Here is a 132,314-nt window from a genome sequence, read left to right on the forward strand (position 1 = left end):
AACTTTCTAAATTGTATAAATTAAATAGAAAAATATATATTTGTATTTCTACTAACATTAAAAAATAAAATAAAAGTTCAAATTAATATTATGATCGATTTCAAGTGATTTGTGTATAAATTATGAACGTATTTAACGTTATACAAGTATATGTACGTATATATTCGTGATATTTGTATTTCGTTATTATTTTATTGAATTTTATTGTTGTATTATTACGTTTGATTAATTATTCTTGAAGAAGAAGAGAAAAAAAGAAGAAGAAGAAGAAGAAACGTGAAATGATATCTCTCGCGAGAAGAAGCACTTTGAAAACAGTGAGTATTATTAGCGATAGGCGGAAAAGTGAGAGAAAAGAAGAGAAGAGAGAAGAGAGAAGAGAGAAAAAGAAAAAGCTCTTTCGTATAAATACATAAAATCAAGCAATCATCGTAAATGGCTATGATGGTGTAGTAGTATTAGTAATGGTGGTGGTGGTAATGGTGGTAGGGGTTGTTGAATCGAGAAATACAACCGTGTTGCCTTTTTCGTTTCTGTCGTCTGTCGCCCGTTGTTTGTCCTACGACACGACGGAGAAAAGCTCGCTGTTCTGTAGCAGGTTTTTGCTTAGAGAAAAAGTCAAATAACACGCGTGAATACGAACCAAGCTAAAGGTTTATATACGTAATATGCCATGACAAAATGTTTGACGAGGTTATATATGTGTCTTGCTTATAACAATTTTCCTTTTTTTTTTCTCGATTACGTATACGTCATATTTTTTTTTTTTATTACTTATTATTTATTATTTTTCATTCTATTCATGATTTTATTTGGTTATTATTTTTATCATTATTATTGTTATTATTATTCTTTTTTTTTAAATTTTTTTTTTTTATCATAAAAATGAGAAAAATGTTTTTTTAATTCTTATAGATAATATATTTCTTTATGTTAATTCTTTTAATTATTTATTATTATTATTATTATTTTTTTTATTATTCTTCGTTTTCTTTAATTTTTTTTTTTTTTTTATTATTTTTGACAATGATAAAAACAAGGTATTTTTGTTTTTTAATTTTTTTAAATATTTTTGAAGAAAAATAATAAATTATGAAAATTATTAGAAACAAATTTTGTTAATGGTCGTAGGTAAATATAAATTTAATTTGTTAATAAAAAAAAAAAAAAAATTGACGAATATATTTGAAATTGTGTTAGGAAAAATATTACATTTCAAAACTCGTAATTTGCAACCATTTACACGATTGATAAAATAATATATAATTGAAAATAACAAAACCAACAAATGAACAACTAGTAGAAGAAAATGATTAGACGAATTAGCTCAAAAAAAGAAAAAAAAAGAAAAAACGATTTTTGGTCGAGTGTTGTTAGTAAAAAAAAAAAAATAATACAAATTTAAACATCATATCGCAAACTATAAACGCGTTCTTCAAAAAGTTAAAACCACAAAACTACTATCGGAAATACGAAGTTAGAAAGAAAGAGATGAAAACACGAAAGGAAGAAAGGAAAAGAAAAAAGAATTAAAAAGAAAAAGAAAGAATCGGGGGGGTGAGGTGAGGTGAGGGGGAGAGACCATTTTAACGGCAGGAAACGAACGGTGTTTAGAGAACTATATTTTAGGAAACGCGCCACTTAATGATCACGAAAATTGATCATCGGTTGTTGTTTTTTGTATTTTTTTTTTTTTTATTCTTTTTATTTGATCATAATGCCACCCGCCTAGTTTTTTTTTTCTTTCCTATATTGGACGTGTTTTTTCTTGGTAAAAAGATGGTAACATGGTTTTAAAACATTTCCAAAAATCATACGTCTCTGAAAAGAAGAAAATAAACGAAAAATATTTATTTGCTTTCGTGGGAATTCATTTAAAAAAAAAGAAAAATATCAAAATGAAAGAAAAATGATTCTTTTTATTTTCTAGTAGAAAATAAATGAAGAAATAATAAATTGTAAAATTAGAAATTAAATATTAAATAATTATCACAGTTAATTAACACTTTAATGGCCGCTCATACACAACATGTGTGTGATAGCCGGAACCTACACCCACACACATATTGGCCATTATTTTATTTATAACTTTATATATGTATATATATATATTTAAAATTGTATATATAAAATTAAATTTGTTTTGTGTTTTATGTTAATTTTTTTCATAAATGACAATCAAGTTTTTTTTTCTTAAATTAATTCTTGAAAAATATTACTGGGCCCTTGACAATGTTTGACTGTGTACATTAAAGTATTAATATTAATATAAAAAGTTACAAGAGTTACAAGAGTTACAATAATTAAAGTCATATTCGAAATTATTCTTTTAGATTGATATGAACGAGGTAACGAAATGAAAAAAAAAAAAAAAATTAAAAAAAAGATACCATATAAAATCACATCTTTCAACACCTGACTCACCAACCCACCCACCCAACATTCAACGACAACAAAAATATCGAAATAAAAAACCGTAAAATATATTTATTGCATAGTACTTCAACCAATACACTTTTTTGTTTGTTTGTTTGTTTTTTTTTTTTTTATATCTACCAATATTTCCAACGAGTATGTAATCACGATAAATTTTCGTCGTACGGAAATAAATATTTTTTTTCTTTCTCACACACACACATATATATACTCACATACAACCTCCTGTGCATATATGTACGTTCGATATGTACTTTTGTGATTTTTTATAAACTAATTTTGAAAATATAAAACAAAATAAAAAAAATATAAATATATTATCATAGTTGTCAATGAAAACAAATATTTCAAAAATTCTTTGGATGTTCATCGGTGTGTCTATATTGAAAATAAGAAAGAGAAAGACAATAGCAATAACAAATAAAAAAAAAAAATAAAAAAAAAAACAAATTAGAAATAGAAAGAGAAAGAAGAAGAGTTAACGTTGTTGTTGTTGATGAAATTACAGGGCGCCATCCAATTTTTTTCAAATTTTGGGTGGCAAAAGTTTCAACGATCAACGATCTAAAGTGACCGAGAAATATATGAAGAAACCGGATATGACCGGAAATCACCGGAAATTGTAGAGTTGTTCTCATTTTATTTTATTTTTTTTTACGTACACTTATCAATCCTAACGAAGACAACAATAATCATAATAATAATCATAATAATAATAATATGACGTTTGTTGAGAAACATTTATGGTTTAACGTTAAATATCTTACACATTGATAAATTGTTCGTAATATTACAAACAAAATTACGATTGTATTTTATTTAATTTCAAAAGTAATTATAAAACATTATTTATTTTTATTTTTTTTTATTTTTTTTTTTTTATTAGTAAGAAGAATAAAAGTTAACGATATTATTTGTTTTATTATTAATAAAATAGAATAAATTTGGATGAATTAAATTAATAAGATTAAATATTGTAAATTAATTAATATAATGTTAAATTTTATATAATAATATAAAATTAATAATATAATTATTGATTTATTAATTTAATTGTAATAAATTTGTATAATAATATAAAATTGAAATAAAATTATAAATGAAATATTTATAATTTAATTGCAATTATTAGCATTACGTACAATTACTAGACTTAATGTAATAAAAATAAATAATTATATAAATATTATAATATCATATATATATATATATATATATATATATATATATATATATATATATATATATATATAAATAATATTTAATAAATAATAAAAATATAAAAAAGCAAGGTGTATTATTATTGGTGGATACAAAAAAATAAATTAATTAAAACTGCGAAACAAAAATAAGAAAAAAGTGTGTGAACTTATATGTAAAAAAAATTAAATAAAAATTAATATTAATAAAAATTTGTAAACTTTTTAAAACAATTATGTTTGACTGACATGAACCAAATTGACAACAGAATAAAATATTATTATTATTATTATTATTAATTTAATAATATTATACATTGTTAATTATTTTATTTTCGTATTATTTCTGGATAAAAGAAATCATCTGTTTTTATTTTTTTTAAAATTTTTTTTTATTTTTTAAAGGTTGGAGGGATATTTGTCCCCGAAATAATTGGGCGGGTCGACAAGGATGAAAACGAAGACAACAACAACGACGACGACGACAAGGACGTTGAAGACGACGAAGACCATGACGACGACGATGACGACGATGACGACGAACGACGACGAAGACGACCCACACGGTCGTATTTCTCCTCTGCAATTACCGGCAGTAAACGCGGCCACATCCGGTTTTAAAAAAACACTCCTAGACGAAAGAATAAAGCGAGAATTTTCAACCATCTCTTTCTACACTAGTCAAGAAAAAGATGATTAGGTTGATCGGAGAGAGAACTAAGAAAAAAAAGAATAAAAATAAGAAGATCAAATACAATTAAGTAAACCTTGTTTCTTTTACCGGACGTTATTAAATAAAATAATAAAAAAGTAAAGAAATAAGAATAAAAATTAACATGAAATTGCAACGGGACTTCTGACCCACCCCTACCCCACCCCCCTACTCATATATTTAATATTGTATTAATTAAATTGTAATAAAAGATTGATAAATCAATTTCATTTATCTTTTTAATTAAACAGTTAACCATACCTATGATATGTGATTTAATTATATATATATATATATATGTGTGCAAGAACCTAATTTATGGTAAATATGTAAATTAATTTTCTGATATTTTATGATTTAATGAAATTGTTATTTGAATGATTTTTAATATAATTATTATTGTTTTTGTGATAATTAAATAATTATTAAGATAACATTGAATACCTTTGGAAATAATTTAAACTTAAAATAATATTCTAACATTTGTTAAAATCCAAATAATAATTTAACTATTATGCAATAATTATTTATATATAATTAAAATTTATATATATATATATATATATATATATATATATATATATATATATATATATATATATATATATATATATATTTTTATTATAAAATAATAAAATTAATTATAAGAAAATATATAAAAATAATAAAAAAAATTATATAGAAAGAATAATATAAATTATAAAAAAAATATATAAAAATAATATAAAAAAATTCTATAAAATAATATAAGAGAATTATATATATCTAATTAAAATTTTCTATAATAATAAATATAATTTTTAATTTAATTAATTTTTATTTCGAATACTGTTAAAAATGTATCAAATTCATTTATGCAAATCGTATTACAATATGAAATATAAAATATTGATTATAAAGTTTCATCTCTCTTTTCTAATGTCAAATATATTCAAATTTAATTAACTAAAATAATAAAAATAATAATTATTATAAATGTAACATACTTTCCATATCAATCAAGAAATAATACATAATTAAATAATATAACAAATATTATTTGACATTTGTACGAATAACTTACCTCTTTTGTGTTTGACGTATTATTTTATTCCCAGGTAAGGATATTATTCTCGAAATTCTTCACGAATGTTAAGAGATCAGTTTCGAAAAGAAAAAAAAAAAAACAAACAAAACAAAAAAGAAAAAAAGAACCTAAGAGATTTCTTTTTCCACGATACGCGTTAGTTCCCCTAATCCAATCCACTTTGTAACAGGAGAGTGAGTCTCAGAACGGAAAAAGATAAAGAAACGAAATATAAAAGAAAAAGAACAAAAATGGGACACCGTTCGTTCCTTTCAGGTAACACAAGTTCATTCGATGTCACTTCTTCTACTTCTACTTCTTTTACCTTTTATTTTTTTTTTATTTTACCCTTATCCCTTCTCTCAATCTATACCTTTCCTTTCCCTTTCTATTATACTATCTGAATTTTAACTTAACATCAACAAAATGTCAACTGATTTGCGACAAATAAATTATTTCAACATTCACATTGATTACTTTTCTCTGTTTCTATCTTTCCTTCTTTCTTTCTTTCTATCTTTCTTTCTTTCTTTTTTTCTTTTTCTTTTTTTGACTAATTTGTCAGGAAGATTAAAATAACTCAGTGTGATTGAAGTCAATTTAAAAATATACTTTAAAATAGATTCATCAAGGTTTATAATTATCACTTGAATCCTAATTATACCTGTCCAATTTATAATACCTCACTGATTGTCTCTATATTTATATACCAATATGAGTTTTATTTCATTATCCACAGATTATCTCACCTATGCTATACTTTATTATAATATACTTTTATTTTATATTTTATTTAAACATTTTTTTTTCGAAAGAAAAGTAAAATAAATAAATTAAATAAATATTAATAAAATAACTAGTTCAATATCGAAATTGTTTTGTATCAATCAAAATCATTTATATTTATAATATATATATTTTGTGTATTTGAATTTTGATTTTAAATAAATAAAAAAAAATAAGAAATTAATTTTTTAAAAATATTATTATATAATATAATATTAATGTATAATTATTATAATATTATATTATATTATTATATTATAATATTATATTATATAATTATTATAATATTATATATAATATAATTATATAATTATGTAATATATTAATATTATATTATTTTTTAATATTAATATTGTATTATATTAATTTATAATATACATATATAATATCTATATTAATTATATAATATTAATATTAACATATAATATTATACAATATTAATATTATTGATAAAAAAATAAAAAAATAAACAAAAGTTTTGTAATTATTTGAGAAATTTTTAAATTGATAAAAAATATACAAAATAAAATAATATAAAAATTTGAAAAAAAAAAAAAAACAATATTTTTATATTTATACACATATATATATAAAACGTACCTGTGTGAGAACGAACTCTTAAAAATTTATTATCTTTTTGTTTTATTTTCTCTTCTTGTATTTATCAGGCCGGTTAAGATGACATATTAATTTTTGTATATACTCGTATAATTCATATAATGGGTTTTCTTTTTCAGAGAAATTTTTCTTTTTTGTTTCTTTTTTCTTTTTTTTTTTTTTTCATCATATATACAACATTACACGTAAGGTACATAACATCACATTGTTCGTTATAATCAATAGTTTACGATTAATCTTATCTTAGGTTCTTCACATCTCCTTCTTCTTCTTATTTTTATTATTATTTTATCTCATCATCATTATCATTATTATTATTATTATTATTGTAATCATCGTCGATGATCATCTGCGTTTATATTTAATTAATTACGTTTATCACGTGATTATTTATACTATAATTTCTTTTTCTATCTTTCATTTTTTCTTTCTTTTTTTCTTTCTTTCTTTCTTTCTTTCTTTCTTTCTTTCTTTCATTACGAAGATGCAAATTGGAATAAGGAAACACAAAGGATACGAATACCTCGCGAACTTTACGTGTGTGTGTATTTATATATATATATATTTATATATACTTATAGTATGTATATTGTAAGACCGATTAAATTATGAGCATGTGTGTGCGCACGTACACGTACACGTACACGTACACATCGTCTAATGCAAAAACCGACATATTTACATTTTGGTGAACAATCATCAAATTCGATTATTTCGAATAATCGAAATTATTCGTACGTTTCACGCAATCACATATACACACACAGAGGACTCACAAACACACACACACACACATATTATTTACGCACACATTCATTCTGTCATAATAAAAAAAAAAAAAAAAGAATTCTTTTCTATCGTACAAGAGTTAATTCGTAATTACATCTACATTACTAATATATACACCAGATATGTCGACCATTTTCGATCATTTCGTGTTATTTTCTCTTTCTCTTTCTTATACAAATAAGAGAAAGAGAGACAGTGTGTGTGTGTATGAGAGAGAGTGAGAGAGAGAGAGAGAGAGAGAGAGAGAAAGTACAATAAAATCGATGCACGAATAATCGCATTTATTTTAATCGAATTCAACTTCGTGTATCATCGGTCAAGATCGACAATTTCAATTTCTTTTTTTGTTTTGAAAAAACCTATAAACAACTCTCTTTTTTTCTTTTTCTTTCTTTCTTTCTTTATTTCCTTTCGTTTATTTATCTTTTTTTTTTTATGGAGGGTAAAGGTAAGGCGTATCATCTCATATGGGAGAAAATTGGAAAAAGTGTCCAGCTGTATGCTATAAATAACAGTTCAAAAACCTTCCAGAATGGCGCTGGTGTAGACAAAGGGTATGGTATGAATTTAGCAATTGTAAATGAATTGAAGTATGCCGAGTTAAAAAATGTAATATTATTGCCGACTAAAGTAGTTAATTATTGAAAATTTCAACTACTTGCGTAGTACAAAATAATGTAGTAAATATAACCTTTAAAGAATTATTATGAAAAAACGTGTGAACTAGAGTGATTGTATTTGGTGAACTGTGAATAGTACGTTTATTGATTTTTTATCATTTAATTTTATGAACAAGTATGTGAATAACAAAAAACTGTTATGGGTAAAATTTGTGTTGTGAAATTTGTGTTCCTTATTTATTTCTCAATCCTACTCTAATAATATTTGGCGCTTTCTTTAAAATTTACCCTGATGCTAATGTGGCGCCACCCTAATTTAATGCATTTCGACGGACACTTTTCATATACACAGATGATACTCCTTACCTCTACCCACCATACTTTTTTTACTATGTGTATATCGAATAAGCCGATAAAATGAATCATTTGTTAGGTTAGGTTCGTTACGGTCGGATCAATTATGTTATATGTTTCTGTAAATAGAAATTTTTCTTTCAAGACAAAAATGCGTTTAAGAATAATTACGTGACATTTTCTTCATCTCTTATCTTTTTTAATAATATAATTGCGAACCGTCACTATATATAATATACAGATATAAATTAACTTAAAGCCGTTAGGAATGTTTCTCATCGTATTATTCGTCCATTATTATTATTCTTCGATCAAATAAATTTATAACACGAGTATAAATAGAATATAATTATTCGAAATACAAATTAAAATTATTGTAATACGATGAATAAAAATATACCTATCACGATTTCGAAGAATTATTTTATTCAAAATGGCCGAACAAAAGGAAAAGAAAAGAAATAACTCGATCGATAAAGAAGAGTTCTGCGAACATTAGAAAGAAAGAAACCAGCAAAAAAAAAACACTTTGAATCCTCCTAATTCATGGTGAAATGTTTTATCTCAATAAAAATGTTATCTTTCCTTTTTTTTTTTTATATGAATGAATGAATGAAAAAAAGAAAAGTTCGAAGAAGCGAATAATTGTGTCGAGAAATAGACGATAAACGTAGTTGTCAATGTTGTTGTTGATTGGTTGGTTGTTTAAGACCACCGGACGAGTGTTCCCCGATTAACCAGAATCGGCACGGTTCAGCAAATCGGTTCGGCAAGAGGCTGAGGGGGACCATAAGGCGAGGCCCACTGGCCCACTGGATGCGTCAACGCTGTTGGTGGTTGTTGCCTGTCCAAACCGGGTACCGTATTACCAGCTGGATGACTTGACACTGTTGTTGGGTAAGCTACTTTATTGAGAGCCTCTGCTTGCAGTGACAGCATCAATCGATTAGCCGCCTGTCTCTCAGCTTCCCTTTCTTCCGCTGTTTGTCTCCTGAAAATGAATTTATTACTAAATGTCATTTTAACGAAATTTCTTTTATTGTTTATTGGGGGTTTGTTTTTCAATAAATGTTTTGACAACAACCTTGTTTTATAATCATACAAATAGTTCAGTTTAACGTTGTTTGTTTTATGACAAAACAAATGTTGATTTTTTGATTAGTTGATTGCTGATTTGATATTGTTTGTATTTTGTTAGAAAGATAACCTTAAAAAAATCCTACAATAAGGCAGGATTAAATTAAAAATATCAAATTAAATCAAATAAAGATTTGATGAGTTAGGTGTTGGCTATTTTTCTAGTGAAATAGTGTTAAATAAAAAGAATGAAAAGAATTCACTACTAAAGTCATTTCATTCCTTTTCTATTAGACAAATATTAAAAATAAAAAGAATATATAATAATTGTATGATTAATTGAACAATGTGTGTATTATATTATCATAATCGTTTGATATCTTCTTAAATATTTGATTTGTGTGTTTTTATATTGAATGAAGTTTAATAGAAATGATACAAACACGACGAAAAGAGGGGAAAGAGAAACGATCGTTGGTTGGTTGATTCGACTAACAGGGAAACAAACGTAATAAAGTTAATTTGATTCGTCGCTACTGTCACTACACGCTCGTCTAGTTTAGTCTCGAGGGTTATAACAAGAGGGAGGGTGGTGGTGTCTGTTTTCTAGCATTGGATCTATTAAGAAGCCACAAAATGGCCGGTTTGTTGGTAACTTCGACAGATCTTATATACAACTACACATACTATCACTACGTATTTCCAAAAAGAACTAGAACAAAAAACAATGATATCATTTTGTTCCATTCAATAATGTAATAAATAATTAATTTTGTTGTTGGACAATATTTTAAATAAATAATAATTGTTTGTAGTAAAAATTGGATATATGGTAAATGTATTGTATAATAAATAGATCAATATTAAATTATTAGATACACTAATTTGGTATATTAAATATAGCAAATTTGGTATATTAAAATATTACAAATTTAATATATTAAAATATTACAAATTTGGTATATTAAAATATTAATCTATATACACATATAAACAATAGTAATGCAATCTTGAACCTATTATAAATAAATAAAAATCATCTATTTAGAAATAATTAATTATTATTTATATTAGCAACCCCTCCCCCTCCCCCAAAAAAATAAAAAAAAAATAAAATGAAAACGTTGATAGATATAGATCAAATAAATTATGATAAAATGTGATGTTCGTTAATTTATTATGAGAGATTATTGATTTAATCCTGACCAGTTTTTTTTTTTTTTTACCTGAAATGTTTTACAGTAACCTGCTGCCAAGGGACAAAATACCAATCCATTTTAGCCAAGCAAGTAAGCACAAGTATCCTTTATCTGTAAGATCCGTCCTCCTCTTGTACTTTCAAGAAAGCAACTGATAAAGGATCGCCAACAATTAAACTCGAAAGTTATCCCGTCCGGTAGGCGCCAGGTAAGATAACGTAGCCAATCAGGGATCGAGTTGTACACGAGCCAAGAGAAAACACAGTCGTTCCATTAGAGTTAATCTCAGGTCTTTGGTAATTAAACGGTTTCGTTGTACCTTTGTTCTTATCCGAAAAGATGCCGATCCTTTATTCTTATCTTTTTTTTTTTTCAACTATCTCTCTTCCCATTCCCTTTTTTTTTCTTTTTTTACTTGATAATTCGCATAATCTAATTTAACGTTTCAAACTTTTCCTGAGTTATATATACAGGTATATGTCTTTTTTTTGAACCTCGTTTATCTTCGTTTTAGGAATTTTGGTAGATTATCATGAGGAAAATTAAATAAAAGTATTAATAGAGAGAGATATTAAATATTATATATAATATTAATAATATTGAATTAATAATATTTAATAATTATATATATTATAATTTATATAATATTTATATTATATAAAATTATATATATATAACATACATAATTATATTTTATTATTATATTTTTAATATTATTTTTTAATTTTATTATATTTAATTATATATATATATTTTAATATTATATACATTATACTCGATTATTTATCGTATTTAATTTTAATGTAATTTAAAAGCTACATATAGCTAACATATATACAAATATAAATTAAATAATAAAATAAATAATAAAAAAATAAATATATCTAAAATAAGATTGCCATATTATTAACAATTTTTAATCAATATTAAAAAAATAATTTCTTAAATAAAAAATAAAAAAAAACCCATATAGAAAAACAACATCTACCTTTTCACCTTTCCATCTTGAATTTCGATAAATATAATATCATATTGGAAACAAAATAAAAAAGGGTTATTTTTTTCTTGGAATAATTTTCTGAACTCCTGTTCTTTTTTTATTTTTTTATTTTTAAACGACTCAAGTCCCTAAGATTTTTTTTTTTTGAAGAGATTCTTGTTACGAGATGCGTGCGTTAATCACTAAAGACCGGTGGCTCCTTGTCCTACCTGTCTTCTCGCATATTATAACGTGATTCTACCTAACCCGTGATCACAAATTATCTATCTCTCTCTTTCCCATTTTTGATCCCATAATTTTTTCTTTTTTTCCTTTTTTTCTTTCCATCTTTACGTTTCGGTTTCCTTTCGTTTTTATTTCAGATTTTGTTTTGTTTTTTTTTTTATTTTTTCAGTTTCGTCTAACCTGACACACACTATCCCGTCGCATTCAACTTCCTGTGATCTTTTCCGATTAGATGAGAAGAAGTAACGAGATTCACTCCCCAAAGTAACTTTTTCTCTCACGCGATGTCTGATAATAATTGACTCTTATTTCTATCACGAATTTCTCATTTCGACAAGGTCAATTATCCTCTCTCTCTCTCTCTCTTTCTATCTTTTTCATTCATTCATTCATTCATTTTTATTTATTTTTTTGTTTCATGTGTTTCGAAACATATTCGAATAACATTTAGATATATATAAATTGAAAGGATCATTTTATTGAAATTATTTAAAAAAAATCGAATAATAATTTAATCGTACAATCAAGTACAAAATTTCTGTCATTATATTAATCGATATAAAATGATTAATATAATCCAAATAAATTCAAGAAATGGCACAAACTTTAGATATATATAACACATTGGCTGAAAAGTCTTGGGCCTAACAAAGAAAACACAATTTTTTTCGTTCAAAATTGGTTTTATTCATCAATATAATCTCTATCAAGAGCAACACAATCATTCCAGTGCCGTTCTAACATTTCAATACAACTTTTGTAGAACGATTTATCTTTTGCCTCAAAATAGGTCTCAGTTTCAGCGATAACCTCTTCATCACTGGTGATTTTTTTTTCCAGCGAGCATTCTTTTGAGATCTGCAAATAGGAAAAAGTCACTGAGGGCCAGATTCGGAGAATACGGTGGATGGGGAAGCAATTCAAAGCCCAATTCATCCAACTTTGTCATCGTTTTCTTGATCAATTGTGAGCACGAGCGGCATTCACTTTGCACACAACTTTCGCATGTCTAAGTATTCATGTACTATATGTCCTACACGTTACTTTGATATCTTTAGAATCTCAGCTAACTCAATCAACTTTACTTTACGTCATTTAAAATTATTTTGTGGTTTTTCTTGATGTTTTCGTCGGTAACAGTCTCTTTCGGTCGTCCGCTGAGTTCATCATCTTCGACGCTCATTTCGCCTAGTTTGAACTTAGCAAAGCACTTCTCAACGGTTGATTTTGCTGGTGAAGAGTCCGAATAATGTTTATCAAGTCAAGCCTTGGCTTCAACAGTATTTTTTTTTTTTTCAATATAAAGCAATGTTTTATTAACACACGAAAATCTTTTCTCTGCATCTTTTTGAAAATAACAAAAGTTGCTTCACTCAAAATGTTACATCTCACGAACCAACTATTCGACACTTGGGAAATTTATACACATATTTTTTGAAGTTTAATATTAACAAAAAATCATATGGATTTAATCCTAGTAAAGTCATATATGTGTGTGGCCCATGACTTTTCAGCCCATGTGTTATATTGCTGATATAAAACATCAAATATCTCGCAAACTATTGACATTTCGATGACCTTCATTAAATACTTTTTAACGCAGAATTAAAAAAAGGAATCGAATAGTGTAAATAAAAATATGAGGTTTTATTTGAAAAAAAAAGTGCAACTGCATTTAGCATGTGCATCGATGCATTTTCAAAAAAAGTAAGATCATAGAAAGTTGACATTTGTTGTGCCATATAACTATTTTCTTTTATGATTTTTTTTCTATTGTTACTTAAAAAAAAGTTATTACCCGTCTCCGTTCCAAGAATCACCCTGTATATATATATATATTTAATTATATTCAAAATGATTTTCACATCACGAACGTTAATCAATTTTTTAATTGATAAAAATCTATATTAATCATTTGCGTTGATTCGATTAATGTTTCGAATACGAATCATTATCTTATAAATAAATAAATAAAATCGAATTTATAGAGAGAACGAAATAAAGAGAAAAAGAGAGAGAGAGAGAGAGAGAGAGAGAGAGAGAGGTTGAGAAGATGACATTTCGATATTAAATTTATTTATCTATCTCATTTAAAATATTAACCAAATATCGACGCGTATAATTGACAAAAAAAAAAAAAAAGAAAATAAAAAAAGATCGGAACAAATTTATTAACATATAAATTACTATTATTATTATTATTATTATTATTTATTTAATTAAATTATTTATATTAAAATGTTGTATAAACGTACACGATAGTATTTCTATTAGAAAGGAGGATGGTTTTATTATCAAATTGAAGATGAGTTTGGTCTATGATTAACGCGAATTAGATCGTAGAGATCGGCAAATCCATTGCGGTTACGCCGTTGCACACCAGTGACAGGTACGCCTACGCCCGTGCAAGTAATTAACGCGGTTAGCAATTAATAATTGAGGGCGCCGTGCCGATTACATTTTGCAGCCCCCCTTGAACGCGTGTAGAACTGCCTTAGTGTATTCAAACTCATACACATATAGATACACAGACACAAGAAGACACAGACATTGTGCTAACGAACTCGCCCCATTTGCTCTCATGATAATACAACCGTATTTTCCTGCAACCTGGGGACGCATTATTCTCATTGTTAGGTATATACGAAAACATAGTTGCGAAAATGCAATTTTCTCATTTTCAAATTATTTCTCTCTCATCGAATTAAAATTGTAAAAGTATTTCTTTTTGTTTTTGTTTTTTTTTTTTTTTTTTTTTTTTTACTATTAGTTATTTCTAATTTACGTCATATACGATTTATCGTTGTTGTTGTTAATGTTGTTCTTAAGTTATTATAATATTAGATAGGTATTAGTATAATTATTATATGTTATATTATTATTATTATTATTATTAATATGTAATATTAAATTTAGGTATTTATAATTATATTTATTATATGAAAATAAATTTATTTTAAATATTAAAATATAATTATATATTTTACTAGGGGTGCCCCGCCACGCGTTGCTGTGGCTCACAATCAGTCCGATACACACGTCTTTAAGTTAACGAATTACCTTATACCGCCATCTGTTAGAATCTTATCAAACTAACAGAGATACTCATGACTCTTTGTTAATAAACATATAATTCGATTAATAAAATAATATTGCGATTATAAATTGAGATATAAACTATCCTATCTTTCAACTTGGATGAAACTGCACACAGGGTGCAAAATTTGATTAAAATCGGTTCAGTAGATTAGGAGTCCATTGCGGACAAACAACGTGACACGTATTATATATATATATAAGGATATCAAAATAAATTTATTTTAATAATAGATATAATTATATATTATATTTTTTAATATTAAATATTATACTATATCTAATATATATATATACACACACACAAACACACACACACACAATATTATATAGTATAATATTTATAATTAATAATAATTATATTATATATACAATATAACTTTATATTTTAAATTTAATAGAATAGAAAATACATTAAAATCAATAAATATAAAACCAATAATCTGACAATATCTCAAAACTTTAGATTTGCAATTTACCAACTATCTTCGATAATAAAAATGAAAGAATTTTTCTAACCATAGAAATATTAAATAAAAACCTACGAACACATCCGATATTAACCGCAAAATTTTAATCGAAAAAGCACGAAGATATCTTCACTTTTGTTTCTTCTTCTTAAAAGAAAAGAAAAGAAAAAAAAAGGAAAAATTCTGAATCGTATTAACGTTCCGTCGTCAATCATGCGTACGATCAGTATGATCAACTTCCTTCACCGTCGGAAATGATATTATTATCTTTTATCTAACGTATTCTTTATTATTACAATATCAATATCAATATTTTTCATTAATAAAAATCATAATAATAATAATAATAATAATAATTGTTTTATCAAAAGAAACCGAGCGCGATGTATTTAATTAAAAATTTCATTAATACATATGTAAAACAACACACTAATATAATAATCAAATGTTCTTTGAGTATCGCACAGCAGGTAGAATGATAAAAATAAAAATAAAAAAAAAGACCCTTTTACATCAAGAGATCAACCAAAACTGGAATGGAAATCATTTTGATTTAATCTTGTTGCTTATTTCTAAGAACCAATCGTACAAACATGTTTCATCTCACATATATGTATATATAGATGAACTAACACGCAAATAAAGTTTAAGAACTTGTCGTTCTAGTTATAATAACGAGTTGATGACTATTAAAAAAGAAAAAAATACAAAAAAATAATTAAATACATCTTTCGGATAAAGTAGTTTGACTTGTTTAGAATTTGTATTAAAGCTTTCTTAAAACATTGATCGTTTGACGCTGTTCAATCAAAGAAGAATAATCGATTGATAACTAATTCAATTTGTTAGTTATTTTATCTTTAAATTATGTTTTCACATTCTTGTTTTATTATTTATTTTTCTTTCTACATTTATACATTGGAAATAAATGTTCTTTACTTTCTATAATATTTTTAATGAATATTCATAACAAAAAAAAAAAGAAAAGAAATGAACAATTAGATTGATATTAATAATTAGATAATATATTAGTAAGATATATTTTTTGTAGAAAAATTAATTAATAGATCTTTGAGGTTTTATTATTATTATTATTTTTTTTTAAATGTTAGTATAATTTATATTACAAAATAATTATGGTTACCAATATGTAATTAAATGTTTAATTTAAATATAATAAATAGTATATTTATTATTTAAAAAAAAATAATAATAATAAATTAATATTAAATTATTATAAAAATTATATTAATAGATTTTTGAGGTGTTATATTTTTTTTTTTAAGATGATGTTAGTATAATTTATATTACGAGATAATTGTGTTAATCAATAACTAATTTAATGCTAACTAATTTAACACTTATTGTTAAATATAATAGATAGTATATTTAATTTCCAAAAAATAATAATAATAATAAATTAGTATTAAATTATTATAAAAATTATATTAATAGATCTTTAAGCTTTTATTTTTTATTTTTTTTTTTAAGATGATGTTACTATAATTTATATTACAAAATAATTGTGTTAACCAATAACTAATTAAATGCTTAACTTATTGTTAAATACAATAGATAGAATATATTGGTTTTTAAAATAATAATAAATTAATATATTAAATTATGATAAATATTTGAAACCATTATTTTTAAATAATATCAAAATACGAATAATAATAATTCGCAAAACTATATTCCATTTAATTATCCAAAAAAACTATTTCAAATATTATTACTATGAATTGTCTTACGATTCATAAAATAAAATAACAAATCTTCCAAATATACCGTTATAAATATTATACCAGATTACGATCTATTGAACTGCTTTTATCTCTCGAAAAGATTGTTCCGTTAAATCTTGAAAGTAATCTAGTTCTTGATTTATAATATTTAAACAAACAAAACAAAACAAAACAAGAAATATCCAGATACTTATACCTAAAAAAAAACAAAAAGTAAAGTATCAAAAAGAAAGAAAGAAAGATACTTCTGGTTAAAGATAATCGTTATCTCGAAAAAGTATATCCTATATACATATACATATACCTATATATATATATATATATACTAAATGATTGGTTAAAATATCCATAGATATATCAAGTATCGAAGTTACAAATCATTTTTCATGTTCGATCATACAAATCAGTTGAGATGCGTGTGTTACTTTGGTGATTTTCTATCTTAGTAAAATGATTATTCGTACTAACATACATACACACACACACACACATACACACATACTACTATTACAGCATGGATAGGATAAATTTTAAAACCGGTTGAAAGAGAAACAAAAAGAAAACCAAATTGTATCTGTGTGTCTCCTTAAACGATGGTAGCACAGAGAGAGAGAGAGAAAGAGAGAAAGAGAGAGAGAGTAACAACCAATATCTAATAGTATTCGATAGATAGATAGATACTAGTGATACTATGTATATATAACCACGACAGGAACTTGGGTGAATCGTGTTCCCCCCTGTTCCCCCTCTTGCAGTTAGAGTAGGCGTGCTGGTATACACACAGAACTCGATGAATCTTTAAAACTAAAGTTCGAATCGAACGAACGTTGTACCTAGTGAGTTGAAATAGATATAGATAGTTATCGAGAAGGATAGAAATAGATATTAAATGTAAGAATGAGAGGAAGTGAGAGGGGGTACAGAGGTAGGAGGGGGGGGGGGTGGTGGAATACTAGAAGATATCGAAGTCCGATTTTCAAGCGTCGGGGATGAATTCGGAGTCGTTTGACAGTTTAAAAGCCAAGAAGTTAGTGTTGCTGAGAGGGAAGAAGCTTTGTCAGAAAGAGAGATTGAAGGGATGGGCTGGGTGGGGGGAGGGGAGGGTAAATGAGAATGGGAGGAGGAGGATTTGAAGAGGAAGAGTAGGGTGGGTTTGGTGCACCCCTCTTAGGGTTTTGATGGAGAGACGGGGACGACTAGGTGGTTGGCAGTCAAAGCAGGGGGTTGGTAACGTTTCTACACTACTCTTGCTGATGTTGCTAACGTTGATATTGGAAAGTGGTGCTAGTGGTAGTGGTAGTACTGATGCTTCTAGTGTTTTGGTGGTAGTAGTAGTAGTAATACTGGTGATGGTGGTGGTGGTGGTACTGATACTGTTGCTGGTGGTGGTGGTGGTGGTGGTAGATGAGAGAACGCGACGGGAGGGTGCGGACTACATTATGTACGGGACAAGGCTAAGCTGTTAGGTAGCTGAATTATTGAGACCGAGTTATCTCGTCTCTGCCTACAGTCATCTTGTTACTTTAAACGCAGCTGCTGCTCACTCGACTCGGACTACTACCACTGTGAGGAGACTTTGAACTCGATTCGTAACACGGATTCACCAATCCTGATATGGAAGGAGGTAGAATAGGGTGGGAAACAAAATTTGCTGGAAGAACCATTCTTTTCAATGCACACCCTCTTTCTTTCTTACTTGATTTCTTTTTTTGTTCTTTGTATTTCATACTACAACAAATTCTACACATTACTGTATTGTTTTTAAATTTCATTTTGTAATAATTTGCAACGATATTATTTAAAATGTTTCTTTTATATCGTTTATTCGTTTAATTTATTAATAAAGGGTGTTATTTGTGGTATGTGTTAAAAATTAATTTAAATATTTTTATTTCATCATAGAATAACACGAATTATTTAACAAAAATATAATCATTAAAAAATTGAATTCATAAAATACTTATAGGGAATTTTAGTACAAAGAAAAATAAATAAAAAAAGAAAGAAAGAAAGAAAGAACGTAGTATACACGTATATCTACTCGAAAGTCCATTTTCAAAAAACGAAAAGGAAAAAGAAAAAAGGAATTATACTAATTCTTTCTACTAACGTTGCTTAGTTTCTTCTTATCATTTGGAATCCTCATCATCCACCCCAAGTCTGACCAATATCCACGCGTTTACTGCTTTATCGTACCTACAGTTACACACATATGTATATATACGTATATATATAAGTTTTTTGTAGAAGGGATCCAAAAGAGGTAGAAAGATCGGCAGGGCTTTTAGAAATTCTTTGCCAGTGGCAGGTGAGTTGGAAAAAGGAGTGTAAAGAATAAAAGGTGATGCTGGTGTTTAGTGGTAGTGGTGGTGGTGGTTATGGTTCTGATGGTGATGGTGATGGTTCTGATGGTGATGGTGATGGTGGAGAATGTCGCCGTGCTCGTCTCGCCGTCGAGACGCCCCTGAGTTGTATTATCGAAGGACTACGCCATGAATGGGGCCCCCTTTTATCTAAATGACGTGTTTTCGTCCTTCCTTATCTTGAAGAGACTCCATACAGTTCAACTTCCAATATACTCTTGTGAAACGTATATATATATATATACATACATGTATGTATGTATGTATGGATGTATGTATGTATATATGTATGTATGTATGTATGTATGTATAAAAAACAAAACAAGAAAAACAAGAAAAATGTAGATCTACCTTTTCTTTCTCACTTAAATAAACTGTTCGTTAGGTTGCTATTAAAATTCCGATCAAGATGGCATCAAACACACACACACACACACACACACAAGTTTTTCTTTTCTCAATTTCTACCATTTCTTTCCTATCGATATTTTAGTTCTTTAATTTTTATATAATTCTAAACTATTTAATGCAATCAAATGAATACTCACTAATAATTTATGGGAATTCAAATTAAACATAAATAATAATATATGTAAAAAATATCAAAAGTAAGGTTAGTTATGTCATATAACATTCAATTGTGATACAGTGCCATCTATTGAAAATTTAGGAGTACCTAGAGACTTAGTTAACCTTTAAATAATAAATCTTTAAATTTGCGATAAAAAATACAAAATAAACGCGATAAACATTATCCTATATCTTAAGTTGAACAAAATTACACAAAATAAAAGAAATTTCATTAAAATCGGTTAAGTAATTTCAAAGTTATCAGTGGACAAACATTGTGACATTGAATTTTTCTATTAGGATCTCTGACAGGGGCGTGGCGTAGCAATTCGACCTATCTATTCTAATTTTGAATTTAGCCACCAGATAGCGTATTCAAGTGCTAGAGATCCCAATATAAAGATATGAAGGACAGGTTGTTGACAAGTTTGGAGCTTTATAATAAAAAAAATAGTATCACTGTATGATGTAATATTATATTGTATATATTATAAAAATGAAATTTTTATAAACGTACCTCCATTTCGTCCTCCTATTTTGAAACCACGTTTTAACTTGAGCATCCGTCATCTTCAAGGACTTGGCTAATGCTGCCCTTTCAGCTGACGCAAGATACTTCTGTTTATGAAAACGTTTCTCCAATTCAGCGATCTGTATCCTTGTGAAGCTCGTTCTTGGTTTCTTTCTCTTTGGCGGGGTCCTGTTTTGATAGGGATGACCGATTCTTCTTGGAAATGCTCCAGCTACTGCTTTCGATGCAACAGAAATAATAAAAAAATTAAAATAAAAGTGAACATTGATAAGAAACTTTTCGAAAAAATAAAAAAAATGTTTATACTTAACTTTGCATTTAATTACTTTCTCACACATATACTCGTATATGTTTAGTAATTTAATTTTAAAATACAAAAAATAACATTCAATTAAATGTGGTCTATTCATTTATGTTGTTGTTTTTTTTTATATGAATATTTATATAGATATGGTATTTTTATTAATTTATAATAAATTGAACCGAATTAATATTGTATTATTGATATTACAAAATTAATTCTATATTATTTTTTATATAATATATAAATTAATTATATAAAATAATAGTTATATAAATATATATAATTTATATTATATATTCTATATTTTTTATATAAATTATATATAAATAATAATAATAATCTAAGTAATATAATAAATAATATTAATATACAATAATAAATAAAATTAAAATAAAATAATATAATAATATAATAAAATAAAATATAAATATAATAATATAAAATAATATTTTATATAAATTAATTTAAAGAAAAAAAAATAAATATAAACTAAATTAAAATTTTAGAAAAAAAAAAAACTCATACCAACTTTTTGATAAATGCATTTTTTAAACAATTTCTGTATAATTTGATCAAATAAAAAAATAAAATAAAATAATTATGTTCCTTAATTTGTCATATAAACTTATTCAAATCCCATATAAAAATCCATATTAAATTCTTTTATACAACCATAAAACTAATCAAAAATATTAAATATAAAATATAAAATATAATGAAAAACGTGAACAACCACAAATTTGTTCGTAAATAATATTACATTGATTTCATTTAAACAAAATCCCATAACTAATCTTTCTTCTATTTATATTTGAATTATAATCTTAAATAAAAGAATAAAGATCAATAATAATAATCGATTATATTATCAAGATAGTTGAAAACAACTCGTGAAATCTGACAAGTATGTATTTGCTAACAGGTGTATACCTTGATTTGTTGTAAATACATTAATAAAAGTAACCGTTAATCCGATATCGTTTGCACCAGTTCCATTTACACTATGCTCTAACAACAACAACAACAAATACTACAACAACAACAAAAAGAAAATTCAAAAAAACAAACAAAAAATGTACACAAGCAAGTAGTAGCAGCAGGAATATCGAAAATATAAACCCTCCTCTCTCCCTTTTTTATCAGTTCACTTTAGATGGGAAAGTAACTGTGTAAATTATAAGTAAGAAAACTCGTTTGCTTACTCGTTATCGAAATGCCACCTATCCAAGGTAATTATCGCACGCACTATTATATCGAAAATAGCCAATATATTATATACATCAACTATGTATGATATCACAGTTCCGCTTAGCACGAGATCCTGTTTATCTTCCTCTTTAAATAGTCCATCGAGTTTGTTCAAACAAAAAATATATATATATATATATATATATATTTAATCTGGTTACACGAAGAACACCAATTGCGAATAAATCGTTTCAGATCGAACGTATACTTTTTTTATTGTTTTATTTTGTTCAAAGAGTTTCGATAAGTCGATATCTCTAAACCATTAACAATTATTATATACATTTTAGTTTTAATTATCTAACGAGAGGAATAAAATATCTCATTGTGTGAATATAATTATTTGATTATTATATTTAATATCATCTGTCATATAAAATTTATAATTATTATTATAATTGATGAGAGATGATTGATTATTAAATTGTATATATAAAAAAAATTAAAAATAAATAAATAAAGAATATCAAATAAATATTATTATTCGTATTATTTATATTATTATTATTATATATAAATTTGTTACTATTGTTTTATAATATAAATATATTAGTGTTGTTATAGTATGAAGTTTAAATATATAATATTAAACTATTATATATATATATTTAATTTTAATATAAAAAATAACTTTAATATATAAATAAAATAAAATTGAATAATGTATATATAATTTTTATTTTACTAATTTACTATTCAATTTTGCATTTTCACTATTTCATTTTTATTTTACTAGTTTACTATCTAATCATTTTTTTTTACTATTTAATTTTTATATTTAATTTTAATATATAAATAACTTTAATATATAAATAAAATAAAATTAAATTACATATATATTATTATTATTATTTATTTTTATATTCTTTCTTTATATACCCCTGAGGGTTTTACTCGTTATTTGCACCAATCGCTGCGTAACAAGCTAACGCATTTATTTATTTTTATATTTATATTAATATTATATTAATTATATAATATTATTTATATTTTTTATTATAATTCTAATATTATAATAATATTATATATAACATATTAATATCATTAATAATAATATGTTAGTATTTAAATTGATATCTCTGAATATTTGTTATTAATTATTAATCACATATACAAAATGTTGTTTCACACACACACACACACATCAATTTTGTAAATTATTTTTAAAAATAAGATTTGATTAATATTTTTTAAAATTGATCAATATATCAGAGTTTTGTAATTAATATATACAATAATTTTGTTAATATATTAAATTACATTAGAATGGTAAGGGTTAAGATTACACATTGATACAATGTATACTTTTTAGTATCAATTATATTCATTTAATTATTAAATATATGTTAGTTGTGTATTATAACTGTATCAGAATGAAATGTGAATAAATTCGAACATTCTCGTACCATTAGCACTTATATCGAAGATAAGCTTTTTAATGATTACGATAATGAGGTGCGTATATGTACAAATATACATCAGTTAAAAAAAAATAAAAAAGAAATAGATATAATCGTTTTCTATGAAAAAAAAAAAAAAATAAAATAAAAAAAGAAAAAAGATATTGTTACAAAAGTTTAGAAGAAGTTTTATAATATTACTTGTGGAGTCACGCGATAATACTTAAAATCAAATTGACAAAATAAAAGTTTTTCTCTTTCATGGATATAATCATACACGTTACACAAGTTGAGTGTTATTAAGAACATTTTTAACACGATAATTTCTCTCTTTATTTGTATTTAAGTATTAATTCGAGTGTATCGGTACTGTTATATCGAACACCTATATCTAATCGAATTTAAATAGCAATTAGAGATGTATAGAGTTGAATATATATATTCTACTTTTCTAGTTAATCGAATTGTACAGTATGTATTTTTCTTTTTTGTTTTTGTTTTTTTTTTATCTTCAACGTACGATTTTATATTTTTGAAGTAAAATTCTTAAGAAAAGATCATCTTAATGTTATTCTTTTATTTTTTTTTTTATTAATTTTCAGTTTCATTAAAGTTTCAATAAATTGATCTAATTGTATGAAATAATTTTCTAAAGATATTATATATATATATAATTATATTAGCATATATCATTTATTATATTATATTACTATATTATCTTAATATATATAAATTACGTGTCACGTTGTTTGTCCGCAATGGACTCCTAAACTACTGAACCGATTTTAATCAAATTTTTCACACTGTGTGCAGTTTCATCCAACTTGAGAGATAGGATAGTTTATATCTCAATTTATAATCGCAATATTATTTTATTAATCGAATTATATGTTTATTAACAAAGAGTCATGAGTATCTCTGTAAGTTCGATAAGATTCTAACAGATGGCGGTATAAGTTAATTCGTTGACTTAAAGACGTGTGTATCGGACTGATTGTGAGCCACAGCAACGCGTGGTAAGGCACCCCCCTAGTATGATATATTATATATAATAATATATATATGTGTGTGTAAAAATATATGATTAATTATTAAGTTAAGAAAAAAGGTATATAAGAAATGAAACATATTATTAATGTTATAGAAAAAAAAATGATTTTACTTAACGAGAAAGGCATAGATGGATAGATAGATAGATAGATATAGTTATAGATAAATATAAAGATAAAATAAAATATTCCGCAAAGGCTAGAAAACCACAAGAGTTAAGCCATCCGTTGAGTTCGAGTAGCACCTGACAATCATCGTCAGTTGAGTGTCTTTAGTCACGTATTTACGAGGACAAAGATGTTCACGAAGAGAACGACTTTGCGGTGGCCTTCCATGGTCTATTATTTTCTTTCATTTCTGTTATGGTATCTCCGTTGAGTGTGCGAACAACTCCTATCTCGGAACTTTATTTTTCAATCTTTTTTTTTTTTTCTTTTTTTGTTCTTTCACGAATAAAACCAGAGAATCTTGGAAAGAACAATTCTTTATTCTTTTTATTTAAAATTTTTTTTTTTCAATTGTGACAAATTTTCTTCTATTACAAATATACGCATTTTGTTTTTTGTTTTGTTTTGTTTCGTTTCATTTTAACATTTCAAAAGTAAGTCATTATTTTTATCATGGTATCCTATAAAGTGTCTAGACCAGTCTCTTTGAAACTCTTTGGAAAAGACATCGTAGATTTACTCGTGTCTATCTCAAAATATATGTACCTACTTAACAAGGTTGTGTAGTAATACTGGTATATATATAAGTATCATATAACGAAGGATATTTGAACGGTCTCAAGAGGATGAGACATATTCGTAATCTTCGTATAATAATTTCTCTCTTAGAAGTGTTCAACTATGTAAAGTTGTAAAAGGGACTATGCACGCGATCGAGAAGATCGTGATGATCAAAAAAAAAAAAAAATATAATATCGAAGTAATGAGAGACTTCGTGTCGAAGGAAAATATATTTCTTTACTTTTTATCGAAATACTCGTATTTAAACGTATGAGTTGAAAAGAGATAGAAAATATATATATATATCTGAAAATATAAATCAACTCAAATGATTCTTTGTATTTCTACAATTGCTACAAGATTTCAAAGAAATTACTTCAAGTATTATACATACTTAAGTTTTAGATATTTTCTTATCTCAATCATTTTTTGTTTATTTGTATACATCAATTTTACAAGATTTTTAAATATTATTTTTATTCATTAGCATATGGTTGAAAAATATATTGTAGATTGGTATGTATTCGTGAATATTTCGTTGTGTCCAAATTTCAAGACACACATAATATCTTATTACATAATAAATATAATATTTAAATATGAAATTGCAATTGATTTAATAAATAAATATTAATGTGATAATAAAAACCTAGTTGTGTGCTAATGCAACTTTGTGTTCAAATTGCAAGACATAATATTTTATTATATAATAAATATATCTAAATATGAAATTGCAATTGATTTAATAAAACAATTAGCTTATAAAAAATTTCTTTTTTTATATTTTAGATTAATTAATTAATTATTTAATAAATAAATTAATGTGATAATAAAAACCTAGCTGTTTACGAATGCAGCCTTGTGTCCAAATTTCAAGAGACATAATATTTTATTATATAATAAATATATCTAAATATGAAATTGCAATTAATTTAATAAAACAAATTAGTGTATCAAAAATTCCTATTTTTATATTTTAGATTAATTAATTAATTATTTAAGAAATAAATTAATGTAATAATAAAAACTGTATACGAATGCAACTTTGTGTTCAAATTGCAAAACATAATATCTTATTATATAATAAATATAATATTTAAATATAAAATTGCAATTGATTTAATAAAACAAATTAGTGTATCAAAAATTTCTTTTTTTATATTTTAAATTAATTAATTAATTATTTTCTAAATAAATTAATGTGATAATAAAAACCTAGCTTTTTACGAATGCAACGTTGTGTTCCAAATTTCTAGCCTATCAGGGCAAAGTATTATACTTTTAAAGATTTGCAATTAGGTACAAATAAAATTGACATTTATACATATATAGATATATACATCAATATATCAATATAATACGTTTACCTGTATATTCTACTAAAACTCGAGACAATTTTTCCTCTTCAAACACCATTAACTGTCTCGTTTATGACCGATTATTTTCGTATGATCGACATCGATACAGGAGGATCTCTATTCAAGCAGCTGTATAATGGGGAAATGCAATTTCGAGATTAACAAGACCGATAACGAGCGAACAAGATAAAGAAAGAAAGAGAAAGAAAGGGCTGTTACGATGTTGAAAATTTCTTACCAGAGAAAATTCAATTTGACGCATAACAACTCCCCCACCTCCACCTCCTCCTCCTTCTCCTCCTCCTCAACCTCCACCTCATACTTTTGTACTTCCACTTCTACCTCTTTTATCCCTCCCACCCTGTTTTTCTCATTCCACCTCCACTTCCATCATTTCAACTTGTAACTCGACCGTAACCACCACCAACAGGAATCATCGTTAAAGGGTAAACGGCCATCGTAGATGAATATTACCCTTCCCTCTTTACCCTCCTTCTGCCCTCGACGAATTATTCGAGCCCTCTTTCAATCACCCCCTTGACACCGTTCACCCTTTCTTTCTTTCTTTCTTTCTTTTTTTCTTCTTTTTTAACTCTTTCAGTGCAGAATACTTTTATTTACAATGTTTTGTAGAAATAGAATAATTTATTATTAATAGGATTCTAATAATAAATTATATTTAATAATTATTCTTTTTGTTTTTCAATATATTATTGATATATTTAATATCATTAAATTAAAATTTGTTATTGAATATGTTTATTATATTTAATATAATTAAATTAAATTTGTCATTGAATATATTTATTATATTTAATATTATTAAATTAAATTTGTTATTGGTTATATTTATTATATTTAATATTATTGAATTAAATTTATTATTTAATATATTTATTATATATTTAATTAATTAATTAAATTTAGATTAAATTTTATTATTGAACATATTATTGTATATATATATATTTAATTAATTAATATAAATATTAAGATTTTTTTACTTTACATAAATATTAACAGACACATAAATATGTGCTTTGAATGATAAGGTTAGTAATTTTTATCAAACGCATATATGCGTCCATAGCACTCAAAAGGTTAACACCATTCTCTTGTAATATTTTATACCGATTTTCTCTTGAATTATTCCATAAATAAATTCACAAACACCTTCAAGTAGAATTCGTTATGACAAATCGAATATCTAGTCAACTTTTATTATTATTCTTCTTATTATTATTATTATTTTTATGAGGGATCATTCTATTGGTATCTATAAATAACACTATCTTGTTAACGTTTCAAACACACCCCCCTTCCATTTTCCCCTTTTTTTATTGGGGAAATGTGATTTTCCATCTGTGAATGAGGAAACGAATTGATTTTCTACCAATTGGTTAATTTCATCTATTCTTTAAATGAATCTAATTGTAAAATGGAAATAATTTTCTATGTTTTTTTTTTTTATTCTTTTGATTTTTCTCGATAGAAATAAAAATCATGAGATGTATTTATGTATTTATTTTATATTTTAAATATTTATGTGTTAAATAAAAAAAAATGCAATTAATCGTTGATGATTTGATTGTAAAATAAAACAAAATGATTTCTCATTTATTTGTTGTGGTGTTGAAATAAAATTCATTATCAATTATTTAATAGATAATAATGAATTGAATTATTATTTAAAAAAAAATAAAAATAAAAAAAAAATACAACTAGGAGAAAGTGTATATGTGCCCATAATTATAAAAGTAATCTAAGTCAAAATTAAAACAAAAAAAATTAGTTTATTAGTTATTATCCACTACATTATTTTAAACTAAATAAATTCAATGTAATTTGAAAACGATATTGTCAAAAATGAATCGTTTGAAATAATGTTTGTTTTTTTTCAATATTACATAGAATTTATATAGTGTTCAAATATAAATCTCGAAATATCTCGAAACAAGAGATACATGACTTAGACCACTTTCATTAATTATGGGCATATATAATCGATTGAATTATTTTTGGAAAATGAAAAATTTCATAAAATGTTTAAATTAATTATTGAATTAATTATCAGGTGAATAAAAATTTATTAATTATATGTCTATGAAAAAAAAACAAAAAAGAGAAAGAAAAAGCAAACAAATTACAAGTATGAAAAACGAGTACATGCGATTGAGTAAGTATATTCATACTATATACTTAAATATATATATATATATGAAAGAATAAAAAAGTACAGGTAAGATAAATCAAGACTGCAATTAGTTCTACGTTATTGATCACAGACCTTTGATAATAACAAGATCGATGGTCATTAATTAACAACCGATCTAACTCGAATCATTTTCTAATCTAACATTCAAACTAACATATGATAGCATTTATAAACTATAGTCGCGCGGCATGATACGAAAATACAAAGTACACTTAAACATTTTCTAATCAAATCTACATTTTAAATAGACATACCTAAATAAACAAATAAATAATATATTCAAGATAAAATATAATGATATATATTGAAATTGTTAAATTATTAACGTAACTCTGTGTATTACTTAACGTTTCAAAAAAAAGAAAAAAAACATTATATTTTCATTGGAAAATATTTCAGTCTATAATTTAAATAAATTTATTTAACATTAGATTTATGAACTGAGCCAATTTCACTCATTTCTAATTTTTTTTATATATACATGTATATATAAAATTGAACATATCTACATTTGTAGTGACAGCCACACTGTGCTCAGACTTGTACACAGCACCGTGGTCAAGTCAGGGCTGGTGAAGGATTGTGTCGACTTATTGACACGGTTAGGCAGTGTCAACAGAGTAAGGTTGCTCTGGGTGCCGGGTCATAGTGGCGTTCAGGGCAACGAAAGGGCGCACGAGCTTGCCAGACTTGGAGATTCATAACACGATCCGGCAAACTAGTGCCACATTAGCGTGTCAGGGGGGCTTATGCGGAGGAGGTCTAAGAAGTGGGCCACGGACCGCTTCAGGGATCTCTGAGTGCAAGGCCCTGGCATGAGGCACACGAAGGCTCTGTTTTCAGGGCTTTGGAGAAGCTAGGTACCGAGTTGATCAACCTGGACCAAGCCCAATTGAGGCTGGTTGTAGGATTGGTCACCGGGCACTGGCACCTTGGAAAGCACCTTACACGACTGGGCCTTGCACAAGACTCGGTCTGCGGTAGGTGCGGCGAAGGGGAGGATACCCCTCTCCATCTCATAACTCAATGCGTTGGGCTCACGGACGTCAGAAATGATATCCTTGGGACCACCGCCAACAACTTTGACCTAGTGGGCTCAGGGGCGGCCAAACTGCTGCGCTTTGCAAGGGAGTCGGGGCTGCCCGCGGGACCGCTATGGTCATTCAATAGTTACACAAATTTATTTAACAAGTTATTAAATTATGAACGTAATTGTGTATTATCTAATTTTCAAAAAAAAGTAATCTTGATTGAAAAATATTTCACGCAATAATTTAAATAAATTTATTTAACAAATTCAAAACTTTATCAAGAAGAAGAAGAAGAAGAAGAAGAAGAAGAAGTTGTTGTGGAAGAATAAAAGGTCTTTGGTGGTGTCAACGATCTTTTTATGGTATGGTAATAGATTTTCACGATGAATGATAATAAGGGAAAGAAGAGAATGAGTTAGATTAGGTTCTCTGTGTTAGTCTAGTCGTTAGCGTGTCTAACGATAGTCTAGTCGAACCTGAAACTTGTCCCCATGCCTAAGTGACTTTGGCTTTGGAGAAAGTCGTTATCCTATATGTATATATATATATTAGATTGTGTTGTGGTTAAAATATCAAATGAGGAGGGTTAAAATATCGAAAAAAGGGTCTAAACTAGTATTAGGTATCAATGTCGTTTTATGTGATTATTTAAAAAAAATGAAAGAAACATTTGTTAGATTAAAATATACACCAAATTATTATCTACAATAATAATAATTCAAATTGATATTGTAAACTCTTCATACACTTTTTGTAATATTATAAATTATATATTTAACAAAAATTATCGAAGAAAAGAAATTATTTATATTAGTTATAAAATTTAAAAAACATACGAAATATATTGAATCTATAATACAAAATAAAATTAATTTATTAAAATTATTTTTAATTTATATATATATATATATATATATATATATATATATATATATAATAAGTTTAATTAAATTTAATATAACAAAATTTTTGTACAGTAAAAAAAATGGATGTTTTTTAAATACTTTTAATAATAAGTTAAATTTAAATTGACATAGCAAAATTTCTACCCACACACACAAATATTATTATTAATAAATTAAATTAAAATTGATATAGCAAACCTTGTACACCTCCATTTCTACCCACACAAAAATATTATTAATAATGAATTAAATGAAAATTGACATAGCAAAACTTCTACACACACACAAGTATTATTAATAATAAATTAAATGAAAATAGACGTAACAAAATTTGTACACCTCCATTTGTACACCTCCATTTTTACACACACACATACACAAAATTATTAATAATAAATTAAATTAAAATTAACGTAGGAAAATTTGTACATCTTTTTACAGGTGCCGCCATTAGCACTATTACCAATACCAATATTACTTAAGTTCAAACTTCGTTCCTTATTCCTTGGTTACTTAAACTACCCCCTTTTAAAAGATACATGCATTCACAAAACTCCGTTGAGTGAAAGTCGGAACGACGACAGTGAAATGAAAGGACAGACAGGGTTTTCCTTGGGAAGGTGGTAAGCAAGAAGAAGAAGAAGAAGAAAAAGAAGAAGAGAACAAGAGGAACAAGAGGAACAGGAAGAATAGAAGAAGGAAAGGGGAATGGTAGACGGTATAAGAATTGAGTAAGAGCAAAATGGAGGGTTGGTACCCATCGGAGAAATTCCAAGGCGTCTTTAAAACGTAATCAGGACAGATCGGCAAATCGAATTTTGAATAAAACAAGAACCGGTGCTGGTGGTGGTGCGTCTACGTTCTCTACGTTCTTTCGTTCATTCGTTCGTTTCTTCGTTCCTTCGTTCATTCGTTCGTTCATTCGTTCGTTTATTCGTTCATTCGTTTCTTTGTTCATTCGTTCGTTTCTTCGTTCATTCGTTCATTCGTTCCTTTGTTCATTCGTTTGTTCGTTCATCGTCCATGCGAAAATGGGAATCAAATGAAAATGGTCGAACGGACGAATAAAATGACAGATAAAAAAGAAAACACAAAATAAATGAAATATTTCTCGTGGAATACTTTAAAGATAAAAAAGTCTCTAGGTTATGTAGGGTTGGCTCGTAAAAAGAAAACATCCACAAAATGGCAAACGGTCGTCCACAAAATGGCTGACATTAATAAAACTAACCTCGCGTGTTGTATTTTTGTTCTTAAGGTTATATTACGAATCCGACGGCTGGATGTTGTCTGTCTCGAAAAAATAAAACAATAAAAAAAAAAAGAAAAAAATAAAGAAAGAAATTATTCTTTTAAAAGTTGATACGAACGAACGATTGAAATTATTCAAAGGAATGTAAAATAATTCGAAACGAGATTGCATTATTTTTCACAATACGAATAAAGTTTCCTTCTTTTTTATTTAATCACTCATAATTGTTTGTTTATTTGTTCTTAACTTTAGAAACAATTGATTTGATATAAAATCAACTAATCGTTCAATCTCATCCTATTATTTGATTATTCATAATATATTTAAACTATATTTCATATTTTCTTCTAGAAAATAAATCATTGAAATACTTGAATTGCAATAATTTATGATTAAAAATAATGATAATTAAAATGTCATCGTCATCATCATCATCATCATCATCGTCGTCGTTTTTCTTATCAAAAAGATATCATAATGATTATAAGAAACAAGTCGTTCAACATAAATTTAAGATCGACATACTTGGGCACGTTTGTATCATGAGTTACAACTAAATTACTTTACCACGATGTAAGCTAATTATCGTAATATATATTATATCTATATGTAGTATATCTACATGGTCGACGAATAAAACGTGCAAGTTTTTCATGATGATGATGATGATGATGATAATGATGATGATGATGATGAATTTACTAACATAAGTTAAAACTTAAATACACGAAAACCACGTTCCGATGTTGCAACGATCAGAACTACTTTACTCGGTTAGTTTATTTCTAACGAGATTAGATCTATATACTTTTACGTTTTATATATAAATATTATTTTACAAAAAAAAAAAAAAAAAGAAGCAGAATTAATCGTTCTGTTCTAATACCTTGTAACTTTTATATTTATATATGTGTATAATAATTATGAAAATGATCTAATTAACAAATTGTTATTTCAATATTATATAGAGTTCAGACATTTTGTATTAAAATGTAAAACATATATTTGTATTTATATTTATATTAATTATTTATATAATTTCGATTACTTTTATAATTATTGATACATATTTATAATTCTTCTTAATTTTTATCATTAAAATTTGTTCTATTTATATTATTATATATATATATATTATTTATATTTATTTTTTATATTTTATTTTAATTTTATAAAATATTATTTATATTATATTTTTTTATATTTATTATATTTTAATTTATATTTTATTATATATTATATATTATATATTAAAATTAATTTTATATATTATTTTATAATATTAATTTTATAAATTAAATTTTTATAATATTTATATATTATTATATATATTAATTATAATAATATAATTTTATATATATAATTTTACTTTATTGTAATATATTTCATTAACGTAGTAAAAATATTAATTACAAAAAATCGTAAGTCAATTTGAATCGATTAAATTGAAAATGAAAAATTTCTTGCCACTTTATTGGTTGAGTTGGAATATTATCTGGAAGAAAGTAATTGTGAAATAAATAATAATAATAAAAATAAATAAAAAAAAAGTAATAGACACTCTAACCTAAAAAAAAGAGGGGAACATAAGAAGAGACTGTGCGAAAAAGAAAAGAACGTTGAGAAAAAGATGGCGGCTTTAGCTTGCTATAGCTGTTTATGTGGTATCTTGGACAAGGGGTTGCCAACAGCTCGAGGGTAATTTTATAGAACGAAAAATATGTTTTCTACGAATCCGTTTAGGCCTCTATTTCAACTGTGTTTCTCGAAACGTTGAAAATTACATTGGTCGCGTTTGCATTTGTAAATATAGGTACATCCACACACACACACACACACACACATATATATATATGTAAACATAAAATAGAAATAGAAAACACACGCGTATCTTTCAAAGTTATTCACAGAAGCTACAAATATATTGTGTAATGGCATATTTTAGGGGATTATTGAAAACACAAATTACAAAACAAAAAAAACAAAAACAACAAAGTCGGAGAAACTAAATTGGTTAGGTTTCTAACTTCGTTTCTAAGAATATTATTTTTTTTTGTCCTCTTTTAAAGTATCATCATCATTATCATCATAATCATCATCATCATCATCATCATCGAACGAACAAAAAAAAACGAAACAAATTTTAGGGATACTTACGTTAGTATACACCTTCTATCTTTTCCTTTTCTTTTTTCTAAACGTTAAAAAAAAAATATATTCAAAACTAATACTTAAAAAGACAAACTCTCACTGTTTCTTTCTCTCTCTCTCTCTCTTTATTCATATATATATATATATATGTATCTATTTCTCTCATAATAATAGTGAATTTTGTTTAAAATTCGCTATCGTTTTATCGTTTAAAATCTTCTACAACAGAAATTCGTTTTGGTATTTCTCTAACATAAGGTAAGGTAAGAGAAAAACAATTTACTTTGAAGGCCGCAATGTCTATTAGCTTAGTTTGAAACGTGCTCTCGGTAAAATAATGACTTTCTCTAGAAGTATTAGTAATAGTTAGTAGTAGTAGTAGTTCTTGGTGTGTCACACAGAAAACGGTGGTACCAGAACAAGTTGCATCATCGTCTTTGGATGACTTGAAACTGACTCATTCTTTCTTTCTTGGTTAGTACCATGAGGATACCCCTCCCCCTTCTTCCGCCCCTTCTTACCCCTCAAAGACCCAAAGATTATGTCTTCAAGCTCACTGGGTCATCGATGTTTAAACCACGGTGATTCTTTTATCTCTGTTGATCTTTCTTTTTCTTTTCTGTTTCCTACTTTTTTTTTTTTTTTTTTTTTTAATACCTGCAAAGTACTAATTACACGAACGGTAAATAAGTACACGAGATTATTTCTTTTTCTTTTTTTTTTTTTTTCTATTTGTAAATTGAAACGTAAAACGATAATATAATATTACTTATTATAGATAGATAGAATTATAGTTTTCGTCAAGTTGTTTGTCAAAGTTTTTTCTATCTTTTTTTTTTTTTTTTTTTTTTTTTTTGATATTTAATTGATATTCATTATTATTTAGAAAGATTATATTTCTAATTATGACAAATGGAAAAAGATAATTTGTGTTTATCTATTGAAAAATGTTATGTAATGTTAAATGTTATTTGTATATCAATATTATTTTAAATTTTTGTTATTATATATATAATATAATATAATAAAATTAAATAATAGATAGATAAATAAATATATAATTTAATACAATAAAATAATACTATATAATATATACCTAATATAATAAAATAAAATTAAATAATAAATAGATAAATAAATATATAATTTAATACAATAAAATAATACTGTACAATGTATACTCAATATAATAAAATAAAATTAAATAATAAATAAATAAATAAATATATAATTTAATACAATAAAAAAATAATATAGATAATATATTAAAATAAAATAATAAATATATATATAATATAATATAATAAAATAAAATGATACTGTATGGTACTGTAAACTTGTTCTCAATTAAAACGTTTCGAATTACATTTTATTTAATTAATTCTAATTTTCATTAAAATATTTTCCAATTGAACATATATATTTTTCTAATAATCTATTTAAAGTATACCAATTTAAAAAAAAAGTATCTACCATTTTCATACAAAAAACAATAAAAAATAAAACGATCTATCAACTTAATTAAGTAAAAACATTTCTAACTTGTACTTGAACTAATAGTTTTAATAATCAATTAATATTGACAAATTCTTTCTAAATAAAAATAATAAATTAATATTACAAATTACTGTAACATAAAATAATTAGAATAATAAACTATGTGAAGCAAACATTTATAAAATTGTTTCCAAACACCACCAATTTAATATGCAATTTTTCTTTTCACATTTAATATCCAGTAATTTTATTACAATATTTTTCCAATAACCAAAACCATTTCATACCATTCGATATTTTTATTATCCTAAACGTAAAAAAGAAGATGTTACTAATAAAAAGAGAAAGAAAGATCAGAACAAGATACACGCCATATTTTGCCAGCTATATATTGTTTTCATACTAAAATAGGTATTCTAACGTTTTTACAATTATTATTAAAGCATTTCGAGGAATAGTGTGGTTGTACAAGAAGTGCACTTAAAATCTTACATATATATATATGTAACACACTTACATATACATGTATATACACGATACTTCTTATATACATATATGTATATATATCTAATACAATTGTAATATATATAACGGTATATATATATAGATACAAACGTATGTGTATATATATATGTATATATATACAAATGATACGAGTGAAACTACTTGTAAACTATGCCTAGTATAACTATGCCGTTGTTACTGTAATAGGAGCTGTATAGTAATACTTTGACTACTACTACTACTACTACTACAACTACTTAAACAGGGAAATGAAAACTAAACGTTTCTAGGAATACGACATGCCTATGAAGTTTCCAATCGCGAAAATTACTTAAAAGGGTGGTTGTAAAAGTGAGTCTATTGGTTTCCAATTTTTTTTTTGTTTTTGTTTTTTTTTATTTCTACACACACACACATACATATCTATCTATATGTATATGTATTTGTACGTACATATAATTTTTGTGGCTATTTTTCTACTAGTTTTTTTTTTATTTTTTTTTTCATTTCTTTCTTTCTTTCTTTTATTATTATTATTATTAATATTATTATTATTGTTATTAAGACTGGAACGATAGTATCGAACATTTACTATTACCGATCTAAACGATAGGTATTGGGAAAGTCACAGAAAGTTCTTTAAAATGGTAGACTCGTCATGAGTTTGTAACGCGGAAGGAATTTCACCATTAATTTTTGATTGTCTACTTTTGTTTTGCTTTTTTTTGGGGGGTTTTTTTTTCTTCTAGTCATTCCCTTTTTAGTTAATTAGTTAGTTAGATACTTTTGTTTTATCTCTTATCACATTTCCTTGTTCTCTCTCTATGTCAACGATAAATGTGAACATAACTTATTGGTAGAAAAAGATAAATGAACTTAAGGATAAGTTTTTAAACAAAAAATTCTCTTCTAGATTACGTAAATGAAGAAAAATTCCAATTATGAACGAAAAAAAAAAAAAAACAAAAACAAAAAGAATGAAAGCAAGAAATAAAGAAATTTGAGATAAAACAATGGACAATTGAATTTTTTATTATTTAATTATCTAATTAAACTAATTATTATTTTATTTTATATTAGATTTTATAAATTATTTGATTTAATTATTATTAATATTATATTATAATAAAAAAATATATTTTATTATGATAGTTAATATATTATATTTTATGTAATTATTGAAATATTATATTATTGTATAATTATTATTTGATTAATAATTATTTAATTAATTATTGTTTGAAGTAATGTTAAGCGTGTAAATTTACTTATAGAAAAAAAAATAATAATAAAAATTATAATTATAACCAAATATAACGTTAATTAATAAACCAAAGTGTTCAACAAAAAAAAATTAATTAATTAATCTAAAAATAATCCAATTATAAGAACAATATTAAATATTATTAAATAAATATTATATAATTAAATTGATATTAAAAAATAATCGAACAAAAACAACAACGATTGATCGATCAATTTTTTAATCAAAATTATTCCACGTAAATGGGATCCTTCCTTTCCAATTTTTTCTTTTTTTTTTTTTTAGGTAAACAATCTTTAAAATTACTTTTTTCCATTTTGAATTAAAAGTAATAGATGAAAAAAAAAGACAAGAAAGATGTTGGTGAGTGAAAAAAAAGGGAAGAAAAGGAGGCTTAAGGGGAGCTTGAAAAAGGGAAGGGTAAGAAAAAAAAAATGGAGAAAAAAAGGTAAGTGAGTAAAGATGATACGAAAATTGTAAACTGCCGATCATTTCTCAAACTCCATAACTTGATATAAACCACCCGTTACCCACACCCCATCGAGAAAGTCAAAGTGGATAGAAGGGGTGGGTGGCTACCACCACCACCACCAACGCCACCGTTACCGCTAACGCCAACATAGCCGCCATTGCTATCGCTATAGCCATCTTTGGCACAACTTACATTATCGATATTACGAGGCGTCGATAAAAAATCGCATAAAATTAAGCAAACTCCCACGTGTCTTTTATATAATGCGTCTTAGGTTAGAAAAAAAAAATGAACAAAAAAAAAAAAAAAGAGAAGAAAAAAATTCGTATGGTTCGATGGTTGTCTCTCTACGAGTAAAAATAAAAAAAAAATAAAATAAAATAAAAATTGGGTATCACAAACACACACATTTGTCTTTAGAAATTATTTTAAACAAAAAGAAAATAATAATAGTAATAATAATAATAATAAAATGATAAAAAATATATAATGCATAAAATATATATTCTACTACTATCTACTATTATACATAATACTAATATCGTATTTTATATATAATAAAAAATATATACTTTTCTATATAATAAATTACAATACTAATATTATATATATTTTATATATAATAAATAATAATACTAATATCGTATTTTATATATAATAAATAACGATACTAATATTAGATTTTATATTTAATAAATAACAATACTATAATATTATATTTTTATATATAATAAATACCACAATACTAATATTATATTTTATATATAATAAAAAATATATATTTTTCTATATAATAAATTACAATACTAATGTTATATATATTTTATATATAATAAATAATAATACTAATATCGTATTTTATATATAATAAATAACGATACTAATATTATATTTTATATATAATAAATAACAATAATAATATTAAATTTTATATTTAATAAATAACAATACTAATATTATATTTTTATATATAATAAATAACGATACTAATATTATATTTTATATATAATAAATAACAATACTAATATTATATTTTTATATATAATAAATAACAATACTAATATTATATATATTTTATATATAATAAATAACAATAATAATATTCTATTTTTATATATAATAAATAACAATACTAATATTATATTTTATATATAATAAATAACAATACTAATATTATATCTTTATATAAAAAAAAAATACCTATTTTTATTTATATTAAATCTATATTGATAAAAATATAAAATCTATATATTTCAAAATTTTTTTATTTAAAAATCTATATCAACATAAAAATAAAAATAAAAATTACAAAGATTGCTACCATCCTAAATCTAAAAAAAAATACTTTGAAATTATATTCGAATTAACAAATTCAACAAACAAACAAAAATATATAAGCAAAACAAAACAATTTATATTTTATTAAAAAAATAAAATTCTTCTATAACATTCTTCAAAAAACATTAAAAAAAAAAAAAAAAATCTCAAAAGAAAATATTACTCGTGCAAAGAAAAAGAAAAATATATAATACATAGAATCACAATATTTCAAAAGGTAAAGGAAAATTAAAGCGTGTCATTTAATCTACCTCTTTTAACCGTGTATATAACATTTTATACAATGCATTATTACAGGTAAGAAAGGTCTAATGCATACACTAGACATTTTTACTTATAGCAATTAATAGTTTTACATAAAACCTAAAAGAAAGAAAAAGAAAGAAAATGAAAGAGAAAAAGCAAGAGAGAGAGAGAGAAAGAGACACACACACACATCAAGCAAGAAGATAATCTTGCAAGGGATAAAGTGGATATCATCTCAGACTAAGGATCTAAAAGGTTACATACATGTATACATGTACATATATACATGTGTATATATATATGTAGATGTATATGAGAAAAAGAGTGGAGAGAGAGAGAGAAAGTAAAGTAAAGTACGCGTGTACACCCACGCACGTTGCTCGTCTTCTTATCCCACTTTAAATATGACTGAATTCGTTGGATTATTCAAGCTTACCACCCTCTCCTCTTAACCCCCGTTTCACCCTTACCCCCTCTTTTCTATGGGAGAAGGGGTCGAATGTGGTACGCCATCGTATATATTCCAAAAGTATATATCGTATAACCGCACAAGCATCCTCTCGTGTTACCAGTTTTACTTGTGCGCACGTTTATCTTTACACCAGAACACACCTACGTAGTATTTTATTTTCTTTTTTTTTTTTTTCGTTCACATACACACATACATGTTTTTACATTTTCACATGTTTTTCTTTTTGAAGCAAGGGGAAAGAAAAGAAACTTTATAAGCCTTCTTTCCTTTCTGTTTTTCTGCTTTTTTTTTTTTATATCACATTTACATTTTCTTTACAATAAAGGCTATATATATATATATACGTGTAACTAAAGAGTAATAAATAAATAAATAAATGAATTGTTAAATGTATGGTGGATAAAGAATAGAAAGAGTAACTTAAACGTTAGTGGTCAAATTAAGTTTGTAAGTAAAAAGGGTCTATGTTGGATTTAAAATAAAAATAAAAAGACAAATAATCAAATCGTATTACGAGAAAGAAAGATATATGCTTAGTTTAAAGATAAATGTATAAAAAATATATTTGTAAGATAATTTGTAATGTATTAAAAATAATGTAAATTTTAATATGTAATAAAAATAATAATATATATGGTTGGATATATTTTATGTCTGTAGGTACTAATAAAAATACTTTTATTTTGTAGAATAAATAATCTGGAATAAATAATAAATATGTAAATTATTTTATCGTTATTTCAATTAGATGGTAAGTATTTTTAATAGATAAAGATGATATAGGAAAACATTATAATATAAAATAATATAATAAATTTAAATATAATAAAATAATATAAAATAATATAATAAAATTTAATATAAAATTTTATTATTATAATAATAACAAAAAATTATTATAATAACTAACAAATTCAATTCTGTCATTTATTATAAATATTATCTATTCGATATAATTATAATAACCTTATTTAAAAAAAACAAACAAATATTTAATAATAAAAATAAAATATCAAACCAACAAATAACAATTAATAATAAAATTACAATAATTATCCTAATAATAATTGACAATATTTAAATCTTATTTCTTAAATATCAAAAACAGGTTCAAAATAAAAAAACAAACTTAGAAAAATATAAAAACAATTTTATCTTACCCATATCAAAGGGATAAATTTATTATTATGGTTTCTATATCGAAGTATATAATAATAATATAAACTGTCCATTTAAAGACATAAAGTATCCATATACATATACATATATGTATATATATATATCCTTTTTATCCTATATCTTCTTCCGATACTTTTTCATCCCCATGTCCCAAAGGGGTGTATCGCGATTTACGTAGGTAGGTTAAAAAAGAAATAAAAAGAAAAAAAAAGGGTCGAATCGAATCTGCATCAGATAAAACCCGGACAAGTCAAACACCCATCTACCAACCTCTACCACTACCACTACCCATCAACCACCACCACCACCATTTACCTTGAATCAATCGTAACCGTTATGACGGTTTTTCTTGGATAGTTCATTCAAAAGGGTCTAGACAAATTCAGTTTGACGTGTAATAGGGAAAAGGTAAAAGAGGAATAAATGTTCTAAATCCTATTTCTCTTATTTCTGTGTTTGTGTGTGTGTGTGTCTGTTTTTTTTTCTCTTTCTCTTTCTACCTTTCTCTTTCTCTTTCGATTTGAAAACATGAGATCAGAGTTTTATACTTTCTTTTTCCCTTCTTATTTTTTTCACATCATTCGATAGAAAAGAAAAAGAATAAACAAGTAAAAACCCCATACGATCCTACGAAAACGATCCTTTGCAAACCCACCCACCCAACCAACCAACCAACCAACCAACCAACCAACCAGCCACCACCACCACTACCAGACCCATCGTTTTCGATCATTCGAAGTATGCCAGAAGAAAAAACGATATGCCCGATCAACATTACCGTAGTTTTTTTTTTTCTTAACCCTCCAGAGAATTTCCATGAGAGATAGAAAAATAAAGAGAGAGAGAAAGAGAGAGAGAGAGAGAGAGAGAAAAAAGAAAGGGAAAAAGGGTGAGAGAGAGAAAAAAGAGTTTTACACGCAACCCCAATCCGATTTATCGCAGGAATATATATTAGCCAATGTGTGTGTGTGTGTGTGTTTTTTTCTATCCAAACAGGTCGACGATCAATCGAGCTACCTGCCAAAGTCTCTGATATTTCTTGTTTCCCGATTTTTTTTTCCCCTACTCCAATCCCTTCAATTTTTTTGTTTTATCGTCAATTATCTCTCACCTTTTCCCAGTACGTGTACTAAAACACGGGTTTTATATATAAATATTTATATATATATATATATAAATAATTTACATATATATATAGGATATAATATAAAAAAAATTAATAACTTAAAAAAAATGAAAAATAAAAAACTACATAAAGATATAGTAGAAATAAACATTAGGATAATATAATAGTTAATTACATTTCCTAAATAAATTATAAAATATAAAATATTATATATCTATACATAATTTTAATTTTAATTTAATTATAATAATAATAATATAATTTTAATAAAAATTATAATACTTAATTTTAATTATTTATATATATATATATATATATATTATTATTTTTCTATATATTAATATTATTAAAATTAAATATTATAATTTTATATATAAATTTTAATTTTTTAATTTAATTATAATATTAATATAATTTTTATAAAAATTATATTAATATTATAATTATATATATATTATTATTATTTCTATGTATTAATATTATTAATATTTATTATTTTTAATTTTATTTATATATATATATATATATAATTACGATCAATTACTGTATAAAAAAATATAATAAAATTCTTTAGCAAAAAAAAAAAATAAATAAATAAATAAAGTAATTACGTACTTTTTCATATCGATACATTATTTTATATTATTTGCACCCCTATTCCAAAAAATTACCCCAAAACTCTCACGAAATCGGTAATAACATTCGAGTTAGTTGAAAATTGTTCTTGGGGATGAGAGAAAAAAACAATTCGAAAAAAAATAAGCTGACCTTGAAGATCAATCAACCCTCGAAGAATTAAGATGAAGAAAAAGGAAGTATCAAGTTACAAGTTTCAAGGTATACCTATATATATATATATATATATATATAGAAGAATATAGGTAGGACGTACTAATTGTCTCGAGGAAAATTAAACTGAAGTCACGTTAATTATGTAACTCTCCGCTTTCTAGTCTACGCCCTGGAGGATGCTCGGTGATGCCGGTGGTTCGCGAACCTACGAGATGTGGGGGCGGGTGATGATGGACGAGCAAAGCCGACCTTTACTGGGGCTGCCAACCTCGAGCAGTGAAATCCCTAACTCACCGTTAACTCGATCAGTCAACGCACCGGGGCACCAACACCATCACCAACACCAACACACTTATAACATCTAACAGTAACACCAACGCAAACATGGTGGGATGTTTGCCTGCTTTCCTTGCTAATCTGCCTCCAGATTAATTACCACGTAATACTGGTTTGAATAATTATCGTTTCTAGGACAACCTAGCAGGCAGCTGCACCTACAAACAATACCGTCTACTACTACTACTACTACTACTACTACTAATAGTAATAGTAGTATACCTCTTACGGTATTATAATACTCCTACCTTGAGATCTACCGCATCTACCAAGATCATTTACGTGATGTTCTAGATTGACTCTATGAGAGAGGATTCACTAACGTTCAAACTTACTTGGAATAATACTTAATCGTTAAGTACTTTTTCTAACTATTATTATACTAGATTGACTACTACACAATTTCACAATTCTTGTTTCTTTTATGATACTTTATAAACGATTCCCCCATTTTTTCTTTTTCCTTCATTACTTTATATCTCTTTTTGTCTATTATATTATTATACGCTTTTTTTTTTTATAATGTCAGTTACAAAAGAATTCCATAGTTGCAATTGTGTTAACCTTTAGGATACATTTGACGTATCAATACGTCATACGTTTGTTTGTGTAAAGGTGCATGCAATGACGTTTTGATTAGTCATTGAAACTGAGACGATGATTTAAGTAATTGATTTTCTGGTTTATTTCAAATTAATATGTAATTTTTATATTATGTTGTAATTAATTATTATAATATTTATTATTATATTATTATTTTATTATTTATTACATTATTTATTATTATTTATTATTAAATTATATATTATTATTTATTATTATATTATATTAAATTATATATTATATTTAATATTACAAAATAATTTTCATTATTTATATATATATATATAAATTATAATAAATTAAATAATATATTTTATATTATTTTATATTATATATTATATTATTAAATATTAATTATATAATATTTAATATTATATAATTAATATTACTAAGTAATTTTCAAATAAATGTGTACCCAAAAGTTATATAATATATATTTATATAATATTTAATATTACAAAATAATTTTCATTATTTATATATATATATAAATTATAATAAATTAAATAATATATTTTATATTATTTTATATTATTATTTATTAAATATTAATTATATAATATTTAATATTATATATTTAATATTACAAAATAATATTCAAATAAATGTGTACCCAAATTGGTATAATCTTATTCAAAAATAACTTTCAAAATATTCTAGGGAAATTGTGAGAAAGCTTATACAAACCATCTTACATCCTCTTTATATCTTTAAGGGTAATTAGAATTACCAGAACTATACTAATCCTAGGGACACACGAGATTAGTCAAAGATTTCTCGATTAATATAACATCGTTGTTATATGATACCAATTAATAATATTTCAAGTCATTAGTTACGATTTAATAGTTCGAATCCTTGTCCTCGGGACCACCCATTTACACCCATACAACACACACACACACACACATATATTATAACCGTTCATTAATCGTAAACGAAACCATCCATCGGATAATTACGATTTATCGATGATAAACCCTTCCTTTAAGGAAGGATTTTGTTTTACCTTTTTTTTCTTTTTATGATCACGTATCTTATTTGTTATTAATAACCTGGTAACATTTATTAGTTTTCTTATCTTTAATTATCAAACCGAAACGTGCAAAACTCGATTAATCGAATTTATTACGAATGATACAAATATTTACGCTGAAAAAAAGAAAAAAAAGATAAAATAAAATATAAAAATTGATTGAAATTAATCCAATTGTTTACTTAATTTTTTTTTGTACAATCATCAATGAATTATTCAAATATATATATATATATCAAACAATTATTGTAAAATTTATTTTCAATAACAATTATTATTCTATTTTTTACGTAACTGCTTGAACCAAATTTATTTTGTAAATTAAAAATTGTAAAATTGCAAGCCTTAAAATAGTTTTTTTTTCTTTTTTTCTTTTTATACCCCAAAACTGCAACTGCAGTCTTCAACTCCAACCCCAATTCTAACCCCCTCCGTTACTTGAGTTTGAAATCGTAAAGAAACGGGACAGTTTTATCAACCAGTCATTTGTAAAAGTAAAATAACAAATATTTTTATTATTATTATTATTATTATTATTACACCAATAACTGTAGTTACCAATACTTATTTGATTTTATTATCTTTTAAATAAAAAAAGAGAAAATAATATTATCTCGAATGTCATTTCGTTTTCCTTTACTATTTAAAACCAACAAGTATTTATTTATTATTATAGATAGATTAGTCAATCGTTAAAAGAATAATCAATAAAAATAACAATAATAATAATAATAGTAATAATAATAATTATTATTATTATTGGTAGATGGAAAGTATTATAATCGTTTAAACAATTTACGTAACTGTCATAATAGTTTTGTACCTGACAACACGTCACGTTTTATAAAACGAAAGTTGATCTCATTGCAATAGATCTAATACACCATAACATCCTATAAATAATAATAATAATAATAATAATAATAATAATAATAATAATAATTATTATTATTATTATTATTATTATTATAACAAAATATATAAATATATAATATACACAATTCTGAAACGATATTTCGTAAAACTTTTGACACCTCTGATATTAACCATTAATTATTATTATTATTTTGTCGAGTTTGTTCGTGTTCGTTTGTAAAAAAAAAAAAAAAAAAAAAAAAAAAAAAACAAATAGAATAAAAAAAACATACATACACATACACACATATACACCCAGAGAACAAGAAAGAAATGTGCAGTAGCAAGTTTCGTGACTGTTCTTTCTAACAGTCTTTTTTACTATCGTAAGATTAGAAAGAGAGGGGGTGGTTAAAGAGGAGAAAAAAAAACAACAGGGGAAAAGAGAGAAGATCGTTATCCATAAGAAAATGTTAATTGAACCTTGTCTTCCCGTAATGAAATGTTCATAATCGATGTTGCTCAAGGATCTCCTATGTGTACTTATGTTCGTTTTAAACGAGCTCGGAGAACTCAAGTTATCGAGCATCGTAAACTAACTATGATGGTATATAAATTTCTATAGTAAACATATATACATATATATGTGTATGTGTTTGTATATATGTAAGTTTTTCTTTGGATATAGAAAGTATTACATGGTGATTTTAATGCACGGTTGATCAGTTGATTGAACATTCTATGGGTGCACTATAAAAATTTGATAATACGTTTGAAAAAGTATTTATTTATTATTTTTTTTTTTTTAGATATTAAATAGTTTTTATTATAAAACCAATCTTCAATGGGATTGGTAGAATAATTATTGTTTCTGTTTTGTAGGAATATAATTATGTATCAATGTGTTTGTAAGAAACATAGAGATATATATATATATAGTTTATATAAAAGTTTAAGTATAGTATAATAAAAATATATACATTTAATTAAATATATTAAAATTATAATATATATTTATTTAAATATATTATAATAATATATATTTAATTAATATATATTTAGTTATAATAAAAATATAAATTAGAATTAAAAATAATATAAGTATAACTATAGTATAGTAAAAATATAAATTAAAAATAAAAACATATATTAAAATTATAATATATATTTAATTAAATATATTATTATAATATATATTTAATTAATATATATTTTTAGTTATAATAAAAATATAAATTAAAATTACAAATATAAAGGGTATAAGTGTGTATAGCATAGTAAAAATATAAATTTAAATTAAAAATATAAAATATAAATATAAATATATTTAAAAAAATATATGTATATACATGTTTAAATTACTTTAACTATTATATACAAAAATTATGCAACATATTAAAAAAAAAAAAAAGTATTTCACATCACATCACATCACAGATACAAAAAATTGATTACGTGCAATCAAAGATTTGTACTTGCATTAAGACTATAATTTTGTTTTCCCATAAAAAAAAGAGAAAACAATTTTCAAAAAATTATAACATATACTACTAGAGAAAATACACATTATGATTACATTTACGAAATGTTAATACATAATAATATAATCCTTCAATGCGAATAATAATGATACAATTGACGAAATCATTCCTGGAATGATTATTTGTAAGGAACCCCACCTTTCAAACGTATTTACTCGCTCATACAAAACGTATCATCAAAAATCACTGTGATTTCTCTCCAAAAAAAAGGGTAAAGAACCCAAAAAATAAAAAAAAATTGGCAATCCTGATACTTCAATACGGTAGCTACAAATCTGACAAACAAAAGAGGGCTACCGACGACTATTAACAATTCTACAAAGACGGAAGCTCTTACCTTTTTCGTCATAATCGTCACGCAAAAACTATGATCTATCTTGTGAAATGAAATAATAGGAGAATAGAATAGAACAAAATTTAGAATAAAAAAAAAAAAACAAAAAAAAAACAGAAGTACAGAAGAACAAAACAAAGAACAAAATAGAACGTCTGTGTGTGTGTTTTTCATCGAGAAACAAACCTACGAACTTTTAGTTTCCTCTACCCCTCTCCCAATACTCCCCGCCCCTTACCCTGCCCCTAACCAAATTCAACGGATTCTGGTTTTCAGGTTTTGGTCACGCGATGACTTTTTTTCTCTGTTCCCGGTACCCGGTTATCTCTGGCCTAAGGCGTTTCACTACGTTCACCGATATACTTTAAACTTCTACTTCTTCTTCTTCTTCTTCTTCTTCTTCTTCTTCTTCTTCTTCATCTTCTTCATCTTCTTCTTCTACTTCTTCTTGTTTTTTTTTTTAGTTTGTTCACCACCATCACCCACCGTTATATGATTCTGAATATACAACAGCATCAACAACAACAATAACAACACTTGTTGACCCCTTACCTTTTTCATGATGATGATGATGATGATGATGATGATGATTAGCATGTTTTAACTTCTTTACTTTCGTTTATTAATCGGTATTTTCAAAATAATCAATCTGCAAACTGTTCACCCCTCATTTTTGTTTCCTCGTTTCTTCGTCATGTTTGAATCTCGGCCATATTGGTTTTTTTTTAATATTTCATTCATTTTTAATATTTGTTTATATGATATTGCAATATTTAATTCAATTGGAATAAATAATAAATAAAAACCATACTCTCTTTATTTCACCTACCCTTGCGTTTCAGTCAAGTTCCTGTCTTTGTATTTTTTATTTTTAAAACGGTGAATTTCTAACTCGGTTGGGGGTTGAACAAAGAGCGTGACGATTATCGTTCTTTCACGATCGTATCGTGTTAAAAGTGCACAACACAACTACCCCATATGAGGAAGAGGAGGAGAAGGGGGGGGGTTTGTACGAGATGGCCGCTTGAGTTTAATCGATTAAAATCGTTTTCAAACGACTAATCGTACAGTTGAAAACGCTTTAATACGAAGGGTTGATGATGGTGGTGGTTCTATCAATGAGCAAACATTATCATCAAATGAACCGAATAAACTAAACCGTTTAACCGTTCGTATGATAATCACGATGATGATAATGATGATAATGATGATGATATATCTTCTGTGGTGACCTGGGATTTATTATAGTACGATGATATCCCATAAAAATCTCTCATTTCTATAAATTAATAAATAGATTAATTCTAATCGCGATTCACGTAGGCCACACCCACCCCTTTATTGATTTCAATGAAATAAAAAATAAAAATACTGTAAAACTTATTTATATTATTATATTATTATTATTATAATATTATTATATTATGTTATTATTATCATTATTATAATAGTATTATAATATATATTATATTATTTATTTTATATATTTTTATTATTATATTATATATTATATTTATTATATTAATATTAAATATTATATTAACTTTTACAATAAAATTTTAATTACTAAATTTAAATTACATTAATTTAATAACTTACATTAATATTATATTATATTAATATATTTTTTTATTATATTTTTATATTATATTTTTATTATTTTATATATTATATATTATATTAAATTTCTAATACTTATATATAATATTTATAATATTTATAATATTATATTAATTATTATATAGATTATTATAATTCGCGATGCAAATCACAAATCGTGGATTAGGGGGTTACAACACATTTTTTTAAATTTAATTTAATTTTTTTTTTTACTTATTATATTTCTTTGACTTTGAGTAAACCTGTTTGTTGATGTTTTATCAGTAGTTACATTGTAATTTATGAAGGAATTTGTAAAAAGCTAATCGGAATGTTATTTTTTCGTTTTTTTTTCTTTTTTTTCTTTTCAAAAGTCAAACTTTCAATTTCAAATTAAAGAACATATTTTCTTTTATATATATATATATATCTTTTGATAAAATTATTATCGTTAAATGTTGTCACGTAACGTTATATATATATATATATATATATATAGATATACATTCGAAATAAATATCAAAAAAGATCCTTTTTTTTTTTCTTGTAAAAATATAAAAGTAGATAATAAAGTGTCTATCTCGTAAAATGTGTGTTTCGAAAGAAGAAGAAGAAGAAGAAGAAGAAGAAAAAAAGAAATTCGAATTCGATTTCATATTCACATAAATGATTTTGTTGTTTCGAACGATTACAAATTACGACTGGTTAATGATAAGATAGTGATGATGATAATGATAATGATTTCAACGATCATAATCACCAATACCACTACCACCATTACCTTTCCAATTTCTTTCCAATTCCTCTATCTGACACGTTGCAAATCGTAATTTGAAAGGAAACATAATTTTCTTGTTTTGCTTCTCTTCTTTTTCTTTTTTTTTTCGAGAAGAACAAATTGTTGCGTCTTTTATGAGCACTATACGAGAAATTATGATGGTGGTGGTGGTGGTGATGATACGGGGGCCTAAAAATTCGAACAAGTTCGAATAACAGCAGTCACACCTGACGTGCTTGAAAAAAAAAAAAAAAAAGAAAAGAAAAGAAAAAAAACCATTTCTCTTTCTAAAGGTTCCAATTTGAAAAACGATCGTACGATTCTATCTCTCGGTTTTACAACAAAATACATACACACACACACACACACACAGATAAGCAATGGCGCATATATTTCAAGAGATAAATCTTTTTAATAATTATATCAACGTTTTTGTAATTGTATATTCGAATATCACGCGATACAACATAATCATCGTTCATTTAAATTCATATTACCCCCATATATATATATATATATAACTGATTGACACATTTCTTCAAAATGTGAGTGATTAAATTTATAAGGTAGGAGGATTTAAAAAAAAAAAAAAAAAGAGAAGTTGTATCCACAAAAACAACACGTTGCATAATTAATTAAAAAAAAAAAAAATACCATTTTAATCTACATTATTTGTTTGTCACACCTATTTGGTATTTTGCTTGACATATATTACATCGATTAACATTCTTTTTTTTTTTTACCTTCAATCCCCATAAACATACTAAACACGTATATTTGGTCGTGTGATATTGAATAAAATAATTCGTTGTTTTAAATTTTCAATCAACGAGAAATTCCCCTTTAATAATATTGACCCAATAACATTTTCAAATATCTACGATTATTGTTTTTTGTTTTGTTTTAAAATTCCAAATTATCCAATTCAACATGTATCTTCTATCCTTGATGATCGAATATATATATATGTATAATTAGCAATAACTGTTTTCAAAAATATTTGTTGGGGGATTGTAAAAATACGTTTTGTATCGCGATAATACACAGCTGGATGAAATATAAATGCTTTTTCGAAGAAAAAAAATAAAAGTAACGCAATGTGCGTTTCCTCTTATCTGTTTTATGGCAAAGGTTAAGTATTTAATAGTGATCGTTGGTACGAAGATGGATGCTTTTTTCTCTTTTCTTTCTTTCTTTCTTTCTTTTATTTCTTTCTCTCTTCCTCTCTCTCTCTCCCTCGCACGAAAACGAATGCATTGACGCGAGTTTAAGAGTCTTCGTAGAATCGCCGTCCGAGGCTGCATTTAAAGGTGGAATCCTTTCATTGGCGTAGCATATTCCACTAACTTTTCACGATACACGTAAATAATAACTGCAAATTATTTATCACAATTATCCATCATCTATTTGAATTATAAATAAATCAAATTCAATCATATATTTATACGTTACATTTCATTTATATTTCGTTATATTTTCAACATGCTCGATAAACATAAAATAAGAACAATCGAGTACTGCAAATGTGCCCATAATTATGAAAGTGATCTAAGTCAAAATTAAAAAACAAAAAATGAGTTTATTAGTTATTACCCATCACATTATTTTAAACTAAATAAATTCAATATAATTGTTCATGATATTGTCAAAAATGAATCGTTTGAAATAATGTTTGTTATTTCAATATTACATAGAATTCATATAATGTTCAAATAGAAATCTTGAAATAACTCGAAACAAGAGATACATGACTTAGACCACTTTCATAATTATGGGCACAAATATTTAATTAAAAAAAAAAAAAAAAAAAAAAAAATTACCTCGATACCGTAAACCTGTGAAACGATAAATAATCGAGAATTCAAATTTTAATGATCGATAAGTTAAACGCATATATATCTTGTATAATGACATTTAATTAACATTTCTATAGAGACTGTAAGCAAGTATCAAATGAAATTAATTGACGTGAAAAAAGTCAACTGCATCATCGTATTGGTGTAGATTAAGTCTAGGTAAACCTAAGTAAACTTAGGTAAAAACTTAAACCAGTTTTATTATAACTATCTCATATTACTTTGTTTCTCGTTTCACTTTTAGTTGTATACTAACATGTTATCAAAAATTTCTTGTCTCTTTCTCTCTCTCTTTATATATATATATATATACATATACATATCTAACCCTAAAAAGGTGTGTCACAAAAATAACATGTTGCATAATTGAAAAAAAAATACCATTTTAGTTAATCTATATTATTTGTTTGTCACACGTATTGATATCTTGCTTGAGATATTTAAATTACATCGATTAACATTTCTTTATTCTTTTATTTTTTACCTTTAATCTACATAAACATACTAAACACGTAATTTAGTTGTGTGATATTTAATAAAATAATTTGTTGTTTTAAATTTTTAGTCAACAACAAGATTTCTTTTGGTAGTAAGTAGTAGTAGTAGTAGTAGTAGTAGTGGTAGGATTGACCCAATAACATTTTCAAATATGTATGATTATTGTTTTAGTTTGAAATTCAAAATTGTCCAATTTTACATATCAATTCTGAACGAATATAAAATTAGCAATAATTATGTATATATATACATATAGGATTAGATACATAAATAATAACTCATATAGTAAATAAATTTTACTAAATATAACTAATATAATATACTACTATATATAATAAAATACTAATATAATAAAACTAATATATAATAAAAATATATATATATATATATATATATGTAAGCGTATGTCATGTTGTGACTTTTTATTGAAGTGTATTACAATAGTTAGTGTCTTTCTCTAACATCAGGAATAAAGCATGCTTTGAACAGAATAATCAAGGAAGAGAGTAATAGGTAATGTTATTCGTACGCACAAATACATTTTACTCACGCCAGAGCCAAGAGAGTAATGGCGGGGTTTCATTACCTGCACGAAAAAGTCAGCATCGAGAGAATTCAGCTTCGCAGGAGTGGTAAAGGTAGACACTAATTATGTATTTTGCACGTACCTGTATTTCAACGTTCACCTTCCTACTCTTTCTCTTTCTCTTTATGTGTTTCTCTCATTCTTTCTCTCATTCTCTCATTCTCTCTCTATCTTTCTCATTCTATATTTCTTTCTTTCTTTATTTCTCGTTCGCGAACACGCGGAATGATCCAAGCCGCGTAATAATCCCTTACGCGCCGATGCCTTTCGTTACTCTCCTTTTTTGCGATTCAAGCAAATTAACGTTTTTCTCTTTCTCTTTCTTTCTTTCTTTCTTTCGTTCTTTCTTTCTTTCTCTCAAACTCTCTTTATGTTTCTCGTTCTCTCGTCATCGTCCCTCAGGCGCAACGAAATAAGTTAAGAATTATTATTTACGTACTTAGAAGTAGGACGAGCTCAATATCTTCCACTCATCTCTGACTTCTTAACATTTTTATTTTTTTATTTTTATTTTTCTTTAACCCTTACGGCTATCTTTCTGTCTCTCTCTCTCTCTCTCTCTCTCTATCTCTCTCTATCTCTTTCTCTTTCTCTGTGTGTCTTTCTGTTCCGTTTTGCAAAAAAAGATTTCTCGTGTTTCAACTAATATTTAAAATATAATATTGAGATAAATCGATGTGTGTGCATGTGTGTGCATGTGTGTGTGTGTGTTAAGATAAAACATTTTGAATGAACACTTGTAAATACATCATCGAAATTATAACGCGAAACGATATACATATATCTATATGTAATATAAAAGTAACTTGTATTATATATATATATTTATATGTATATATTCCCCCCCCCCCATCTTTTTTTCCAAGTTTACTTTTCTTTTTTTTTTCTTTTTTTTTTTTTCGACTCTTAATCCAATTTATCTTGAGTACGCGAAAGAGAGATGGAAACCTTCTTCTGAGAGAAAACTGGTTTGGATTCTGGCGACTTTTAAAATGGGACACACCATACTCGGATAAATCTCCGACGGATCTTTTTCAACTTACTATGAAAAATATATATAAATCTTGTCACGAATTTACACTTTTGCATGCACATACACACACAATTAAATAAATAAGTATATAATTTGTATAATAATTTAATCTCTATGTTAAAAAAACATACATACCTATATATATATATATATATATATATATGCATACACGTATAAAATACTATATGAATATGATAAGTCAAAGTATTATTTTAAATACATATATATATGTTATATACTTTCAATCTATATAAATAAAAATTTAACATATATAATAAATAATCTATCATATATATATGTTACATAAACTCACACATATATATTTTAATATTATTTTAAATATATTATATATTTTTAATCTATATGAATAAAACTTTAAAGTACATAATAAACAATCTATCAATGCATACACACATACATGTAACATAAACTCATATATATATATATATATATACACAATAATACACATTATACATATTATGATAAATCTATGCATACTTGTATATATACCTATATAAATACAAAATGTATACATATACTATATATATATATATATATATATATGAGATATAGAATGTAGAGAAATGTACATAACATAAGAGATGACTCGGAGCTGTCTTCGCGCTATTAAAATATAACAGGCACGGGGGATAATACCGAATATGTGCGAGTTTTCAACGGATTTCAACTCGTCGCCCGTCGCGAATCGTAACGACGGCTCCGAATGAATAATTTCAAACCGAGGTCATAATTGATATCGCCTATATATGGATAACCTAGCTATACTTGACTCTCATCTCATCTCATCTCATTTCATCTCATTTCATTCGTACCATAGCAACGTATTACAAACGTTTGATCCTTCTCTTTCGAGACACCTAGTGGTCCAACACTTATTACACACATATATACATATATATCTACCTACATGAGAAAGACATATATATATATATATATATAGATAGATAGATCAAGAGAAAGAGAAAGAGATAATAAGCTAAAGATATACGAGGTCCAATTAGAGAAATTGATATCACCGATCAACGACACGAGAATCCCAGAACTTTACTACCCCACCCCTTTCTACCCACCTCCACCTCCTCCACCTCCTCCTCCTCCTCCTTTTACCCCTTCCTCTTTCTCTTATATTTCGTCACTTGATCGTGGACCAGAAGAAGGTGATGTAGAATCGAATACCTAATGTTAGGTCGTTGCTCCAATCCCAGAATGTGATCTATCTATCTTTCTATTTCTCGAAATGAATAATGTCACGACAATTTGAGTAATTGCACTAGAATTATCCCTCTAACCCTTCTCACCCTACACCCACTCTCTCACCACCATTGTATCTCCTACTCCATTCTTTCTTTTTTATTCTATTTTTTGTCCCACCGTTATTCTTCCTTCTTCTTCTTTTATCATTTAGATTAATCAATCAGTTATAATATATATATCAAATATTATTATGTCGTAGACATCTAGCATGATTTTAGAATTTTCAATGAACGGTTATAATAATTAGGGTATTAATAATATTTCATTGAATGGATTTCGATTAAAAAAGTAGATGGACGTGTATTAAATAGACCCATTTTGCGAATTAAAATGTTTTACTGTCGATTTAATAATATTTGTTCATTTAAAAAGCTTTTACTAACGTTTTATACGATATTATTGTACGATATGTTTTACAGGCTTAATATGTATATATGTATATGTGTGTGTATTATAAAACATATAATGAGAAATCGTATAACGAAAATAGTAAAAAGAGATAAAATTAGTTTGAGTTGGCTATTTTTATATTTATTTCATTTTATTTTCTTTTTTTTTTTTTTTATATATTGATTTTATATGTTCGTTCAGATGTTGTATATGTTAATGCAACGCGATGAGAGTTGATTTTTTTACGATATTATCATCGAAATTGGTTGATTATACTTCTTACTTAAATATTCAAACGACCTTTTTTTTTTCTTCTTCTTCTATACATTTCCTATAATCGAATTAATTAAAAAGAAATCGAGAGATTTTTCAAGGTAACGAACGTACAAGTGGATAAAGTAGAAATAGAAGTAGAAATAAAAGAAGAAAAAAATGATGATGATGATGATGATGAAGAAGAAGAAGAAAGACATTATTATTACGAACAGAGCAGCAGGTGTTACAAATTGTCACGTATCGTTGCTAATATGCTCGAGCTTTGACATTAATATATACTGCGCGTTTTTTTCCCCCCCTTGAGAAAGAAAAAAAAAGATATAGAGAAGGCTGCCATTTCACACACACACACACATATATACACATACATAAATGCCCGTCACGTCCATTAAGAATTTCATTATTCTCTATTTCTCCCTCTTTTCTTTCTAAACGATAAGCGAACGCCCGTTGTGCTGTTAGTTACGTTTCTCGTGCAACATCGTAGTGTGTGACTCTCGAGTTAACGAGAGCATAATGGCACGATTACCGGAATTGAAAAGCATAATTTAACAGAACTGTATTAACGTGTTACGTGTTATATGATAATATCCTTTCCTTTGTTTGGATTTTTTTTCTTTTCTTTTTTTTTAAGCCGCACCCTTTCAGAAAAATGTTCAAGTAATAATCTGGGTTCGGTACATCATAATAATCAAATGATACGTCATTATCCTTTCATACAACACTTATTATCTTGTTTTACAACAAGTTAAAGTCAAACAATAATTTACGATCCTTCTTTAACATGAAAAGTTTCTAATAAAAAAATGTTAAAATCAGAACAATGAATTCTCACCTGCTAATCTGTCTTTAAGATGTGGATGTGCTTGAAGTGGGTGAGCAGCTAAATTGGCGAGTAAACTAGCCCTATGCAAACCGGCCGCTGCTGCCTGTTGCTGACTATGTTGAAGAGCTTGCAAGCTCCATGGTGGTATCAAAGCTTGGGCAGGTATAGCACCGGTTGGTGCGCCATTTGCACCGGGTGGTCGGTGTGCAGGCACCCTTATGACGCCGCCGCCGGTATAGATAAGACTCGAACCGGTTGGAAATATTCTGAAGGGAGCGAGTAGATCGGCCGCGCTCGTACAGTGAATCGAAGACGTGGAATTTGTCGTTTGCGTTTCCGCGGTACTCCCAGTATCATCGTCGTCCTTTTCAGACATTTTTTCTTCGAGTTCATGACCCCAAGAACGTCTACCATCGTCCAACGTATTGGACGAGCTACCACGATGGCTAATACTATTATTATTGTTATTAGTATTATTATTGTTATTGTTATTATTGTTATTATTATTATTATTATTATTATTATTTCCTTCTTCCCAGGGGGACCATTTTCTTTCCTTATCACTGTCTACTTCCTCTTCCGACGAACTTTTAGTCTTCTGTCTTTGACTGTCCCCCAAGAGACGACTTATACTGAAGGGATGACTACGTGGTGATTCGTTTTGAACAGTCCTCGAACTTGTCTGACTCGGTGGCGGTGAATTCGAACATTCTGATGTCTCTTGTACAATATTCCTTCCTCTATCCTCATGATTTGTATAATTTCTTGGACTACAACTTCTCGAATCGGAATCGTCAACGTTTATCTCCTCCGTCGCGTCCAAATCGCTTTCACCGTGTTCCGACATAATCTGTGGATATTCTTACTTACTCCTATTTTTTTTTTCAATATTTTTCACTACTACTCTTACAACCCCTTCCTTTATTCGTAGATTGACGTATTTATTTATATTTATTGTTGTTCTTTTAATACGTTGACATCAATACGTTCTCAGTACGGAAAAACACGTTATCGTAATTGCAATTGAATTTCCATTGAAAACAACATGATAATAACAAGAAAATCTTGTATTTTCTTTTATTTTTCTTTTGACTACTTGAGAGTATCGTCGATTCTTCTTTTACGAGATGGAGAATATTATTATTAAATATATTATACTACATCTCATCGAAACTTAATTATTTTAATTAACAGAATAAAAACACGTGGGGAAACTTAGATTCCGAAACGATACTAAGGGCGTTCCGTATAACCCCGTACAGTACGGCGGCCATTTTGTATTTACGTTGCAACGTCAGATACAATTTGATCATCCCTGTCTTCTATATAAAAATTTTTTCTCTCTCTTTCTTTCCTTTTTTATTATATACGAGGATATTTCCTTACTCGTAAATCGTCGTCACCACACATACGATATTGTCCATGACATGTGTCCGCTTTTTAAAAGAGTTTGTCTTTCTTTTTCAAACACTATAGATCGTTTTCTTTTATCTCCATATGTAATAATCACTTTTTGAAAAATAATATACGAACCAAATATATTATATATACATATAAATGAAGAAAAGAAAAGAAAAGAAATTAATAAAACTCAACGAAAAGAAACGAATAGTCCCACGAAACAATCTCTGGTGGGGGGTTTCACTAATTTTACTCACTAACAAACGTGTTCCTTCCTTCTCGTAGTATCCAAGAGAAAAATCATTTGTTATATTATATTATAACAAAATTGAGATAAACTCCAGTCTCTTTAGAGTAGTTTTCAACTTCTTCTATGTGGTCCAATAATAGACGAACCCAAACTTGGAGAAGTTTTTTTTATTCGACACCCACGTGAACGAGTATTGAAAAATAACTCGAGAACGTAACGAAAATATATTCAAGAAAAATATCTTTCTTAATAATTATTTTCTATATATGTATATATATATATTCTTTTATCTATCTCTATAAACACCCCTTTAAGTCGCGAATGAAATAAAATACAAAACAAAAAAACTGAGGGTTAAACCTAAGTAAGGTAAGGTTTCGACCCTGGTTAGTTAGAGAGCAAACGTCGAAGAGACGTGCGTGAATCCGGATCCGGTCGCCGCGCGAGAGAGACGGGTACGCTGTGTGAGGGTACCAAAGAAATCAGGTAGTTCCACCCCCACCATGCGAACTTACCTTTACCACCACTCCAAAGTTACATACGGGAACCTCCCGTGAAAGGCTCTTACGTTAAGATCACGCCCACTATCGTGGGACTACGACCAATCGACGAGAGTTTAGTCACGCCCATTCTACACTCTCATTGGTCAAAGTTAAATTGATACCTATTTAACATTTGAGTAGAATGTTGCAGGCGATCGCGCGCATTTCTTTTCTACCTGTATTATTTATTACCTGATCGTTCGTGCCTATTTTTTTCTCTCTTTCTCTCTCTCTCTTTCTATTTTATCAGAGCACAGGGGGGTTGTTGCGCCCCCGTCTTCTCTTCTTCTTCTTCTTCTACTCTCGTGCTCTCTTTAACTTCTACCGCATCGTTTCTTTCTTCTTTCTTTCTTTTTTTTTCTTATTAACTATTTTCTTGTTCTCTCTCTCTCTCTCTCTCTCTTTCTCTCGTTATTTTTCTATTTCTCTTTATGTCATTCTTTTTCTTTCTTTCTTTGTTTCAGGGACGTGCCCCGTATCCAGTCGAAGGAGCAGAGGGACTTAATTACGTAGAATACTCTTTTCTCCCCCACCACCACCACCACCACCACCACTACCACCACTACCACCACTACTACCCTTACCACTCTATATATCTCTCTCTTCTTCTTCTTTATTGGTTCTTTCTCTTTCTCTCTCGTACTTTCATACTACGCGCCGTCGCATTTATCGCGCTATTGCGGTGCCGCCGCTCCGACTTATTGCGGCTGTCGAGGACGACGCCAAAGGTCGCTGGCTACACGTCTATCTTTCTCTTTCTTTCTTTCTTTATTTTTTTTTCTTTCTTCTTCTTTTTTTTTCTTTTTTACCACCACTTTCAACTAACCCCGAAGCTCCTTTCGATCGCGTCGCCCCGACGATGCGCGTTTTCATCCCCCTCCTAATCTTCATCTTCCCTCACCACTTCTTCTTCTTCTTCTTCTTCCTTCTTTTTCATTATTTTTCGCAAATAGCCACAAGTAGAGACGATTCGTTAGATTTATCTTAACATTAGGTATATAGTACTCTTTTTATATGTTTTATTCTTAAAGACGCTAACTCACGTACTCACGCACGTACGTACTTACGCATGCACGCACATATGCACGAGAAATGAAAATGTAGTAATACATCGTGTTATTCAATCTATAATAGTTTATGATAGTATATAAGATACTTATTTACTTATATAGATAATTATTTATTTTTCTTTCCTCATTTCCCCTCTCTTTCTGTTTTTTGATCAACACTTTTTCAAACGATTTCAAAGCATTTTGTTTTAGTCATAAAAACCACTCGTAAAATTGATCATAGAAGAAAAGTATACTTTAATATACGTTAAAATAGAAACACAGGTAAAATGGGAACGCAATTATTGTCATAAAGATTTATGATAGTTTGTTATACGATATTTTATTACTTTAAAAATAAACTCTTCTATATTTATTAACTTATACATATTATATTCGTAGTTATAAAAATGATTAATATTAACCGACATATCCTTTCATGTTTTATTTTTTTAATTTTCTTTGCTAATCAACGACGTTTTTCGTTTGAGAAGATCTCCCTGCCCTTCCCCTCCCCCTCATCCCCAGGATTTTATTGTCGGTAATTGTATGTTTAAAAAAAAAAAAAAACCAAGAAATTGTTCAACATTTTAACCAAAAACCTAACTAAATAACGAAATTTCGCTTAACGTGAAAATTTATTATACTTCGTGTAAAAATTAATGCGAAAGTAGATAAGAAGAGAATGAAATCAAACTGCCCTCCATGCCCCGCAAAGAAGAGAAAATCAAAATCGTTAGAAGAAAAAGGAATATTAAGTCAAAGATAATTAAATTTCCCTACTCGTAAAAAAAAAAAAAAGAAAAAAAAAGAAAAAAGATAAAAAGTAGAATGGGGATTACGTGACGTAACGAATTACGATCGACATTAACGATCGTGTACGTACGTTCCGAATCTTTCTTGCTCTCCCTCCCTCCCCCTCCCCCTTCCCCTCGTTCACCCCTATACTTTGGTATATTATACTTTCTCGAACGTTAATTACACGAGAGAACATTTTCAACTCAATAGTCTTTCTCGTTTAAAGTGTATTTTATTGTATGAGAAATCAAGAAATATCGTTTAGGTGATATTTCAACGATTCAACATTTAACATGAAGAGAAATAATATATATATATATACACAAATTGTATAAATTATTATATTATATTATATATACATGTATATGTGTTTATCGATTTACGAATATCGTGAAATATATTTTCATCAAGAAAAAAAAAAAATAAATAAATAAAAGAAAATGTACTTAAAAAGCTTCAATTTTCTCTTGATAGAGATGTAATAATACAAGTTGCACATATTTATATATATATGTATATATCTTCGTATCATACTTAAAAGTACTTATCGACAAATTTGATCTTGGTAATATAAATATCCTTTATACCAAAGGATAGATCCTATCTCATCTCGTAGTATGTTCATACCATAATTGAACTATTAGCAAAAAAAGGAAAGTCAATGATAGGTGTATCTTATCGAGAATCATCGGCATATCGATATTTAAATGGAAAATCCATTGATTGCGTAAATGCACGCAACGGGGTTTGTTAACTTTGTGGTACTACTTATTAGATACATACCGTATATATATATATATATAGAGAGAGAGAGAGAGAGATATATATATATGTTGGTACAAATACAACCAAGTAACATTGCGAAACTATAATTGTGCGATTCCCATCGAAGCACGTCCACACAACGCATAATCCTCGATATATTACTCATATATGCCATAGTGAGAGCGTAATGAGCCGTCTCATATAGTAGTATTGCCTTTCCTCATCTCGAAAGATTATCTTCAATATGCGGCTTCTCAAAGGATCCTATCGATTCCGATGAACGCGTGTAATTTCCTACGTTTCATACCAACCACTATCATACCTATATATATGCACTGTAACTACCGTAGTATGCAACTTACCTATGCATTATTATATTGTTCATTTCTTCCCCCTTTTAATTGGAAATTTTAATTTTATCGTATTACAAGACGACATTTATCTATCTATCTAATATTTATTTTCAAATATAACAGATTTGTTTAAATAAATAATAATTAACGTAAAAATTTATTTATGTATATATATATATATATATGATGAGATTATTATCAATGATTAAACATATTTCAGTAATAATATTTTTATTGAATGTACGTATCTATAATGTTTCTTCAAAAATTGGTAAATACTTTATGATAAAATTTGATATAATATAAATAATAATATTATTAAAAATAAAAAGATAATAAAAATTTGGTAAATTTAAAAAAAAAATTATCTTCTATTATAACACGATAATAAAATTTTACTAAATAAAATTAAAAAGAAGAACAATTATATAAATTTTGATTTAAAAAAAAAAAAAAAAAAAAACATAAAAATTTGTATAAAAATAAAAAAACCACGAGAGAAATAATATTATGGTAAGCAAAGTTCGTCGACTGGATAGAAGTATGGATGGATGGATGGATGGATGGATAAGCGAGAACGGTTCGATCGGCACTTCATTTGAACATAATCCAGGGTTCTCCGTGAGCATTTGCGCAATAAGCATTGCGGTACGTACCCACGGATAATGGCGACGAAATGATTTGCCGCACACGTAGCTTCGAAGAGAACGGTGGTTAAGTTAACCATTTTTTCTTTTTTTCTTTTCTTTTTCTTTATTTTCTCTTTTATATCCTTTCCTTACGTTCTCGCTCCCCGACACTATTCTAATGGCCACGAACACGTATTATTACGCACCGTTCGTTCCACGGGGCAATATCTAAGCATGGAAAATGCACTTTTAAAACCCCACCCTTCGAAAGTGGCAAAAGGGCTCTCTCAGAGTTCAAATAAAAAGAAGAAGGAATAAACGTTTACCATCGACTGAACTTGAAAGAACAGACAGACATGGAAGGTAAGAAAAGAAAAATATGGGAAGAAGAGGAAAGAGAGGAGTTAGGGAGGGGTGGTAAGAAGAGGTGTAAGAGGGGAGTACCCGTTACACCCAAGGGAATGGATATTGCGGTGTAAACGTTAAAAATGTCGTCACAGGGAATGAGTCTTTCTCTCTTACGAGGAGGATGAAGTACAAGTTGAAGGAACAGGAGGAGAAGGAGGAGGTGGAAGATGAAGTAGGAGAAGGGGGAGGAGCTAGTAGAAGAGAAGGACGAAAAGGTGGAAGCCAACTCTACTCGTTGTAGGACGATAATAAACTTTCGAAGTAATACCTGTGCGTTCGTGGAATAGCGAATTGGTTTCTTGTTGGCATAATACTTAATCGATATGAAGTTGTTTTACAAGCTTTTTCAAAATATAAATCCCTCTTACTAAATAGAATGATCTATTAGAAAAATATATACTTAATTTATTTCTTCTTATTATTATTATTATTATTACATTTTCAATTATATATTTTTTTAATAATTTTTCACTACCTCTTGTTAGCTTATGAATGTTTGTTTAATAAATAACATAGATAAACAATCAGATATTTGAATCTTGATTTGTAGGACAAACAATCAATGCGCGAGGTAAGATAGATAGATGTTAAGATTGAAAACAACCCTTATTTGATAGAAGCTTACCCTTAAGGAAAAGTTACGATCCCGTGTTTGGTAAATGCGAGAACGTAAGTACTTCGACGAGGTCCCCGTGCCGATCGAGGATCAATTTGGTTGTCAGGCGTCCACGTGTCACTTAGCCGTTTTCACCGACATACGAATAATTCACGAGCATACCCTTTGAAGAGAAACAGAAAGAGAGAGAGAGAGAGACAGAGGGTGAGAGAACGTTTGCTCGCACGAGTTAAACCGACAACCTAAAGGGAGAGAAGAGATGAGTGGATCGTTTGAAAAAAAAAAAAGAGAGACTCGTCGTTTTCCAAGCAAAGACTAGAAGAAGAAAATAAAAAAGGTTTTTTTCTTTTTTTCTTGAAGTAAGGAAAAAAATGTGGTGGAAAGGTAGTGGAGAACGTTGACCGTTTCAAAAAAGTGGATATGGGGAAAGGAAAGATAACTGGTGACGTGAGAAAACCGAGAGTATGTATATCTATGTATGTGTATATGCATATGTATATGTATAAGTATCTTTCCACTATACCGAGATAAAGAAAAAGAGAGGGTGGGGGGGATGGATTTATTCTTTATTCAAAACTCTCTGACTTTTGCCTTTATAAGAATAGTATGAGTGCGGACTCCGTTGAGTACCGGATGCGGTTAAGAATCCCATGGACTTTGCGATGCTTGACACGACCCTTAGCGTGTGCTCCTGAGATTTTTTATTCTTTTTTTTAATTTTATTTAACATCGGACGAAAAAATAGTTAAATCCTTATTTATTTATTTATGATCAAAAGTACATTTCAATCTTTGCTTATATTCATATATTACACTTATATATATATATATATATATATATATATATATATATATATATATATATATATATATATATATAATATTATTTCAATAAAAATATATTTTTTAATCTAATATATTATTTATACGACGATAAGACTCATATTGTCCTTAGGATAAATATGTCCACTGATTTCATGTAATTCGAACAGTTGAACAAATTAATCCTTTCTTTCCACACTTCCCCTCTAATTCCCACGAATCAAATTGATTCTACTTTTTCGCAGATTATCGGTTGGTACTTAAGTAAGGATAAAAACGTTGATCTTAATGAGAAATCGTGTTTTGCCAACTAAATCTCACGATCTACTTTGTCGTTTCAGGGAAGAATAAAAAAAAATACAAAAAAAAAGGAAAGAGAAAGAAAGAAAGAACGAAAGATCAATCAAAGGACAATCCGTAGCGTTTTCACGAAATTGCTCCCTGGTGTCTGGGTATACACGAAGTAGAAAGAGAGATAGATATATATGTACTATATATATGTATATACATACATATATGTAATACCAACTACCCCACTTATACAAGCGACCATTTCAATCGACTCAATTCAACGATCTGAGTTTCGCATTACATAGAGAGAATATTTATTTCGTTATGGGGCACAACCAACAGCACACACCATCGACTATATTGAATAATTAATAAACGAAAAATAGTATAGGTTGATGGGGTAGTAAGGGGGAGGAGAAAATAAGTAACTACATCGTTTTGTCGTTTGGTTGCATCGAAGATCACGTGTGACAAACACTATCATATTTCGTAATCAATGAATAAATTAATACAAAAAAATGTATAATATATCTTCGTTGTAATATATATATATATAGCAAATGTAAATTTGTAATTAAGACAAAAAAATCAAATAAAACTTCAGTAACAAAGTATAAATCTAAAGTCTAATTGCTGTATCTTCCTACGCACAAAAATTATAATACAAAATTACATTGTAACTGTATAACAAATGCAACGTATACGTTTAACTAACGTAATAGTCGAATGTGATTAAAGTACGAGTAGAAAACCCATCCTACCCTTACTTCATCCTCCCCCTTTCCCCTCTTTATGAAATAAAAGGCAAATCGTTGTGTACGATCGTCAGGGGTGTAATCATCTCTCTCTCTCCTCTTTCTCCCCTTTCAATGGTGAATGAATACAACTAAAACTTGATACGAAACAGAGACATCAATTTCGTTAAGATGCATCCTTATTATGTGAAAGAGAGGAAAGCAACATGGTGAACACACCTACGCATGATTTTATACACGTCCTATAAACGCGTGCAGAGAATACTTTTGGGTGCACGTTGTACACTGGTCCCATGTCCCATGAGACATTGAAAAGGGCCGTGTGACCAAGGGTTGTTTCACGTATGCACTTCTCTTTGTAGTCCTTTGTGACTTTTATTTCCATCTGTCTCTATCTATCTTTCTCTCTCATTCTAATTCTCTGTTTTCTAATCGACAGTCGAAAGGTTCATCGATATAAGAAGCACTTGTCGGTAATAGGGGAAAAAATAAGGGAGGGAGGAAGAGAGGCGTGTTTCCTATGAACGAGATTGGCCTTGTTGTGAAATTGTATATCTTAGGAGGGTGGAAAATTCGAATTGGTATTCAACGAGCCCCCTGTTACGATCACCGTAAGCGGCAAATGTTACACGCTCGTTAGAAAAGGGTGTCCCGGTGCGAAAATACAATTGCTCACGGTTCTCGGTTACAGGTTGCTTATTCTAACGTTATGGGATAGTTATATGTGTTGTTTTTTTTTTCTTCTTCTTTCTTTTCAAAAGAGAAAGAGAAAGAGATTAAATGAAATTTATATGATTGAAGATAAGATCAATATTATTCTATTTAATTTAGAAATAGTAGTATACGATTTATTTTGTGACGATAAAATAATTAAATGTTAACATGTTTTTTTTTACTGCATAATATTTATTATAATTAAATTAATAATTAATTAATTAAATAATTAAATTAAATAATTTATTATAAAAATATTATCATTTGATTATTAATAAAAAATTTTTTGAAATGTAAAAATGTAAAAGTATACAAGATTAGTCTCTTTTGTATTATAAATTATTTACAAAATTGAATTATTATTATTATTATTATTACTATTTCGCTAGTAAAATCGATGGTATGTTGATAATTAGTAAAACGTTAATGTACAAAACAATATATTCGTATTTTTATTAAAGTTTTAACCTAAATAAAAAATTCAAAAGGATGATAACACGTTTGCGAGAAAAATGTTAGAAAATCAACATATCTTGAAAGTTACTTTGGCAAAGGGACTGTACCAAAAGATACCTATATGTATATATATATATGTATATACCAATACTTATATATTAGTATAGTAGACAGTATATATCTATAGACAGTGGATGGATATAGAATAGCAAGAAGTTGTTCCTGTAATCCCGCGTGGGTTTCCGATTCCGATTTCTATCGCGTCCTAGGAAAGTTTAAACCGTCAGGACGAACAAGGATCGACTGGAAAGTGTCCGCCAATAAGATTCTCTGTGAGTTTTGCGATTCTAACGTCGAATATGTCTCATTGAAACATTCATAGGTAAAAGAAGTTTTACGTCGTGGACATGTGGGTAGTCTCGTACGGATAGAAGAGATATCGTTATTACGAAACATCGAAATCACTATGTCGTGGTAGGGAACTATCGTCAGCCATTTTTAAGACACCATATATATAATTTAAGTATTATAAAAACACCAAATGTATTGTTTTAACATCCAAATTTCATTTATTTTGCTTATTATTTTTGTCATTAACTAAACAATATTATTATTTTCATTATTACAAAAATGACCCATATTCAATATTATTCTATAAAAGATACTATACCATAGATTTTATGTATTTCATATATATATATAAAATGAAAAATGTATAAGTTTATAAGAAATAAAAGGACAAATTTATCCGGAAGAAGAATGAGGATGGAGAAAAGAGATAGGGGTGGAAAGAGGATGGTCGATTCTAGGTGGCAGAAGAGTTCACTGAGGTCACCCGCGTGTATGTGTCCCTCCCCTACCCTCCACCACCCCCTGAAAGATTCAGGTCGAGATAGAAAAGTTTTACAGCAAGGTGAAACGATACTGGAGTCTGCTCGTACGTCTTTTTCGAGACCCCATAGTCTACCCCCTAACCTCTACCCCCCCCCCATCGTTGCGTTCACCGTTCTATCCGGAAAACAAAAAAGAACACACACACATAAGTAAGTTTCTTTTTTCTTACAGGCCTTGAACAGCAACAACAACAACAACAACAAAATAAGATAACTATATACATATGTTATGTTCCAGACCTATTCTGCGTCAGTGTAGTACAGGTATAGTTTCAGGTAGGAGGAGGGGAGGAAGGAGAGAAGGAACGAGGGGTTAAGGGGGTGGTTTTGGTAGGTGGCGTAAAAGGGGTGGCCGCAACACCGCATACAAATACAAATATACCGACAGCCCCCGAGTCGGTCGGGGTAAAACATTTATTTAGTGCCAAGGGATTTTCTCCAAATGGAGGGAACACCGAATAGAAATGGGGGTGGGAGAACCTCGAAAGGGGCTGCTATAACTTGGTTAGCTGGCGGACTTTCGATTTGTATTCCACCTACCATGGAGTTTATCACCGAAACGCGCCCTTTCTACTATCTCTTTCTTTCTCTCACTCTTACACACACATATATATGTATATACATATACAAGCGTATACATTGTTCTTTCTCTTTCTCTTGTATTCAACTCTCATTGATATCATTTACTATCTCTTCTTTCTATTCCCATTCGTTTTATCATCAAGAATTTCACGAGATTTTTCATTTAAATTTAATGCAATATCTTGTTCACTTGATATTAATGAAAGGTTTTGTGTGAGTGATTGTCTTTGAATATATTATATTGATAATAAATAAATATAATAAAAAAAAAAAAACAATGTTGTATATATAGATATTTTAGAATAAACTTGATTGTATCTGAGTAACAAAATGAAATACACATATTATCTTTTTTATGTTAATTATTAATTAACGAGTCAATTTTGTCTCGTTTATTTTATCATTAACGCGTTCCGTGTCAAGCCCTTTTTTTAATTGACTTGTCATTCAGGCCATTTAATTTTGCTTTAACAAAATCAACCATCACATATAATTATTAATTATTATAAATATAACAAATGAAACAAAGTTATGTGCTTTGTTCTATACTACATTTTGTATATTTCAATAGGAATATTTTTGTTATAGAATTAAATTTCTTATAAACATATATTTTCAGTGCATTAAATAAATATGTCTAATGATAAGTGTACCACCGGTGGTACACGTGGCCTGAAGAACAAGTTTAGCGTGTACCACCGGTGGTACACGTGGCACGGAACGTGTTAAAATAATATTAAAGTTTAACTCTTTATGGTATACTATTTATATATATATATAAATAAAAAATCTAATTTTATAATAATAAAATATAAATAAAATAGTATATTTTAATTGTAAAAAAAAAAAAAAAAATCTAAAAGCTATCGCATACTGTAGAAATATAATATAACGAAGTAGCTGTAGTACTGTCATAAAAAAGATATTACAAAAGTATTTTGTAACGAACGTAATAATTACTTACCACGAGGCACGAAATAAGAATCGTAACAACAACACTACGACCGGTGTTGTATACTTTACCCTCGATCTTTCTCGATCGTATCGTGCATTAATCTTAACAGCTGTACGTGCTACTGTACATCTAATTGTCTGTAATTATCGTTGAGTTAATTAAAAGAAAGAAAGAAAGAAAGAAGGAAGAAGAAAAAAAAAGAAGAAGAAGATAAGACCTCACCTCTCTTAATTGAATCGAAATAATAACAGCTTCGTTTCTGCCATTAATGCCAAACCCCTTTTTCTTCTTTATTTATTTTTTTTTTTTTACTCACATTTAGTTGAAAAAATTTATAAATTAATTTTATTTATAATAATTAAATATATATAATATATTTTATAATAATAAAATGATCATGATGATGATCTATTTTTTATTATATTATATTTTATTATTTCCAAGTATGATGAAACTTTTTTTTATCTGCAAGTATCAAAATAGATGAAAGATATTTTGTAAAAAGAAGAAAGTAAATGAATTCTATCGCATATTTTTTTCTTTTCTTTGTTTTTTTTTCCTTTACAAATTTACGAATATTCAAACCTCACCCCTCACTTACTTTTAAACGTAAGAACAGTGGCTAATTCATTTTCTCATGATTTTTTGATTGATTAAGAGCAACCCCGAAGCTGAGAAGAGAGCGTGAAATACCCCCTAAGAAGATAAAAGAATGCCTAATTCCCGGCGGCAAGCCGTCTCCGTGTTGAAGTAAAACGGCTTCTTCTTTTTCTTCTTCTTATTCTTTTTTTTTCTTATTCTTCCCTTTTAGTTCGTTCGTTCGTTCTCGTTTTCCTTTCTTCTTTAAACCATCTATACGATGGCACGTTTATAACATAAACGTACAAAATGATGTTAATTCTACCAACTCAGATCAAATTTCATTTTAATCGACGACCCATCCAATGTTTTTTTCTCCAACATGATTCTCTTTCTCTCTATATATATTTAATTAATGATAATTAAATATGTAAACGAAATAAGGCTCTATTGGGATCTCTGGCAGGGGCGTAACGTAGCAATTCGACCTATCTACTCTAATTTTGAATTTAACCACCAGATAGCGTATTCAAGTGATAGAGATCCCACGTGGCTTAGCAATTCGACCTATCTACTCTAATTTTGAATTTAGCCACCAGATAGCGTATTCAAGTGATAGAGATCCCACGTCGCATAGCAATTCGACCTATCTACTCTAACTTTGAATTTAGCAACCAGATAGCGTATTCAAATGCTAGAAATCTCAATATTCGTTTATTTTTTTTTTTTTTTAATTAATTAAAATCATTAAACAATAGCTACACTTAATTTCTTATTAAATTATTATAATATTTCAATTAAAATTAATACGCGGAAGAAAAAAAAATAACACAAACGATCGTGTAAGGAATATAAATAAGTAAATAAATATTCATTTTCCATTCTTCCCTCTCTCCTTATCCCTTTTTTCTTCCCATTCCCTTTTCTACCTAGTAGAAATGAAAACAAAGTGCCGAGGAAACATAGCATAACGTCGACCCAATGAGACAACGAGAGGTGTTAGTATACCTAAGCATAAATACCAAGAGCTTGTTGGTTGTTCTTGAGATAGAACGAAATTAATCCGTTATGCTGGATTTACGAGGATCGTATAAAGCAACCCTTGCATGATTCCTTCACCTAAATCACCGACAAAAAGTCTCATCCGAAAGTACAAGAAGAAGAAGAAGGAGAAGGAGAAGAACAAGAACAAGAAGAGAGGAGTTTCTCAAATTTACGTTGTAATTAATTAAAACCTTAATTAGAGATAATACGGTAGGTACGTTATCTTATGATCGAAACGATCATTGGTGAAAGAGAATTAAAAAAAAAAAAAGATAAAAAATAAAAATAAATAAAAATTTCAAATACGATCGATAGCAAATTTTTTTTGGTGTAACGATAAAAATATAAAAAAAATAATAATAATAATAAAAATAAAAAAGAAAAAAAATATATATTATATCAATTAAATAAAAATACCAAGTAAGAGGGAAATAATTTAAGCAAAAAAAAAAAAAAGAAAAAAAGAAACATAAAATAATAAAAATTAAATAAACAAAAACTCCGAATATACTTTCTACCTTTCTTTGCCGATTATTATATTTAACGATCGATACAAAATTTAATGACTGTAATGGATAATAAAAATTAATATTAAAAAATAAAAATAAAAGACTATATCAAGAAAACGATAATAACACACGAGATGTGTATCGTGAAACGTGAAGGCCTCCTTCGTGCCCGAAAAACCAAACAACCAAAGACTTAATAGAAATACAATAGATCCCCCATTCGAATAGAGAGGGTGTACTACCCTTACGGGAGGTAGACGAGCAACCAACCAACCAACCAACCAACCAACCAACCCAACAGCACCAGCAGCAGCAGGCAGGCAGGAAGGGCAGTCGTTTCGCGTGGAAAATAAATCAAACTCCAATACGCTAAGTGGTTACGGGTGACGTAAGCCAGACTACCATTCCGGAAAACTATAGTCCGAGGAAAAGCTATACCCCCCAAACCCTATTGCGAATTAAATTCTATTTAATTTCGAGTTCCCCCACCCACCCCATATCCCCATGAAATTCGTCGAAACTAACGTGTAACTGTTAGTTAGACTTTTGTTTGTTTTTCTTTCTTTCTTTATTTCTTTATTTCTTTCTTTCATTTTCCTTAATTTTTCTTTTTCTTTTACTCCCGTACCTCCCTTCATCTTCTCTTAATTTTTTACCACTTTGAATATTTGAATATCTTTTTCGTTTTTTTTTTGTTTTATTTATTCTCTAGGTTCTCCATTCGTAAATTGTTATTTTCAAATGTATATAATAATATGTTTTTATTTTATTATATATATATACCTCGGACGTGAAATAAAATGGGTAAACAAACAAAGTAATGTTAAATATTATTTTATCTTTCGTTTGATAATTTTGTTGATAATCGAACAAAAAGAAAATGATTACGTTAACGTTCTCGCCTAAGTTTAATTTTAAAAGAATCACAGAAGAAGTAAAAAAAAAAAAAAAAATAGATCAACGAACATCGTGCCTAGGGATTTCTCGCATTTCGAGATAGAAAGAGAAAGAGAAAGAGAAAAAAAAAAGAAAAGGGGCGACCACTTTCGAGCGGACGTAAAAATGGCCATGGCCGATTAAATAATCGATGAAGATGCGCGAAGGGGCGCCGTGATTTCTTTCCATAAAAAAAAAAAAAAAAAAAAATTCTCCTATTCGAACCAACGAGTAGATAAAATAACACAAAATATATAAGAATAACCTATTTATATTTTTTCCATACTCTTCGTTACTTAAATCACATATAACAGTAATTCAAATGAAACTAACTTTTGTACCAGAATATATCAAATTATTAAAGATAAAAGATAATAAGAGAGATAAAAAAATAAACAGAAAAAACGAATATTCGTGACAAAAAAAAAATTAGTATAAGTGATTTTATTTATGACGAAAAAGATTTAAAACACGTGATGGGACAGGAGAGAAGAAAAATTAGCAGGGTGAAGAGGGGGGTGTTAGGAAAGTGGGCTTTTTTTTTGAAACAAGAATAAAAGAGAGAGGAGGTATACCGAATACAAAAGATAAAAAGTGGGGTATAAGGGTAGGTGTGGGGAGGGATGTTGGTCGTGCTTTTGAAAGCACTGCCAACGGGATTTTCAGGTGGCGGCCATGTTTTCATTATACCACCGGAATGTCCGGTACTCGATCATAGTGTCTTCCGTTTCTCTCTCTCTCTCTCTTCACCTGTTTTTCTATCTTTTTTCCTCAAACCTCCTCTCCCTTTCTTTTCCCATCCCCTTTCCATAGGTCTCTTTCCTCTATCCAACTTTCTCGCACCAAGACCATATTTACCCCTCTACCCCCTAACAATTTCCAACACTCAATTCCTCTCCCCCTTTCCCCAATTACTCTCCATACATTCGCAAATCCTTTTCGTGGCGTAGAATCGTTCTACGTGGAAAATACTCTTTCCATCTTTTACAAAAGCAGTGATATTTCAACGCTTTACCTCATATAAACACACTTACACACGTATTATATATATATATATATATATATATATATATATATATATATATATATATATGTATATCTCGAAACCCAGTCAACAAGAGAGAGAAAGAGAAAGAACTCTAATTTCATTATCACAGGATCTCTTGGGTCAGGGACACACTACCATTGTAATGAGGGAATTCTATACTAGTATGGGAGTACCCTTTAACCATTTTTCTTCTTTACTATCATAACTTTCTGATCTGATCTATTTAATAATTGCATATATATATATTATATGTTTATATTTTTGAGTATTTATTTATATAATTATAAAATAATACTACACACATTTTAATAGAAAATATTTGTCTAAATAAAAAAAATGAAACATTCCCCGTAAATTTAGATAAGCATCACGAATACTTCAATTATTAATAGGAAGGATTGTCTTTAGTAAAAAAAAAAAAAAAAAAAAATTGCATTTTACTAAAACTTTACTTTACTTTACTTTACTTTACTTTACTTTACTTTACTTTACTTTACTTTACTTTACTCAACTCGACTCAACATCAAAGTCAAAACTCTTTTAGCGATGCTTTAATCGACGTTAAAATCTATAAATAAATACTTCAACCCCTTATTCAACCACCACCACCACCACCACCACAGAGAAAATCGAGTGAGAAATATATAATTGGTAATGCAAGAATCGTTAATGCAAAATCAAGATTCAGACAAGATCTCTTGATGAGATGGCATGAGAATAATCAGAGTAAGCTTAGAATAACTAACTATTTTAAATGAACTCCGATGGCAACGGTGCAGTCAACTATAATGGTGAACAAATCGAATGTAGCAACATGTAGAGTAACTCTATGGCATCGGTGGTTTCTTATTCCACGAATTAAATGCAATGAATTATGTTCTAAGAAAGGATGGTCTAACGTATATTTTTGTTACCGCGAAATGTTAGTATATATAACGATATCATCTTAAAATAATCGACATTTTAAAATAATATCTTTGGTATTCGTCGATTATATAATTCATATATGAATTAGAAAATGATATTTCCGTACGATGAATTTATAAAAAAAAGAAATAACCCAAGAAACAGAAAAGAAAATAATAATAACGTTAATACTTTGTACAAATTGATACGAATTATTTTTGAAACAATTATGTAATTGTAAAGTGGAATAACTCGAGGACACCTCGGTGGTGGAGGTGGAGGTGGGAAGTGGAGAGTGGTTGGTTCCATTCGCAAAACTTTATCTATCTCTTTGTTTCTTTTTTTAGATAGATGGATTGAAGATAGAAAAGACACTTATTGAATAGTAAAAACTGCCAATTGTTTCAAAAGCCTCGAATTTACCACGATTCCCATAATGAGGGATTAAATATTTAAAGGTACGTTATTCTCTTTCTCCGCGAGCACTCACTCACACACGATGTTCCTTTGTTTTACGGCGGTACGTGAGCAGAAAACAAAATGGCAGCAGACGAAACAGCACCTAACGTGATTAGGCCTCCTCCTCCTCCTACCCCTACACCTACTCCACACAACAACACCACTTTCTTGTTCTCTTTTTCCTCCTCCTCCTCCTCCTATACCTATTGCTTTACGAAGGTTTGAGATATCAGAGATTGATTCGTCGTCTTGTCGTTAGAAATCATTCATTTTTTGTTCAAAATCGTTCCATTATTTTTTCAAATAACTATAACTGAGAATTTTTACAGATTTTTGGCTATTAGAATTCTAGAGTTATAACTAGATGAAAGATTACGTTGCCTAATTTTTTCATTCACCCCTTTTTTTATGAAGTTTTGTATCAATAATTTATCGAATATCCTACAGTTTTGTCTCATACCATAGAAAAAAGCAAAATAAAATTACATTATATTGAAATGCCTATCACACACATAAATATTATAAAAATAAAAAGAACAAGCAGATCCATTAATGTCTTAAATACTGAAACATATATAAAATCTTTTGTAAAACTGTGTAAAAATATTCTTTCATATGCTGAATTCCATATTAGCCATTTTTATATTGTACGAAACGACAAAGTTTTCATAATGTCTACGTTGTCTTTATTCTATTCATTATTTTTAGAACATTTATAAGTTACGTGAATATTTATTAGAAAAATAGAAATGATTTTTAATTTATTTAATAAATAAATTATCATATGTAGTTTGATCAGCGTGGTCATGAAGAAGGTCAGATTCTGTCCGTGTAAGAAGCTGTGATGGCCCTTTTCATATTCAAAAATATGAATTAGCCAATCATGGCCAATGTTCTTTAGTTTCTTGGCGTCGTTCGTGGAGATAACATCGGAGTATCATCGTCCCGTTAAAATCAGGTAATTAAAAGATATTTTGTAAGGTTCACACCTTCTTATTACAATATATAAAGGATATAAGGATCAATTTTGATTTTTTTGAATATATTTCGACAATTTTGATCCTTCTATATCGTATTTTTAATCATTCGAAATTTTTCTTTATTATAGGTGGAGAAAAGATGTACTGCGCAGTATTCTCGCGCATACAGTATTTCAGCGCCAATTTGACGCGCCAGTTTTATCCACAGCAATATGGCGAATCTTTCGAATTTTTTAATCTGTCATGTCTGTATACTTGTTACAGCGGATTTTGTTATCCCGTTAATTTCAGGTAATAGTTTCAATTAATTATCTAACGTACACCTTCCTGTTATATATCAAATGATATAAATATAGATATTTGATAAAAATAAATAGAGAATTTAATTAAAAAGTGCATCTGCGAATTGGACGATTCATACGTTAGGCTACTTTATATCACTTAATTGTATGATTAATATAGTTTTCTTTTTGTTACAGGTGATCTTCGTTGGATTTAACAACAAACCAATGACTGCATTTTATAATATATATATACTATATGTATAAATGCATTTCTTAAGGCACACATATAAACACATTGAATATTTACACAGGTTTACAAAAGATTTTATATATGTTTCAGGATTTAAGACTTTTAATGGATCTACTTGTTTCTTTCTTTTTTCTTATTTGTGTTTCAATAAAAATTACAACATCACAAATAAACGAATATTTACAATATTTCGTAAAAAATGTTTGATCTTTAATCGAATAATTTTCTTGAAATAAAAACACAAAGAGGCATTTATTGTCGCGTTTAGTGTTAAAAAAAAAAAAAAAAAAAAAAGAAATTGGTGTTATAGTTATTTAAGTTTGTAATTCGTTTATATTTATTTCCGGCGTCTCGTTTACTTGAGCTCGGCCACAAAAGTATCTCAACAGGATAGGATAGTGCTTATTTCTTTCTCACTTTTCGTGAGAAGGGAAATGAAAAAGGGAAGATAATAGTAAGAAGTAAAAAGGAGAAATAAGGTAAAAAGAATGAAAGAGAGAGAGAGAGAAAGAGAAACGAGTAAGAGAAACGTTTTCTCGCGTTTCTCTTACTTCAGACATAGCATAGAAAGAAAGAGAAAGAGAAAGAAAAGCTATTCCTCTCATGAAGAATGCAGACACGACAAGGATACCGACTCATTCGTATTAGGCCAACAACAACAGCAACAACGGTGCCAAACGCCAACGAGAAATCTTTTAATATTTCAAACGTTTTTTCGTGTCGACATCGATCTCACAAAGTCGCGACGTAAAAAGACGTGCAAAAGAAAAAAAAAAAAAAGACAAATAAAAACGAAAACAAATAAAATATTAATAAAGAAGATGAGATAAGAGAAAAGGATTAGAAAGAAAAAAAAACAAACCTAAAGGAAACATAATTTGTTAAGTGCATTTCGATTATATTCAACATACGTGAAAGTCAAACGTTAAAAAAAAAAATTGTATAAATTAAATTTAATATTCTCCAATGATTTTTCTTAAATGATCTTTTACTTTTTCTTTTTTTTTTTTTTTTTTTTGATAACATTTGGTATAAATTTTGATAGAAATTATTATTATTATTATTATTATTATTATTCATAGAAATGAATAAGACGTATTAGAAAAGAAATAAATAAAAATAAATGAAAGTTATGTATGTATGTTGTTTTTTTTTTTTTTTATTTATTAAAATAGAATTTTTGTTACTACTTTTCTTAGTTAATTATACTTACGATGTTTATTATTTTTGTTTTTATTTTTTTATTTTTTCCTTTAAAAAGAAACAACGCGAATCTGAGAGGATGTTTTAAAGGAAAAACAGAAAGAGATTTAATAGCTTTACGGACTAGTTGTATCCGATTATACCAAGGTAGAAGCTCAGAGAGACTATCAAGAAACACGCTAATGGGCATACCTAACGTGTCCTTACGATCGTGCGTTGATTTACAAATTGGCGAGAGGTAGACCACCGGTAGTAAAGGTATATGTATATGTGTATACATATATATGCATATCTTACTCTCTCTTTATTTCTCTCTCTCTCTCTCTCTCTCTTTCTAATGTAAGCTTAGGTATACTAAGAGAACGAAGACAGAGAAGTCATTTCGTCTGATCGCAAAACCCAAGGAATAATTAACTCCGCGATTTATTCGGGATAAATCGAGCCAACCCGTTCGTTCGTTCGTTCGTTCATTCGTTGGCTTGCTTTCAACAAAGTGAGTATTCACGTGGATTGGTAATCGCGTTATCTCAAGATAAAATATTCCACTGGTAATGAGAACGATATGAACTAGATATTAGATTGGAATTGTGTACTACTTGGTAAATACGATTATTCTTTTTTTTTTTTTTTACGCGTACTGTAAGAACGTTCCTTTTTTTCTTTTAATGTGTCCTCGAATTATGCCATTTCTCTTTTCTTATATATTTTTTTTTTTTCTATCATCAAATTTTATCATCCGATAGAAAACAATGGAAATAATTAAAAATATCAATCGTATATGTTTGTCTCTTTTTCTCTTCTTACTTAGTATCGTGGCCGTTTCATCGCCGTGTTTCATCGCCCCACTACATCGTCGCGTTTCATTTTTTCAAATCACCCCCATTCTAAAGACATTTTCACTTCAAAAAATAATTGAAATAAATAGGATCAATAATAATTTTCTACAGAATGAGATTGATAGAAGGGAGAAATAATTATACCGCGTCCAATACACTCTCGTGTTAATTCCCAAGAGAGAGAGAGAGAGAGAGAGACAAGCAGACAGAGAAAGGAGATCTATATCTTACTCTCTCTCTCTCTCTCTCTCTCTCTTATTCTCTCTATTTCACAAAGGATCAAGAAATCGTCAAAGCAAAGCAAAGGACGAACCCACCCGATTATACGCGCCATTCCGGCAAAGCGCGAGGTTTCCTTCTTCCGGCGTTGACGCACGAATCCGTCTGATTGGTTTCCTCTATCCTTTGGAAACGAGAGCTTACACGACTTACGGAAACCAATACAAATGTATTAGAGGAAGCCTAAGTTTAGCTTTTGGTTGTGATCGGCTCGTGCTAACACGTCTGACCATGTTCACCTATTCTCTACTGATCGTACTCTCTCTCTATCTCTCACACACACATGTCAAACGAACCCAAGAAGAAAGAAGAAGAAAAAGTAGTAGTGGGAGTGAGTGATGGTGGGAGTTTATGGGGGGATGGAAGGGACAGGACAGGAGGGCAGTAATCGTGATTCTTCAAGTCTCCTCTTTCTTTGTCTTTCTTCTTCTTTCCTCTTTCATTTTGAACGTGAAACGTGCAAAGGATAGATGAATACACACACACAGATGCATATACATATATATAAGTATGTGGCTTTGAGAATAGGGCGTATACGAAGAAGGTAAAAAGAGAGAGAAAGAAAGAAATACATTGCATTAGAAGGAAGAAGAAAGAAAGAGAGAGAGTATGCGTGTGTCGGATAAAAGAAGATGGAGAAAGAATAGAACGAATGAATAAGAGAGAGAGAGAGAGAGAGAGAAAGAAAGAGAATGAGAGAAAGAGAGAGATAGTACTAAGCTAGAAACTCATTACGGTTGCTCCGCCTCTGCCATTCGACGAAGCAACGACCAATCGGATAGCACCGGATCGTAATCGCGCCTGCACGGTTTAATCTCGGCATTGCCAAGTATAGCCCTGGTGGTCTCTTGCCGTTGCAGCCGGCACTCTAAAAGTGCATATATATGCACATGTGTATGTATGTGTATGTGTGCGAGTATGTTATATGCATACTTTGCGAGACTTTACGTTAACTCTGTGTTAATCGGCAAGGTAACGCACACATTCACAGGGTTGTATCAAAAACATAACTTTCTTTATATATTTATTATATATATATGTGTTTCTAGTAAAATATGTTTCTCATACACATACATACACATTATACGTAAATTTGTAGATTTAATGCTATGTGGTCTTGACAAATTGATAATTAATATTAATCCGTTAATATTTACACGAAAAATATTGGCGTATAATTAATTTGCTTATTAAATTTTGGTCAATCCTTCCTTAGAAAAAAAATAAAAATATGGTTGATCATTGAAATATCTTTTGTAAGAGTATATGATAATACTGATAACGAGATAATTCCTAGGTCGATTAGAATTTGGAAAATAGATATACTACTACTACTACTACTACTACTACTACTACTACTAAACATAGGTGGAAACTGAACACTCGTTTTCATCAGGGAAACTAATCGTGGTATACATTTTCGATTAGTTTCCATGTTTCGCTCGTGAACCCTCCTCGGTTCGCCATATTTGCTGGCGAAGCGTAATTTCGAAGGGTTGCCCAATACGACTGGATTACTATCGTCGATTGATCGTAATGACCTATTGTTTCCCGAGGCGCGCGGCTATCGTTGCGGTGGGATTGAAAAGCAATTATCGTCATCGTAATGAAACTTTATCGGTCGCCTTTCTGCCCTTTCACCTATCGTTATCCTTTTTTTATTTTCTATATACGAATATCGATAAATATATATACCTGAACGTATTACATACATATATACATATGTTTAAGTATATGCATACATTTTGCTCGTTTAAAATAATAATAATCGTTAAGTGCAATTATCGAAACATTGTCTTGTAAGCTTAAAAACAAATCACCAGTCTGTATTTCTAACATTTCTATATATATATATATATTTTTGTTTCTCTTTTTATTCGTTCATTTACTACGATAGATCAATATTTAAAAACACTAGAAAGAAATATATAGAAAAAAACAAGTTCATTCAATATTATCTATATATTTATTTTGCAATAAAGAAATGTTGGGTATCGTGTCAAAAAATTGGAAACCAAAATAAAAGTATGTAAAAAGGAAGAATAGAATAAAAAGAAAAACATGGAAAAGCTTTAGCGAGCTTGGCTGGCCGTTAAATGAATTTAAAGCTTGTTTCACGGTGAAATATACGTCGGTATGGGAAAAAAGCTCGTATTGTGTACGATACGATGGTTCGATAAAAAAATAAAAAAAATATACGCGCAAAAAAGCAGGGGGAAAAATAGAAAAATAAAGAAAAAAAAACACAAGAAGAGAGAGAGAGAGAAAGAGAGAGAAAGAAAGAGCAGTGGTAAAAAAACATGCACCAGGATGAATGCAACTTTGCGAACGTCACTCATTGGCCTGCCGATATTCGGGGAAATAGCAAGTTGAATAATTGAAAGTGATCGATGTTTTCAAACTCGGTGCGTTTTTTAAATCTCTTTTTTCCTCTTTTCCTTTCTCTCTTTTTGGTTTTTATTTTTCATTTTTATTTCTTTTTTTTTTTTTTGCTTTTTGTTGTTGTTGTTGTTTTTTCAACTTATTTCGTTTCGTTTCGTTTTGTTTTGTGTCATCGTAGTCGTCGTGTGTAGTTCTTTATTATTTTTCATTTTGTTTAGTTTTATTTTGTTTTTTGTTTTTTTTTTTTTTTTATCTCACCGTTCTTTATTTCCCGAACGATTCGCGAATATAACCCCGTCCGAATATGACGGCTGCGATAAATTCGATACCAGCAGGAATTTATCAATTTTTTATCGACTAACCATCGTTCTCATAGATTAAAGGATCTTCGAAAAAACGATAACGCGGTAACTTGCTTTATTTACTATCCATTATCTATATAAATTAAACATTTAAATAGCTTAACTGAATTTAATCCTAGAAAATATCTTATCGTGCGAAAAATATTTATTACTGAGCAATTCGTAAATATGAATAAATGTCAATTAAAAATATCGATATAAATTTCTTCAAGTGTTTTTTTTTTATTTATAAAACAAGAAAAGAAAGATATTTAATTTCATAAATCAAATTATTTCTAATAAATTACATTTGCTATTCAATCTGTTAAATGAAAACATTTTTTAGAACATCAGTTGTAACCAATTGCAACGTTATATAATCTTTCATATTCATTTTTAACAAACTTTCAACTATTTCGATTCCAATATAATATAAAGTATATTAAAATAATAATTATTATTAGATGAATAAATCCTATTAAAATAATCATAAGTATTGTGAACTTTTCGATTATAAAATAATCTTTCTTTAAAGAGATTGAAATTGGCTGTTACGATAAAAAGAAATCAAATACATCTAATAATAATATTAATAACAATAATAATAACAATAATAATAACAACAAAATCTAACAAAAAGGTGAATGGGAATCATTGTATTTGCAGTAAGTTGGATGTGATTGAAAATAGCAATGAATTTATTATTGAAATTACTTCACGTAAGATGGCGGAAAGGTGTGTAGGGGTGGGGGTAACTCGAAAGAAAGGTAAAAAGAGAATTGTAGGATGGGTAGGGGAGAGTTTAAGAAGGATGAGAATGAAAGAAAGAAAGAAAGAAGGAAGGAAGGAAGGAAGGAAGTAAAAGAAAGAAAGAAAAAGATCCGAAGAAACTTAGAAAGAAAGAAAGAAGAAGAAGAAGGATGAGGAGGGGAAAGAGAAAAAGAGTGGAGGGGGAAACACTCGTACACGATGAAATTGCCCGGTCATTAGCGATACTACGTTATTACGTTCGTCCTTTTTTGCGGCGCAGCCTCCACTCGCGCGCGTATAAGCGCACGAGCGGCCATCTTGGAATATGGGATTGAGAAAGGTGGAGGAAGAGAGGAAGTGGGACCGAGGACGCGGTCAAAAGAGTGGGGTGGGGGGAAAAAGCGAGGGCTGCTTTATGGCGGGCTGTAGGGTGGTGGGAGGAAGAGAGAAAGAGAAAGAGAGAAAGAGAGAAGAGAACAGTCACGTTGCACATTATCGCTACATTCTGTTCGTCTCTCAAACGATAAATCAATTCGATCATTGCGAATCAATTGTTTGAGAGAGAGAGAGAGAGAGAAAATGATCGACTCGATCAATCGTATATCTTTTGCAATATGACGTAATAGTAATATTAACTATTATCAATTGGATACAATCGAGAGATTTCAATCGAAAATTATTGACTTTATAAAAGAATGTGTAATTTCTTTTTTTTTCTTGTATTTTCTTGTAAAACAATAATTATTATATACCTGTCGATAATTATGAAAGTGGACTAATAGTAGTATCAAAAAGTGCCATTTAATAATTCATTATATATAGACAATGATCATAAAATATTTTATTGTAATATAAAGTAAATATTTATCAAATAATTTATTATCTTAAATTTGTTGTAACTTGAAAAAAATCCATTGCCATAATTACCAACACATGATGTATTATAAAGTTCCGCAAATGCGAATCTTATGCGACAAAAGATTATCATTTTATGTTGTTCGTTTGATCTTTCATCTTCTTCTTTTTCTTCCCCTCAAAAAAAAAAAAAAAAAAATTAGAAAAGGAAAACAATAAAATAAAAAGAAATAAAAGAGATAACTTTGAAAAGTACTTTTAAAAGAGTATACCCCGCTTCTATAGCGATTTTGCCTCTTCGAATTATTAGTTCTTACCTATAATCTTGGGTTCCTCGCATCTCTCTCTCTCTCTCTCTCTCTCTCTCTCTCTCTCTCTCTTTCTCTTTCTCTTTCTCTCACTCGTATTAAGCATCGACGGTCATTTTGTTTCGACTTTTGACCCGGCGACTCTGTAATCAAGAGTAAATCGTGTCCAGCCCTTTTTACCGAACGTTTAAAGACCAAATACGCGACTGCATCGAACTCTTCTTCTTGGCGAAACTCACTCCTTGCCATTCTCCATCTTTCTCTATCCTTCTCTTTCTTTCTTTCTTTTCTCATCTCTTTCTATCTTCTTTGTCTCCTCCGCATCATTTTCGTCGTCTGTCCGTACAATGCCAATTTCCCAAGACTGCCATTTGCAGCCATTAAATTGTTTTCGACCCCATCTCCCGTTGATATCGTGACTCGTGACCCTCTCTCCTTCTCTCTCATCCCCCATCACCATCCACCCCCCCCCCACCCACCCTCCTCTCTCTTTCTTTCTTTCTCGTATCTCGTCTCTTTTCAACGCAACAACACGCACACACGTTCAACCTAAACGCCCTCCCACCCCCCACCCATATATCCGTGTAAATACTCTTTTCTACCGATTACGGGGTTTGCCACGATTAGCGGAGGACATCGAACGAAGAAACGTAAAGAACGAATAAACGAACGAAATAAAGAAAAAGAAAAAAGCTAAAAGAACGATGAGAGAGACGTTAGTAGAAATCGATTTTCTATAATGTCCACGTTGTTATCTTTGATTACTTCGTTATAATCGTCTCGATTCAAAGGCTATTATGGTGGAAGAATAAAAAGAGAGAAGAGAAAAATTTTGCTATTTGACTTTGATTGCTTTGACTGACTAAGCTCATTTCAAAGAAACAACAATGTATGTATATATGTATATATATAAAAGATTATCTATGGAAATGAACACTTTGATGAAATTAACGAAACTAATTCACTAGCTTCTTCTTCTTCTTTGTTTTCTTCATCTTTTTCTTATTTAAAAATTGAAAATTGGTGAATCATTAATCCTTTAAGTGAATATGATATTGCTTCTTGTAATTACATATATGATAGAGTGATTAGACGATTATACATACGATATTATTAAAACGTGTTGTGTGTCATAGGATTATTTTCAATCCATTTACATCATAAACATTAAATACACGACTAAGTTTATAAATTTAAAAATGTTCAATTGAAACAATGGAATTACAATCGGACCCGTATCATCACACATATGTTATACTTTTAATTGTAATTAATACAATTAAATTGTTTTTCAAATTTAATTTTAATTAAAAAAAGACCAATATTATCAATGATCACACAAAACGTGTTGAACGGCAATGAAATGGCAAAAATAATAATAATAATAAAACTTACCGATCACGTAGGATACGAACAATTCAAAATTATATTATTTATGTATGTATTATTGAAAAATGCATTGGCATTCGAATCACATTCGAATACGATTATCAAGACGCATTATAATATCGTATAATTCTTTGAATAGATACAAACAAACAGAAAAACAAGGGATGTCACCAACTTAGAACATATTTTATTGGCCATAAAAAAAAAAAAATTGTATTCTAAAAATACCATCTTACCTGATTAAACCTATACCTGATTATAATAACAGTTAGTGATAGGATTAAAATCAATCGAGCGAGCAATCAAACGGAACGGTTATAAAGTAAAATGCATTAGCTTTTGAACGTGCGTTTTGGAGACACGATTATTAAAACGTGCCGGCGTCTTGTAAAAACCTCCCAAGGAAGACAAGACAATAAAACAAGAATAAGAAGGAATGAGGGAAGAAGGAAGAAGGAGAGTAGTAAAGGAGTGAGGTAGTGAGAGGAGTGTTGAGAGATGAGGGAGGGAGGGGGGGGAGGGTGTTGTAGGAAGATAGTTCGAGAAACGCGACCAGCTTCTTTCTCCAGTCCTTCTTGGAATCTTAAATTAAAGCGCTCTCGTTGTTTTGCGATCGGAAAAAAGGGGGGAGGGGATCCCGATCAGAGTAAGGTTACGAGAAGGATCCGCTAAAGCGGCGAGGACTTGAGAGCGTTCCGGTGTCGTTCGCAATCGGGGGCATAAAGTGTCCCGCATAAAGTAAAGTCCAAGTTAAGAAGAAGGAGAAGCAACCACCACAAGGAGAGACAAGTCCTCTCCCTCCCCCATAAAGGGGGGACCAAACGTTAGCTCGAGTAGACTTGGCGGAAAGCACCCAGGTACGAATCGGTAAACGATCGTGCCCCGTTCCATTTCTCCTCTTTTCACTTTCAATGACCTGAGACGACTATTCCTCTTACTTTACGACGATTTCAGGAAAAGATGTAGAAAGAGAAGCGGGGGTGGGCTGAGGAGAAGAGGAAGGGAAAAAGACGAATAACGTCGTGCTCGATCTTTCATGCTTGTTCCCGCTCTTGTTAAACCTTAAAGCGATTTTCCTGTTAAACGGGAGTATACCACTGTGCACTCTCGATACGTCGTTATTCTTTCAATTTTATTTTGCTTTTTTCTTTTTCTTTTGCTCTCACGACTTGTTTTGTTAAACGTAGAATACTATTATTTATTTTTACTTTGATCAGTATTTTGATAAATATATGGGGAGTACCTATATAAGAAAGTATCGAGATCTTACGTCTAAGTTTTATTAGAATTATAGTTGAACGCTGGATATATTATTAATATAGATATAAAATAAACTGAATAAAAAGAAAATTTTAATTAAAAAATATTTAACATTGATGAGATTACAATATATATTTACTGTTCAAATAATTTAAATGCATTAACTCATCAACTCATTCCTATGTTTTTTAAATTCTGATATTTTATTGTAAATAATGACCATCTATTTAAAATATTGATAATTTTTGTTTTATCAACAATTTGATAGATAATATTTTTAATAGTAATTTTGTACGATTCCTTAATATATATATATATAAGAATATTTACGTAAAAAATGAATAAGGCAACAAGGAATACTTGCACACAAGGTGTCTTGATAAAATTAATATGACAATTATTTTAAATTATTCTTCATTTATGTGGTAATGTTTCGAGAAAATAAACTATTTATGTTCGATTCTAAATACAAAACAAGTATAAATATCATTTAACTAATTAAACTATTCAGGGCCAAAATATCATTTAACATATGTAAGTTAATATATGCGCCATCTGTTATGTAATTATTGCAAACACGAAACTTATCTTCCTTTTACCTAATACCGCTATTTGCACAATTTTTTCTTATATTAAATTTTTAATATAAACAATTTTTTATAACTTAACTATTCTACTAGAATCTTTACTTTTACTTTTATGATCTTTCCTTTCATGTACTTTTAACGTATTTACGAACAATCTATTACATTAGAGTTTAGTCCTTATTAGTACACGAAGAATGCTATGGAATGTTGACTAAAATGGTATGCCTTCTCTACTTCCAAATAAATACACAGTTGTACGATACAAAATATTACTTCTCCTTTAAAGGAATTGTTTATTGCATTGTACGCGCGAATCAATTGTAAATTTAAATTAATACCTCCCAAAAAAAGAAAATAATATATATTTTCTTATAAGAAAAAGAATATTGAAATAAATTTTATTCAAGGCACAGCCCTGAACGATTTTAATTCAGATAAATCCAAAATGACGAGAGCCAGGCTAGCCTCTTAACATTCCACCGATAACAGACCGGATCATTCTAACGACTTATACTGTTGCACCATCTTTTTTTCTTTTTTTTTTTGTTTTTATTCTCTACTTTATCAACTTGGCAAAATCAAGTTTATAATTCTTCAAACATTCCATAAAAAAAAAAATATTTTATCATCGTGTTGTATTTGTTTATAGAAGAAATTAATATCAATCTAATCTTTAAATTTAACACTACGTGTGTTCTACTTTATCGACGCGATTAAATATTATTACAGATACAAATTCGAATGGTAATGTAGTACATTAGTTAATTTCATAAGATATATTTTTTTTCTGTTGTTTTTTATAAACAATTACTTTAAAGATTTAAACAAAATTAATAATTAAAATCAATTATATTCTTCCAATGATCCACTGATCCATCGTACTATAAAATAAGTTTTTTTACCAACCCTCAAAAGGGTTACATTATTAGATAGTATATGAATACCAGATACTAAAACTTCATTTAAGTTAGTAACTTTACTATAATTAATATAAAATCCACCAGCTTCTATAATTCTACGCGTATCATGATCACTTTTAAAGCATTTAGCTTTTGTTGCTAATTCGTATACGGTCAAGCCTGGTTCTGCAAATAAATCAACAACTGTTGCACCTTCGAATACATTGGCTATATCTTCTGCACTCATTTTAACTAAAGTTTCAATAGATTTATTATACAACACCATAGATGCATCTTTTGCTGCTTTTACTCCAAGTTCTGCAAATAAATATGTTGATGTTTTTATTCAATATAATAATAATAATAATTAATATTAAATATATTCTTTTCTTGTTTCAATTAAAATTACCTCCATGAACTAGAAGAGTAACTTCTTCAGCTAAAATTTTTTGTGCCAATCTATCCTCCGGTTTTTTAAAATGTTCCGTTACAATGTCGGATATTTTTGAGAGCGATAAAAAGGTAAAGAATTTGAGAAAATTTTCAACATCACTGTCTCTAGTTCTAATAAAGAATTGATAAAGTTGAAAACTAGAGGATTTAGTAGGAGATAACCAAATAGCATTGCCACTAGATTTTCCAAACTTCTTACCACCTTCTGTGGTTATAAGTGGCAACGTTAAACCATAAACTGTTTTATCTGTGGCTTTCGTAATCAAATCATATCCAGATATAATATTACCCATTTGATCGCTTCCACCAATTTGAAATAAACAATTATGATTATCTGCTAAGTATAACCAATCGTATCCTTGAAATACTTGATACGTAAATTCGGTAAAACTCATTCCAGTTTCTGAATTCAAACGTGACTGAACAGATGTTCTTCCTAACATTGTACCTAATCTGAAATACTTTCCAACTTTTCTTACAAATTGAATAATATTAATATCCTTATACCAATGTAAATTATTCAAAATTTGCAATGGTTTCAATTTTCTTGTTTTATCAGGCCAAAAATATTTTTGATGATTATTAAATACATTTATTATGTCTTCTTTGATGGATACCAAATTTTCTTTCAAGAGTACTTCTTCGATTTCAACTCTTTCTGATTTTCGATGACTAGGATCACCTATTAAACCAGTCGCACCACCCAATACTGCAATTACTTGATGTCCTGCACGTTGCCAATGTAAAAGATTCATCAAAATTAATAAATTTCCTATGTGTAAGCTGTTCGCTGTTGGATCGAATCCAGCGTAAACACATTGTGGAGATTTAGTTAATAATTTGGTTATCTCTTCGCTGTTAACAAAGAATGAATGATTTATAAAAATACATGGATGTTTTTATGTATATATAAAAATCAATATAATAACACTTACGTACAATTATTGGGAAATATATCCTCGTACATACCCCTTTCTTTCAGTTTTAATACATTTTTATCGGTATTACTATAAGTGTTAGTTTTTCTGTAATAAACTTGTTGAAAAAATGTTCTTGCACTCAATAAACGTTTTATATGCATTATGATATTTTTAACTTACAGTTTACACTTCGTCAATTATTTAAAAAAAATAAACTATTCTTTTAGAAAAACAGAAAACTTTACATAAATAAGACAGATGATGTACAATTCCCGCTTAGGTTATGTTACTTCGGAAGAGGTTAGAACTGTGCTGCCAAATCGTGGATAAATCTTACCCTCTCCCTGTGCCACTGGGATTGCACACAATGAAAGTTATCCATGTCCGTGTGTTTGGGATGTCGAAAGAAGTCGAGTGTAACCGAAGTTAGTGGGCACGCCGGAGTGGAACACTATGAAAGCGACTCGTGTCGTCCGAGCACATGGACACTCATGTCTTCTTTGTAAAAACTACCTGTAAATTATTATGCGAATAGAATGCAGTTGCAGTGACAAAAAAATAATCTATACAATAATATGTTTAGAGGTAAAAATTATAATCTTGTTTGAGGAAGAAACAAATATTATAATACTGTTAAGATACATTTATTTTTATCATATTAAAAATGATTTATGTTGCATTCATTTTTAATTATTTAATAAAAATATATTAGGAAATTTGTATTTTATTACCGACTGCAAAATATGTGCTACCATCTAGCAGTAATAATTATTACTTTATCTTACCGACTGGTAACATATGTGCAATCATCTAGCGGTACTAGTTATTACTTCATTTTACCGACTAGTAAAACATTTATCTCCATCTAGCGGTAATAACATGAATTCATACAAATTCTCAGTGAGATGTACGATAAGTGTGGCAAATTTCAAAAAAATTGAAGAGGGATAATCGCATCATATAAGACACCCTGTAAAAATGAAAAAATAATCGAAGAAATTGATTATCACTAGAATTTAATATATATCAGAATATTACATCATTTTATTTTATAATTACGAGAGCGCTTTTTTTTCCCTCCACTTAATTCTAATTTGTTTTAAATGATATCTCAAAAATTGGAGGATAAAATAATTTTTAAATAGATCATGTGATTTTTTGTTCACTTCAGATTAAATCTAATAATATAATATAATCGAGAGTTATATTAATATATATGTATATTATTAATTAAATTTTCAATGTTGCTTATCAGTGTAATATCTAACACAATTGAGAATTTTATTAGATAGTTTAGTATTAAAAAAATATTAGAACAATTTAAAGATTTCATTTGTTTTTTTTTTTTTTTGGCAAAAATTCGTGACACGTTAGATTAACATATATATATATATGTATAGTTTCATTTCTGCCCTTACGTTTTACTTTTATCTAAAAATTAGAATGAATATTTTGACAACTATTAAAATTTATTATTTTTCAATATTTACCATTGAAAATATTATTTTAGAAATCGTTGCGAATCACAAATACACTACGCAAATGACGCTGTATATTATATTTATATATATATATATATTTTGAATATTTATACATGAGAATAGATTAAAAAGTCTCAAGCTTATACTTTTTTTTTTTTAATTTTCAGCTTATGTCAAAAAATAGAAATTAATTTGATCGACAAAACAAAATTGTTTCTATGTCAGGCTTAAAACTTTTCAACCCACTCACATATATACAGGTTGTTCCAGTTGTTTTCCGTAAAATTGTATCAGTCTAATTAAAATATGCTGATAAAATTGTATGGAAAAATTTTTAGGACACTCTGTATAGAATATATTTACAATAGTTTTTATAATAATAGTCTTTTCATTTAGTATTATACATAGATATAGATATATATATATCTTTTAATAAGATCTTTGTACAAATATTCTATTTTTTTGTTGGAACACTTTTCTATCAAAGTTGTGTGTAGTTTTATAAATATACATAGAATATACAATTTTATATTCTATATATATACATATAGCACACTTATTTAAAAATTTGTTTATTAGAACGATTATTTTTTCTCGAACATACATACAGTCTCGTTTTTTATTATCTTAAAAAATACATGATCATTTAAATAGAATATTTACAACAACGATAAGGACAGTTTAAGAGACATATTTTTGAAAATATGAATAAATAGAAGAAGATTTTTTTTTTTTTTTTTGATTGATCTCACAATTTTTTGTTAACATTAAATTAATTACCTTAAATATATATATATATCTGATCAAAATGATATATCCAATGAATTATACAATGAATAAATATGAATAATACTGTTTTTAAATATGTTATCGCTTAGGATAACAACATTATCAACATTATGACCATAGAGAGTTTATGGTCTTTTTATTTATGTGAAATAATTTTTAACATATTTCGTAAATATTATAAAAAGGCAGACTGTGTGTCATACTCAAAAAAAAAAAAAAACATATATTTCCCAGAAAATGCATTAACACCTTATCGCAAATATAAACAATATTAAATTCTGTTGTTGCCTTTTTAATAATAAGATAAAAATGTTTATTTTTTTTTTTTATTCTTTTTCTTTTTAACACGTTCCGTGTCAAGTCCTTTTTAACCTGACTTGTCATTTAAGTCATTTAATTTTGTATAAACAAAATCAATCGTTACATGTAATTATTGATTATTATAAATATAACAATTAAGGGACCATCTCAGGGTAAAATTTAAAACAAATTGATTTTGTTTTTTGGTCTTATCTTGAAGTACATATAGTTGTGCGTGTTTTGTAAAATTTTCACATTTAAATTCGAATTATTACGATCGCTACAACCTTTCTTGGAAAAAGAGATTGGAGCGTAAATTGACGCTCGCTAAGCTTTAAATGCGTTTTTCTCAAAATGCCCTTTTTACAAACGGTGTCAGCTCTCAGAAGGAGAATTTTCAAACTATCGACTTGAAATTTTTACGGAATTTTTTTTTACTTCATTCTTTATGTCCCTATGGAAGCTTTTTTTTTGTTTTTTTTTTTTAATTCTTCCTATTTTTTCACACGAAAAACTGTTAAAAAACAGGGCTAAATTTCGTACTTTTTCTTCAAGCCGTTGCGCCATTTTGTCAAATTTCAAAAAAAAAAAAAAATAAACCTCCATAGAGACATAGCGGCTTCCTTACAGATTAATAATCAATTTGATTTTTTTCTTTTAGATGCAAACTGCGACCATAATAATCGTTGACACCGATTACCCCCATTTTTTTCTACTCACTTTTTAAAATAATTATTAACAATAAGTAAAAATAAATAAAAACGAATGAAACAAATATTTGTGTATTGTTAAAGAGTGGTCTTATTTGGAAAAAAAAAAAACATCCCGATCCCCTCGTTCTATCCATCCGAAAAAAAAATCACGAAAATTGACAATTTTTTTGGCCGGTTACACTGAGATGGTCCTTTAAACAAACTTATGTTTGCTTTATTTTATATTATTCTTATAATATTTTAATAGGAATATTTTTGTCTATAGAATTAAATTTGTTATAAAAACATATATTTTTAGTACATTAAAAATAAATATGTGTAATGGTAAGTGTACCAACCCGATGGTACACGTGTGTAGCACACGGAACGTGTTAAATTATTAATATAAATAGTAATATCATTTTAAAAAGAAAATGAAATAGTACAAAAGTAAAAGAATTGAATAATCTATACGATAAAATAATTATTTATAATTTCAATGGAAATAAGTGATTATTTTGTTTGTTTGTTTGATTGCCTTTTTTTTTAATTTAATTTAACTTAACCCTTTGCACTCGAGCAGCGTTGAATTAGCGTCCGGCAGATTTAAGTGACAACTCGAATGGCGCTAATACGGCGCCCGGATGATTTCAAGTCTTTTGTTACTCTATCTGCTTATTTACGATTTGTGATAAGATATTTCTTTTAAGATATACTTAAAGATAATACTGAGCCGAAAAGGGACTGTAAGGTTTACTCTGATCGTAATACGCCTGAAGATAATAGGCCGGAAGTAACTATTAGTATTATATAGTATAATATAATTTAATATTAATATAAATAATAATTATAATATATAATTAATATTATTTAAATTTAATATAAATAATAATAATATAAATATAAATTTATAATAATTATTTTATAAAGTAATTATTATGATACGTGTCCTGATAAACCGAGGATACATCTTGGGTATTGTTTTACGAAATATCATACAAAAATTAATTTTACAGAGTATAATATTTTTCAAATTTAGTTGTTTTTGATATAAAAATAAATTAATTGATGAAATTTTATTACATTAATATGTGAAATGTTTCCCTAATGTTGCAGAAATCGTCTCGAGTTGCTGATTAGCACAAGCAAAAATGGGCTCGAGTGCGAAGGGTTAATAATATCTTAGGACTCACACATATATATATATATATATAACACGATTGAATAGAAATTTGTGGTGATCATTTAACAAATGGGAACTATATAGAAGAATTATTATTATTATTTTTATTCCATTCATTTTGATCGGAGGATGATATATTATTTAATTTGTTTAAATTTTTCATAGAATTACATGGTGGATAATAAACGAGTGTACCTGGACTTGTTGGTCTATTTGATAATCCAATGCTTTGTCTAGTTCCCCCATTTGTATAATGAACGTAATTGTTTCTATTGATGGTATTTGTTCTATTCAAATGATTATTTCTAATAGAATTTCTTAACTCTATGTTCGTCATATTAGTCACGCTCGACTCGTCACGTGTTTGATGTTCTGGACTGTCTCTTTCACGATTGAAAATTCCCGTAACACAAAATAATTTCATAAATATCCGTTTGAATTTTCTACCAAATATCACGTATATTATAAAATTGATACTACTGTTTATGGTAACCAATAAATTACCAATTTGAACTAACCACCTAGGTGGATCGCCGATAAATGTTTCCATAATGTTTGATGTAAGTGGTAAAATGTTACATATTACGAATACTATCACAACACAAAGTAACATTGTTGCCAATCCAATTTCACGTCTTTGATGACGAGTCAGTTGTTGCAAATCCCTGTTCGCTTTTCTGACCTGTAACATTTATACACACATATATATATATAAGAAACAAAAATATATTTTTTAAGTGAAAGGAAGGAAGGAAGGAAGGAAGGAAAGAGGAACAAAATATCCAATATATTGTCAAAATATTTCTTTCACGATCCATCTCTTTCTATCTTTATCAAAAGTTCAACTTTATGTATACAATTTCATCTCGCGCATGTTACGTATTATTTTCGGTTGAAAGTTAAAAGTGAGAAGAGAAGAAAATATTGTATGTATTTTTCAAGTGCTTTCAAATGTATATTCTTTTTCATTTTCTTTTTTCTTTTTTTTAAATGAAACCGTATGAAAAGTAAAGAAAAGAGAGAAAGATCAAAAAATGTGTAAGTGAAATAGAAACCATGTTTGAACGATAATTTAACAAAATTATAGATAGTTTTAGTATTAGTATGTATATATGTATTAAATATATATATTAATATATTATATGAATAAGAATAATATAATAATTTTATACTATTTATATATATATATATATATATATATATATATATATATATATATATATATATATATATATATATATATATATATATATTAATTTAATTAATATATTTAATTATTATAAAAATATTATATATAAGTATATATATATATATAATAATATATAAATAATTATATTTATAATTAAATTAATAATTAATTTAATATAATTTAAAAATAATATAATAAATAATTATAAATTTAATTATAATAATTATAAAATTAATATAATAATTTAACGTAAATTTGATATAAATTAATTTAATAATTATTATAATTATATTTATAATTAAAATAATATATAATAATTATATTTAAAATTGAAATAATATATAATAATTATATTTATAATTAATTAATATTATAGTATTTTTGTTTAATTAATATCTTTAGTTATTAGACTTACCCTTCGATAAATAGCCACGTTGAAAATAATTAATGCGATTAGAGGAATGGAATAACACACAAAAAAGTACATCCAATGGACGTATACGGTCACGTAAAGGTCGTTGCTTCTCAAAGATGCTGGACGTACGCAATAAACTGCTACATTGTATTTCCAATGCATCTCAGTGTAAATTTCTATTTCGAAAAATCTGAAAACAAATATAAAATATACGCACGCGAGCGAGTGTCACGTATATAAAACGGACGTATGCAATGAAAAACAGTAAAAGAAAGAAAGAAACAAAAAAAAACAAAACAAAACAAAATAAAAAATAAATTATTGTCAGTCCTGTGTTGTAAGAAAAATTTTGTAAATTATCATTGACGGATTTAGTACTTTGAGAGTCTCTCTCTTTCTCTCTCTCTCTTCACGTATAATTTTATTTCGATACATCTCTATAAATATTTTCCGTATATTTCTTTTTATTTATATTATTATGAGATCTGAGATTTTCTGTGTGCTGTAATTCGTCATTGATTATTCTTCCAACGATTTATATTTTTTTAAATTGGTTTTGTTATATTTCGTAGAAAAAACAAAATGATTGAACTTTATTGAGAATATTATATAGAACAAAACTTCGTGAAATTTAAATATTATTATTAATAATTAACAATTATTAAAAATATATAAATATAAAAATATAATATAAATAAAATATAGAATATAAATAAAAAATATAATACATATAATATAAATAAAAAATATATAAATATAAAATTATAATATAAATAAAATATAGGGGTAAACACCCTAAAAGGGTATACCTGAAATAAACTTCTTATCTTATCTATAAATAAAATATATATAAATATAAAATTATAATATAAATAAAATATATATAAATAAAATATAGAATATAAATAAAAATATATTGTATAATAGAGCTACATAAAAAAAAAATATAATATATAATATAAATAAAATATATATATAATATAATATATATAATATAAATCAAAAATATATATAAATATAAAAATATAATATAAATAAAAAATAAAAAATATATTATATAATAAAGCTACATAAAAAAAATATAATATATAATATAAAAAATAATTAAAAATAATAATCAATTAATATGCAATTTAATATGCATGATTATGAAATCGAATGATTTCAATACAATTACACGTGATCTTAATAACAATTAATTGTTCATAATATTTCACTTACTTTGGTGAATTGTAGATTAATGCAAAAATAACGATGCTTAGAAAAGCCAAACGTGCACGTCCACATGTACAAAATGATCTAGCTTTGAGTGGATGACAAACTGCGATATATCGTTCTATTGTTACAGTTAACGTTAAATAAACTGTTGCTATTTGTGCAGCACACGATATTGGATATAAATATTTGACTATCTTCGGATAAACGACGAATTGATAGTTAAAAAGATAACCGGTGTAAAGGTAAATCGATGGTAATCCAAAGATGAGAATCTGTTTGATAAATAACAAATTAATATTTTAATTGACATATCGATTGATGTTTCAATATCATTTTGTTTAATAATTTAATTCATACAATTCTGAAAGGATTTTCAATCTAAGGGTTCAATTATTTACACTTTTAGAAACAAAATCAACGAAAGAATCTTTTGGAAGAACTAAAACGATTAGAACTAAAAAAAGGATTTGAAAAAGGTGAACTTTATTGTCACGTTTGTGTTAGGACCACTCAAAAAGATTTTTTAGTCAGATTTACAACTTGTTATTTTTTTCTGACAAATTTGAAAAGGAATAATCCTTAAAAGAATTATTATTTAACGTTGTTACAAGTGTTCGATTACATTGGAAGTAATATTATTTGATTTTTGTTCGATTAAATCAATAAAACAAATTAAATGTTTAATTGGCATATTTAAATAGCTCGTAAATTAAAAAAAAAAAAATAAAAAAAAATATATATATATATAATCGCATCAAACGAATACGCGCGATGCCAATGGGGGTGGAGAGGTGGTGGGGTTTGCAAATAAATCTCGTCGGATTATATTTCATCCGTGATAGCATTTAAACCATTTGAACGAGTAAATATTTTCAATTGCTCAATTAATTAATATAATAGATATGAAAATTGATTGGTTAATCAATCGGTTTATAATAGCCTTTTGTTTGTTACTGGATTGACTTTAATTAATGATATCACCATTGAAATTTTATAATTAAATTCTAATAATAATAATAATTATTATTATTATTCGTTAAATTACAACTTACCGCAATAATTATTAGAAGAGTGTCACAACTGGCTAAACCAATGAGTAGATAATTAATGGAAGATTTCATTTGTGGTCGAGAAAGTACCACCATTGATATGGTGTTTCCTAAAATACCACATAGTCCTACGAAATTAATTAATATACCGTATACAATAAAATCGAACAAACCGGTTGAATTTATTTTTTGATAACATTCAGCAGGAACGTTAGTGTCGTTAGTCTCATTTTGATAATACGATGGACGAGTATTATAATAAACCGTTGTTGTCGTCGTTGTTTCCATCATTTTATATCATTGATTTATCTTTTGACTTTACTACTCCTCTCTTTCTATTTATTTTCTTATATTTAACTTTGTTTTTTTTTTTACTTTTGTATCTTCAGCTTCCTTTTCTTCTTTTTCTTTGACTGCTTTTTCTTTTAACAATTTTTTTCATCGGATCCATATTACTTCATCATTCTAATATTACCATCTCTCCGATATTTCATATTATAATTCTTTTATTTATTTTTTTTTTTGACCACAAATTTGTCCAAGTTTTAATCAAATGAAAATTTAATAAGCCATGTTTGTTTATCGATTATTCCAATCGAAAGATATGTGTCTTCGAGTTGATATTTTTGTTAATAAAATAAATCATTGATATTGTTGTTAGATGATATCAATTCTCTGTTTTCTGAAACATTAAATTAAAATATAGTTTATTAAATAAAATTATTATATATAAATACAATTATATAAATTATATAATTTAATTAATAATATAAATTATAAAAAAAATAATATAATAGAATTAATATTATATTATATTTAATGTATAATATTTATAATTATATAATTATTATTATTATTACTATTATTATTATATATTGATATTATAATATAATTATAGTATTAAATATTAATATTATATTAATATTTAAATTATATAATTTATATTAAAGATCGCATGGCTCAGTGAGGCAAATCACCATCCAGTAATCGTATGTTCCCGAGTTCAAATCTCGGGGGTGACAAAAAAAATATAATTTATATTATATTAATTATATGATGAATTTATTAAATACAATTATTGAATTTATTTATTATTTATTATATTATTATTATATAAAATTATTTATTTTATAAATAATTTTAATAGTATTGAATTTTATTTAATAAACTATAGTATAAAAAACGATGGTATATTATAATAATAAAACTTATAATAATAATAATTATTATTATTATTATGAAAATATATCGAATAATATAGTCGTCAAATTTCAAGAGAGAAAGTGTATCAAATTATATTTAGTAAATACTAGTAATATAAACTAGTAACATTTAGTAATATAATCTTAAATAAGTAAAAATACTTTGATGATCATCGATCACCACCTGTATATATATGATATTTGTATAACTCAGTGTTTATATAGAGTAATTTGATTTTACTAGTCCCCAGGGTACAAGTCAACTCAAAGTTAAAGTAAATAAACAGTAATCAAGGATGCTTACTAGTAATATCTAATCAAAGTTAGTTGAAATCCCAACGATCATGGATTTTACACATTCCTTTGGGTAATCTAACGAGATATTTTAGTCTTTCAATACAATTTCGTAATAATTATTCAAGCTAACAACATGTGAATCATCGTTTATGATAGTACCGTTTTTCTAACATACAAAATGGACAGAATTAATTAATCTTTTTAATTGGTAAAAGTATAACTCAATGTAAAAGGGTTTTTTCTTTTAAACAATAAGATCGTAAAAACTCTCTTAGTAGAAATTTTCCACATCGACGAACTGTTAAGTACAGATTTTATAGTTATAGGATGAATGGTGGTAGTTGTGGTTGGTGTTCTTTGGTAAAGTAGCACGTCTATCGATTACGGTTTAATATTAAAATCAATACTTCTCTATTATCTCTTACGAACGAAGGATTACTAAAGGTACGAGCTTTTTTTGATAGATAGATCATAAGATCTTATTTTTAATTTATAGTAAATACATATTTAAATTAACCGTAATTTAAACTCATAAAATAAGGTTAATTAATTAATTAAGGTCAATTATAATAACCTTAAACGTGATATTTCTTCTTTTTTTTTTTTTAGATGTGTTTCAATATAATATTTTAATCTTCAATATAATTTTATTAAAAAAAAAAAAAAGTAACAAAAATCTTACAGCAGTTATTTTTGAAAAATAATTGTTTAATATTTGAAAAGATACCATTAAAAATAGTGTTTTATAATTTTGATCTCTTAAGTAACATTTATTATCTAATCCATAAGAAGAATAAGAGAAAAAAGTATCAAGTTTCGATATTGACATTTAATATTTTACATCTGTTAGAAATTGATTTGACATCTTGAAAAGAAATGTTACTTTTATTTCCTTCTTGAAAAGGTACACCTGTGTCAAGGTGTGGAACTTGTCAAAGATTGTACCTTATTATTTTTTCTTTTCTTTATTATTATTTTTTTTTTTTTTTCAAAAAGCTAGAGTTTAATATTTGTGTTTCATCTGCCGATAGTCGGTGATATTCAGCATTACGTTCGTCGTTTTGTTATTTTTCAAGTGAAAGCTTTTTTAGAATCGAAATGATTTGAAAATAGGTGAAACGGTGGAGCGTGAAACAAGCAAAAAAAAAAATAGAAATAAAAATATGTATATATGTATATATAAAAAAAAATATGAAAATAATGTGAAAAATAGATCGTATATTCGGAAATACTGTCAGCAACCATTTGTCTTCCTCTCGTCGGACGAAAAATTACATGTTGATATAATAATTTCAAAAGTTACGAGTTATTCTTGACATTTGAGTCGTTCAATGTTTCTTGAGATATGACTGTTTCTTTTTTTATATTTTTTTTCCAAAGATATATATATATATATATATTTGTAGATATTTAAATACGATGACTATAATTTTAATATTTGAACACCATGTAGGATATTATTTATTTAATTCTATTTCTTTTTCCTTAAATAACCCAAAATTGTACGTTGGTCATTTGTTATACATTTTTCCAAAATTTATATTATTGTTTTTATTTTATACATGTTTTGAAAATTCGACAAAGTTATTGTTTAACACATTTTGCGTGGAAAATGACTAAAGTCGTTTATTTTATTTATTTATAATATTATTTGTATATATTTATATTAAATTGTTTTATTTTATATAAATTTATATAAATTCATATTTTTATTTTATAATAAAATATTAGAAATATTTGTTTATAAAATACATTTATATATATTTAAAATAATATATAAATAAAAAATATTTTAAATTTAATATAAAAAGAATTTATATAAAAAATAAAATAAAGTATATATATTATTAAAATATCATAAATAATATTAAATATTTATTTATTTATTTAAAAAAAAACCTAATGTTTCAAAACTACAGCTATTTAAGGCCTATTCAGAATTTTTCTGTAAAATTCTGAACTGTCAAAAATCACCTGCTACACGGTAAAACTTTGGCAGCAAATTATTCAAGCACAAAATGTGTTAAAACGAATCTTTTTCATTTTATATTCTGCAGAATTGAATTCTTTGTTTCTTCTATTTAAAAAATAACATTAGAAAATATATGATTAATATAAAAAAAAAAAAAAACTATAAAAAAATATCTATTACAATAAAGTATCACAGTGTTGGATTATTTTTGGTTGACGTTGTTGACGCATTACTTAGGTATGTCAAACTCGTCTTCTTGTCTCGTCATTATTACGCACACGAGCTGTTTTAAACTTAAGATGACGCGAGCTATCAAAAAGAACCTCACCCCATCCCACCCCACCTCATCTCACCCCTCTTTTAGCCCCAGTTCGTTGCCTTTCCTTATTGATGATACGTTTTTATCACTTGGATAGAGACTCCTCTCTCTCTCTCTCTCTCTTTCTCTCTCATCTGTTACCGACATGACTAATTGTTTCTCTCAAGTATAGCCTTCAGTCATTTTTTATATTTTCAATGTATATACCGATTCACGATAAATCAAATCAACTTCTAAGAATTACGAATGTAAGTGGATACCCCATCATAGTCAAATCGTCAATAGAAATATTACCAAAAAAAAAAAAAATTGTTTACTTCGACATTACTAGAATGAATGATAAAAAACTAGGATTAATATTGAAGTCAAAAGAACATTTTTAGTTTCTTCTTTGAGATTCCAAAAATATTTATTATTATTATTAATAATAATAATAATAATAATGATGATGATGATGGTATATGTAGGGTATAATGAATAAGTGTTATTATTGTACTGTGTGTTATTATTGTTTTAGGTTAGAATCTGTACAAGATTTTCCAAAATTATGTTTTTTAGGATTTCAAGAATATATTTTAATAATAATAGTAATAATAATAAAAATAATAATAATATTAATAATAATAATGATATATGTAGGGTATAATGAATTATTATTGTACTGCTCTTTTTAGGTTAGAATCTGTACAACACTTCAAAATGATGTTTTTTATGATTTCAATATTATGTTTTAATAATAATAATAATAATGATGATGATGATGATGATGATGATGATGATGATGATGATGATGATGATGATATATATAGGTTATAATAAATGAGTATTATTATTGTACTGTTATATCGTTTTAGGTTAGAATCTGTACAAGACTTAACATTTATTATATGTACGAGACCCGGTCCAAATTTCGCAATTATCAAGGACACATCGTCTCCCGGTTAAGAGTAGGACAGTGTGGACAGTGTTACTGCGTTAAAATTGGACAAGTGGTACTATAGTAGACTACTTAGGTATAGTAAGAAACTTGTGTATAGAAGGGGAGGGGTAAATATACTGTTAGAAGTAGCTTTACGTATTTTTAGAGAGTTGCCAATAACTTTAATGATATTAAACAATCTTTTTTTTTCGAATTTAACAAAGAGAACAATTGTTTACGACTTAAATATAAATTAATTATTATTATTTATTATTTTTATCATGGAAATATCGTATATTAAATATGTTTGAATTTTTATACGAATTATTAAACAATCTTTTTTGAATTTAACAACAGGAATGATTGTTTACAACTTGAATAAATCGATATCAATTTATCGATTCTTTATATATAAAAATATATAAAGAAAATAATAAAATTATTTATTATTATTATTCTTATTGTTATTTTTATTATCGAGATATCGTAGATTAAATATCTTTGAGATTTTTTTTTATTTACTATCGTATTTATTTACGTTTCGATCGATTATTAATAAATTTTTTTTTCTTTTTTCTTTTTTTCTTCTTTTTTTTTGTAATATATTTGAATTTTAATACTTCTCTTGAATTTCAATCGTCAATCGATACTTTATTCCAAGGTTCGTTTTATGTTTCTTATTATTATACTTCGAATAATAAATTCTTCTTTATTATTATTATTATTATTATTATTTATTTTTTTTTATTTGTAAGAAATTTATAAAGTATTTTAATAAGAGTTCACAGAGTATTATTGAGATTGTCCTTTTTACTGTATATTATTTTATTGACAATGTGTAACTATGGGGTTGTTCAGAAAGTAATTTCATTCATTATTTTGTGACAATTTTCATTTCGAGGTTAAACTTAGGCCTTTCGAGTGAATATAAATAATTGAATTTTGATAAATTTAACCTCTCATCGATCTCACGTGTTTTCATTTACCTATTTGCATTTAATAATGCTTTTATTGTGTAAGGAATTCTTTTTATCAAGAAACGAAAGAGAATGATTTGAAAATGTGTACATCATCCCTTCGTATTCACGCATTTACAATTTTGTCCTATCCTTCTTCAGTTTGTCGTCTCATGAGATTTCAGAAAAAGCATTTGAATGATCATGACTGATGTGGAACATTTGCTTTACAAAAAGAAACCAAAGAAAAGTAGTATCTTCCATCTTCACGACCCTTATTCCCAAGAAGTATGAAAAAAGATTTAACGACGAAGTACACAAATTTCCGAAAATTTTTCAATCAACCAAAGAGAAATCGAAAACAAGAATTTCTTCATTCTCCATTATTATATTTGCAAAATACTTTTAGAAATTAGTTGACCGTGTTTCTTTCTTGATAAACGATAATGTATTCTTGAAAAGAAAAAGAAAAAGTTAAATCGAGAGAGAAAGAAAGAAAGAGAGAGAATATTTTTTTTTCTTTTCTCAAACGAATGACACCATATTTCATAGAAAAAAAAACCATCATTAAAGAACACTTTATACAAAGTTATTCAAAGCTATTACCTGATATTTGCTACCAGTAATATTTTTTGTTTGTTTTTTATTCAGTAAACCGATAAAAAGATGGTAGTAAAAGTTAGATGAATTTGATCATTTGGAATAAGAAAAAAAAAAAGAAAAAAAATACAACATAAAATAAAAATAAATTTAAACATTTCTATATATTTTATATATATATATATATATATGTATAAAATAAACTTAGATATTTCTAATATATTTTAAATAAAATAGAAAATAATTCTCTCTATATATATTTTATATATAAAATAAACTTAAACATTTCTATATATTTTATATATATATATTTTTTTACTTTTTTACAAACTAATTTTGTTTACGTTCCTAGTTGTGTTAAACGTCATTTAAAAGTTATTAAACTTGACATGATGTTTATTAAAAAAAAAAAGAAAAGAAATAAAATATAAAAAAGTAATCAAAGTTTAGTAATGAGACGTAATTGCGTTTAATTTAAACGCACGGATCGTTGATTGCAATTAAATAGTGCATCGTGCGTGCATCGATCACTTGCATCAAATTGCCAAAAGGAATATAAACACACGACTCAGTTTACACCGATAAATCATAAAAATCACAAAATTATTGTCAACAATAGAATCATTCAAAGTTACCAAATGCAATTTAATAAAATATATAATATCTTAATGTCAAATATTATTCGCTAAATTGTTCCTAGAATTGTTGGTTAATTATTCTGCATTATTATAATGCATTACGTTGAAACGTCTGTTCTTTGTTTTAGTTTTCAATGATTATTTTATACCATGGAATAATTTATTTTCATGCTGGACTTGTGTTGTGTATTTCCGATTTCGTTTAAGTCTTTCATCATAATTTTCTTCAAATGGATGTCACTTTATAAATGCTTTCCATATTGTATTTAATGCATTTCATAACACGTGTTATTTTGTGTAATGACACACACATATATAATATAATAATAATAATAATAAATATATGATTGCATTTATAAAGATATACATATGTATGTATATACAATAATTTATTATTCAATTCTTTGATCACTATTAACTTTTATAATAATTATTATTTAATTTTTAATTAATCATACGTTAAATTTTATTTTATTCTAGACGTATATATATATATATATATATATATATATATATAGTGTGTGTGTGTGTGTGTGATGGTGGATTTTACTATGGAGAAAATCACACGTATTGAAGTTTGGAGGACATAGGAGAAACAAACTACAGGACGGTTTTGTGTTTAGTTCTTCTATTTTGTTCCGAATTTCAATCGTAGAAGTTTCGTCCTGTTGTTTTCGTTCTATTCGCGTATCCGATATCCAAATCGAGCTCGTAACTTTCTACGAATTTCCTCGTTTTTTTTTTATTATTATTATTTTTGTTTATCTATTTCTCTTTCCTATAACTGTTTTCTTCTTTTTGACATATTTTTCTATAACGAGTTGTGAAATGTATCGTATAGTTATAATATATATGTTTATTTAAAATAATCAAATTTATTGTGTGTGATTAACTTTTTTTAAATCGTATAATAAAATAATAATTGTTCTAAATTTTATATTACAAAACTCATTTATATCTATATATAGATATATATTTATTTATAATGTAGATTATACATTGTATATGTATAATCAATAATATTTTATTTATTATAATAAATATTATATAATTATATTTATATTATATAATATATATTTATATTATAATATGAATTTATAATTATAAAATAATATTGTATTATAAAATAAAATAACAATAATATATATATATATATATATGTTACTGTTAAAACTTTAAATTAAAATTTATAAATAATACACAAAATGTGATTAGTTAAATCATGATATAATAATAAATAATAATATATATATATATATAATAATTTTGTAATTTAATATTAAAAAACTCATTTATATCTACATATATATATATATATATATATACAACATATATGTTACTATTAATACTTTAAATGAAAATAATTCACAAAATGATTAGTTAAATCATGAAACAATTATACCGACCGATTAAATGTATAAAATAAAACGGGATTAAAATAAAATACATATTTTAATTAAATAATTATAAAAAAAAAAACAAAAAAATAAAATACAAATTCACGAAAGTCGAATAATTAAAGTTATAGAAAATTGAAATTTCATTCGTAGATTGGATCCAATAAAATAACACGATTTACAGAGAATATTAATTTTCTATTTTTTTTCTTTTTCTCTTTTTCTTTTTCAAGTACAAAAATGATAAGAACGATTAATTACGAGCATTGTGTGGCAGAGATAGAAAATTCATACTTTAAATATAAATTCAATTTCATATATTAATTAATAATCTTTCGTGAGATATTATTCTTACAATTAGTTATTTAAATAAAACAATTTTAAAGTAATACATTATACAATTTTTTTCTCTCTTTATATTATTTCATTTAAATTATTAAATTTATTATCTTTAAGTTATAAAAAAACAATTATATAATTTTTTCTTCGTATTATTTCATTTAAATTATGTTATTTATTATCTTGAATTCATAAAACAATTATACAATTTTTTTTCTTTATATTATTTCATTTAAATGTTTTCATTTATTTTCTTCAATTCATAAGACAATTATACAAGTTTTTTTCTTAATATTATTTCATTTACATGATTTCATTTATTAAGTCGAATTATTTCATTGAATAATACATATCAACGAGTAACATATAATACATATATATATATGCATAGAATACATAATATATGTTAATATATAGGTATATGCAGAAATGATCTTTTGCAAGAAGCTTTCACAAAGAGCTTTCACCATGAATGGCGTATCCAGTCGTTATATTTGATCCTTCTACGATAACCCTTGGCTCTTTACCTTATATTCACCAACAACTGCCAATGTTTACGTGACAATTTATATTCAGAAGAATTTTTTTCTTTATCTCTTCTTCTTTCCTTTACATCGTCAAGAGAAAGAAATAACAAAAAAAAAAGGTACAAAAAAAAAGAGAAACTACAGTCATCAGAGGGTTAGATGAAGAACCCAGAAAATCGTACAAGGATCTGAAATATATTTTCTCATATATATATGTATATATATGCGAATATATATATATATATATATATATAGAAGAAGAATAAACGAGTTTTGCGTGTATAAGATTCCATTCATGATATTTATCGACAAAAAGCGTCAGAGTTCTTGGTTTATTCGTGTGTTTCATAAGAAAAAAAGGGGTTGGTGGTTGAGTGGGTTGAGTTGGATTGGGTTGGGTTCTTTGTTAAATCCGAGGAATATATTTTTTTTGTTCAAGTGGCATCATCTTGAGAATAATCAAGGAATTTTTCAAGAATACTATTATCTTACGTGAGATAATAATATTTTATTTTGCCTGTGGTGTTTTATGTGAATTTTTTTATTTTTTATTTTTTTTTTTTGGAGGGTGAAAAACAGGTAAGAAGGAAAAACAAAAATAAGAAAAGACAAAGAAGATAAATATCTTTAGTGCTATGAGGTAGTTTAAAAGATAGACATTCAAAAGGAGGGAAACTTATGATTGACTAAACTTTACAGTACTGTTTTAGACGTTCCATTAAAGATAGTAAAACGATATGTTTACGTTACATTACCCACCCGTTGTATTTAATTATTGATTTTAAGCGTACTGCATCTGATATTGCAATTTTTTTTTTTTTTTTTTTTTTTTTTTTATTAAAAAGGAATAAATCTTTAAATTTTTCACGATATTATGTTGCTATTTCTTTGTGTTTTATTTTTAAATTTTATTTATGACAAATAATGTAAAGAAGAAGAATAAAAAAAAAAAGAAAAAAACAAGAAAAGAATGTATAAAAGTTATTTAATAATTTAGAATAAAAAAATTAATAATAAATAATTTATATACGAAATATGTTACACGATAAATGGAAATAAAAATAATATATATATAATATTAATTAATATTAATTATAATATAATTATTATTATTATTATATAATAATAATAATATTAATTATAATAATAATATATATAATAATATAAATAAATATATAAATTTAAAAATAATAATAAATATATAAATATATATATAATATACAATAATATAATAATATAATTATAATAATATATTTATAATAATATATTATAAATAATTATAATAATATAATATAATGTAATATAATGTATATTATTTATATTAAATAATATAATGTAATAATAATAATAATAATAATATATATATATATATATCGGGTGGGAAAAAAATGTTTTAATTTTATTTATGACAAATAACGTAAAGAAGAAAAAACAAAGAAAAAAAAAATGTATAAAAAGTAATTGAATAATTTCGAATAAATTAATAAAATAAATAATTTATATGCAAAATATGCTACACCATAAATAAATATAAAAATTAATACAACGTTCTTATTTAAATATGCAGTTCGGAATAAAAACAAGATAAATTATTTTCAATGTTTTATTTTATATTTTCCAATCATTTATTTCTAAATCTTTGTTTTTTTTTCTTTTCTTTTAATTTTGTTTCTTTGAAGTTTCCTTATTATTCATCTATCATATTAATAAATAATAACGAAAGCGTGTCTAATGGTAAATTCATTCTTTCTCATTTGTTCAAAAGTTTGACAAGAAAATGAAATAAAAGTTGCAAGAAGTTCCGTATTCCACTTTAATATTATTCTCTTTATTATCTTTTTTGAGCTTTGATTTTGAAAAGTTTTACAATATGCAATATCATTTGACTGGGTTTAAACGAGACAACCTTTCTTTTTATAATAGTTCGTTTTCGTGTGTCAAATACAAGGTACCCGGTACGAAACAATTAATTCGACGAAATTCAATCAAATTTCATTAGATTTGTTCGTATTTTTGTTTTTGTTTTTATTTGTTTGTTGTTCAATTTATATTTAATTATTTTCTTTTTTAATCAACTCGCTTTAATATCAAAGATCGATTGAATATGAATGACGTTAAATTATATAGAAATTAATTAATTACAAATATGTTATATTATATCTGTCTAATTTAAATAAATATATGTTAAGTTCGTACGACATATTTGTTACAAATATAAATTACTCTTATTTAATTCTATTATATATATATAAATAGAAATTTTGATGCAAATAATACTCCCATATTAAAGTATTATAATACAAATTCAAAGTATTACATTTTGACATACATATTCATCATTCATCAGTTGTTTTATCAATAATTATTTTTTTTATTTGTGAAAGAAAAAAAAGACGATGTAATGATATAATGCTTTTTTATAAACAAACAAGAAAAAAAAAAGTATAAAACCAGTAAAGTACATTGGGTTAATCGATATTGTTTGAAAGTTAGAAAGTTTTACGCTATTTGGTAAATCAAGCATCGTCATTGACGTCATGCAACGAATCAAAATGGAAATTCTCTTTTTCCTATCATCAAAGGCATGTAAATACGTGTACTGAATGATTAATTGTCACCAATTAGAGTATATATTGCTTTAGCAAATTGAAATACATTTTAAATAAAATGAATATGTATACGAAAGGTGTATAATAATGATACATGTATTGTAAAACAGTAATTTGTATAAGATAATCATTTAAATATGCGATAATAAATAAATATATATATATAATAAATAATAATAATAAAGTTTTCTATTGTCTATTATCTATTTATATATTATATAAAATATAATTTTATAATATTATTATAATAATATATATTTTACTAGGGGTGCCCCGCCACGGGTTGCTGTGGCTCACAATCAGTCCGATACACACGTTTTTAAATCAACGAATTACCTTATACCACCATCTGTTAGAATCTTATCGAACTAACAGAAATAATCATGACTCTTTGTTAATAAACAAATAATTCACAATAAATTAATATTGCGATTATGAATTGAGATATAAACTATCCTATCTTTCAAGTTGGATAAAACTGCACACAGTGTGCAAAATTTGATTAAAATCGGTTCAGTAGTTTAGGAGTCCATTACGAACAAACAACGTGACACGTAATTATATATATATATATATATATTAAGAAGATAAGAAGATAAGATAATTTTATAATATATTATTATAATTTATAAAATATTTTATATAATATATAAATAATAATATAGTTTTCTATTATAACTATAATTCTATTGAACTTATATTATTTAAATTATTATTCACATTCGATAAAAAGTAATAATAATTGTTTGAATGTAATGAAAATCTCACCTTTGTGAAAGATGATCGTTCTTCGATGTATCCTTGACATTAATTAACAAACAAACAAAAAAACCCCACCAACGAATAAGATCTTTGTTTTCTCAATCTTTTAGATGAACAAAAAAAAAACTCATTAGATGATAATATCGTGATGAGCAGAATGAAAGAATACACTTTCCTCAAGTCAAAACGTTTAGAAGTGGTTCACTGTTATTTTTGTCCCCCAAAAAAAGATTTGTTACTTGATCCTTCTTCTCCTTAAACGTATTAGTTAAGGTTTACCTTGTTCCTTGGGAACTTCGATTAGTTTCTTAAAACGGAATTCCCCTACTCGTAATGTGGCAACATTTTCTTCGAGGGTGTAACTTTGATCTTTTTTTTCTTTTTTTTTTTTACTGTTTTTCGAACAATCTTTGATCAGGGGATTGTTTCTTTCTTTTTCTTTCTTTCTAGGAGTGTAATGGTTGTTTCCAAATTGAATAAAGCTGACTCGATCGTAATCGAATTCTTGTAATAGACAAGAGTTAATCCACTTAATGTAAATCTCGTAGTAATATAATTCACGAGTTAGGAATGTTACAATTGAATTGATTTCCATCTATCATGAATCATCTTTTCATTAACGTTACCATAGTCCTTTTCAATTTGATCCAATTTACTTTCACCCTTTTTGAAAATTTCTGTTAGAAACAAATATCTCTCTCTCTCTCTCTCTCTCTCAGTTGAATTTATTATTATTCAATTTAATTTACATAGATTTTAAAATGATTTATTTTCTTTTTCTTTTTCCTTTTTTTATTCTTTCATAATTTACCTTGAAAAATAATCTCCAATGAATTTAACTTCGCAATAATAATTAAAATTTTTATTTAAATACTAAACGTGTGTTCGTTCTACTCGCGTAATTAATAACACTTAATTAAAGATTAAACGTTATGAATAATAAATTTGTAATTTTTGTTTAATTGCAAAATATATGACGTTTTTTAAAGAATGTGAAAGTTAACCCTATGAGTGCTACTTAGGACGCATATATGCGTTTGTTAATATTAATATAAAATAATTTAATATTTATATGAATCTCAATGAAATTATATTCAGAAAGAAAAAAAACTTTAATATTATTAAATATAATTTATTATTAAAATCGGAGTTAATAATAAATTATTGTGTTTCTACAAAAAAAAAAAAAAAAAAAAAAAAAACATTTGAAATAAAAGTATTTAGCACTCACAAGGGTTAAATGGATATTATTAAATGTTAAACTGTATTTATACTTTTGTGTAGAAATGCGGACGACCGTATATATTTAGATCTGCGTTAATTTTAAACGAGTACATCAAATTTACGATTCGGTCAATGATAAAAAAGAAAGAAAAAGAAAGAAACAAATGTTGTTTTTTTTTTGGTTCGTTTGTTTTTCATTTGCCATCGGCAAATTTTAAGTCAATATTTTTTTCCTTTTTTTGTATCAATATGTATATATATATATATATTTTATGCATACTACATATTTATTATTTTTTGATTTATGTACTCTCGTTCTCTCTTTCGTGTGTAGGAAAAAAAAAAAATTCATTTAATTTTCACTCCAGTTGGAACATTCTTTCAGGATGAATAAAAACGCGATTTGATTCGAGTGTCGTTTTAAAAATCGATCATACGGAATTATGAGATTTTATTGTTTTCTTTTTTTTGCATTGTTATTAATCAGCTGTTAATAATACTCGTAAAGGTTTTAAATTATAGAATAAAACATGCGCAAGTGCAAGTACCTTAATGGAACTCTCATTATAATAAAAATATATTCACTATTCCTTGAAATGGTATGCTTTCAGCCTAATGTTCAAAAAGTATGAGAGTAAGTACTTTCTGTATTATATTCGTATGTGTATGTGTGTATGTATGTGTGTATAAGTGGCCTAATTTTTAACTCATGAAATTTGTCTTACTTTTTTTTATTTGTTTCCACACAAAAAAAATAAAAAAAATATTACCAGTGAAAACTAAAAAAAAAAAAACAAAACAAAAACAGAAAAGGGTGAGAAAAGGCAAATTTAGCAAATTTAGCAAATTTACTCTTTGAACAAAATGAGGTTGGTACAAATCGTGGTAGAACGTTTAAACCGATTGTGTTTAATTTAATGGACAAGAGAAGGTACCAATTTCATTCCGTAGAATTCTCATCAAGGAATCTCGCAGATGCGTATTACTATAGCCTCTCCCATGTTCTCTCTCTCTCTCTCTTTTCTAAATTCATCGATGATATTTTACACAAAATTTGTTAATCCATCGATTAAATTTAAATACAAATTAATTAAATTCAATATTAAAATAAAAATATAAATAAAAAAAAAAACGACGATTTTTTATTTTATTTTATTTTATTATACGCGATAGTATTATTAATATAACTGAATGATCATCTATAAATAAAAAAAAATAAATAAATAAATAAATAAAAAATATATTTAAACGCGTTCTTTCTTTCTTAAAATCATCGATGAAATTTTACGACAAATTTTTTAATCCATCGATTAAATTCAAATGCAAATTAATTATAATTAAAAATAAAAATTAAAATGTAAATAAAAATACTATGATTATTTTTCAAATAAAATTACTTGATTTATTATATTTTAAATTTATTGATTAAATTTGTTAATAATATTACTTTTAGAAAAATTATTTTAAAAAGTATATTAGCAATGTTAAATCAAATTTTATTTTATTTTATTATACACGATGAATATCTTAACTAGACTGACTGATCATCTATAAATAAAATAAAATAAATAAATAAAATTAAAAAAATATATATATATACAAAGAGGAACGAGAGAATAAAGAAAAGCAGGAGCTTAGAAGATTCAAAATAGAATTATAAAAAGAGTATCACACGTACTAAAGATCGTTACCCTGGTTAATTATATCTCGAAGAAATAAAAATACATGTATAATGCATATACATATACATATATACATAGAAGAACATATCCTTCTGTTCGTCTTCACTTCTATGTTTCCTTTGCTCGTAATTATTTTTTTTCAAGGTCAAACTCTACGAACTCTTCTCATTCACAAAACTTTAACACGTACACATACACATGTAACCATAACAATTATATACACATATACATATATATCATTTATATATACGTATACACATATATATATTATTCATAATTAATAGGAGTAATAGTAGTAGTACACGAAATGTTGCAATGAGAGAAACTTTGAGATAAATTGGCAAGGAATGTTAAGAATCAAACTAATTTGTTTATATACACCGTTGTTATATTGATAACTATCTCTCTCTCTCTTTCTCTTTCTCTTTCTCTTTCTCTTTCTCTTTTTCTCTCTCTCTTCATTGTCTTCACCATAAACAAATAATGTTATCACTTTTCGTCCAATCACCACCGTACATTTTCCAATAACATTTGTTCATTATATATCGCATTGATACACGTTTATTATTATTATTATTATTATTTTTTGTTTCTTTTTAATTTTAAGGGTGAAGGGAGAAACAGAAAAGGGTGAGAAGAGGGAGGGAGGGAAGGAGGGAGGGAGGGGGTCTTCGATACAGATTTATTTTCAGAGACGTTGTTTTAAACGTGTTACACTTCTTATTTCTTGAACGATTCTTTTTCTAGATTACAAGACTCACTTACGCACTTGGCACGAGAAATCATATGGAATAGAAAAGAAGTAACACGATTGAGGGGGAGGTGGGGTGAGGAAGGAAAAAATGTTTAAAAATTGAGGGGGAGGGCAGGAAAAGAGGAAAAGAAGGAAAATTTTAGAATTAAAAGAAAAGAAAAGAGAAGAAATTAAAATTACTAGTTCTCGTAGTTTTATTTTCTTTCCGAACGAACAAATTTTATTCGATTTTTATATATATCAAATTATTAATCGAAAATTATTTATCTTATTTATTTATCTAGATATTTATATTTATTTTGTTATTTTTTAAATATTTGTATATATTTAATTTTATATTTATTATATATATTTTTATATTAATTATTTTTTTATTTCTTTTATATTTGTTTGTTTTTTTTTTTTTTTTTTTTTATAATAAAATATTAGAAAAATTCTTGTTTAAATCGAATTATTTTATTTCATTTATTTATTTTTTTAATTTATTTAGATATATTTATATTTGTTTTGTTATTTTTGTTTATATTTTGTTTTTTTGCTTTTTTTTGTTTTTTTTTTATTATTTTATAATAAAAAATATTGGAAATAACAATGATAGGATAGGATCGGTGAATTCGCGGTTACGCGGCGTTCACTCGTGAACTGAGCTTTCAAAGAAGAGGATCGTCGGAGGACAGATGCGATCTGGTGGAACGAGTACGAGAAGTGACCCTGGCAGTGAGTGCCGCCTGCGCGTTGTGTTCTCTCTTCCTTTTCTCTCTCTCTCTCTCTCTTTGTCTCTCTATTTCTCTCTCTTTCTTTTCTTCTCCTTTTACATTACCCTGTTTCACTCTCACTCGTATTCATTCTCCCCCTCTCTCTCTCTCTACTCTCGCCTACTCACTCTTATTCACTCCTTTTACTCACCCTATCTCGCGAAAGCTCACCTTATTTTTTATCTCTTTCTTTTTTTTTTTTTTTTTGTTGTTGCTGTTGTTGTACTTTCTTTCCTTTCTTTCTTTTCTTTTCTTTCATTTATCCCCCTTTCTGTTTTTTTTTCTTCTTCTTCTTCTTCTTCCCTAAATTCGTTTTTATCTCATATGTTTCCTTTTTTTTTTTTCTTTTTTTTTTATTTATTCCTTCCGTCCACCCCCGTACTAAACCACCCACGATTTTTATTCTCTCTTTTTCTGTTTTCTTTTGTGCGTACTATATTTACACATGTTTTTGTCAGATTAAACTTTTAACGTTTGTTACTTAACTTTATTTAGTTGCAAGCTAACGCACACGCACTCATATTTACATACATACACACATATGTACATATAGTATTTTCTGTCGTCTAGTTTTATCTCTTTCTCGTTACTTTCGTTGTGTTATCCAACATACTTTGGAACTGCTTTTCAAACACTTTTTTGAACTTATAGTAGTGCAAACATTAAACGAAAGATTTTTATCTTTTATCTATAAGAACTTGGTTCCTTCCTTAAACTATCTTTTTCTTTCCCCTTTTTTATTTTTTTTTTATTTCTTTTACCATTCTTTTTTTTTATAGTACTTTTCCTTCTTCCTTTTCTTTTTTTTTTTTTTTTCATTCAATTCAGGTTTCTTCCCCTTTAGACGCGTATACAGTTTGAAAATATCTTGACTTGTGAAAAAAAAAAAGAAATAAAAAGAACTAGGAGAAGAATTTGATCGGATACTACTAGGGGATTCGTATATTTGAGATTTACGATAGAAGAAGATACACATCGTTATGTATCATATGATATTTTTTCTTTTTATTTATGTCAGATATCTAATAGTACAACTTTGCTTCTGCTAGTTTTTTTCTATACAACATCTGTAATAAAATTGCGGAAACAAAGTTGTACATTTATTATTATTCATAATTCGTAACTAATAAAAATGTATCAATTCTTTTTTTTTTTTGTTATTTTTGTATTAAAATTTATATTTTTTTGTTTTGTTCTATTTTTGTATTAAAATTTATATTTTTTGTTTTGTTTTGTTTTATCATCTAATTTAAATTCGAAATTACTGTACAACTTTGTTTCTGCCAATTTTTTCTATACAACGTCTGCAATAAAATTGTAGAAACAAATTTGTACATTCATATTTTTTTTTATATACTTTTGTTTTCTTTTATCATCTAATTTAAATTTGAAATTACTGTACAACTTTGTTTCTGCCAATTTTTTCTATACAACGTCTGCAATAAAATTGTGTAAACAAATTTGTACATTTAAATGTTTCATATATTATATTTTGTTTTATTTTATTGTTGTATTAAAATTTATATTTTTTATTTTCTTTAATTGTATTATTAAAATTTATATTTTATTGTTTTGTTTTACCATCTACTAGTTTAAATTCGCAATTAGTATACAATTTTACTTCTGCCAATTTTTTTCTATACAACATCTGTAATAAAATTGCAGAAACAAAGTTGTACATTTAATATGATGCATAATTCGTAACTAATAAAAATATAATAATTTTTTTTTTTTTAGTTATTGTTCTATTAAAATTTATATTTTTGTTGGTTTTATTTTATCATCTAGTTTAAATTCAAAATGTAATCTCTAAAGATTATATAAAATGTACACCGCGTTATTGCACTTAAGTGGTAAGTGCGTGATTGCAACGGGAATTGGCGTATTAAACAGATACAGACAAATTTCATTTTAGAGAAATATCGTTGTTAACTTCTGTTACTATTACTTCTTCTTTTTCTTCTTTTTTATGTTAGTATCTGTCCTTGTTTTATTCTTTAAACTTGGAAAATGACACGAATGTTAGACGAAATTGACTTTCCTTCTCCCTTTTATATGAATTCACCCTCGGTTCTCACAATTTACTGTTTTCAACTTTTCATTCATTCTTTTTTTTTTAATTTTATTTTTTTCCTTTCTTTCCTTTCTTTCTTTCTTTCTTTCTTTCGTATCTTTCTTTCCATTATTTATTCTTTCGTTTATATCTATTTCTATTTTCATCCCCCTAAACTCTTTTTATTTCACCGTCTGTCCGATTGTCTGTTCGACTATTTATTATTTGTCATATATCTTATAGCACGCAACCCTTGTCTACCCCGTGTGTTTATGTTTGTTTACTTACAATTTTTTTTCTTCTAACAAAAACAACAACAAAAACATGTTCTGTATCCTATGAGAAAAATGATGTAAAAAACAGATTACGAGAGTTAAACTTGTATAAAGAAGGATTAAATATTCATAATATCGGTGCTCTTAAAATACCAATGCAAATGTCACGTCACCATTTATCAATTTTTACATTGGTAACACATAATATGTATTATTATTATTATTATTATTATTATTATTATTATTATTATTATTATTATTTATTATTATTGTATTTCATAGTATTCACGTTCTAATTTTATTTTAGTTAATTATAATCATTCTTTTGTATTAACTTAACTTAAATATGTTTTCTTCTAACGAAAAATATTTTATGCTATGGTAAAAATGTTGTAGAAAAAGATTACAAGTTAAACTTGTATAAATTAATTTATACAAATTTTAATATTATTAGGATTAAATGTTTATAATATCGGTGTTCTTAAAATAGCAATGCAAATGTCGCAACACTATTTATAAATTTTTTAAATTGGTAATATTATAATACGTATTATTATTATTATTATTATTATTATTATTATTATTATTATTATTATTATTATATTTTATAGCAATAACTTTCGAACATTATTTTAGTTAACCATAATCATTCTTCTTTATTAACATTACTTATATAAAGAAGAATTAAATATTTATAATACCAATGTTCTTAAAATAGGAATGCAAATTTCACCATTTATAAATTTTTAAATTGGTAGCACATAATATGTAATATGAATAATTATTATATTTCATAGCGATGACATCCGAACATTATTTTAGTTAACCATAATTATTCTTCTTTATTAACATTACTTGTATAAACAAGGATTAAATATTTATAACACCAATGTTCTTAAAATAGCACTGCGAATGTCACCATTTTATTTCACCATTGTATTTCATAGCATTTACATTGGAATATTATTTTAGTTAACCATAATCATTCTTCTTTATTAACGCGCGACACACGTTTCTAAAAGTTCAAGGATATTTTTGGAATAATATTTTCTTTCTGGCTTTGGGTAAATAGTATAAAAAAAAATATATATATATATATATATATATGTAAAAAAGAAAAGAGAAATATCATCCGCGATGATTTATTCGTTTATTTTCTAGATAACAAGAATGAGGAAGAATAAATATCGTTGATCATCCTTCCCTTTCTTTTTTTTTATTTCCTTTTTTTCTTTTTCTTTTTTTTTTTTTGAATAAGAATGATGATCGATCTTGTTTCGAGGTTAACAAAAGAAATTGATCAATGCACAAAGCCATCAACTAACTACTACATAGTTGAAAGATTTGAAAGTATTTCTCGAATCAAAAAGTTGATTGCAATTTATTCATCCGTTTGAATGAAAGTGTTAAAAGATCAAACACACATACCACGAATAATTGACTACAAAGTTAATGAAATTCAATGAAAATTATTCTCATTTTCTTCAAGTTACAAGAAAAGACTAGATTTTTGTTCTAGTGTTTCTATCGATTTTTTGATTAGCGAATGACAACTAGAGATTTTTCTGAAGAATCTAGTAGTTTCCACATTTGCTATCAAGAAAAAAAAAAGGGATCCAAACGAATCCCTTAACGGCAATGAGATCTTCGGTTACAAAAAGAAAACAAGAGCCTTCTTCTTCTCTTCTTCTACTTTCATCCCTTCTATCGAAAAAAAAAAAAAAAGAAAGACAAATGTTGGATATAGGAATGGATGCTTGTTAAACGATAAAAGAAGAAACGTTTTTTGAAAGCTTAAAGGTAAAAACGACAAATATTATCGATGAGAATATTTAACGTTGTTTAAAATTGTTTTTTCCTCTACGGGATATAAATATTATTTATGGAAAGGGGAAGGTGGGGAAGAAATAAAAAAAAAAATATTAACCAAACGTTTATTAGTTTCCGATACAATATTCTTCCATTGAATATCGTTTCTTGTTGAGAAAAGAAAAACGTGAGAGAGAAAGAAACACATTTTAGTAAATGTGTGTACATATATATGTATGTATGTATGTGTGTGTGTGTGTGTACGTGTGTATATGAGAATATGAGAAAATCCAGATTATCTAGAAAACTATCCTAACCATGGTAAATTATTTTATCAGGGATCAGACGATACTTTATTGTCCGATTAGGTTTTAAATTGGTTGAAAAATATTCAAGGCTCACCTACTTTTTACTTGTATTTTTTTTTTTTTTTTTTTATTAAATTATCCAGAATAAAGTGTGGTTATACGATTCAGTAGTAATGGTAATAGTAATAGTAATTGTGTTAGAAATAGAAGTAGTAGTATCGGAATATCGACCCGATCAAGGACGATTCTTGCTTGTCCGACGCTGACAGGCCACTTTTGCGTGATCACGTCTGCTATGATTTTCAATCTTATTGAAGATTTGCCTTTCGAGAGCATATGGATTTCGTTCGATGTAGCAATGATAAAAATAAAATATAATCTCCCCTTTTTTTTTTTTTACCATGTATTATAAAAGATATTTGTGATTTAAGTTCATGAAATATTTTTGTTAATCCTTTGAGTGGTGAATACTGTTAACTAAAATGTTTTGTAGAAACGGAATAATTTATTTAGAATAAATTATATTTAATAATGTAAAATTAATGAAATATCATTTCTATTAATTATTAATTTAAATATAAATATAATTTATATTATTTAATATAATTAAAAATTAATTAAATATAATTTAAAAGCCATCGATGGCTGACATGACGCTCAACGTGTTAATTAACAAAATATTTTTTTGTTTGAAATGACATATTTTGTGAATGTATATTACAAACAATTTTTATTGAGTTTAAAATAATTATTTATATATTTTTAACGTATGATAATTTTTGAAAACAATCTTCAACATAAAAGAAAGGTTTTCCGTTGCAATTTTGACTAGTTCAGTCGTTGTCACCTACCACGTGACGTGCGACCGCAGCAACTAAGTACTCTTGTCACGTATGAAGTGACTTACGATCGTTAAGGGTTAATTAATATAAACATATTACATTATTTTACATTAATATTGACAAACATGTATATGCTTCAAACGATGTGGTTAGTAATTTTTATCAAACGCACATATACGTCCATAGTACTCTAAGGGTTCATATTATATACGATCGAATACAATATAGTATAAAAAAAATACGATAGCATTGAAGAAGTCAAATTTACAACAAACAAAAAATATGTTCTTTACAAAATGATACATTCCGATGAAAAATAAAAAATGTAATAAATTACGTATCGTATAGTTTGGTATCAAATACGACTTTGAATGTACATTAATGGTAAAAGGGAACTATGAATATCGAGATATCGATACAAAATGAAACCATTATATTATCCTTCGTGTAGATATCTCATGTTTCTATTATCATAGATACGATTCTTATTTTATCATAATATCGATATCATAGAAATATATTGTATTCTATAATATTGCTTATTGTCATTTGAAATATATTATGAAAAAAATATTGTACATTTAATAGCATTACAATAAATTACATTTTTGTTTCAACTTTTTCAAATTTTATTAAAATAAGTTTAAGTGAATAATAATTAGACTTCATTGAAAAGTTGAAAATTATATTAAATGAACGTATCAATCTGATTCTAAAGAAGTTTTAACGTCAAAAAGGCCACAGCAACGCGTGACCGGAGCACCCCTAGTAATATTTATAAAATAAAATAATTAATTAATAACTAATTTATTTTCAATTAAATATAAAATTAAATTATATATACTTAATATTAAATATTAATTTATTTATTAAAATATAATAATTGTCATTTCAAATTATTTATATCTTCTCATTAATAATAAATAATAATAATAATAATAATAATATAATTTAATTAATAATATAAAATTCGTAGGTATAGAACAAATTGGAAAATATTACGTTTCATTGATAATATATGTAACATATATTAGTATCGTTATTAACAATTGTACAAAAAAAAAAGAACTAAAAGAAGACAAAAAAATTTTAAATAAAGAGAGAGAGAGAGAGAGAGAAAGAGAGAGATGATCAGGTTGGTAATCGAGCAATCAAGTGTCAATCGTTTAGAAAAGATCCGAGAGAAGATGAAAGATAACGGGATGGTACGCGAACGGAAGCAGAAAATTACTTTAATGGTGCTTGACGATATGAATACCACCCTATAACACACGTCTCTACACATAGAGACAGAGACACAGAGACAGAGACAAGAGAGAGAGAGAGAGAGAGAGAGAGAGAGAGAGAGTGTGTATATAACAGAAGGCGTGTAATGTACATGCTTGGAGAATAAGTTGCATGCGTGCTTTAATCGTAAATCATAATATTGCGTGTGACAGATAATAATGACGTCATTACAATGCGAGTCTATCGAGATACGTGGTTTCCTTGCAAAATCCATATACATATATGTGTACAATTTATATACATACGTAAATACTAACGTAAGAATATTCTATTACGCTTTCATACTAATATCATTTAATATTCCATTCATGATAATACCATTTATCAGCTATTCAACGAAATTTTCTAATAAACGGGAAATAAAAATCATATTTTAATAATAGTATCATTTTTAATTTTTTTTTATAATACTTTCCATATACTTTACTATATTTATATATATATATATAGTATAGTATAATATATTAATTATATATAATACAATTTATTATTATTTATATTAATATGTATTAATATAATAATATTAATTATTTTTATATTATTTAAATAGTTAATTTATATATTATTTCAATTATTATTATTATTATTATTATTGATATAATTAATAATGTATTTATTTTAAATGAAATATTATAAATAAAATTAATTAATATTAAATATTAATTTTTATTTATTAAAATTAATAATTGTCATTTGAAATTTTTTTATCCTATTATTAATATTAAATATTAATATAATTAATTAATAATATATAATTCCTCTTGTAGGATAAGTAATATGTGACACTGTATGTAGCAAGGAGGCTATGTTGAAACCCGCGAGGGTAGACATGGAATAAAGTGTATCAGTATCAGTATCAGTATATAATTCCTCTAAGGATGGGACAAATTGTAAACTTTTATTTTTTAATTAAAAAATACTATATACATATATATATATATAAGAAAAATACGTATAAAAATACATAAGAAACTTGATATGAAAGATTGAAGTTAAGGAAAAATAAACATGGAAGAAAATAATTCGCATTTTATTCTCTTCCGTATAATCTTTAAATTCCCATCGGTGTTGAGAAAGGGGTGGGTAGAAGGGTGGTGGGATGGATTTAAGGAAGTTTACAGTACCGAATATAACTTAAATCCTTTCTCTTGTTACTTAAATCTCGTAAATTTGTTTCTTCTTGTTCTTCTTCTTTTTCAATTGATTATTTTTTTTTTTTTTGTCTATTTTCATTCTACAAAACACAGTTGGCGAATATAATCGACGTAAAAGAAAAAAAGGAAAAATAGTCAAAATAAAAGAAAAAGAAAAAGAATGATTCTCAGAGGGGAAAAAGTATAGTGAAATTTACTGGCTCCGAATTGTCTGCACTTTGGGCTCCGATTTGGCTGACCGAATGCATGAGATGATTCATGTGTTAGCTCGTTGCAGCATGCTGCAAAGAGCAACACACACCATGTGTGTGTGCGGTATGCGAATTACACACTTGTTTGAGATGATACACCACCACAACCAATTCTACTCGAATTTAAAAAGAACTTTCAAAAAATGTGCACAATTTATTTCATACAATCTTTCCAAAACTATCAATATAATATTTCATTAAATACCTATACATATATATATATAGAATATTGATGATTCTTTGATTTTCACAAGCCAAATAATTATTAACTAATCATTATAATTTATTCGAAAATTATTTTTATGCAATTTTATATTAGATCGTTTCAATATTTTACACAGAATTAAATTAAAATAAATGTTACTTGATTCGCGTAAGAAATATAAGTGTAGTATTAAATATAAGTATGTATAATAACTATTATATTATAATATATATTATTAATAATTAAAAAGTAAATAATTTATATATATTAATAATTAATGAACGAGCCTGGTAAATAAATCTAATGAAAATAAAAGGAGATTTTATGCTTTGATTCGATGGTTAGTTAGTATGCATCGATTTATGGTATTTAAGACAAGTTATATGTTAGTAAATACACGGATATTCGTAAATATCTTAGCTTATATACGATTACTTTCTGTTAGGCAACATGCCAATAAGGTTAAAAGTTGAAATTGGAATAACTTGGTTGAATACTACACATCTTTGCTGTTCTCTTTTCAGAAAGACAAAAGCATCGTAAAGAGCATTCAAACCTCCTACGCTTTTAGAATGTACGATAAAAATAAGGCATTGTACTTTAAATAATAGATTGAAATATTTTTTTCTTGATATAGAAAAAGAAAAAAAGAAAATATATAATAATTATAAAAATAGAATCACATTTAGCTATCAAATTTATTTATTATGTTTCAATTAATAATATAATTATTTATTATTCTATGTATTGATATTAATTTGTTATAACAGACGAAATTTTATCAAAGATAAAGATAAGATATTATGCATAGATAAATATTAACGTAGAGTATTTTTCTATAAAGATAAAACCAGGTAAAGCACGTTGTAATCTTCTTAGAAGACAAGAAGTTATCTTTTAGTATAATACAACGATCAACATTATTCTTACAAAAAAGTAAATAACCTAATGTAATATGCAAACCAAACACGATCAAGTTTTCAACAAAATTATCCATATATTAATTTTGTAAAAAATGTTATTTGTTATTTTTTTTTTAACTTTGTCGTCAATGTTCTTTAGTATTATTCGATAATGTACTTGAAAATGATTTATTATTGTTCGTAGAATATAATCATATTATGTTAAAAATATTCTTTTTGATATTAATTATATTAAATAATATTATATTTCTTTCTTTATCTTTTTATGATAAAAAATATAGATTTTTATTATTTATTTTATTATTTATTTATTTTAATTCTATACATTTATTATATTTACACGTTTCTTCATTATTCATTTCAACATTTATAATTTAAATACTAACTCACAAAAGTATTACACGGAAAATCCTTGTTTAAATGTAAAAGTCATCCATTCTCTTTTTGAGAAAAGAAAACTTGGGTTTGAAATGTCGGAACAAGCGAGACTGAATAAATAGAAAAAGAATACACTGAAAAATGTATAATTTTATATAAATAATATTAAAATACGTGACATATTATTATATTTATTTCGTTAAATTTACATGTTTTATTTCACACGGTTATAATTGAATGAAAAAAAAAAAACAACATGTGTGCAGATCACACATTTTAGAAGGGAAACCTTCAAAAAACTAAGGTTCAAGAGAAAGAGACGAATGCATAATATCAGGAGTAAAATAATTGTTGGCTTTATTTATTATAAAAAACAACATGTGTGCAGATCACACGTGTTAGAAGTTAAACCTTCCAAAAACTAAGTTTCGAGAGAATTAGACGAATGCAGAATATCAGGTGTAGGATGATTGTAAGGTTTAATTGTTATAATATTATTATTAAAATATTGTTACCACATTCAAAAATTAATTTACGTTTTATTGATATATCATACATAACATATTACACAGTAAGCAAGTTCTCAATTTGAAAAAATGAGACAAGTTGCTTATAGTAACTAAAAAATGTATGGTAACTAAACACCTCTCTGCGTGTAAAAGAGCCTCGTAAAAGAGTCTCATAAAAGAGCCTCGTAAAAGAGCCTCCTAAACGAGCCTCGTAAAAGAGCCTCCTAAACGAGCCTCGTAAACGTGCCTCGTAAAAGAGCCTCGTTTTTAGCGGAATGCTGAATGAGGAATGCGGAATGCTGAATGCTGAATGCGAAATGTGGAATATGGAATGCGGAATGCGGAATGCGGATTGCGGAATGCGGAATGCATAATGTGGAGTTCGTCGCGGTACGGTGCGGTGCGGTGCGTGTGGTGCGGTGCGTGTGGTGCGGTGCGTGTGGTGCGTTGCGGTGTAGTGCGGTGCGGTGCAGTGCGGTGCGGTGCGAACTACGAATCAAAGACAGAGAATAAGAAAAACTGTATATCTTAATTCTCTCGCAGGATTAATCCTACATTTTTGTCTTTTTTTCTCTTCTTATCTAGTATCTTGGCCGTTTTATAGACGCCAGTTGCTTTGTTACACCGCTGCCTACCGCTCCGTTACATCGCCGCCTAACGTTTCGTTACATTTTTTTAAATCACACCAATTCTAAAGAAGTTTACACTTTAAAAAACGTCTTTACTTGTGAGAATCGTGGATAGTCTAGTGGCCAGTCAAAGTACTAACTTATATTTTTAAATGTGTGGGATTTAGTTAATATGAGTCTACGTTTCGTAGTATGCAGTCGCGCACACAAATACACACATATACAACACTTAGTAGACAGTAGTGGGGACTACGAAGCACCGCATAAAGTGGAGACCGAGATAATAAGAAACAAATACATACTTTCTTAGGCTAAATCTTTTAGTTGTGCATATGTTTTCTCATTTTAGTACTATAGCCGTTTCATCGTTTCGTTACCGTTACCATGTATTTTCGTTGGCTTTTTTTCAAATTATCCCTATCTTAAAGAAGTTTTCATTTGAAAAAAGAAGATTCCAGCTTGTGTTAATTACTACGCTCAATGAATTGCGATTAAGTCGAATGAAGGAAAAGGGAAAGGGATAGTAAAGTGGACTATCGATAACCTTGACCTTAAAGTAGAAAGAACGAGATGATCTCAGGAAAGGCAGGGAAAGGAAAGGAAAGGGTAAATTCTCTCCCGTGGGATAGAATGAGAAAGAACTAGAATAAAATTAACGAGAATTTCGTTACTAGTTTTCTTAGCTAGAGCTAAAGGGGTAGGTGAAAAACGTGGCTTTCTACGTCAGAGGAAAAGTTTTATGTAATACTACGAATAAGTGAAACGCGCGCGGGGGTTTGCAACATTTTCTTCGACGGGATGATACGGGAGTAAGCTTTAAGTGGTTTCTTTGAAAAAGACGAAGACAACGACGACGATGACGACAACAACGTTTTTGTATTCTTCAAGAAACCAATAAAAAAGTAATGCACAAAGTTGCAAACGTATCAAATATAACCCCAATGAGAAATCTTCTTAAAGTATATGGAAATTACTAAAAAGGTTTATATCATTTTTAAAGAAAGTAAGAAGAATTTAAACATGACGGAAACCCTCTCCCCTCTTTTAAAAATTTATCGTCCTTTTGTTCTTTAACTTCGGTTAAATTCTTTTACGAAAAGAAAAAGGATATACTTAAGGTAGATTGTTTTAAGGAAGAACGTGCAAAATTTACTGATTTAGAAATAACATGGGTTAGTTTCTCACGTAATATTGCATTCTACTAAAAATACTATATATACATATATATATATATATAGGTATCACGTATCATAGGGTATTAGAAAACCTTGTCTAAAAGATAAACTCAGGGCCGTAGAACAAATATTTTTTTATTTATCAAAGTTCATTTAAAAAAATTTCCAATGATTACCGTTCCCCCATTATTTTGAGATAAAACATAATAATAATAATACATTTAATTATATATTTAATATGTTTAATTGTAATATAAATTAACTATATATTTAATATAATATAAAACATAATAAAATAATAAATTTAATTTCGTATAATACAATTAATTACATTTTATTAACAATATAAATTTTCAACAATATATATATATAATTCCTTTTATATAATATAATTAAAATATTATATTAAATATATCTTAGAAAAATTGCAAATGCAAAATCTTGAAATTTAATTTATCATCTTAGTATCACAACATAATGCAGTAACATCAACCTTTCCCCCCACCCCCATAGATAAAATACTTTACTCTCATTCAAAATGTTTCTTAGTAACTCATGTCAGTCCTGTAGCACGAAGGTAAAAGGTACGCTGTCAGAAATCACAAAATTGTACTCACGTGTATTATAAAAAACGTCAGAGATGTGTGAAGGCTTTTCGTGCACACGTAAAGAAATTATTAATAGCATTGAATATTGTCGATCGATACAATCGTAATAACAATTCTCCTCTAAACTTCTCTCACATGTCTTACTGTAAAAAGAAAAAAGAAAAAAAATCGTTCTGTTATTATTAGCCTTCAAACCATAAAGTTATATAGAAACTTTACTACCAAAGTAATTTTGCCCTTGAGACTTGGAGTACTAAATTGAACTAACGAAATTTCACGAAATTATTTTGATATCTTAATTGTTCTTAATGAAATATTTAAAATGTAATTTTAAAAAAGAAAAATTTAACTTTACACAAATCTTTCTTTTTTGTTTTATTTCTTTTTTCTCTTTAACCTATTTACCGGGTGGGACGTATAAAAACGTCAAACGTATTAGTACTTTAAAACTAAAAAAACTAAAGGTACAAACCTTCATACTTTATATATATAAACCTATGTAATTTTATAAATAAACAAAAAAATATATATATATTTCATAATCTTTTCATTTATTTAAACCATAAATAATAATATATAATTAATAATAATAATAAATAAATAATAAAAAAAAGGGTACGTAATTAAAAAGGGGAATTCCCCAGTTAACAGGTTAATTTTTTTCTCTGTTTTTTGTTCCTATTTCTTTTTTTTTTTTTCCTTTTCATCAAAGTATCCATTTCATACTAAAATGAGGGAGGGGTGGAGAGGGGAGAGGATATCATCAACTACGACTTATCTTTTGTCCCTGAATTATGTCATCGATCTCAGGACCATAAGGGAAGAAAATATTCTTCTCGATAGGGAAGTCTCTTTTAACGAAAGTTCTAAGGAATCAAGGACGAAAGGACGATTTATTTAAGAAAATGAAATAATACTTCATTAAGAATCATGTAATACAGTTACAGATATCAAAAAAAAAAAAAAGAAAAATACAATGAAAGATAAAATTCTAGACGTTCTAATTTGTTCGAATTATCAGACGAGAAAGATGACAAATAATTGTTACATAATAAAATCACATTAAATATGATTTTTAAATAATTCTTCTTCCTTTTCTTTTTTTTTTTTTTTATTGAATTATTTTTCTCTATCGTAAAAGAAAAAGAAAAAAAAAAGAAAAAAGAAACAAAGAGAAAATTCGCCAAGCGACCCCATTAAGAGAATCGAATTTTATTGACTTTATCCCGAAGACAAACAAAATTAAAAAAGATGACTTTATTATCTTACAGATATATCCGTAGATTAATCATTCCTTATCTTTTACCATTGTCTAATTTTATCTAATGAAATATTTGAGAATAGCATTTGACTTATATTTACTTTACTAGATATTTGTCCTTTTTTTTTTTTTTTTTTTTTAATCAAAGATCTTGTCTCCCATCTTGTAAATTGAAAATAACCTAGTAATTTCCTAGTAATGATTAATCCGTTAAGAAAAAAATCATTCCTTTTTTTATTTTCGTTCTCGACAAATCTCACCGTGAAATTTCATTCCACGATGGGTAAAGAGAGCAACCCTCAATGAACTCCAATAAAAGTACGACCATCCCCTTTAATGCTACGAACTGGTTAGGATATTTCTATTTTTGTTCTCTTTTCTTGGTTTTGAGTCAAGTACATGTTTAAAAAATAAAAAAAAGGAATTAGTATTTTTCCTATTTTACGAATGAATCGTCAAGAACATTGAAAATGAAACTTTATAATTGAATATTATCTATTATATGTTAAAAGATAACGTTTACAAAATACGAAACTTTTTCTATTATTCGTTGTATCGTGATTGTTTGTATTACTTTCTTTTTATTTTATTTTCTTTTTTTTTTTTTGCTTCTATTTAATTTAAACTTATTTGTTTGAACAAGATCTTTATTAACACATTCGCGGCTGACATATTTTTTTCCGTTTCTTATACTAATTGTAAGTATTGGCAAAAATAATGAGATATTGAAAAAAAAAGATAATTTTTACATATATTTTATATATAAATATATAAATATAAATTATCTAAATTTATATTTAAATAATAAAATATAATAACGTAATAAAATATAATTATTTGAATGTTATATTTGTGTGAATACTATATTTAATATTATATATATTAAAATAATATTATAATATATAATATTTCAAATTATTATTTTTAAATAATTAAATATTAATTTAATATATATATATATATAAAATTTTTATCAATAAGTAAATATAAATTTATATATATAGAAAATAATAATAATAAATATAAATAATAGATAAAATAAAAAATAAAATATAAATATAAATAATAGAAAATAAATAATATAATAATAAAAATAATAATAATATAAATTTATTTTTATTAAATTTTAAAATGTAAAAAAATAAATATATGACGTGAATTACGTCAGCAACAACTAGGAGTAGAATTTGAAAAGACGAGAATTAACGTCAGTGGTTGCAAATGTGTTACAAGACACATTGAAAATTTCACGAATTCAGATAGTTGTTTGTTTTTTGAATGACTAATATTAATTAAAATATTATTGACAAATAGATTTTTTTAAGTTTATATTTAAATCAATCGTATTCACACAAATCAATCTTTAAATGTCAAACGTTTGTTCGTATTTTTAGAAAACGTTCGAATTTATCGTTAAATCAGAAATATAACAATAATAAGAATTATTATCGTATATTTAAGTAACGAAATAAAAGTAGTAAGTCTATTAAGTAAATTAGTTTTCTAGGTCTCGGTTAAAATCCTGCTGAGTGAGACGAAATCAAATGGTAAAACCTACGAGAAGAAAAAGAAGAAAAAAAAAAAATAGGGGAAAAAAACTTCATCCTTATTTAACATCATAAAATGTAAGTAATAAAATAATAATAAGGAAAAGAATTTTCTCATCAATTATTATTTAGGATTTTAGGAAGAAACATAAAGTGCTAATTAAAAATATGCAATGTTTGTAAAAAGTATTCGTCTACACCCCGATCAGTTTTGATATAAAATATTGTAAAATTGTAATTCATTAATTATTTCATTAGTAATTATTACTATAAATAATTTACTATGTATAATAGTATATTACTAAATAGTATTATATTAGGTCATTAACTACGAAATGTCTGATTATTCGGATTATTTTCACCTCGAAATCAGACATTTCATATTTAATGACTTAATATAACTATAAAAAAAAATAGTCTAATTACTATGAATAAATACTAATTTCATTAGTAATTATGAGTAATTATGACAATAATTTTTTTCTATAAACAATGAATTAGTAAATATTCTTAAAAGTTATCTACAATAGATATAATTAAAAATATAGATATGATTAATCACATTTTCTTTTAAATAAAAGGAATTGGATTGTTATAAATGAATTCGTCGACACGAGAAGAGCTTCTAACTTTGGTCAGTGGAAATACTACAAATAGCTTTCGTTTATTTAACCGAATAGTTCCGTGACAATGATGCGAACGAAGAACTTAAACTCAAATGGATAGCTTAGATAAGGTGAGCTTAAGATGCCCATTGATTCGATCCAATATACTTTGTGTCGATCTTTTAATCAATTGATCAAATAATAAATGTCTCTATTTTATTTTATTTTATTTATTTATTTTTTTTTTTTTTTACTGTTGTTGTTCATTTTCTTTCTTATTTATCCATTGATTTGAAAATAAAAGATATAAATAATTATTATACGGATTAATACTAATCTTTATAAGTACTAATTGTTAATTTACAAACAATAAATGATTTAACATCATCCGTATATTTCGTATTAATATTATAATAATAAATTCGATAATAAATTTATTCACAAATCCAAAATCAATTCAAACATAATATTACGTTTATCTTTTGAACATTAAATATATATATATATATATATATATATGTAATAGTATAATCTGTGTTACGTATTTTAATACCAACTCATGTTCGAGATTAACGAGAGAATAAAAAAAATATAAAACAAAAAAAAAGAAATCCTTGCTTCGTTAATCAGCTCGTTCAACTCATAAATGCAAATAAATATTTACCAAAGTTAAAAAGAAAACCTTTCCTACACCACCACCACCACCACCACCACCACCACTCACCTTTTCTCCCCACTTTTTCTTTATCTAGTAACTTTCTTCCCATAATTTAATATGGGTAACCATAGAAGAATTTTTTAACGCTTCGTTATCCAGATTTATGCTCTAGAAAGTTTTATGACTGGAACGAGGCATTGTGTTATATCCTCTACGTTGATTCTTCAAAGGACTCTTTTATAAAGAAATTTCCATTATTATCATTATGATTATATTGTTAAATCGTTATTATAGGATTTTTTTTTATGATTAATATTAAATATTATATTAATACGAAATGTCTTGAAAATCTTTTTTACTTTTTGTCAAAGGAAAATACTGTGAAAATAGCTCGGTTTAAATTCTTGACAGTTTTGAAACGTTCAAAAGCTTTCCATCATAATCCTTTAACAATTTGCTAAGGAAAATCTAATAAATTCAAATATTAATTTTCTTTATAATTTCAATTTGCCAACGATTATTAGATTATAACATATATTTTATAATTTAATATGATATTATTATTATTATTACATTTATATATATATATATATATATATATAACTATTATGTGAACTACTACTATGAACTACTAAAGCGCGGGAATATTTAAATTAAAAAGAAAAACATATTTATAAAATAACTTTTACAATATAATTTAAAATATAATATTTAAATAATAATATAAAATAACTAATATTTTGAAATAACTTTTAAAATATATTTTTCTTTAATTTAATTAATTTTATTTAATTTTAAATGTTAATATAATTTAATATATATATATATATATATATATATTATTTTATTACTTTTTAGTAATATTATAGAATAAAAGTAATCTCGTAGTTTTGTTTTAAGAAAGATGACAAAATTTCCTCTCTCACGTATTCCATATTGAAAGTAATTACGTTTAACGTATGACTAGATACATGCATCTGTTTAAACTTCCTATCTCAAGCTGTTCACCTATCTTTTTTTTTTTTTTTTGACTTTTTCTCCTCTCTTCATGGTTTTTTAAATATCAATTATTAAAATGAATAGTTTCTTCGCGTGATAAAGAAAAATATAAAATAATTAAATGGGTCATCTTTTGAATAATTTTGTTTGAAATAATACAAAGTACTATTTAATGTTTATTACTTTGATATTTAAAATATAATGATTATTTATATTATTATTTTTTTTATATGGGGTTTTATACTTTATCACATAAAAAAAAATATATATATATATATATATAATAAGAATATATATTATAATTTTAAATGAATTCTATTGTGAAGTTTAAATCTATGTTAATATTTTTGCTTTTTGATATTCTTCCTTAATCCTCGAGGTTTCTTATTCCTTACTGGCAAAAGTACAACATCAATGCGGAATAGTTCTTCTTATCGATGCGACATACCAACTACTACTACCACCCCTTCAACTTTAACCTTACATAAACCCCACAAGAGAACTTTGTCCCCAAAGGCATATATTTATAAATTCGTTGTTAGTATGCGAACTGCTTCTACTCTTGAATGATGAAACTTTATTTCTCATAACTCTGAAATAAAAAAAAGAAAATAAAAAAAGAAA

The 132,314-nt window shown here is 26.7% G+C and overlaps 3 protein-coding genes across 8 annotated transcripts; all 3 read right to left on the minus strand.

Moving 5' to 3' along the window:
- Positions 1 to 6,877: 6,877 nt before the first annotated feature.
- Positions 6,878 to 59,299, minus strand: C15 (homeobox protein C15). The gene is made up of 3 exons (XM_089169773.1): positions 57,221 to 59,299; positions 20,843 to 21,071; positions 6,878 to 9,571 (listed from the first exon to the last, which is right to left on the minus strand). The coding sequence occupies exons 1-3, from the start codon at positions 58,056 to 58,058 to the stop codon at positions 9,334 to 9,336; spliced, it is 1,305 nt and encodes a 434-aa protein (XP_089025899.1). The 5' UTR covers positions 58,059 to 59,299; the 3' UTR covers positions 6,878 to 9,333.
- Positions 59,300 to 86,941: 27,642 nt separating this feature from the next.
- On the minus strand, positions 86,942 to 89,430 carry TyrRS-m (Tyrosine--tRNA ligase, mitochondrial). Of its 3 annotated transcripts, XM_089179846.1 has the most exons (4): positions 89,127 to 89,430; positions 88,962 to 89,051; positions 87,983 to 88,881; positions 86,942 to 87,891 (listed from the first exon to the last, which is right to left on the minus strand). In XM_089179846.1, the coding sequence occupies exons 2-4, from the start codon at positions 88,991 to 88,993 to the stop codon at positions 87,518 to 87,520; spliced, it is 1,305 nt and encodes a 434-aa protein (XP_089035972.1). In that variant the 5' UTR covers positions 88,994 to 89,051; positions 89,127 to 89,430; the 3' UTR covers positions 86,942 to 87,517. The 3 variants fall into 3 exon arrangements, with proteins under 3 accessions (XP_089035972.1, XP_015177407.1, XP_089035973.1); XM_015321921.2 differs by having other exon boundaries at positions 88,962 to 89,428; XM_089179847.1 differs by lacking the exon at positions 89,127 to 89,430 and having other exon boundaries at positions 88,966 to 89,106.
- A 515-nt stretch (positions 89,431 to 89,945) lies between these two features.
- FMRFaR (FMRFamide Receptor) lies at positions 89,946 to 114,142 on the minus strand. Of its 4 annotated transcripts, none has more exons than XM_089179850.1 (6): positions 112,702 to 114,142; positions 109,806 to 110,053; positions 97,266 to 97,944; positions 96,217 to 96,485; positions 94,996 to 95,185; positions 89,946 to 94,073 (listed from the first exon to the last, which is right to left on the minus strand). In XM_089179850.1, exons 3-6 carry the CDS (start codon positions 97,551 to 97,553, stop codon positions 93,468 to 93,470), a joined length of 1,353 nt encoding a protein of 450 aa, XP_089035976.1. In that variant the 5' UTR covers positions 97,554 to 97,944; positions 109,806 to 110,053; positions 112,702 to 114,142; the 3' UTR covers positions 89,946 to 93,467. The 4 variants fall into 4 exon arrangements, with proteins under 4 accessions (XP_089035976.1, XP_089035975.1, XP_089035978.1 ...); XM_089179849.1 differs by having other exon boundaries at positions 109,806 to 110,462; XM_089179852.1 differs by lacking the exon at positions 109,806 to 110,053 and having other exon boundaries at positions 112,715 to 114,142.
- Between the last annotated feature and the right edge of the window lie 18,172 nt (positions 114,143 to 132,314).

Source organism: Polistes dominula, unplaced genomic scaffold (assembly GCF_049000335.1).
Source record: "Polistes dominula isolate Pdom_NZ unplaced genomic scaffold, Pdom_raw_medaka contig_49, whole genome shotgun sequence".
NCBI classification, from domain to species: Eukaryota; Metazoa; Arthropoda; class Insecta; order Hymenoptera; family Vespidae; genus Polistes; species Polistes dominula.

Coding starts and splice junctions, on each gene's coding strand:
- C15 (XM_089169773.1), bottom strand. CDS start 58,058: ATGTCGGAACACGGTGAAAGCGATTTGGACGCGACGGAGGAGATAAAC. Junction 21,072..57,220: donor TCTTAAAGACAGATTAGCAG/GTGAGAATTCAT, acceptor CATCGAAAGCAG/TAGCTGGAGCATTTCCAAGA. Junction 9,572..20,842: donor AATAGGAGGACGAAATGGAG/GTACGTTTATAA, acceptor ATTCATTTTCAG/GAGACAAACAGCGGAAGAAA.
- TyrRS-m (XM_015321921.2), bottom strand. CDS start 89,107: ATGCATATAAAACGTTTATTGAGTGCAAGAACATTTTTTCAACAAGTT. Junction 88,882..88,961: donor ATATTTCCCAATAATTGTAC/GTAAGTGTTATT, acceptor CTTTGTTAACAG/CGAAGAGATAACCAAATTAT. Junction 87,892..87,982: donor TACTCTTCTAGTTCATGGAG/GTAATTTTAATT, acceptor ATTTATTTGCAG/AACTTGGAGTAAAAGCAGCA.
- FMRFaR (XM_089179852.1), bottom strand. CDS start 97,553: ATGATGGAAACAACGACGACAACAACGGTTTATTATAATACTCGTCCA. Junction 95,186..96,216: donor TTAATCTACAATTCACCAAA/GTAAGTGAAATA, acceptor ATTTGTTTTCAG/ATTTTTCGAAATAGAAATTT. Junction 94,074..94,995: donor ACGTGGCTATTTATCGAAGG/GTAAGTCTAATA, acceptor TAAATGTTACAG/GTCAGAAAAGCGAACAGGGA.